This window comes from Lampetra fluviatilis, chromosome 63 (genome assembly GCF_964198595.1).
Source record: "Lampetra fluviatilis chromosome 63, kcLamFluv1.1, whole genome shotgun sequence".
NCBI lineage: Eukaryota > Metazoa > Chordata > Hyperoartia > Petromyzontiformes > Petromyzontidae > Lampetra > Lampetra fluviatilis.
The window spans coordinates 2,559,555-2,683,770 of NC_136337.1; the positions used below are offsets into that span (position 1 = coordinate 2,559,555).

Below are 124,216 nucleotides of genomic sequence, written 5' to 3' on the forward strand. Positions count from 1 at the left end.
ATTAGACACAGCAACAGCAGCATCAGCATTAGACACAGCAACAGCAGCAGCAGCAGACACAGCAGCAGATACATCAGACCCATCAGCACGCCCCGATGGGCACGACTCTCGTTGTGAGCCAGCAACGCCTCTGCCGCGTCTCTTGTCTTTCCTGCCCACCGGCTCGCGGGACGTGGCCACCACCACCCACCACCACCACCACCAACCACCACCACCAACAACCACCACCACCAACCACCAACAACCACCACCACCAACCACCAACCCACCACCACCAACCACCACCACCAACCACCAACCCACCACCAACCACCACCACCACCACCAACCCACCAACCACCACCACCACCAACCCACCAACCACCACCACCACCACCAACCCACCAACCACCACCAATCCACCACCAACCACCACCAACCACCACCAACAACCACCACCACCAACCACCAACCCACCAACCACCACCACCACCAACCCACCACCAACCACCACCACCACCAACCCACCACCAACCCACCACCAACCACCACCAACCACCACCACCACCAACCCACCACCAACCCACCACCAACCCACCACCAACCCACCACCAACCACCACCACCACCAACCACCAACCCACCACCAACCACCACCACCACCAACCCACCACCAACCCACCACCAACCCACCACCAACCCACCACCAACCACCACCACCACCACCAACCACCAACCCACCACCAACCACCACCACCACCAACCACCACCACCAACCACCAACCCACCACCACCAACCACCACCACCAACCACCAACCCACCACCAACCACCACCACCAACCCACCACCACCACTACCACCAACCACCACCACCAACCACCACCACTACTAACCCACCACCAACCAACAACCCACCTACCACCATCACTCACCACCACCAACCAACAACCCACCAACCACCACCACCAACCACCACCAACCACCACCAACAACCCACCTACCACCATCACTCACCACCACCAACCAACAACCCACCACCACCAACCCACCACCAACCACCACCACCACCAACCCACCACCAACCCACTACCAACCCACCACCAACCCACCACCACCACCCACTACCACCACCACCAACCACCAACAACCACCACCAAGCCACCACCGCAGTCTCGCCACGACAACGTCGCAAACGTTTCCACCACTTCCCCCACCCTCCCTCCCTTCCTCACCCCCTCTACCCACCATCATCACCTACTGGGTGGTGGTGGTGGGTGGTGGTGGTGCTGGTGGTGGGTGGTGCTAGTGGTGGTGGTGGTGGGTGGTGGTGCTACTGGGTGGTGGTGAGTGGTGGTGGGTGGTGGTGGTGGGTGGTGGTGGTGGTGGGTTGGTGGGTGGTGGGTGGTGGTGGTGCTACTGGGTGGTGGTGGTGGTGGGTGGTGGTGGGTGGTGGTGGGTGGTGGTGGTGCTACTGGGTGGTGGTGGTGGGTGGTGGGTGGTAGGTGGTGGTAGTGCTGGTGGGTGGTGGTGGGTGGTGGTGCTGGTGGGTGGTGGGTGGTGGTGGTGGGTGGTGGTGGTGTGTGGTGGTGGGTGGTGGTGGTAGTGGGTGGTGGTGGTGGGTTGGTGGTTGGTGGTGCTGGTGGTGGGTGGTGGTGGTGCTACTGGGTGGTGGTGGGTGGGTGGTGGTGGTGGTGGTGGGTGGTGGGTGGTGGTGGTGGTGGGTGGGGGGGGGGTGGTGGTGGGTGGTGGGTCGTGGTGGTGGTGGGTGGTGGTGGTGGTGGTGGGTGGTGGTGGTGGGTGGTGGGTGGTGGGTGGTGCTAGTGCTACTGGGTGGGTGGTGGGTGGTGCTAGTGGTGGTGGTGCTACTGGGTGGTGGTGGTGGTGGTGGGTGGGTGGGGGGGAAGTGAGGCGCTGTCCTTCCATGAACTCGCCGGCTGGTCCAAGACAAAACCGGCGACGCCGGCGAAAATGAAGGTGCAGAGGCATCGCTTCCCGCACGCTTTGCCAAAACGTCGCCCGCCCGACTCCTGCTCCTGCTGCTGCTGATGCTACGAGAATTGCCGAGACAGACCCCCCCCCCCACACCTCCCCTCTAGCCCCCCCTCGACCGGCGCAGTGAGACACACACCAAGGCCATTGTTGTCGGAGCAGAAAATAAAACGTCGCGAAGAATATTAATAAAATAATAAATAGTCTGAAAGTTATTCTTTTTTTCCCCCACGCCGCCGCAAATCTCCGCAACCGCCGCCGAGACCATCACGGCTCCCTTCCCCCTCCACAGGAAAGAAAAAAAATTGTGTCCGCGGCCACCGAAAAAAAACGTCGAGCGAACGGAATTTTAATTTCCGAATTTGACGCGCGCGCGCAAAAAAAATAAATGCCAAACAGAACAAGTCGTCATCTTGTGTCTGAGTTTGTCTTTGTTGAGCTCATCGCTGTCTGGAGGAAACGGAGATCGTTCCAGAGCGATGCACTCTCAGGATGAAGATGGTGGGGGGTGGGTAGGAGGTTGTTGTTGTTGTTGTTTTGTGGAACTCAGACGCAGCTCTGCTCCATCTACTCCGTTTCTCTAACACGCGAGATCGAGAGGTGGATTGAGATCGAGACGTGGATTGAGATCGAGACGTGGATTGAGATCGAGACGTGGATTGAGTTTGAGACGTGGATTCAGATTGAGACGTGGATTCAGATCGAGACGTGGATTGAGATCGAGACGTGGATTGAGTTTGAGACGTGGATTCAGATTGAGACGTGGATTCAGATCGAGACGTGGATTGAGATTGAGACGTGGATCGAGATTGAGACGTGGATTCAGATCGAGAGGTGGATTGAGATCGAGACGTGGATTGAGATTGAAACGTGGATTGAGATTGAAACGTAGATTGAGACGTGGATTGAGATTAAGACGTGGATTGAGATTGAGACGTGGATTGAGATTGAGACGTGGATCGAGTTTGAGACGTGGATTGAGATTGAGACGTGGATTGAGATTGAGACGTGGATTGAGTTTGAGACGTGGATCGAGATTGAGACGTGGATCGAGTTTGAGACGTGGATTGAGATTGAGACGTGGATTGAGATTGAGACGTGGATTGAGATTGAGACGTGGATTGAGATTGAGACGTGGATTGAGATTGAGACGTAGATCGAGTTTGAGACGTGGATTGAGTTTGAGACGTGGATTGAGATCGAGACGTGGATTGAGTTTGAGACGTGGATTGAGATTGAGACGTGGATTGAGTTTGAGACGTGGATTGAGTTTGAGACGTGGATTGAGATTGAGACGTGGATTGAGATTGAGACGTGGATTGAGTTTGAGACGTGGATTGAGTTTGAGACGTGGATTGAGTTTGAGACGTGGATTGAGATTGAGACGTGGATTGAGTTTGAGACGTGGATTGAGTTTGAGACGTGGATTGAGTTTGAAACGTGGATTGAGTTCGAGACGTGGATTGAGTTTGAGACGTGGATTGAGTTCGAGACGTGGATCGAGTTTGAGACGTGGATCGAGTTTGAGATGTGGATTGAGATTGAGACGTGGATCGAGTTTGAGACGTGGATTGAGATTGAGACGTGGATTGAGATTGAGACGTGGATTGAGTTTGAGACGTGGATTGAGTTTGAGACGTGGATTGAGATTGAGACGTGGATCGAGTTTGAGACGTGGATTGAGTTTGAGACGTGGATTGAGATCGAGACGTGGATCGAGATTGAGACGTGGATTGAGTTTGAGACGTGGATTGAGTTCGAGACGTGGATTGAGATTGAGACGTGGATTGAGTTTGAGACGTGGCTTGAGATCGAGACGTGGATTGAGATCGAGACGTGGATTGAGTTTGAGACGTGGATTGAGATCGAGACGTGGATTGAGTTTGAGACGTGGATTGAGATTGAGACGTGGATTGAGTTTGAGACGTGGATTGAGTTTGAGACGTGGATTGAGATTGAGACGTGGATTGAGATCGAGACGTGGATTGAGTTTGAGACGTGGATTGAGATTGAGACGTGGATTGAGTTTGAGACGTGGATCGAGTTTGAGACGTGGATTGAGTTTGAGACGTGGATTGAGATTGAGACGTGGATTGAGTTTGAGACGTGGATTGAGATTGAGACGTGGATTGAGATCGAGACGTGGATTGAGTTTGAGACGTGGATTGAGATCGAGACGTGGATTGAGTTTGAGACGTGGATTGAGATTGAGACGTGGATTGAGTTTGAGACGTGGATTGAGATTGAGACGTTTCCCTCCATCTCGAAAAATGCCCCAGAACAACACAATGAGTTTGTATACAGATTTTTTTTTTATTACACTGGTCAACAAAAAAACAAATTCTGGCCTGGACTTTTGCAGCTGTTTTAGACTAATTTCAGGGTGCTGATTCCAAATCTGATCTCAGATTTGCTCTATCACATCTCATTTTTATGCTATCGGCATACCCCATTTTCATTGATTTTACCCGAAATTAACTCTGTCACTTGTGATTGCAAGTTGTTGCGAGTCAGTGACTGCTTTAGTGTTAAAATATGGTGCTGTATTTTTAGGATAGTGTGTTTATAATGTCATTTTATGTAGATGTCCACATTTATTTAATATTTTTCTTCTGCAGTTTTTTATTGAAAATGCAATATTTGATATCTCAAAAACCTGATGTGATAGACAAAAACTGATGCCAGATTTGGAATGAGCACCCCAAAATTACCTTAAAACCGTTGGAATACCTTATGCCAGAAAAAGTGTGTTGACCAGTTTTGTATATATGTGTGCCAGTAATTAACTCATTATTTCAGCCGGATCTGTTGGGGGCTGTCCGGCTGAGTCGAGCCGCTGCTCCTCCCGATCGAGAGGAGCCAGTTGAGGTGGCACCCGGTCAGGATGCCCCTCGGTAGACTGCCCTTGGAAGTCTACTGGGCAGCAGCAGCAGCAGTAGCAGCTGCAGCAGCAGCAGCTGCAGCAGCAGCAGCAGCGAGACCCATACTCTTACATAGACACCCACAGAGTCTCGCAGAGACCCACTGACTCACAGAGAGACCCATACTCTCACACAGACATCCATTGACTCACAGCGAGACCCATACTCTCACACAGAGACCCACAGAGAGTCTCACAGAGACCCTCTGACTCACAGAGAGACCCATACTCTCACACAGAGACCCACACAGCTACACAGAGCCCTACAGACTCACACAACAGACCCAGTAGGGTTATTCAGATCCTTGTAGATTCGCAGAGATTCACAGACTCGTGTTGCTAGTTTTATTGTCAGGTTCTTCGTTCCCGTATTTATGACCCCGTGCCCCTACTGGCCATCTGTGCAAAAGAGCTTTATAGCTCATCGGATTCCTCCTGCAGTCTGTAGGAATATATAGTTTTGATTCTGAGTTGCCCCTTATCCATACTCTTAGTTCTTTCGGTAAAGTCACGTGGGTAAAAAATGAAATTAAAATTAATAAAAATAAAACAATAAAAATCACGACGTTTCGGAGGCAACACAAGTCTCCGTCATCAGGTGGGACCGTCACAGCCAGATTTGCTGCATCAAGTGAGGCAGGGATTCAAGGTGTAAGCTTTTACACTATGAGATCTCTTTTTACCAGTGGCAAAATATAGTAGTAGGTTTTTACCCTTTTAAACTGGTACAACACTGACACCTTTATTCAAGGCATCATGTTTGCAATAACCACAACACAAGTAGTCAAAAAAGCAAACAAAAAGAAGCAACTCTGATAATGATATGCACTGTCCTTGAAGTTGATTGGTCCACACCCGAGACGGCTTTCTTTAGAGCCTAGTCCCCATTGGTGTTGAACCAGATGACACCAGAAGGCGGACAACTCAAACACAGTGCAATATCAGAGTATTGAGAGCTCTGTGTTTGAGTTGTACGCATTCTGGTGTCATCTGGTCCAACACCAATGGAGACTAGGCTCTAAAGAAAGCCGTCTCGGGTGTGGACCAATCAACTTCAAGGACAGTGCATATCATTATCATTATCAGAGTTGTTTCTTTTTGTTTGCTTTTTTGACTACTTGTGTTGTGGTTATTGCAAACATGATGCCTTGAATAAAGGTGTCAGTTTTGTACCAGTTTAAAAAGGGTAAAAACCTACTACTATAAGATGTAAGCTCTTAAGTACCAGTTACGGGGGGAGGGAGGGGAGGGGCTTATCAGAATAGTGGTAGCCAATGAATGGAACGTATCTCTCTGCCTCCGTGTCTCCGCCACCACCGTCTCTCTCCACTGCCACCGTCTCTGTCCCACGGCTCCTTCTTGCATCCTCGTGGTCCGCACACTCAGCAGCTCGTCCAGTTCATTCCTTCGGTGGTCATGGACCTGAGCCGCTCCGGCCAAATTCCCCCCCACCCACCCCAGCATGATTAATTTTTCCCCAAATAAGTATAACCCGTAAAAACAATGCAATCATCTGACCCATAGGCTGCCACCTATGGGTCAGATGATTGCATTGCACCATTAAGCAATTGGTAATTAAATATAATATTTTTGTCCTAAAAAGTGTACAATTTTTGGAAAAAAATTTCACGAACATTAATTGTCACGCACAACGAGTCTGTGTGGAAAATGTCAGCTCGATTGGATCACGGGAAGTGGGTTAAAAAACGACCGAAAGATTTGCACGGTCCTAAGCAAGCAAGCGAACTTAATATAAAGGATTTAAAAATGAATCCTCCCCTATGCGGAGGCTGACCACCCACGGCAAAGTCAGACGGATACGTCCCTGAAGGATGAGCGCTCGGCATTCATAAGTTTGGGAATAAATAAACGTAATAAAATAATTCTCACGACGTTTCGGCCACAACGCAAGCAGCCGTCTTCACCTGAAGACGGCTGCTTGCGTTGTGGTCGAAACGTCGTGAGAATTATTTTATTATGTTTTATTTTTAGTAATAAATAAACGGGCACGGCCGGATTAAGCTCTTGCGAGGCCTGTAGCATGATACTATACAGGGGCCCGAAATTAAATTAACAAAAAAACACACCAATATTCAAACACAATTTTTGCTACTTGCGTAGTAAAGTAATTGCATTTTTTCATTCGCTATACAGCCAGATAATACGACAAATCGCTAACCTTAAACACCCGGTTGTCGTTCGTAAAAGTCGAAGGCGGTATAGTACTATAGTAATAGAGCAAGTGCAGAATCACCGAACCGGAATTGATAGCTTGATAAAATTTAGCGCGGGGGCCCTTGAAAGTGCGGGGCCCGTAGCTACATTTGTGTAGCTACTACTACACATGTAGCTACTACTACATGTGTAGCTACTACTACATGTGTAGTAGCTACACATGTGTAGCTACTACACGTGTAGCTACTACTACATGTGTAGCTACTACTACATGTATAGTAGCTACTACTACACGTGTGTAGCTACTACTACATGTGTAGTAGTAGCTACACATGTGTAGCTACTACTACACATGTGGCTACTACTACACGTGTAGCTACTACTACATGTGCAGTAGCTACACATGTAGCTACTACACATGTGGCTACTACTACACGTGTAGCTACTACTACATGTGTAGTAGCTACACATGTAGCTACTACACATGTAGCTACTACACATGTGGTTACTACTACACGTGTAGCTACTACTACATGTGCAGTAGCTACTCATGTAGCTACTACACATGTGGCTACTACTACACGTGTAGCTACTACTACATGTGCAGTAGCTACTCATGTAGCTACTACACATGTGGCTACTACTACACGTGTAGCTACTACTACATGTGTAGCTTCTACATTTGTGGCCACTTTCGCTTCGAGGATCATCCGCCACTGACGGCACTCGATCTGTGCCTTCGGTGCCTGGGTTCATCCTCTCTCACGGCTCGGAGGCTCTGCTCGACGCGAATGAAAATTATTTAAACTACGGCAAGTGCTCTCTCTCTCTGTGCGACCTCATCTAATCCTCCCCGGGGTCGTATAGGCCACGCGTAGCCCCGGCAAAGCGGCCTCTGCCACTGCTGTTGTTGTCGAGGGAGTGGAATCCACTTGCCGAGAAGGTGAATCAACCCGCCTTTAGTCATCGGCACGCGGAGGTCGGTCGGATGACACCACAAGACTCTCGCCCCACATTCAAATCAGCCGGCCAGCCAGCATCGGCGTGCGTGTGTCAGCATCACGGACGCGTCCGTGAGCTCGCCACTCCACGGCAGGACGGAGGCTACCACCACCACCACCGCCACGCCCCACCACGCGGTGCGTGTGGAGCACTTTTTGTGTTCGGAATATCTGCAGCGATCTTCTCGCTCCTCGCTGCGTCTCGTCCATTCACAGCTACGTCTCTTTGCGGAAGTGCGGAGTTGACCTGATAACTCGAATCTAAATTGTCTTGTGGTTGGAAACAATAAAAATAATAAAATAAAATAAAACATAATAAAATAATTCTCACGACGTTTCGGCCACAACGCAAGCAGCCGTCATCAGCGTTGTGGCTGAAACGTCGTGAGAATTATTTTATTATGTTATATTTTATTATTTTTATTGTTTCCATTCTACGTGACTTTACCGAAAGAACCAAGAAGATGAATCCCTGCAGTCACGAAAGCTTTAAATCGAAATTTGTCTTATGGTTGTTATTGTTTGACTGGCATCGCACTGGGAGTTTTGCACACAGCGTTGTAATTCGGTGTTTTTTTCTGGATGATTTGCTGGTTTATCCAGGATGTTTCTATTGCGCGCCGTCGCTTTAAGATGTTTCTCTGTTCATATTTAGTTTGTTGCGGTTGCACCCGACTCAAGAGCCGAATGGCTCACAGGGCTATACCTAATTAATGAAACTTGAAAACTGAAATGTCGTTGCAGAACATCGACCACAATTTCACATTCAGGTGGTCTACGCCGGATAACCGCGTCGTCAGCTGCAGCAGCACAGTGGAACGGCTCCGATGATTCTAGATTTGAAGCTTTCGTGACTGCAAGGATTCATATTCTTAGGTTTTTTTCGGTAAAGTCACGTAGGTAAAAAAATTTAATTAATAAAAGTAAAATAAAAAATAAAATAAAAATCACGACGTTTCGGAGGCAACACAAGCTTCCGTCTTCAGGTGGAACCGTCACAGCACGATAGCTGTATCAAGTGAGAGCGATTAAAAAAAAAACAGTATATATACAAGGACGGTTTTTCTTGGAATGTCTCTCACTTGATACAGCAGTCGTGCTGTGACTGTTCCACCTGAAGACGGAAGCTTGTGTTGCCTCCGAAACGTCGTGATTTTAATTTTATTTTTATTTTACTTTTATTAATTTAAATTTTTTACCTACGTGACTTTACCGAAAAAACCTAAGAATACAAAATGCATGTCCCGCGAGGGCCCAGCGCGCTCTCGTACAACTCCACGGCGGCTGTCCGGGGCTGAGCGAGGGGGGCTTTGCGAGTTGGGGGGGGGGCACAAGGTTTGCGCCACGAAGCTAAATGACACGTGCGCACGCGCGTGCGTGTGCCCGCTAACAGCACTTGCCCTAACAAGTCAGTTGAGGCTATATGGGGGGTATTAATTCTAGATTTGAAGCTTTCGTGACTGCAAGGAACCATACTCTTAGGTTTTTTCGGTAAAGTCACGTAGGTAAAACATCAAAATTAATGAAAATAAAATAACATAAAAACAAAAATCACGACGGAGACTTGTGTTGCCTCCGAAACGTCGTGATTTTTGTTTTTTATTTTATTTTATTTTCATTAATTTTGATGTTTTACCTACGTGACTTTACCGAAAAAAAACCTAAGAGTATATGGGGGGTCTTTGTCTTTGGTAGTGTAGCGGTTTGCTCGCTGCGCTACGAAGCCGGCGGCCCGAGTTCGATTCCCGCTCACGTCTAACATCACTGACGATTAGCTGAACCGGTCCTGGGCCTTCCCTAGGTCGACTCAGCCTCAAATGAGCACCTGGTGCGGTGCGTAAAAGCATCGCCACTAGGGAGATAAAGGCACCCCCTCGTGTACCGTTTCAGCCTTCATAGGTTCTCGCTAACAGCACTTGCCCCAACAGTCTGTTAAGGCTATATGGGGGGTCTTTGTAGTAGGCGTGTAGTAGTGCTCTACAAACTCGGCGACCCGAGTCTATGGGTCGCTGCTGTGTGAGTCTCCGGGTCGCTGCTGTGTGATTCTATGGGTCTCTATGTGAGTCTATGGGTCTCTGTGTGAGTCTATGGGTCTCTGTGTGATTCTATGGGTCTCTGTGTGAGTCTATGGGTCTCTATGTGAGTCTATGGGTCTCTGTGTGAGTCTATGGGTCTCTGTGTGAGTCTATGGGTCTCTATCTGAGTCTATGGGTCTCTGTGTGAGTCTATCGGTCTCTGTGTGAGTCTATGGGTCGCTGCTGTGTGAGTCTATGGGTCTCTGTGTGAGTCTATGGGTCTCTGTGTGAGTATATGGGTCTCCATATGAGTCTGTGTATGTATGTATGTGTGTGTTAACTTCTTTCGCACCGTACGTAGACAACCGTGCTAATCGGAGGTGCGGGAGGGGGTTAGGACAACAAACTAAACACCGAAAGCAGTTCTAAAGAAATTAGTATTTTCAATCTGTATTTAAACGTGCACAGCTCCAGTGGCTTCCTAATATCGGAAGGAAGAGCGTTCCAGACGGCCGCAGAAGCGCATCTGAAAGCGCGCGATGCAGTTGGGCCGTCTTTGTTCGATGGTTTGTAAGTAAGCATGTTGAACTTCTTTCGCACCGTACGTAGTCAACCGGTGCTAATGGGAGGTGCGGCGGCGGCGGGGGTGGACAACAAACGAAACACACTGGAGGCATTTCTGTAAGAAATGAGTTTTCAATCCAGATGTATGTATCATTGTGGCAAGGGCCGTGTTGTACCCCCCCCCTCCCCCACACAGAGGGTAGCATCGGATGACACCACGGCTCTTCCTGGGCAGCAGCTACGGTGGTGGCATTGAGCCCACGAAGTGGGTAGGTGGGTGGGGGGGGGAGCTCGGAGTGGGAGTGGAGAAGGTCGGTGAACAATCACGCTGGCAAATGAGTCGGTGACGCCACTATGTAGGAATGTCGTGGTGGTGTTTGTGGGTAGGTGAGTCAGTTATTGTTGTCGACAGCCAGACCGTGAGAGCGCTAGATTCGTTTTAACTTCATATTTATTTACCCCCCCGCACCCTCCATCCAGCCTCCTCCCCCTCTTGATAAATCCCATGCTATTAAATATGTGCGTATTAATTTTGAAACCGCAAATGCGTTCAGACGTGAAGAATTCGCGTCTCTATTTCGGGGATTCGTTTGGCTTGTGCTCACATTCGCCATCGTCTGTACTAAGAGGAAGGCGTGGGCCTAGGGGAGACACGCAGGGTTACGAGGTCATCCAAACTATTAAAGAAACATCCACAATGAACGTTGAGTGGGTTTGGAAGCGTAAATATAAATGTGTCTTTAAACCCGCCACCACCCGACACAGCCAATTCGTAAGGGTTCGTCGCGTAAACAGAACGTTTCGATTTAAAGCTTTTGTGACTGCAGGGATTCATCTGCTTGGTTCTTTCGGTAAAGTCACGTAGAATGGAAATAATAAAATAATAAAAATAAAACATAATAAAATAATTCTCACGACGTTTCGGCCACAACGCAAGCAGCCGTCCTCTGTCTTCTCGACAGACCTGTTCTTCACCTGAGGACGGCTGCTTGCGTTGTGGCTGAAACGTCGTGAGAATTACTTTATTATGTTTTATTTTTTATTATTTTATTATTTCCATTTTACGTGACTTTACCGAAAGAACCAAGAAGATAAACAGAATGTGTCAATTAGTTACTACTTCAGCACCACCTGGTGTGCTGGAGAGTAAACCCACAACATTTCCAATTCGCGTAGAAGGGAAGTAATAAAATAATAAATAATAAAATATAATAAAATAATTCTCACGACGTTTCGGCCACAACGCAAGCAGCCGTCCTCAGGTGAAGACCAGGTCTGTCGGGGAGACAGCGTCTGAAGAACCAAGAAAGAACCAAGAAGATGAATCCCTGCAGTCACGAAAGCTTTAAATCGAAATTTCCAATTCGTGTACGACGTTTCGCTGGTGGTTTACAACCAACTTCATCAGGCGATAGCCAGAACGTCAAATAACATTTGGGTGAGTGAGTGGGTGAGTGAGTGGGTGAGTGAGTCAGTGGGTTAGTGAGTGGGTAGGTGGGTGAGTGAGTGGGTCAATGAATGGGTTAGTGAGTGAGTGGATAGGTGGGTGAGTGGGTGGGTGGGTGTGTAGGTGAGTGGGTAGGTGGGTGAGTAGGTGAGTAGGTGACCTCATCACACGCGACCTGCCCATGAACGAACTGGCGTACAAGTTTCGGGTGGCACTGTGGCAAGATGTTAACTACTTCACCTGGTATGCAGGAGGTCATGGGTTTGATCCCGGGGCTCGGGACAGGAGGACACTCCAAGGGATGATGGACGATGATGGCTCAGAAAAAGAACGGAGTGGTAGCCAGGGACTGGAACTCAGCCGAGAGGACGTCGTCCGCGGAAGGAGATGGAGCGATGAGATCGGATCGCGATTGCAGGCAGCTTGCTGGACGAATTACTGCATCGCGAAGATCGTAGGGACGTGGCTGCAGGTTGGGGAGCACCTCATTCAGCAGTGGATTCATCACGGCTGATAATGAAATAAGGTGCGGGGGAGGGAATACGTAGTGCGCCATGGACCTGAGTTGGAATCCCGGCCACGGCTCGCATCAGTGGCGAGTTAAAATCTGTCTTCCTACCATTCACCAACTACTCCTTAGAGCACGAATGGAACCGGGCAAACAGCCCAATGCAGGGACCTCGTGGAAACAACGGGTCTCTGGACTCGAGTGCGAACGACCCTGAGAACTTTCGATTTAAAGCTTTCGTGACTGCGGGGATTCATCTTCTTGGTTCTTTCGGTAAAGTCACATAGAAGGGAAATAATAAAATAATAAAAATAAAACATAATAATAATAAAAATAAAATATTATTGTATTTTAGTATGTTGTATTTTTATTATTTTATTATTTCCCTTCTACGTGACTTTACCGAAAGAACCAAAAAGATGAGATCCTGAGAACGCCAATGACTGATATTTCGTTATTCGGTGAGTGGTGATGGTGAGGTGGAGGAATTGGAAAAACGCTCTTCCCAATCAGACATTGCCATCTGGTGGTTAAAATCGCACACTCTCGTTTGCGTGTAGCCCATAGAATACAGGCATACAATCAGGCCGTGGATCTTGCAACACCGTTGAAACAATCGACACGTACGTGGTCGTCATTCAATCCAAGACGCGTCTGCCCAGTCAGCATGGAACGTTTGACCAACGTTTTACCATGCTAACGTTGACCCCAAAACAGTATTTATCAGACTGCTATAGAAATCCGCGTGCCTGATTTAATATGCACATCTTAAGAAAAAATTACTCAACCAATTCGTCAATGACGCTGTCGCTGTGTGTGGCCTAAAAACGAGGGGGGGGGGAGAAATATCAAATCGGCGACGTTTCGGGTAGCGACCCTACTTCATAGCACTTATGAATAAGAGCCATTATCAGAAACGTCGTCTCTTATATATTTCGTTTCGGTTCAGGGCACAGTGGTATGAATGACAAATGCAATTGAGCGGGCTTCGGTTAATTCTTTTGGTCGTGCGTCAATAATTACAACGTTGTTTGCATTGTACATACACTCCTCTACTTACGAACATTTGACTTACACACTTTTCAGAGATATGAACAAACCTGTCCGTATGTCCAGTTGCCTGAGAGTGGTTTTGAGTCTCAGGACCCAAACAGTGAAAGGTTTACTTAGGTGTCGGCATCTGTTCACGATGCTGTTGCCTGTTACAGGTTGAGCGCAACTGTGCAGACATCTTTTGGTAAGTTTATCAAGAGAGTAGAGAGTAAACACGATCACCAAAGGGAATAAGCATCTACATCTGCAAAACATGAAGAACCAGTGCCATCTACATCTACAGAACGTGAAGAACCAGTGCCATCTACATTTGCAGAACGTGAATAACCAGTGGCATCTACATCTGCAGAGCATGAAGAACCAGTGGCATCTACATCTGCAGAACGTGAAGAACCAGTGGCATCTACATCTGCAGAACATGAAGAACCAGTGGCATCTGCATCTGCAGAACACGAAGAACCAGTGACATCTACATCTGCAAAACATGAAGAACCAGTGGCATCTACATCTGCAGAACGTGAAAAACCAGTGGCATCTACATCTGCAGAACGTGAAGAACCAGTGGCATCTACATCTGCAGAACATGAAGAACCAGTGGCATCTACATCTACAGAACGTGAAGAACCAGTGGCATCTACATCTACAGAACGTGAAGAACCAGTGGCATCTACATCTGCAGAACGTGAAGAACAAGTGGCATCTACATCTGCAGAACGTGAAGAACCAGTGGCATCTACATCTGCAGAACATGAAAAACCAGTGTCATCTGCATCTGCAGAACGTGAAGAACCAGTGGCATCTAGATCTGCAGAACGTGAAGAACCAGTGGCATCTAGATCTGCAGAACGTGAAGAACCAGTGGCATCTAGATCTGCAGAACGTGAAGAACCAGTGGCATCTACATCTGCAGAACGTGAAGAACCAGTGGCATCTACAGGAGGTGATGCAACTTTTAAATCCACACCGCCGTGTTTCGTGTACACGCCGTACAACACGTGTGTCATCGACAGGGACCAAGGCCGTAGCCATGGAGTCAACACTGGGGGGGGGACCAAATCTTCCAGGGGGTCTAGGGGCCCCCCCCCAGAAAAAAAAATCTAAATTTGAAAACTAATTTCCTGCCTAAAATGTCAAAAAATTAACTAACACATGGGATGGACTTTTAATTATTTTTTTACAATAATGTCTCATTGTGTATTGTATTACATTGCTTTGTTGTTTTTATCTTTTCTTGTTTCATTGTATGTAATGGCAGACATTAGGGATTAATAAAGTACAACCATAATCATATAAACATAAATCTATGCATTGTTATATGAAGACGAGTCCAGATATTGTGGCCAAGGTTTAGCAAATTGTTGTTTTTATTTACACAGCATAGCAATTATTATTTTTATTTAAATATTGTTTATAGCAATATATTGGGGGGGGGGCATTTTGATCATATTTGAATATATATTATAATTACGGCCTTGACAGGGACTAAAGTTGGGACTTACAAACAAATCGACTTACGAACAGAAACCTCTTACGAACCTTAACCCTACTAATAGGGTTTTCCCCTTTTTTTCTGGCAACAAAACTGACACCTTTTGCAAGGAATCATGCTTACATTAACCACAATACTTGCAGTCAAATGCAAACAAAAACAACACTCTGATAATTTATGCATTGTCTTTGAAACGGATTGGTCCACACCAGAGACAGCTTTCTTTAGAGCCTAGTCTCAAATGGTGTTCGACCAGATGACGCCAAAAGACAATGCATAAATTATCATAGTATTCTAGATTTGAAGCTTTCGTTGAAACTGATTGGTCCACACCAGAGACAGCTTTCTTTAGAGCCTAGTCTCATATGGTGTTCGACCAGATGACGCCAAAAGACAATGCATAAATTATCAGAGTATTCTAGATTTGAAGCTTTCGTTGAAACTGATTGGTCCACACCAGAGACAGCTTTCTTTAGAGCCTAGTCTCATATGGTGTTCGACCAGATGACGCCAAAAGACAATGCATAAATTATCAGAGTATTCTAGATTTGAAGCTTTCGTTGAAACTGATTGGTCCACACCAGAGACAGCTTTCTTTAGAGCCTAGTCTCATATGGTGTTCGACCAGATGACGCCAAAAGACAATGCATAAATTATCAGAGTATTCTAGATTTGAAGCTTTCGTTGAAACTGATTGGTCCACACCAGAGACAGCTTTCTTTAGAGCCTAGTCTCATATGGTGTTCGACCAGATGACGCCAAAAGACAATGCATAAATTATCAGAGTATTCTAGATTTGAAGCTTTCGTTGAAACTGATTGGTCCACACCAGAGACAGCTTTCTTTAGAGCCTAGTCTCATATGGTGTTCGACCAGATGACGCCAAAAGACAATGCATAAATTATCAGAGTATTCTAGATTTGAAGCTTTCGTTGAAACTGATTGGTCCACACCAGAGACAGCTTTCTTTAGAGCCTAGTCTCATATGGTGTTCGACCAGATGACGCCAAAAGACAATGCATAAATTATCAGAGTATTCTAGATTTGAAGCTTTCGTTGAAACTGATTGGTCCACACCAGAGACAGCTTTCTTTAGAGCCTAGTCTCATATGGTGTTCGACCAGATGACGCCAAAAGACAATGCATAAATTGTCAGAGTATTCTAGATTTGAAGCTTTCGTGACTGCAAGGATTCATATTCTTAGGTTTTTTCGGTAAAGTCACGTAGGTAAAACATTAAAATTATTTTATTTTACTTTTATTCATTTTAATCTTTTACCTACGTGACTTTACCGAAAAAACCTAAGAATATATATCAGAGTATTGTTTTTGTTTGCATTTGCGTCATCTGGTCGAACATCATATGAGACTAGGCTCTAAAGAAAGCTGTCTCTGGTGTGGACCAATCAGTTTCAACGAAAGCTTCAAATCTAGAATACTCTGATAATTTATGCATTGTCTTTTGGCGTCATCTGGTCGAACACCATATGAGACTAGGCTCTAAAGAAAGCTGTCTCTGGTGTGGACCAATCAGTTTCAAAGACAATGCATAAATTATCAGAGTATTGTTTTTTGTTTGCATTTGACTGCAAGTATTGTGGTTAATGTAAGCATGATTCCTTGCAAAAGGTGTCAGTTTTGTTGCCAGAAAAAAGGGGAAAAACCCCCTATTAGTATATTTTGGTACTGGCAAAGGAGGTCCCATGATGAACCTTAACCCGTTCGTAAGTAGAGGAGTCCCGTGATAGCCAATCGGCGTTGCGGCGGCGGCGGCGAATCTGCAGCGCGCGAATCGCGCCGTCACTGCCCCTGACGGTAACCAGCCAACGGCGGCCATGGCCTTAGCCGTCAAGAGCTGCACGCTCGCGAAAGAGAAAGAGAGGAAATATGACCGACAGCTGAGGTGAATGCCATCCATTGCGACGTCCGCGGTCTCGCGCGCTCTCCGTTTTGTGTTTTGTTTTTGAGGGAGGCGCGGGAAGCCGGCGGCGAGAACCGGCGCTTGTTTGTGAATCGGGCACGCCGGTAGGCCTGCGGCGTTGCCTGAAAGTTGTGCCGGGGACGGGCGATGTTTCCCCGCAGGCGAAATGTAGCGTGGGGGGTGGGGGGGCCGGTGTTGTTGGGGGTCAAAAATGTAAGTTGTTGTGCTGACGTTTCGTTGTCCTTACCTGAAGAAGGACGCTTGTGTTGCGCCCGAAACGTCGTGATTTGATTTAATTTCATTTTAGTTTTCATTCAATTTTGTTTACTTACTTTTTTACCTACGTGACTTTACCGAAAAAACCACTGGTTCTTCACGTTCTGTAGATGTAGATGCCACTGGTTCTTCACGTTCTGTAGATGCCACTGGTTCTTCATGTTCTGTAGATGTAGATGCCACTGGTTTTTCACGTTCTGTAGATGTAGATGCCACTGGTTCTTCACGTTCTGTAGATGTAGATGCCATTGGTTCTTCATGTTCTGTAGATGTAGATGCCACTGGTTCTTCATGTTCTGTAGATGTAGATGCCACTGGTTCTTCACGTTCTGTAGATGTAGATGCCACTGGTTCTTCACGTTCTGTAGATGTAGATGGCACTGGTTCTTCATGTTCTGCAGATGTAGATGCCACTGGTTCTTCACGTCCTGTAGATGTAGATGCCACTGGTTCTCCACGTTCTGCAGATGTAGATGCCACTGGTTCTTCACGTTCTGTAGATGTAGATGCCACTGGTTCTTCACGTTCTGTAGATGTAGATTCCACTGGTTCTTCACGTTCTGTAGATGTAGATGCCACTGGTTCTTCATGTTCTGCAGATGTAGATGCCACTGGTTCTTCATGTTCTGCAGATGTAGATGCCACTGGTTCTTCACGTTCTGCAGATGTAGATGCCACTGGTTCTTCACGTTCTGTAGATGTAGATTCCACTGGTTCTTCACGTTCTGTAGATGTAGATTCCACTGGTTCTTCACGTTCTTTAGATGTAGATGCCACTGGTTCTTCATGTTCTGCAGATGTAGATGCCACTGGTTCTTCATGTTCTGCAGATGTAGATGCCACTGGTTCTTCACGTTCTGCAGATGTAGATGCCACTGGTTCTTCATGTTCTGTAGATGTAGATGCCACTGGTTCTTCATGTTCTGCAGATGTAGATGCCACTGGTTCTTCACGTTCTGCAGATGTAGATGCCACTGGTTCTTCATGTTCTGCAGATGTAGATGCCACTGGTTCTTCACGTTCTGTAGATGTAGATGCCACTGGTTCTTCACGTTCTGCAGATGTAGATGCCACTGGTTCTTCACGTTCTGTAGATGTAGATTCCACTGGTTCTTCACGTTCTGTAGATGTAGATGCCACTGGTTCTTCAAGTTCTGCAGATGTAGATGCCACTGGTTCTTCATGTTCTGCAGATGTAGATGCCACTGGTTCTTCATGTTCTGTAGATGTAGATGCCACTGGTTCTTCATGTTCTGTAGATGTAGATGCCACTGGTTCTTCATGTTCTGTAGATGTAGATGCCACTGGTTCTTCATGTTCTGCAGATGTAGATGCCACTGGTTCTTCACGTCCTGCAGATGTAGATGCCACTGGTTCTTCATGTTCTGCAGATGTAGATGCCACTGGTTCTTCATGTTCTGTAGATGTAGATGCCACTGGTTCTTCACGTTCTGTAGATGTAGATGCCACTGGTTCTTCATGTTCTGTAGATGTAGATGCCACTGGTTCTTCATGTTCTGCAGATGTAGATGCCACTGGTTCTTCACGTCCTGCAGATGTAGATGCCACTGGTTCTTCATGTTCTGCAGATGTAGATGCCACTGGTTCTTCATGTTCTGCAGATGTAGATGCCACTGGTTCTTCACGTTCTGCAGATGTAGATGCCACTGGTTCTTCATGTTCTGCAGATGTAGATGCCACTGGTTCTTCACGTTCTGTAGATGTAGATGCCACTGGTTCTTCACGTTCTGCAGATGTAGATGCCACTGGTTCTTCATGTTCTGCAGATGTAGATGCCACTGGTTCTTCACGTTCTGTAGATGTAGATGCCACTGGTTCTTCATTTTATGTAGATGTAGATGCCACTGGTTCTTCATGTTCTGCAGATGTAGATGCCACTGGTTCTTCACGTTCTGCAGATGTAGATACCACTGGTTCTTCACGTTCTGTAGATGTAGATGCCATTGGTTCTTCACGTTCTGCAGATGTAGATGCCACTGGTTCTTCACGTTCTACAAATGTAGATGCCTCTGGTTCTTCACGTTCTATAGATGTAGATGCCACTGGTTCTTCATTTTATGTAGATGTAGATGCCACTGGTTCTTCATGTTCTGCAGATGTAGATGCCACTGGTTCTTCACGTTCTGTAGATGTAGATGCCACTGGTTCTTCACGTTCTGTAGATGTAGATGACATTGGTTCTTCACGTTCTGCAGATGTAGATGCCACTGGTTCTTCACGTTCTACAGATGTAGATGCCACTGGTTCTTCACGTTCTGTAGATGTAAATGCCACTGGTTCTTCACGTTCTGCAGATGTAGATGCCACTGGTTCTTCACGTTCTGTAGATGTAGATGCCACTTGCGGTCACGAAAACTTCAAATCTAGAATTAGGGTCGAGTGTTGTTGGGGTCGGTTCGCTTCGGAGTCCACCGGAGTCCACCTCTTTAAAGTCTCGGCCGCAATGTTTTTTTTTATCACGAGTTTTTGTTGTTGTTGTTTATATAGCCCCGTGACATTGGTGGAAACTCCACATTGCTCTGGCGCGAGCGGGCTCTTGTCAGTAGGGAAATGAACTCGCTTGGGATTCCCACAAAGTGGTTCTTGATTTAACGACCATGGTTGGTGTGATGGGCAGAGTCGACCCGGCTCATCACACTTGCCGCGGTGTATAAATGTTTCTTGTATTTTGTCAATCCACCGCTGGATGAGAGCCTCCCCACGCCGGTGGGTTTGCTGGGTTTTTGTTTCACCATACTTCACCACGCCGGTCAGTGCGGGTTGAATGCGGGTAGCACACACGTGGGTACATGGAGGTACTGTGCAATAATGGGGGTTTCCTTCACTGACCTCTGCTCAGAGTGCGTGGAGGGGAGTTGAGTGAGATGAGAGGGGAGAGGCAGGAGAGTGTGTGGAGGGAAGTTGAGTGAGATGACAGGGGAGAGGCAGGAGAGTGCGTGGAGGGGAGTGGAGTGAGATGAGAGAGGAGAGGTAGGAGAGTGCGTGGAGGGGAGTGGAGTGAGATGAGAGGGGAGAGGCAGGAGAGTGTGTGGAGGGAAGTTGAGTGAGATGACAGGGGAGAGGCAGGAGAGTGCGTGGAGGGGAGTGGAGTAAGATGAGAGGGGAGAGGCAGGAGAGTGCGTGGAGGGGAGTGGAGTGAGATGAGAGGGGAGAGGCAGGAGAGTGTGTCGAGGAGAGTAGAGTGAGATGAGAGGGGAGAGGTAGGAGAGTGCGTGGAGGGGAGTGGAGTGAGATGAGAGAGGAGAGGTAGGAGAGTGTGTCGAGGGGAGTAGAGTGAGATGAGAGGGGAGAGGTAGGAGAGTGCGTGGAAGGGAGTGGAGTGAGATGAGAGGAGAGAGGTAGGAGAGTGCGTGGAGGGGAGTGGAGTGAGGGGAGAGGTAGGAGAGTGCGTGGAGGGGAGTGGATTGAGATGAGAGAGGAGAGGTCAGAGAGTGCGTGGAAGGGAGTGGAGTGAGATGAGAGGGGAGAGGTAGGAGAGTGCGTGGAGGGGAGTGGATTGAGATGAGAGAGGAGAGGTCAGAGAGTGCGTGGAAGGGAGTGGAGTGAAATGAGAGGGGAGAGGTAGGAGAGTGCGTGGATGGGAGTGGAGTGGAGTGAGATGAGAGAGGTAGGAGAGTGCGTGGAGGGGAGTGGAGTGAGATGAGAGAGGAGAGGTAGGAGAGTGCGTGGAGGGGAGTGGAGTGAGATGAGAGGGGAGAGGTAGGAGAGTGCGTGGAGGGGAGTGGAGTGAGATGAGAGAGGAGAGGTAGGAGAGTGCGTGGAGGGGAGTGGAGTGAGATGAGAGGGGAGAGGTAGGAGAGTGCGTGGAGGTGGAGTGGATTGAGATGAGAGAGGAGAGGTCAGAGAGTGCGTGGAGGGGAGTGGAGTGAGATGAGAGAGGTAGGAGAGTGCGTGGAGGGGAGTGGAGTGAGATGAGAGAGGAGAGGTAGGAGAGTGCGTGGAGGGGAGTGGAGTGAGATGAGAGGGGAGAGGTAGGAGAGTGCGTGGAGGGGAGTGGATTGAGATGAGAGGGGAGAGGTAGGAGAGTGCGTGTAGGGGAGTGGAGTGAGATGAGATGAGAGGTAGGAGAGTGCGTGGAGGGGAGTGGAGTGAGATGAGAGGGGAGAGGTAGGAGAGTGCGTGGAGGGGAGTGGATTGAGATGAGAGAGGAGAGGTCAGAGAGTGCGTGGAAGGGATTGGAGTGAAATGAGAGGGGAGAGGTAGGAGAGTGCGTGGAGGGGAGTGGAGTGAGATGAGAGGGGAGAGGTAGGAGAGTGCGTGGAGGGGAGTGGAGTGAGATGAGAGAGGAGAGGTCAGAGAGTGCGTGGAAGGGAGTGGAGTGAGATGAGAGGGGAGAGGTAGGAGAGTGCGTGGAGGGGAGTGGATTGAGATGAGAGAGGAGAAGTCAGAGAGTGCGTGGAAGGGAGTGGAGTGAAATGAGAGGGGAGAGGTAGGAGAGTGCGTGGAGGGGAGTGGAGTGGAGTGAGATGAGAGAGGTAGGAGAGTGCGTGGAGGGGAGTGGAGTGAGATGAGAGAGGAGAGGTAGGAGAGTGCGTGGAGGGGAGTGGAGTGAGATGAGAGGGGAGAGGTAGGAGAGTGCGTGGAGGGGAGTGGAGTGAGATGAGAGAGGAGAGGTAGGAGAGTGCGTGGAGGGGAGTGGAGTGAGATGAGAGGGGAGAGGTAGGAGAGTGCGTGGAGGGGAGTGGAGTGAGATGAGAGGGGAGAGGTAGGAGAGTGCGTGGAGGGGAGTGGAGTGAGATGAGAGGGGAGAGGTAGGAGAGTGCGTGTAGGGGAGTGGAGTGAGATGAGATGAGAGGTAGGAGAGTGCGTGGAGGGGAGTGGAGTGAGATGAGAGGGGAGAGGCAGGAGAGTGCGTGGAGGGGAGTGGAGTGGAGTGAGATGAGATGAGAGGCAGGAGAGTGCGTGGAGGGGAGTGGAGTGAGATGAGAGGGGAGAGGCAGGAGAGTGCGTGGAGGGGAGTAGAGTGAGATGAGAGAGGAGAGGTAGGAGAGTGCGTGGAGGGGAGTGGAGTGAGATGAGAGGGGAGAGGTAGGAGAGTGCGTGTAGGGGAGTGGAGTGAGATGAGATGAGAGGTAGGAGAGTGCGTGGAGGGGAGTGGAGTGAGATGAGAGGGGAGAGGCAGGAGAGTGCGTGGAGGGGAGTGGAGTGAGATGAGAGGGGAGAGGTAGGAGAGTGCGTGGAGGGGAGTGGAGTGAGATGAGAGAGGAGAGGCAGCGAGCCTGCATTTCAATACACGTCTTACGCTTCTCCCCTTCAATCGGTGTCCCTCTTCATAGAGCCCAAGACTGACCATTCCGTTTTTTTTCATCAACGTTGGGCGTGTGACAGGCTGTGGGGCGACCATGGGCAGCAAGCCTTGGAGAACGCCCACGTGTGTCTGATCAACGCCAGCGCCACGGGAACCGAGATCCTGAAAAACCTGGTGCTGCCTGGTGCGTGCCTCCGTCCACTCCTTCTCGCATCGAGGCAGGGAAGGGAGAAGGACACTTCGAGCCCATGATAAATGCTTCCCTTATCGAATTCATGAATTTCATTGACAAGGCAAAAACTCTGCTCGCGGGGGGTTAAAACCCAGCTATTGCGCTCACAACAACGGGTGGGTGAAATGTAAAACTTGCATGGAAGGTTGTGCGTTGACACTTTAATTTCTTGTTCCCGTTTCAGGCATTGGCGCCTTTACGATTTTGGATGGGAACAAAGTCAGTGGGGAAGATATTGGCAACAAGTAAGGTTTCTTACACGTGTTGAATTTGCCTTCTCATCGCAGTGCTATTCATTTAAATACACGACGATTGCAGCTTTGTGTGATCCTAAAACATTTTCTGTTTTTGTTGTAACAGTTTCTTTTTGGACAAGAGCAGCATTGGCGAGGTAATGAAATGCATGTTGGGGTGTCCTTTGTAAGGGTCGTTCATCATTTATAGATTTTTCGATTATTATTATTTTAACACGTAGGCTTTCGCGACCAATATTATTCATAATATAGGTTATTGGGTCAGATCGCGTTATTTATAAATGTGTCGTAACCCTCCACCACCCGACACGGCCAAACAGTAAAAAATGTGTCACGATTTTCTAAGGACAAATTAATTGACTTCTTTAGCCCACCGGTGTGTTGAAGAGAGAATCAACAGCATTTTAAAATTTGAGTAGCACGACGTTTCGCTGATAATTACAATCAGCTTCATCGGGCAAGAATGGTGAAGCTCTCCTGTTGCTTCCGGTCTTAAATAGAGCAGCATCAGGGTGACATCATCATTTAATTATTATTATTTTGGCAATCGGATATGAAAATTTCACAAACTAGATAGTCCAATCCTGTTTTATTGTAGGAACGATTGAACCGATTGGCTCGGGCTAATATTCAAAGTGCAGGGCGCATGCTCAATGTAATTGGTCAGTGGCAGATTTGAAGCTTTCGTGACTGCAAGGATTCATATTCTTAGGTTTTTTCGGTAAAGTCACGCAGGTAAAAAATAATAAAAATAAAATAATAATTAAATCACGACGTTTCGGAGGCAACACAAGTCTCTGTCTTTTACAGTAAATTTGGCTGTGACGGTCCCACCTGAAGACGGAGACTTGTGTTGCCTCCGAAACGTTGTGATTTAATTTAGTTATTTTCATTTTATTATTATTTTATTATTCTTATTATTTTTACCTACGTGACTTTACCGAAAAAACCCAAGAGTATGGTCAGTGGCAGCCAAAGAAATGCACCAGCGCCAGGGATCATCAGGCACGGTGTGGTTCATTTGAACAGACACACAAAGACAAAGATTCCATGTGTAGCCTTAACAGACCATAGGTGCAAGTGCTGTTAGCGAGCACCTATGAAGGCCGGCACAGTACACGAGGGGGTGGGTGGCCAGCACCAAGCCCGACCACCTTTGTCTCCCCAGTGGCGATGTTTGCACATCGCACCGGGTACTCAATTGAGGCTGAGTCGAGCTAGGGGGAAGCCCATGACCAGTTCAGTTAATGGTCACTCATGTTGGCCATGAGCGGGAATCGAAACCTATGATGCTTTTCACGTTCTTTTTTTCGCAATGCAATTATCAAAAATACAACAACAAAAACAACATTATCAACCCCGAGCCCATTCACGGTTCTAGTTTCCACGTCTTTACTCAGTCAGGCCCCTCCCGATGCCGCATGGCAGTGTTTGAACGGTTTTCCCCAATGCAAAACAAGCCACAGTGCATTTGTGGCCATGCAAGCCAAGTACACCACTGTAGTCTGTACTCATGAAAGAGATACAGAGACCCATAGAGATATTCAATAAAGACAAGCTACAGCAGTTTAATACTGGTAGGAACCTCCTGGTTACACCAGCCCACAGGGATTATTGTGTATGTCCGTCCGTCGTGCAGGGAGGGGCTGGGTGGGGAGGGAGGGGCTGGGTGGGGAGGGGAGGGTGGGGCTGGGTGGGGAGGGGAGGGTGGGGAGGGGAGGGGTGGAGAGGGTGGAGAGGGGCTGGGTGGGGAGGGGCTGGGTGGGGAGGGTGGGGCTGGGTGGGGGGTGGGAGGGGTGGGGCTAGGTGGGGGGTGGGAGGGGTGGGGCTGGATGGGGAGGGGCTGGTCACCCCGTGGTGCCCTTCTAAAACTCAAAGTTTAACCTACTCACGCCGGCTTGTGCCCGCCCTCACAGTTCGGCATATTTGCGGAATACACCACGCCGCCGTTGACCCTGGCCATTGACCGAGCAACCCAACGTTCCTACCAGCTCCCTCCACAGGAATGTGTTTGTGGCCAGCAACCAAAATTAGGGACCCAAATAGCAAAGCGACTGGTCTGCACTCCTTCAACGGAGGAGGAACAGCAAACCGACACAAACTCTCTCCTGAAGTCCTCCCGTCGTGGCTAGCAGACCTCGACACCGGCATTTATCTCCTGGACATGTTTCTGCCATTGTGCTCAGGGATATTATAAAAAATGTTGAGAAATTGACCACCACGTGGCACGCAACGATGGGCCGGGCCGTGCGTTCATGAGTTTAGTGCTCAAAAATTGGGTTTTCTTCTCGTAACATAATCAGTAATCTTACGAGGGCTAGGGTCAGAGTTTTGTGATGACCAAGGGCTGTGACCAAGGTCGTAGGTTACGATGCATGTGTTGAGTAGTTGCGATGGACGTACTCGGAGACGGAGGTGAGTTAGGGGCTTCCGCCAGGGTTTATTAACAAGTATCACTATAAAGGGTTCCCTCTTCACCCCTTCCACTATCCCCATTCCTCCAGTGACCCCGCTTACGTCACGGGGTCTCCCTTAAATACCCTCTGAGGCGTGACGTCACGTGCACTGCCCAGCGCGTGCGACCCCACGTCCCGTGATGTCACCGCACCGGACAGCGCACACGACGCCACCACTCTCCTCTACTCCTCTACACTTGTATAGAGAAGGACATTCTAGGCCGTGCTTGTGTTGCAGAGTCGAGCGAAGACGGCGATGCATCTCATCCAGGAGCTGAACAGCGACGTGTCTGGAAACTTTGTTGAGGAGGTAAGACGACAGACGGAGTTTTAAGTCGCTCGTTTGAGGAAGTTTATTGTTTAGTAGCAGGCGATAGGGCATCATCGGGACCGCTCTTTTTTACACGCTTTTATTTAACTCACTTCGTCTGTTGTATCCTCAAAAAAGAAATCTTGTAACTCAATTTTTACCCACTTCCCAATGTGCTATCGACTGCGAACTTAAAATAGCTATGTCATACTGATGACAACACGATATTCTATCATTGAAAATCCAAAACATGTATTTTAAAACTTTTTACACGCTTTTATTTAACTTACTGTATGTGTTGTCGTATCCAAAAATCTTGTAACTCAATTTCAACCGTAATCCCAATGTCGTATCGACTGCAAACTTGGTATAGCTGTGTCATACTGATGACAATACTATATTCTATCATTGAAAATTAAAAATAAATATTTTTTAACAATCTTTTTTACGCCCTAATTGTCGACGCTCAACTCACGTTGGCTGTAAATCACCACGGGGTCCCTGACTTCACGGCAAGCCTCGGGGAGCCACGCCGAGGGGAGGGGGATGTGGAAGGAGGGGAGGGGCGATGGGGGAAGGGGGCAGGGGGAGGGGCAGCTCGGACAGTACATTTCATTAAAGCGTGTTTAGAAAAAAGTATTTTTAAATTTTTTATTTATTTCCATTGAGACCTCGGATACTTATGAGAAGCAAACATTTTACATGCAGAAAGATCGGTGTGGGAAAAAAAATCATGAAACGTTTACAGATTTTAAACGTTCACGCGGCAATTTTCCGACGTGAATTTTTGTCTTTTAATGCAACAGGCTGTGGAGAAAGTCTTAGAAAAGGAGCCCACGTTCTTTCACAAGTTCACCGTGGTCATCACCACACAGCTGCCGCAAAGGTAATGCACCAGCCGCCCGGAACCTCGCCTCACGCCGCGCTTTCCTCACCGTTCCCCCTCCGACCCCTCGCGTCGTCACACGGCGACCCCTCGCGTCATCACGCGGCGACCCCTCGCGTCGTCACACCGCGACCCCTCATGACGTCACACGGCGACCCCTCGCGTCGTCACGTGGCGACCCCTCGCGTCGTCACGCCGCGACCCCTCGCGTCGTCACACGGCGACCCCTCGCGACATCACACCGTGACCCCTCGCGTCGTCACACCGTGACCCCTCGTGACGTCACACAGCGACCCCTCGTGTCGTCACGTGGCGACCCCTCGCGTCGTCACGCCGCGACCCCTCGCGTCGTCACACGGCGACCCCTCGCGTCGTCACGCAGCGACCCCTCGCGTCGTCACACGGCGACCCCTCACGTCGTCACACGGCGACCCCTCGCGGCGACCCCTCCAACCCTCGCGTCGTCACACGGTTGGTTACGCACGGCGCGAAAGAAGCAGTTCAACGTACGCACGTTTCCGCCGCGTCCGCACCCTCCGTCCGACAGCACGCTGCTGCGGCTGGCGGCGGCGCTGTGGCAGGCGGGCGTGCCGCTGCTGGCGTGCCGAGCCTACGGCATGGCGGGCTACATGCGCGTGGCACTTCGCGAGCACACGGTCGTCGAGTCGCACCCGGACAACGCGCTCGAGGACCTGCGCCTCGACCGTCCCTTCCCGGCGCTCGTCAAACACCTGGCTTCCTGCGACCTGGCCCTCCTCGACAAGAAGGTGCTCCACACTTGCCCACCACCCTCACCTCACCCCCCACACACACACTCTCGGTGAACTCCGTGTCACACAATTGGACGTCGTGCGCAGGAGGTGGATGGATGATGGGGCTGCCTTGCTGTGCGAGATGGAGTGGGCTTTGGGGAGGCCTTCATCCCAGCAGAGGCTAGATTATGGCCAAAACTAAAAAAAGAACTCTTGACTAAGATAATTGGTTTTTTACCCTTCTATCTGGCAACAAAACTGACACCTTTTTTTACAAGGAGTCATGTTTGCATAGACCACAATACCTGCAGTCATAATGCATTATAACTCTCTGGCAACAAAACTGACACCTTTTTTTACAAGGAGTCATGTTTGCATAGACCACAATACCAGCAGTCATAATGCATTATAACTGCAGGTATTGTGGTCTATGCAAACATGACTCCTTGTAAAAAAAAGGTGTCAGTTTTGTTGCCAGATAGAAGGGTAAAAAGCCAATTATCATATTTTTTACTGGCAAATGAGGTTCCAATGGTGTAAACTCTTGACTAATTTGAGCTGTCTAGCTCTTTTTCGGAAGCGACCTGGCCACAAATGATAGCTCAACGAGGTGGCTTATCATCACGTGGATATTTATAGCAGCCAAATACTCCTCTTCTTGGTTCTTTCGGTAAAGTCACGTAGAAGGGAAATAATAAAATAATAAAAATCAAACATAATCAAATACAATTCTCACGACGTTTCAGCCACAACGCAAGCAGCCGTCCTCAGGTGAAGAACAGGTCTGTCGGAAAGACAGCGTCTGAATGAAACACCACCAAGCTTGGCAGCGTATATTTAAGCTGGGTTAGAGGAGGGAGCCTTGACAAAAAAAAAATTCAGCCAAATACTCTTAAACACGTGATGTTGATTCTCAATGTGGAAGGACGCAAACTCGAACCCACGTCCTCCTGCACACCAGGCCAGGGAGTTAACATCTGGCCACCGCTGCGCCCCATCTCCCGCTATAAGAGCTTCACGACCGCCTTCGTCGTCTTATGCCACGTGGCAGAATTACGTGTGCATGTGTGTGCGTGTATTTGTGCGTAGCGAATGGCAGTTGTTATTCATAATGAACGTTTTTGGGTTAGATCGCGTTATTTATAAATGTGTCGTAACCCTCCACCACCCGACACGGCCAATCAGCAAAAAAGTGTCACGTTGACAAAAGACAAATAGTTCACTGCTTTAGCCCACCGGTGTGTTGAGGCGTGAAATCATTTATAAATAACGCGTTTTAACCCAAAAACGTTGATTATGAATAATATTGGTCGCGAAAGCCTACGTGTTAAGCGGTTGTTATTTTTTGCGTGCGCGTGTGTTTGTACGTGTACACAAGCATTGATGGCTTGTGGCACCGTGTTACGCTCCCGATGGCCGAAGTTTGTTCAGCAGTCATGGATAGTATCAGTAGCTTGTGGCATTTGAACCGTGTCCTGATCCGCCCCTAGGTTGATTCAGCCTTAAATGAGTAATTTGCTAATTGAGTACGCAGGTCTCTTGAAAAAAATTATACTTCTGATCTCAGTAGATTGTCACTTGCCTTTGCCACCAATAGACTGTTTAGAATACGCTTGTGATCATTGTCTTTCTGTGTGTGTGTGCGTGTGTGATCAACAGGAGCACAGTCATACGCCATGGCTGGTGGTGGTAGCCAAGTATCTGGACGTGTGGAGGTCGCAGGTGATGGTCGTCCTTCGCCCGGTTCCCTCCCGTCACCGTGCTCGCTGCTTGTTTCTTAAACGTTGCCCCGTCTCTCTCTCGCTCTCTCTTTCTCCTGTGCCCGTGTCGTTCTCTTACACTGTGACCCTGTGCGTGTTCTTGCAGCACGATGGCAGTCTGCCCAAGAACTACAAGGAGAAGGACCAGTTTAAGGAGCTGATCAGGCAAGGTATGGCAATCGCTTGAGCGCTTCTCCTCGTCCGTGCCAGCTCCGTGTGTAGGTGTCTGGTGGAGTTGCTACCATCACAGATTGCGATGCACACTCTTAGGTTTTTTCGGTAAATTCACGTAGGTAAAAATAAATAATAAATAATAAATAGTGAAAATAATCGAAATTAAATAATAAATCACGGCGTTTCAGAGGCAACACAAGTCTCCGTCATCAGGTGGGACCGTCACAGCTGAATTGACTGTATAATACTGTATAATAACGTGACTTTATATTCTTAGGTTTTTTCAGTAAAGTCACGTAGGTAAAAAATTAAAATTAATAAAAGTAAAATAAAAATAAAAATCACGACGTTTCGATTGCAACACAAGCAATCGTCATCAGGTATAAATGAAATAGCAACAAAAAATTCTAACCAGAAAAACTATAGACAGACATATAAGCAGACAGATATCACCAAGATACATAGAGAGAGAGTGACACAGGTACAGAGAGGGGGATCGTCTCTGTGGGGTGGCCTTAAATAGGCAGAGGGGGCGGTGGCAGAGAGGTGGAGGGGGTTAGATAAAAAATTAACATACCGAAAAAACCTAAGAGTTTGAATCCTTGCACTCACGAAAGCTTCAAATCTAGAATTAGATTGTGATGCCTTGGGGGTGGGGAGGGTGGGGGGCTTCGTTCCCAGTACGGCTGGTGACCCCACTACAACACTCCCAAACTTAGAGAGCATGGCAACGCATCACGCGGATTTTATAATACAGGTAGTCCCCGAGTTACGATGGGGTCCGACTTACGATATTTCGATCTTACGATGGCGATAGCGATACGACAAAATTGCCATCGATAACCTTAACATCGTTCAAGTGTGCAGACGACGGACAGAATCTTGGTGAGTACGGTACAATGTGATACGTAACGATACGTTCAATGCATGGTGTGATACGTAGCTTTAGCGATTTCATTTTAGGGTTCCCACGATACGATACGTTCAATGCATGTTTAAAGTTTTTACAGCAGATAGGATTGTTTCCTGAAAAAAACTTTCTATTAAATTGCAGTTCACAAAGGTAGGCTAAGAATTTACCTTGCTTTTTTTACTTTACATTTTACAGTATTGTAATTAATAAATACATAGAGTTTATACAGTACGGTACTGTAAATTGCTGTTTTGCTAAATTATCACCATTCTTTAAGACTCCTGGGTAGGCTAGGCCATCTTCGACTTACGATATTTTCGACTTACGATAGGGTCGTCGTAACGCATCCACATCGTAAGTAGAAGACTACCTGTAATTACCGGTCCTTGCACACCTCCGTGTGGTGTCCACTCTTATAAAAGCTGGTTTAGCTCTGGGTTTTCCTCCTGCTACTGCAGAGTGAACTATTTGTTTTATTTCACCAGGCTAAGGCCCACTGAGCTACGTAGATATTTTTAAATCCTTTATATTAAGTTCACTTGCTTGCTTGCGCGCTTACGACCGTGCAAATCTTTCGGTCGTTTTTTAACCCACTTCCCGTGATCCAATCGAGCTGTCATTTTGCACACAGACTCGTTGTGCGTGACAATTTATTTTCGTGAAATTTTTTTTCCAAATTTTTCCACTTTTTAGGAAAAAAAAATTCATATTTAATTTAAAATACCAATGTGATAAAAATAAAACTCTTACTTAAGGAAAACAGAAATGAATAATAAAATAAAACCGATGCCACGCATATAATGGATTTATAGTGAAAAATTTGTTTTTACGGGTTCTTTTTTTCAGGGAGTAACCTGGCTATCGCAAATGATAGCTCAAAGAGGTTGCTTATCATGTGGAAATGTATGAGCAGCCATATACTCTAAATGCACGTTTGTAACTGTGGAGAGAAAAATAGGGAAGACGCGGAGAAAATTAACCCGTAAAAACAAAGTTTTTCACTATAAATCCTTTATATGCGTGGCGGCTAGAGTCCTCTCGTCCTCTGGCTTGAGATGGCTGCCACCTATGGGTCAGATGAATGGCTGCCACCATTAAGCAATTGGTAATTAAATATAATTTATTTTTTCCTAAAACGTGTAAAATTTTGGAAAAAAATTGTCACGAAAATAAATTGTCACGCACAACGAGTCTGTGTGCAAAATGTCAGCTCGATTGGATCACGGGAAGTGGGTTAAAAAACGACCGAAAGATTTGCACGGTCGTAAGCGCGCAAGCAAGCAAGCAAGTGAACTTAATATAAAGGATTTAAAAAATCCACACGATCACACATGCAAACTCCATGTATATTGGTGTCGGTTCTAGATTTGAAGCTTTCGTGACTGCAAGTATTCATACTCTTAGGTTTTTTCGGTAAAGTCACGTAGGTAAAACATAAATAATAAAAATCAATAATACAAATAATAGAAAATAATAGAATAAAAAAAATAGAAATACTTTTATTTATTTTCGATAAATTGTTCTATTATTTATTAATTTATTGTTATTATTTTACCTACATGACTTTACCGAAAAAACCTAAGAGTATTGGTGTCAGGGTTAGGATCAAATCCATGACCTGTATACCAGGCAAGGCAGTTAACATCTCGCCACCGCAGCACCCCATTGGATAGACATCTCCGGACAGAATACTGCTGCCTTGAGGTTGGATGCAGCTGTTCTGGGAAAATCCCCTTTTGTGTTATCCGTAAGTTTACATCCCGAATGCAGTGAGCTGTGAGTTTTTGTTGTGTGTGTGTAATAAAGGTCGTGGAAGCGACTTCTGGAATCCGGTCTTTATTTGTCTTTCGTTCACAAGACTCCCATCTTACTCCTTCACGCTGCTGACAGACAGCGTGAGAGGGAGAGAGACACGCATGGCCACGTGGCTGCCTGGACCCCGCTCCAGCGTGGCCTCACCCTCCGTTCGTTCCAGATCTGACCACGTGTTGTTCGTCTCCACCCCTTTTAATACCCGGGTCACGTGGTACCTTTCCGCCAATCCTAGTTACCCTCTATGGAATCTTCTAGACTCCATCGTACGCTCCCGGACCGCGCCCCTGACTCGTCCCCCCATTGGCTGTGGCTAAAGCCAGCAGAACCAATCCTCTACTTACAGATGTCACCTTCCCATGACGTCAGGGCCACGCCCCTAGACTTCACCCCATTGGCTATGGGCCAGGACCGGTAGAGCCAATCATCGTAACGAGGTGTGATCCATCAGCAACCCGGATATATCCTCACATTACATATGGATAGACGCCCCCTGCTAGCGGCTGATTGTACGGAGCGTTCTTGCAGGGATGATCAAGAACGAGCACGGAGCGTCGTCTGTCGAGGAGAACTTTGAGGAGGCCATCAAGAACACGACGACTGCTCTCAACCCAACACGGGTGAGCGAGGGCTGCTCCCTGCGTCTGCGTGTATGTATGTGTAATGCGAGCGTAAATGGGGTTCGCTGCTGGGCTCTGGCCCAATCATACGGCCCGGGGTATTGGGGGGCGGAGCCCAGTATGGGGGCATATGGGAGGGCCCGCCGTTCACCTCGGGTCCAATCGGAAGCGAGGTAAACGGGGGGTGGAGCCAGCAGGGCGCTATGGGAAGGCCGGATCTGACGGTCTGGAAGGGGAGGAGACAGGATCACGTGGTAGAGGGGATATAGGTGGGAGCCCGGAAGGGCTCCGGGTCAGTTGGAGTGAAGAAGCTGGACCACGTTGGGTGGCCGGAGGGGATCCGCGCCATCGGCCACGTGGCTGGAGGAGCTTCGGCACACCGTCGGCCAGCGGTGTGCGGACTGCGGGAGTGGAAGAGCTGACGAGGGAGCGCGTGCGGGGCGCGCGTGAGGAGACGCTGGTCCGCTGTCAGGACCAGCGGGGTGCAAGCAAGAAGCTAAATAAAAAGAGCAACGGAGACCAGCAGTGTGTGACGAAGTCTTTTATTACATATGTGTAGTGTCCTCCTCAGTGTGTGTGTGTAGCGCACGCAGTCGGAGACGAGGTAGTTGCAGCAGGCACCTTCTCTTTTATTTCCGTTACACCACTCCGGCCGTTCACACTCGCACGGATCGCCTCCTCTCTCGACCACGTTGCCGTACAGCCCGGCCTAGACACAACCCTGACCGCGTTGCACCGACGGCGTCGACCGAGACAGCCAAATACTCTCCGGCCGTACAATTATTGGGCGAAGGCGGCAGCGATGAAGGCGGCAGCGACAAAGGCGGCAAAGACGACGAGACGAGACGAGTCCACTCCCAGAACCGGCAGCCCGGAGCTCCCGCTCTCCGCAGCTTTTATTCCCCTCGGCGCAGCCTGGCTCTGCCCTGGCCGCGCCTCCCTTCACGAACCCACTAGCGGGCTCCAGGTGCCTCCCGATGAGGTCTTCCGTGACCCTTGCCCCAGTTCCTCTGCCCTGCCGGGGCACACACGCCGTAGACACGCTCCACGGCGTGTGCGCTTACTGTCCACCGCAGTTGCCGCTGCTGGACAGCAGTCGGCGCTGTGTCACTACATATGTATGTTGAACTTCTTGCGCGCCATACGTAGCCAACCGTGCTGATCGCAGGCGTCGATCGTAGTTGGTGAGGGGCTATCCCCTTCCTGCGACCAGCGCGCAACTTAGCCCACCGTGAGCTCCGTATCCGGGTGCCTTCCGCAATCAAAATATGGATTGCGTGTGTGGCGTTTAAATCGCACGCACAATCACATTTTTTATTTTTTTCGACTGCGCTTTGTCCAGATTCCTGATGGTATTCGGCAACTCTTCAGTGACCCCAGCTGTCAAAGCCTCTCGGCCAAGGTGAGCGGAAATGTCAGCCGAGTGCTCACTCAACTTCCTGTTCACTCACTCAACCTCATACTCACCCACACTCACCTCCTGCTCATTAACTCAACTTCCTACTCACCTAATTCACCCACACTCAACCTGCTGGTCACACACACTCAACCTCATACTCACCCACACTCAACCTCCTGCTCACTCACTCAACTTCATACTCACCCACACTCACCCACACTCAACCTCCTGCTCACTCACTCAACTTCATACTCACCCACACTCACCCACACTCAACCTCCTGCTCACTCACTCAACCTGCTGGTCACCCACACTCAACCTCATACTCACACTCAACCTGCTCACTTGCGCTTCAGTTCCTGCTCACTCACTCAACCTCCCGCTCGCCCACACTCAACCTCACGCGTTCCCGCCGCCAGAGCGCCGACTTCTGGGTGCTCGTGCGAGCGCTGCGAGACTTCGTGGAGGCCGAGGGGGCGGAGGGCGCGTTGCCGCTGCGTGGCTCCATCCCGGACATGATCGCCGACTCGGACAAGTTCGTGCGCCTCCAGAACGTGTGCGTGACCCCCGAGCCCCTCCGCCCTGGGGCGCCCGTCGCTGACCTTTGACCCCCGCCCCTTAGACAGACGTGCCGTGTCCTGGTTTGTCTTTTCACCGAGCCGCCTCGGGATCAACGTAAGCTAGGAAGAAGGAGTCGTGCGTTTGGACGGATTCCGGAACACTCCGCAATGTGCGTTTGTCCTGGCAGGCGGTTATTTAGCGGCGACGTTACGTTCCGAGCCGCGCGGAGAGAGACCACGTAGCACGGCGCACGCGATGCTATCCCATTGGCCGACAAGGCTTACCCTGTTTAACACGTAGGCTTTCGCGAACAATATTATTAATAATGAAGTTTTTTGGGTTAGATCGCGTTATTTATAAATGTGTCGTAACCCTCCACCGCTCGACACGGCCAAACAGTAAAAGATGTGTCACGTTTACAAAGGACTAAATAGTTCACTACTTTAGGCCACCGGTGTGTTGAATTTTAAATGATGTTGATTCACTCTTCAACACACCGGTGGGCTAAAGTAGTAAACTATTTGTCTTTTGTCAACGTGACACATTTTTTACTATTTGGCCATGCCGGGTGGTGGAGGGTTACGACACATTTATAAATAACGCGATCTAACCCAAAAAACCTTTATTATGAAGGCTTTTACCCTCTTAATCCTGGACCTTTTATCGCCTGGTGCTCGACGTTTTATCGCCAAGTGTTGGGAAAGCCCTTTGATCAACGTGACCCATTTTTCTGCAGGGTAGGTCACCAATAGCAACGTAGATTTACAATCGAGTATTGCTCATAGTGGACGACGCTTGAGCGTAGAGCGACAGAGCGTACGTTGATAATGCTTTCAAATTTAATTGTAAAGCCTTCAGAAATATGTCTCCCCAAACTCATCAGCATTGTTGGGCCACATCGATACCTCCTGTACTCCATCAGTGTGAATAGGTCATCAGTGTGACGACATTTTGCTGTTGCAGGTACCGGGAAAAAGCGAAGCAAGACGCTGATGCTGTTTGGAAGCTCACTGCTTCGTTGCTGCAATCTCTGGGGCGGGTGAGGCGCGTGGCACAGATACCGAACGTGCTCAGTTGTGATGAGTTGTTATGAATGGACGGTGAACGTGTCTTGAGGTTCGCATTGCCGAGCACGGAGGACTAACGCGGCCGCCGCTTGTGTGTTTCGCAGCCGGCGGACGGCATATCGGAGGGAGACGTGAGGCTGTTTTGTGAGTAACGTCACGTGGCACAGCATCCGTAGCCGTGCTCGGCCACCGCTTGGGTGCGCTGAAGCCGACCCTTTTATCTAATGGATAACACGGCGAAGAAGGGAGGGGGGCTCGGGTTAGAATCCCGACTAGGGTGCCTTTCTGCGTGTGTAGTTGGTGCATTCTCTCTCTCTCTTTCACACACCCTGTTCAGCATGGGTTTCCTCCCAAGTTCCCTGGTTTCTTCTTCGGGCTAAAAATAAATAAAAACCCAACATCCGATTTGCACGCTTTGCTACGTACAGTGCCAAGGAAGGGCGACGTACATTCACGCAAAATATGCCAAATGCTCTTTGGTTCTTTCGGTAAAGTGACGTATAAAGATAAAATAATAAATTAAATACTAGCATACGACGTTTCGATTGCAACACAAGCAATCGTCATCAGGTATAAATGAAATAGAAACACAAATCTAGTATACTTAGAAATGTAATGTAATTCAACAGAGAGTCGGATAACATAACAGTCAACACCCTACCTGGTTGATTACGTTCTTCCGGAGAATGCTAAATTTGAGAGAGATATAGAAACACAGAACCAGAGACATATAGACAGATATATAGACAGACATATAAGCAGACAGATATCACAGAGATACATAGAGAGAGATAAACATAGGCAATCGAAACGTCGTATGCTATTATTTTATTTCTTATTTTATCTTTATACGTCACTTTACCGAAAGAACCAAAAAGTAATTCCTGCAGTCACGAAAGTTCCAAATTAAGTTTATGCCAATGCTGATAAATAAGTAGCCTGCATCTTACTCGACCCAGCAGCAACATCACCCCCACTACAGAAACTTGGCAGCACACTCCCGGAAAAGTATCTTGATTCCATTACACTGTTATAATAAATATAAATATTATTATTGTTGATATGCAATATACCTTCCACAATTTGTGCTAACCCTACACAGGGTACAAAGCGTTATATCCATGGCTTAACTCATTATATCCACATCCAACATAACTCTCGCTACTACGGCTATGGCTACTAGCCACGTGTCACCTGCTACCTCTGTCCAGCGAGTGATAGCAGTGACCTCAACAAATATTCAGTGAGACGTGGAGGCCCCACCGCCCCCCCCACCCACCCAGCACATTTAACGTGGAGATTGTTGTCGTGTTGCTCCTCTCGCAGGCAAGCACGCGGCCTTCCTGCGCGTGGTGAGGTGTCGCTCGCTAGCCGAGGAGTACGACGCTGAGACCGCCCTCACCGCCGACATAGGTGACCTGCCGCGAGTTGCTAACCCACGACTGGACATTCTCCGTGTTCACGCGGTTGTTTCGTCTGCAGCGCCGCGGGTTGACTGGCTGTTCATCTGCAGTGCGCGCGGAGAGGGAGTGCAGTGGAGTGGAAGGGTGGGAGAGAGGGAGGGAGGGAGGGAGGGAGGGAGGGTGGGAGGGAGGGAGGGAGGGAGGGAGGGTGGGTGGGTGGGAGGGTGGGAGGGTGGGAGGGTGGGAGGGAGGGAGGGAGGGAGGGTGGGTGGGAGGGAGGGAGGGAGGGAGGGTGGGTGGGTGGGTGGGTGGGAGGGTGGGTGGGAGGGTGGGTGGGAGGGAGGGAGGGTGAGTGGGTGGGAGGGTGGGTGGGAGGGAGGGAGGGAGGGTGGGTGGGAAGGAGGGAGGGTGGGTGGGAGGGAGGGAGGGAGGGAGGGAGGGAGGGTGGGAGGGAGGGAGGGAGGGTGGGAGGGAGGGAGGGTGGGAGGGAGGGAGGGTGGGAGGGAGGGTGGGTGGGAGGGAGGGTGGGTGGGAGGGAGGGTGGGTGGGAGGGAGGGAGGGTGGGAGGGAGGGAGGGAGGGTGGGAGGGAGGGAGGGTGGGAGGGAGGGAGGGTGGGAGGGAGGGAGGGTGGGAGGGAGGGTGGGAGGGAGGGAGGGTGGGAGGGAGGGAGGGTGGGAGGGAGGGAGGGTGGGAGGGAGGGAGGGAGGGTGGGAGGGAGGGAGGGTGGGTGGGTGGGAGGGAGGGTGGGAGGGAGGGAGGGAGGGAGGGAGGGAGGGAGGGTGGGAGGGAGGGAGGGAGTCGCACGGCGTGTGATGTCGTCACACTGGCCGACAAGGCTTCTCCTTTTTGGTGCTGGCCGTTTTATCGCAAAGTGTTAATAAAAGCGCTTTGATCAACGTGACCGGTTTTCTATATAGCAACGCAGATTTACAGTCAAATATCGTTCATATTGGACGATGCTTGAGCGTAGAGCGACAGAGTTTACGTGATAATACTTTCAACTTTAGTTGGAGGGAGGGAGGGCACGGCCTGGTCATATCGTTACCCCTGGCCAAGCTGATCTTACCCATGTTTGTTGCTGTGTGTGTGTGCGCGCATCACTGCGCTACGAACCCGGCGATCCGAGTTGGATTCCCGTTCTCGGGCCAACACCAGTGACGATATCTAAGCTAATCCTGGGCCTCCCCCAGGTCGACTCGGCCTCAAACGAGAACTATACCTGGTGGGATGTGTAAGCATCGCCACTTGGTAGACAAAGTGGGCCGGGCGTGGTGCTGGCCACCCACCCCCCTCGTGTGCTGTTCCGGCCTTCATAGGTGGCATGTCGCAAACAGCACTCGCCACAACATTCTGTTAAGGCTATACGGGGGGGGGGGATCTTTGTTGTGCGCGTTTGTACAGGCAGTCAGCTGGAGTCGGCGGAAGGCGAGGCGGTGCTGTACGTCATGCTGCGGGCAGTGGACCGCTTTTACCAGCAGTACAGCCGCTACCCAGGTCTGAGCGCGCGTACCGCGTGTCCACACAAACCACAGCCGTTCGCCACTAAGTGGCCGTGACGTCACCACGGCGCCTGTGCCAGGCTATGTGCACTTTGAGGCACGTAAAGTGTCGAATGCCGGCTGGCTGGAGGTCACGGGGCAGACCCAAGTGCTATGGGGTTGACTGACTGATGTGACTGGCAGATGCATCAGCTGTACCCCCTACTATGCCAACGTGCCGCATGTGTACAAAGACCCCCCCGTATAGCCAGACTGTTTGGGCAAGTGCTGTTAATGTGCACCTATGAAGGCCGGCATGGCACACCAGGGGGTGAGTGGCCAGCACCACCCATTTGTCACCCCGGTGGGGATGTTTACACACCACACCAGGTACTCATTTGAAACTAATATACTATAAAAAAATATAAACTATTTTTATTTTACCAAGTTAAGGCTTACTGAGCTACGTAGCTTTTTTTCAGAAGTGACCTGGCCACAAATGGTAGCTCAACTGCGTGGCTTATCACGTGGAAATTTATCGCAAGACAAATACTCTAAACGCGTATTCCTAAACCTGGAGGGAAAAAACCAGAGGACCCGGAGAAAAATCCACGGGCAGAGAGACACGCAAACTTCAAATATACAGGGGTCAGTGTCGGGATCGAACCCACTACCTCCTGCATACCAGGCGAGGTAGTTACCATGTCACCCACCTGCAGCGCTCACGACTGCTGTCCCTGGCTAGGTGTGCGTGCCGAGGACGTGGACCGGGATGTGGCCGAGCTGCGGGCGTGCGTGGCCGGCCTGCTGCAGGAGTGGGGGCTCCGCTGTACCGTCAAGGACGAGTACCTGCACGAGTTGTACGTGCAGCGTCTCGCCGTCCGACGTCCCTCGGTTCCCATCCTACGGTCGCACGAGCCGAGCTCCGGAGTTCCCGCTCATCACCTTCTAGATGCTCCGTAGACTCGCCCCTGCCTACCTCGCCTCGCCCCGCTCAGCTCACTCCGCTCCCCTATACGCACTCTCTTCCCTCTACCCTCTCATCTCACTCCACTCCCCTCCACGCACACTCTCCTTTTACGTTATGTGCAACAATTTTACATTCATGATGAATCTCAAACATCCTCTGTGACATTGCAGGGGGTGGGGGGTCAACTGCCCATTTGCCCCCCCTCCCCTGTCCCCCGGGTTGCATGTTTCACCATCTGTTTAACCACGTGTTTAACCACGTGTTTTACCACGTGTTTTACCACGTGTTTAACCACGTGTTTAACCACCTGTTTAACCACGTGTTTAACCACCTGTTTAGCCACGCCTTTAAACACCTGTTTAGCCACGTCTTTAACCACGTGTTTAACCACGTCTTTAACCACGTATTTATCCACGTGTTTAACCACCTGTTTAACCACGGGTGTCTGAGCAAGCTGCCGCGTGTCTCTGCTGTTGTCTTGCAGCTGTCGTTACGGAGCGGCGGAGCCTCACACCGTCGCCTCCTTCATCGGAGGTGCGAGCGATTGAGACGAACGATTTCAACTCGTGTGTGCTGCGCGCGCAGCAGCCGAGACTTCATCGCAGCTTGAACCACCAATGCACTTCGGCCCGGGGAATTGCACTGACAGACGAGGGAGAGCAACGCTCGTATTAGAGAGAGAGAGAGAGACCACGCAAGTTAGAGGAATCGTGTTGATTGTAATGAAAAGTTAGTGGGCTTTGCCCAGGACCGGTCGCGAGCGGGGATGATGGTCGGTGGTCGAGACTGACGACAGAGTTGCAGGCAAAGGGAGGGAGCGGCCTCAAAAAGGGAAATCTGCCGTGGTTATGGAGCAATGAGAGTAGCTGACGTGCAGGTGCTAGTTGGAGTGTAAGTCGCAGGAGCGTGTGACGGATGGTGACTGAAAATGTTTCATTCAGTCGCTGGTAGACTGGAGTAAGTGGCGGATGCTAACGGCACTTCCAACAATGGTCAACAAAAAAAAACATTTTTTTCTGGCCTGGACTTTTGCAGCTGTTTTAGACTAATTTCAGGGTGCTGATTCCAAATCTCAGATTTTCTCTATCACATCTCATTTTTATGCTATCGGCATACCCCATTTTCATTGATTTTTACCCAAAATTAACTCTGTCACTTATGATTGCAAGTTGTTGCGAGTCAGTGACTGCTTTAGTGTTAAAATATGGTGCTGTATTTTTTGGATAGTGTGTTTATAATATCATATTATGTAGATATCCACATTCATTTAATATTTTTCTTCTGCAGTTTTTATTGAAAATGCATTATTTTATATCTCAAACACCTGATGTGATAGACAAAAACTGATGCCAGATTTGGAATAGCTTATGCCAGAAAAAGTGTGTTGACCAGTGTAATGGATGTGCCGTGCCGGATGCAAAAATGCTTCTCAGTTCTCTTACCAGAACATACCCGACTGAAATCTAAAGGTTAGGGGTCAGGGTTAATCATTTTCAGATTTTAGCAGAATGTAGAGTAAACACTGGCGACTCCGGACCCGCGCCGGGCACGGCTAGACGCGGTCGCGGCACGGGTCGGCTGCGCGGTGGAAAACTGCCGAGTCCTCAACTGCGTAGTCCTTCTTCTTGGTTCTTTCAGCGTCTCCCCGACAGACCTGGTCTTCACCTGCTTGTGTTGTGGCCAAAACGTCGTGAGAATTATTTTATTATGTTTTACTTTATTATTTCCATTCTACGTGACTTTACCGAAAGAACCAAGAAGATGAATCCCTGCAGTCACGAAAGCTTTACATCGAAATGTATGCGTAGTCCGGTGCGCGGAGCAACCAAAGCGACCGTCTCGCTCGTCCCCCACCCCTGCACCCCCACCTTCGCAGGAACCGCCGCGCAGGAGGCCATCAAAGTGATCACGCACCAGTTCGTGCCGTTCAACGACACGTTCATCTACAACGCGATGGCGCAGACTTCGCTCACGCTGCGCCTCTGAACCTCTCCGGGGATGGCGGGGAGGGGGGCCTTGACGTCGCCTGCCAGAGCCCCCCCCCCCCCCCCCCGTCTTCACGTCTCCCTTCAAATCGCCGGCCTGCATCCCTCCGTCAGCCTTCGTCGCGACCCACACCGACCCTCGCTCGGTGGACCATGAAACAAACCAACAGCGGCCCCCCACACGGCGACCCCCCCCCCCTCCCACGTCTCTCTGCCCACCAGCTGTTGTTCTAGCTCAGGGCTGAGGAACCATTGGCCCACGGGCCTGATGTGACCCACAACTTAATTTCACGAGACTCGTGGTCACGTACAGCCCGCAGGGACGATAGTCATCCGTCGCTGCAAGCAGTTTAGCCGCACTAATAAATGGGGTACTCGAGGGGAAAATATCTTTTGACCTGTCGATTTAAAGCTTTCGTGACTGCAGGGATTCATCTTCTTGGTTCTTTCGGTAAAGTCACGTAGAATGGAAATAATAAAATAATAAAAATAAAACAGACTGTCTTATCGACAGACCTGTTCTTCACCTGAGGACGCCTGCTTGCGTTGTGGCCGAAACGTCGTGAAAATAATTGTATTATGTTTTGTTTTTATTATTTTATTATTTCCATTCTACGTGACTTTACCGAAAGAACCAAGAAGATGAATCTTTGACCTGGCCACATCACGCTCGGTCACTGCCTGTCTCTGTCTCCTTTACGCCCGGTTGACGTGCACGTTGCGTTATTGGATAGCGCCAGGCTGCGTGTGTCAACGCGTAAATCCTATTTGGCCCTCGGGAAAGATTTCCCCTCCAACGTCGCTCGACGTTGCCGCTGAAGCGTGGGGCTCGCCGTGCGAAGGGCGTCACGCGCCGTGACGTGCGCGTGCGTCTTGAGCGGTCACTAAATTGAATTTGTTTCGCCAAGGAAAACTTCGCCTGAGCGTCGCGATTATTGTTTTCCCTTCCCAGACGGCTACCAACTGCGAGGGGGGGGGGGGGGTGTTTGACCAGCGCGTTCATTTGAGAGCGTTCTCACGGCACGTGCAAGGAAATTGGGAAAGTGTCCGGAGAACAGCCACGGGGCATGCGTGGGAGCGCACCCAGACCCGGCAGGGCGCAGTCGCTTCGTGGGCCTCCCTACGTGTCCCCAGCGCCCAACCTCGTCACGGCTCGGTCCCAAGCGGGAGTTGAGCCCCCGGGGTTTTTGCTTGGGTGACGGTGACCGACGCGGCACAAACAGCGATTTGTCGCAAGGGCTCGCGGGCCCGCGTTCATTCAACCCTCTAGATTTGAAGTTTTTGTGACTGCAAGGATCCATACCCTTGGTTCTTTCGGTAAAGTCACGTAGGTGAAGAAAATACAAATGTAAAAATAAAAATTAATGAATTAACTCACGACGTTTCGGGTGCAACACAAGCGTCCGTCATCAGGTGGTAACAACCACAGCAAGAATCAATTGCTGAAGCCGGCAGAAGAGCTGATTGTGACAAGGGATTAATTACTTCAGCAGTTGTTTCTTGCTGTGGTTGTCACCACCTGATGACGGACGCTTGTGTTGCGCCCGAAACGTCGTGATTTATTTTATTTATTAAATTTTCTTTACCGAAAGAACCAAGAGTATATTCAACCCTCGAATTTTACGTGCCACCACGCCGTCGATAAAATGGGCATCGTCGTCGCACATTGCAGCAGAACGGGAACGGTACAGGGGGCGATGGAGCCAGAGAAATGAAATGGAAACCCGTCACGACCTCAGCGGCTGACTCCGAGCAAAGTAACTTGGCAACCGAGCACAATGGATAGCCTAAAGGTAATCGGTAAATAAAGATGTCATCAATGAAAAGGAAGGCAAGTCTGAATGGCTGTCTTCTTCCACAGACCACGGAGTTGACAACGGATTGTTGCGGGGGTTGCACGGAGCAGTGCAGACATCCCTTGACCTGTTCCGCCACGTCCCCAACTCTGCACTTTCCCCACCACCACCATCAGCAGCAACTGCCGGTGACCAGGGCGGTGAAGCGTGCTCGCGCGATTGTTCACTTCAACAAAGGCGCTGGTTTTTAGGTTTCGTGGGTTGCCGTCAACTTTGCGTTGTTTGCTTTTTGTGCCGTCTTGTTCACTCCCCAATCATCACACTCGGAATATTTATTTGTACTGGAGGAATCCGATGAGCTATGAAGCTCGTTTTCGCAGATGTCCAGCTGCTCGCAATTTACTTCAACGGTACGCAAAGTGTAAATGTGCACAACCTCGCGCAGGCATCAGGAGAGCAATGGTTCAGTGGTAGGTTGACAACACGGCTGTACATTTTGCATATTCTGTGGCAGTCTGCAGCTGACTTTGGCTCACCGATGAGCCTTCGGTAAAGAGTGAACTGCATCTGGGTCTCGATTTAAAGCTTTCGTGACTGCAGGGATTCATCTTCTTGGTTCTTTCGGTAAAGTCACGTAGAAGGGAAATAATAAAAATTAAACATAATCAAATAATTATATTTAAAGCTTTCGTGACTGCAGGGATTCATCTTCTTGGTTCTTTCGGTAAATTCACGTAGAAGGGAAATAATAAAATAATAAAAATTAAACATAATAAAATAATTCTCACGACGTTTCGAGGACGGCTGCTTGTGTTGTGGCCGAAACGTCGTGAGAATTATTTTATGTTTTATTTTATTATTTTATTATTTCCCTTCTACGTGACTTTACCGAAAGAACCAAGAAGCTGCATCTGTGTCTCCCAAACTCAGTGGCCTGGTGATGCATCTCTGAACAGGCCTGTCCGCCACAATGTCAAGCAGTGTTTGAGATTCAAATGTACATTTCTCTTTTTAAAATTATGTTTAATCCCTCTTAAGCAGAATTGACTTAATAAAACACAAATGTATATTTCTTCTAAATCAACATCACGAAATCCCACCACTTGGCTTTCTTTCGTACAATTCTGCGTGGCATATTTAACCTGACGTTTCTTGAGCATGTTGGTAACTTGTGGAGGGAACTTGGAATTCCGAGGCAAGACCCAAGCACACTGGAAGTGCGATGTGAAACCATCATCGTCTCTGGGCAGATAAATTAGGTTCAAGAATGACAGAGAGCCTCTTGCCCTTGGAACGCCAGCCACTGTCCACAGTGTACCCACTGCGATGCCTGGGATCAGACACCGGTGATAGCAAACCAAATACAGGGACGAGTTAGAGGTCTGTTCGTAAGTCGATTTGTTGGTAAGTTCAACTTAACTCGTGTCGATTGCAATCATGTACGGCGTGTACACTAAACACGAGGAATGGATTAAAAAGTTGCACAATCTCCTGTAGATGCCACTGGTTCATCATTCTGCAGATGTAGATGCCACTGGTTCATGTTCTGTAGATGTAGATGCCACTGGTTCTTCACGTTCTGCAGATGTAGATGCCACTGGTTCTTCACGTTCTGCAGATGTAGATGCCACTGGTTCTTCACGTTCTGCAGATGTAGATGTCACTGGTTCTTCATATTCTGTAGATGTAGATGCCACTGGTTCTTCACGTTCTGCAGATGAAGATGCCACTGGTTCTTCACGTTCTGCAGATGTAGATGCCACTGGTTCTTCACGTTCTGCAGATGAAGATGCCACTGGTTCTTCACGTTCTGCAGATGTAGATGTCACTGGTTCTTCACGTTCTGCAGATGAAGATGCCACTGGTTCTTCACGTTCTGCAGATGTAGATGCCACTGGTTCTTCACGTTCTGCAGATGTAGATGTCACTGGTTCTTCACGTTCTGCAGATGTAGATGCCACTGGTTCTTCACGTTCTGCAGATGAAGATGCCACTGGTTCTTCACGTTCTGCAGATGTAGATACCACTGGTTCTTCACGTTCTGCAGATGTATCTCTCGTTAAGTCGAATGTGCGTAAGTAGCAGCGTTCCTGTATGCTTCCAAGAGCCGTATAAATCCCCGTGCTAAGATCCACAGATTTGGCAGTACAGAAGACTTTAATCCTGAACACATATAAGGGGGTTGGCCGGAGGCATGAATGTTGCACGGCAACAACATAGCCTTATTTGTTTTTGGCGAGTAAGACCTTCACCAGGGAAGGGTGACTTTCGGCATCGCGAGATTTAGCGAACGGGGGCTTCCCTTGGCAGTGGCCGACTGTCACAGCTCCAAAAGTCTCACATTTGTCACAAACGGCAGCCATCGCAGCAGGCGAATCTACAGTCGGCTGATGATGTTCCGAGCACTGGTCCTTCAGAGTGGAGAGAGGGCTAAGAGGTGTTGTATATGTCGGATTATTAAATTTTGATCAAAAAAAAATTAAAAATGCGTAAATCACGGAAATTATGCTAATGTATGTAATTATATGCATGAATTATGATCATCACGGAGATAATCGTATTAATTTATGCGAGTGCTTACAATGTTAATAATGTTTGCAGTTATGATAATTAGGCTTAGCTTCGTTATCCAGAGTTGTATCAATCGGGATAAAACAATTATCTTGGATTAAACATTTATTGATTATCTTAGTGTTTATGTTATGTTAGGTCTCCAAATTCATATCTCAACGCAGGATATAGTTCTTATAAATAAGAGTTTTGCATGGACTTGGAAAGAAACACTCAAACACTTTCAGGTTTTTTCGGTAAAGTCACGTAGGTAAAACATTAAAAGTAATGAAAGTAAAATAAAACAAAACAAAAATAAAATTCACGACGTTTCGGAGGCAACACAAGTCTCCGTCATCAGGTGGGACCGTCACAGCCAGATTAGCTGCATCAAGTGAAGCAATGATTCAAGATGTAATCCCTTATAAGCAAGTTGAAGGGGGGGAGGAGAGGGGGGGGGAGTTCATCAGAATGTGGTAGCCAATGAATGGAACGTATCGGGAGGGAGGGGGGTGGGAGGGGGAGGGAGCCAACAAAACATTTGGCGACGGCTTGGACGCGGCTGCTGCGCACGCCAACACAATGGGCAGAGAGGGGGGAGGGGAGGTCTGATACACATGATAGAACAAAGGAACGAAAATGCCCATGTTTATACCAATGCAGGCTGAAAAATGAAGAGAGTACTGTTAAAAATAACTGGGGATGTTAACACTCGGTGAAGTAAATTAAAATAGTGCCTGTCAGATAAGATGGTCCAAAAAGTGTAATTAAGTCTTTTTTGCGTGGTTAATAACATCTTTCCAGTGATTACTGAGTTTGTACCCATCATCACGGTTGAAATTATGTCTGTGTTTGTATATTTGTATGGCTTCGTGTACAAACCTTTGATGGTAGCCAGGAGGCTTGCAGAGAACCTTGGTCTCGGAAAAGACAATTTCATGAGAGCCCGCCGAGTTGTAGCAATGATCGGCAACGGCCGAAGAATCAGTTCTGCCGTGTTTCAGATCTGACTTGTGCTCGCGGACACGATCAGCAACCTGACGTTTTGTTTCTCCAATGTAGCAATCACCACAAATGCAACTCAATTTGTAGACTCCAGGATACTGTAAGTCAGGAACGACATCCTTCACAGATGGAATCAGATCACGGATTTTATGCACTGTGCTGAATCGGACTTGGATCTTATGTTTGTTTAGAATTTTGGAGATCTTTTTGGTCACGCCTGCTATGTATGGTAACGTGATAGTTTTGGTCGGAGTTTCATGTGGTTGTTTCTGTGTGGTGGGAGAGACAGCTTGGCGGATAGTACGGTCAGAGTATCCGTTCATCCTGAGGGCCCGATGTACATGTCTTAATTCATCAGTCAGGTGGTGTTGGTCAGAAATGCCATGGGCTCTGTGGTATAGCGTTTTGATGAGAGAATTCTTTTGAGATGGGTGGTGGTGGGAATCCGGTTTCAGGTAGGAATCTGTGTGGGTGGCTTTCCTGTAGACAGAATGTCCCAAGGATCCGTCAAGCCTCCTCTTAAACAGAATATCCAAGAATGGTAGTTTACCGTCTTTCTCCACTTCCATGGTGAATCTGATAGATGGGTGTCTAGAATTGATGTGGTCCAAGAAGTGGTTCAATGCTGGGAGGCCATGTGGCCAGATGACGAAAGTGTCATCCACATATCTCTTCCACAGGGAAGGACGCAGGGTGGATGTCTGGATGGCGTCTGATTCAAACTTTTCCATGAAAATGTTGGCTATAACTGGTGACAAGGGGGAGCCCATAGGGGTACCCTCATTCTGTTTGTAGAAGGTGCCATTCCAGGTAAAATAGGTGTTGGTGAGGCAATGCCTAACCAGCGCAGGTACATCAGAATTCAATCCCTGTTGGACTAAGTCCTCAATTATTGTTAGGGTGTCCGGTACTGGGACTTTGGTAAACAAAGATACTACATCAAAGCTGACGAGAATGTCATCAGGAGATAGTACCATGTCCTTAACCATAGAGACTAATTGGGTTGAGTTGAGTACTGCCGAAGAGGTCTTGCCTGTGAAGGGGAGCAGAGTATCTGATAGAAAACGGGCTAGTTTGTACGTCGGAGAGTTTATCGTCGACGATAAACTCTCCGACGTACAAACTAGCCCGTTTTCTATCAGATACTCTGCTCCCCTTCACAGGCAAGACCTCTTCGGCAGTACTCAACTCAACCCAATTAGTCTCTATGGTTAAGGACATGGTACTATCTCCTGATGACATTCTCGTCAGCTTTGATGTAGTATCTTTGTTTACCAAAGTCCCAGTACCGGACACCCTAACAATAATTGAGGACTTAGTCCAACAGGGATTGAATTCTGATGTACCTGCGCTGGTTAGGCATTGCCTCACCAACACCTATTTTACCTGGAATGGCACCTTCTACAAACAGAATGAGGGTACCCCTATGGGCTCCCCCTTGTCACCAGTTATAGCCAACATTTTCATGGAAAAGTTTGAATCAGACGCCATCCAGACATCCACCCTGCGTCCTTCCCTGTGGAAGAGATATGTGGATGACACTTTCGTCATCTGGCCACATGGCCTCCCAGCATTGAACCACTTCTTGGACCACATCAATTCTAGACACCCATCTATCAGATTCACCATGGAAGTGGAGAAAGACGGTAAACTACCATTCTTGGATATTCTGTTTAAGAGGAGGCTTGACGGATCCTTGGGACATTCTGTCTACAGGAAAGCCACCCACACAGATTCCTACCTGAAACCGGATTCCCACCACCACCCATCTCAAAAGAATTCTCTCATCAAAACGCTATACCACAGAGCCCATGGCATTTCTGACCAACACCACCTGACTGATGAATTAAGACATGTACATCGGGCCCTCAGGATGAACGGATACTCTGACCGTACTATCCGCCAAGCTGTCTCTCCCACCACACAGAAACAACCACATGAAACTCCGACCAAAACTATCACGTTACCATACATAGCAGGCGTGACCAAAAAGATCTCCAAAATTCTAAACAAACATAAGATCCAAGTCCGATTCAGCACAGTGCATAAAATCCGTGATCTGATTCCATCTGTGAAGGATGTCGTTCCTGACTTACAGTATCCTGGAGTCTACAAATTGAGTTGCATTTGTGGTGATTGCTACATTGGAGAAACAAAACGTCAGGTTGCTGATCGTGTCCGCGAGCACAAGTCAGATCTGAAACACGGCAGAACTGATTCTTCGGCCGTTGCCGATCATTGCTACAACTCGGCGGGCTCTCATGAAATTGTCTTTTCCGAGACCAAGGTTCTCTGCAAGCCTCCTGGCTACCATCAAAGGTTTGTACACGAAGCCATACAAATATACAAACACAGACATAATTTCAACCGTGATGATGGGTACAAACTCAGTAATCACTGGAAAGATGTTATTAACCACGCAAAAAAGACTTAATTACACTTTTTGGACCATCTTATCTGACAGGCACTATTTTAATTTACTTCACCGAGTGTTAACATCCCCAGTTATTTTTAACAGTACTCTCTTCATTTTTCAGCCTGCATTGGTATAAACATGGGCATTTTCGTTCCTTTGTTCTATCATGTGTATCAGACCTCCCCTCCCCCCTCTCTGCCCATTGTGTTGGCGTGCGCAGCAGCCGCGTCCAAGCCGTCGCCAAATGTTTTGTTGGCTCCCTCCCCCTCCCACCCCCCTCCCTCCCGATACGTTCCATCCATTGGCTACCACATTCTGATGAACTCCCCCCCCCTCTCCTCCCCCCCTTCAACTTGCTTATAAGGGATTACATCTTGAATCATTGCTTCACTTGATGCAGCTAATCTGGCTGTGACGGTCCCACCTGATGACAGAGACTTGTGTTGCCTCCGAAACGTCGTGAATTTTATTTTTGTTTTGTTTTATTTTACTTTCATTACTTTTAATGTTTTACCTACGTGACTTTACCGAAAAAACCTGAGAATATGAATCATTGCAGTCACGAAAGCTTCAAATCTAGAACTCAAACACTTCTATGTTAAGCAATTTTAATTCTAAATAAACATATGACACTCTACTATGATATTCATACGAAAGGCAATAAGCAAATTATATCCCGAGGGCAAAAGTATACGTCAATAGATTCATCGGCAAGATTATGCAATTAACGAAAATAAATGACTAAAACACTTCTTATTCATGTAACTCGACGGCAGCAACTGCTTTGCACGATCAGTTGATATTGAACGCACCACCTTGAATTGGCAACCCTTTTAGAAACACAAAGATAACTTTTTTTAAGTCTTATTCGATGTGCGTGTTGTGTGCGCGTTGTCCCCTTGGTGAATTAATTCATATTAAATTTCGATTTAAAGCTTTCGTGACTGCAGGGATTCATCTTCTTGGTTATTCCGATAAAGTCACGTAGAAGGGAAATAATAAAATAATAAAAATATAACAAAATAATTCTCACGACGTTTCGACCACAACGCAAGCTGCCGTCCTCAGGTGAAGAACAGGTCTGTCAGACACTGTCTTTCCTCAGGTGAAGAACAGGTCTGTCAGACACTGTCTTTCCGACAGACCTGTTCTTCACCTGAGGACGGCTGCTTGCGTTGTGGCCGAAACGTCGTGAGAATTATTCTGTTTTATTTTTATTATTTTATTACTTCCCTTCTACGTGACTTTACCGAAAGAACCAAGAAGATAATTATGATTATTTTTAGAGCCGGGAGTTGTGTGGTGAGCTTGCGGGGTGGGGGAGGGGCATACACGCAGAGGCTTCACTCCCTGCTTGCTCGCGCGGGCGTGTCTGCAGCCTTTGGCTCCCTCTCTCCACTGCTAGATGAGTGGCGTCGGCACGATGCGGTCCTTGAAGAGGCTCTGTCGCTTGGCGCTTGATGGCGCCCGGGGCTTGGTGCTGCTCGTGCACTCGTGCGCTGGCGGCTGGCTCCTTGGTGCTCTATGGCCGTTGCAACTGTTTTGTCCACTGCTGGATGACCAGTCGGCACGACGCTCGCCGTCGTGGCGCGCGATGATTCCGTCGTAGTAGTAGGTTTTTACCCTTTTAAACTGGTACAAAACTGACACCTTTATTCAAGGCATCATGTTTGCAATAACCACAACACAAGTAGTCAAAAAAGCAAACAAAAAGAAGCAACTCTGATAATGATATGCACTGTCCTTGAAGTTGATTGGTCCACACCCGAGACGGCTTTCTTTAGAGCCTAGTCCCCATTGGTGTTGGACCAGATGACACCAGGAGGCGTACAACTCAAACACAGTGCAATATCAGAGTATTGAGAGCTCGGGGTAAGCATTTACACTATGAGATCTCTTTTACCAGTGGCAACCTACTACTATATTTTGCCACTGGTAAAAGAGATCTCATAGTGATACCCGTACCCGATACCCGGCTACCCGTACCCGGCCGGGTACTGGTACCCGTTTGCGACCCTGGTGCGGCCGGGTACGGGTAGGCCGTGAGTCACTGGTGAGTCACCGTTTGTCACTCATTTCCCAACGTCTTGTCTCTTCTCACAATTCAAGTTCCTAGAATCAACCCACCCGCGCCTGCAACATGGCTTCATCCCAGAGGTCGCAATCAGGTACCCGATACCCGTACCCAGCCGGGTACGGGTAGGGTACGGCCGGGTACGGGTACCCGTTTGCGACCCTGGTGTGGCCGGGTACGGGTAAGGAATCAAAACCCGTTTGCGACCTGTTATAGGACTCCATCTATCGTCTCAGTCTTGACCACTCTGGCATTTAAATTTTTTAATATTTCATTGAGGCAACAAGTCGTCACCACAAACTAAACCGGTTTATAAAACGCGGGGAAGAGAGAAAGATTGTTGAACGAACTCGCTGCCCCAGGCATTAAAACATGTTGATCGTATATTCTTTAAGTTCACATTGTATCAAATCCACCGTTTAACAAAACGCGACCAAGAGCTCGGAATGTATTGAAACGACAGTCGTATTGATGGATGTTCAAAGGTTACACCCGTAATCTTAAAAAAAAAAAATCCTACACTAATTTCAACAGAAAATTTTCGTGCGTGCATTATTGTTCATGTAAGTCCGTTTGAACATTTGTTTAAAATAAATAGAATAACCCTGTGTGTCCTGACTTTTGGGCCACCCAGTACATTAGGTGTCAGCCAAAGAATGAGTGTCTCTATGTGAGGAAATCCACGCGTGGGAGGGGGGAAACACACTATCCCATCTCGATGCAGCAGGTGCAGACCACGTTTTTGCTATAACGTATACAGCAGGCGTCAAGAGTTCTAACCCACCACCCCCTCCTGTATATCAGGAGAGAAAGATAACATCTCGCCACCGTTGCGCCACATAACCGCATGGCCGGCCAGACAGAGGGGGCTTAAACGGGCGCGGCACGGGCTGGAGAAGAGATGGAGCTGATGCGGTGCAGGAGGATGTGGAGCTGAGTGGACTTGCCGAAGAGCAGAATTAGCTGTATACTCTTTAGTTCTTTCGGCAAAGTCACGTAGGTATAACGTAAATAAAATCACGTTTCGGAAGCAACACAAGCTTCCATCATCAGGTGGGACAGCCATGACGGAAGCTTGTGTCGCTTCCGACACACTGAAGCGGTTGTGCTTTCGCTGCGTTGTCCGCACCTGGAGACGGACGTTTGTGTTGCGCCCGAAACGTCATGATTTAATTTAGTTTTCATTTTTTATTTAGTTTATTTTTTACCTACGTGACTTTACCGAAAAAAAGAGTATTTTTCTTGTTTTATTTTTAATTTATTTTATTTTATACCTACGTGACTTTACCCAAAGAACTAACGAGTATGGATCATTGCAGTCACGAAAACGTAAGATCTAGACAGAATTAGCTCACTAGTAAGGATAATGCTGCTTGGAACAGCTTTGTCGCAGTGATTCGTGGCTTCCTGGGCAATCACAACGTCGAAAACTGTGGAGCTGGTTGAGACAGGTGAAGAGCTACGGCACAATGGGCTGTAGGATGTCCCTCAAAGTCCATATCCTTGATGCTCATCTTGATAAATTCAAGGAGAACATGGGCGCGTACTCGGAGCAGCAAGGCGAGCGCTTCAACCAGGATAGACTGGACTTTGAATTCAGCTACCAAGGACAGTTAAACGAGAACATGAAGGGAGACTACATTTGGGGGCTGATTCGTGAGTGATTTACAGTATAATCGTAAATCTCGAAAAACTATTCACTTCTAAATCTTTTGTAGTCATTTTTGTATTACTTTAGTATAAATACATGTTAATTTTGATTCATGTTTTTTTCTGACTTTGTGAACAAAAAGACACAAATTCTCCCGTTTTCCCACTGAAAATAGGTAAATTTTTAAATATCACCGTCCTGGTCACAAAAGTAAAGTGTGTGGGTAATAATAGCCACTTTCTATACTTTTTAGGCATAAGCAATTACGAAATAACACTACCCAGGAACAAAAATTGAGTTAGTGTAATTACGGGTGTGCTCACACAGGCTACAGTTTATATTCTGAGCAGACCGTTTAATACAAGTGACGTTATTAAGGCCTGCCACAGCACGCAAGGATACTGTGTGGTCAGCTGTCCATCTCCCCTTGCCGACATCGACACCCAGTACGAATTTAAGGCCGAATCGACCTAGGGGAGGCCCAGAACACACTCTTGTTTCACTCGCCAATGATGTTGGCCCGGAGAACTTGGGTAACCAGGTTTCTTCACAGCACAAACCACCGCAATCAATGCTCCCCGTACACAAATATTCTCAACAGACAGGGGCAAGTGCTGTTAGCGAGCAGCACCTATGAAGGCAGAAGGCTGGCACGGCATACGAGGGGGGTGGGTGCCCAGCACCACACCCTTGGCTCCCCAGTGCTGATACACATCGCACCAGGTACACTAATGAGATTGAGTCGACCTAGGGGAGGCCCAGGATCGGTTCAAATAATCGTCACTGGTGTTGGCCGTGAGCGGGAATCACTCGGGCCGTCGGGTTCATAGCGCAGTGCGCCAACCACTACACCCTCAGCTCCCCACATACACAGACACCCGACAGCAAAAACAAACGACGAAGCTTTATTTCCCCCACAATAACTACAATACACTGCAGCACGACATGAACCACGATTCAATGCGTAAAAAAGAGAGAAAGGTGGCATCTCACGACCTCCCCGACTTAAAAAATCGATAGGAATGGAGGAAGGCGATGGCCCAGACAACCATGGAGGAGGGGGACCACGTGGCACACAAACAACCTGAGATTGGTCGGGGGGGTTCCCACAACCACCGGGGTCAAACGTGGCCCGGCAGCGCCGTGACTGACCTCTGAGTCGGCCCCCCCCAACCCCCCGCGGGGCATTTGGCCCACGGCCCCTTCGGCCACGGCTCCTTCGACCCACGCCTTAAGTGTTTCCGCCAACACTTAACCTCCGTTTGTCAACTTGCGACCGACAGCGACGACCGCCATATCAACAGTGACGGCGGTGGACAAAGCAGCAGGATTGAAGCTGTTGGGGCTAAGGATTTAGTGGAATTGCCACGGGCTGCCAAGATTGCTTTCTGAACTACAAGAACCCCCACCGCCACGTTCCGGTGAGAACCCGACCCCTGGTGGACCCCTTCCCCATTCCCTCCATCTACCCCACCCCCTTCCCCCCCCACACACATGGATTCAGGCGACCGGACAGAATGACCAACAAGGAACTTATCAACAAACGCCGGCAACTACTGCGACTGACCAACTATGGCAAAGCCTACACACGCGCGCGCAAAACGAGTCAAAGTGGAGGGGTTTATTTAACGTTCGACTCAAAACTCTGGGTCACGTCCGCAGTGACATCGTGAAGGAGAGAGAGCCTCCACTAAACACCAGCATGGGCGCCAATTCTTTAGTAAAAAACAAACCGCAACAACCTACAAAGCAGTCGAAGAGCGTGAAGTGGAGGGCACAAGGGAAACTCTCCCCACCGTCACGCTCTCAACCTCGGCATCGGCCATCACCCTGCCAAACGCTCTCTGGCCTGGCAATTGCCAAAGACGCTCCTGGCTCCGATCTTCTTGAAAAGGAGAGCTCGCGTGGGCTGACCTCAGCGGCACAGCCAATTCACCAGCAACTGCTGCGCGGTGCTCAACTCTGCGACTCTGCAACGGTGCAGAGGTCACAGCTCCTGGGTCGACCCTGGGAGAGATTGCGCAAGCCAGCACTGCTGACCTAACGCACGGACTGGTGGTGAGGTGGGGCGGAGGGGGGGACTATGCCGGGCACGATGCTCTTGGGAGGGGCGTCCATCACGGTGACCAAAGGGGGGGGGGGGGGGGGCCCACGGGCAGTGCTTCTGCTGCCCTCCATCAAGGAACCCACTGCCCACAGCGAGCCCCGCTAGGAACCGGTTCCATGCTAGAGGCTGGCACGAGCGGTCGGGCCCGATCACGTTGTCCTGCGGGAACGAGTCGTGTGGAGTCGCCTGATGGCGCCGTGCTGGGGAGGAGCGTGGTGAGCTGGTGTTGAGGCTGGCACCCCCTTGGGCCGCGACACGATGCGGCTGGGCACGGGGGCCCAAGCGCTCCACGTGTTCATTTCTGCGTCGCCGCCATTGCCGCCATTCCGTGGCTGTGATATTCGTGGAAACTGGGCGAGGCAAGGGGTAGTAGGTAGATGTGGATGGCTGCAATTGGCGAGCTGGCTCTTGGAGCCGGCGGGAGGGCTATTGTCCCCGTCTCACTTGCGGCGCCGCTTGTTCTTGCTCCTCGAGTCGCGGCCGCCGGAGCTCTTGCGCTTGCGAGAAACTGGCGCCGTCCGCTGGTCCTCCTCCTCCTTCTCCAGGATCTGCTTGTCGGCTGCGGAGACACGCGTCGGCGCAGCAGGGCGAGGGGGGTCACAGGGTCACTCGCCCATTGGCAAAGGGACAGAACCACGGGCACAAGGGAATACACAGAGACACGGGAAGCACAGGGCACACAGAGGCAGGAAACAGGAACAGGAGGACACACCGATATGGGGACAGAGGAGGACACGGGCGCCAAACCCTGGGACTTAAAGACATAGCAACGAGAACACGGGGGACAGTGGGGAAATGGGGATATGGAGAGACAAGAGACAGAGGGACGTAGACACATGAGGACACGGAGACAACGGGACACAGAGGTAGGGAGACAGAAGGGAATGTGAGAACACAGGGACACGTGTCCCCCGAGCACACCGAGACATGAGGAAACAAGAAGAGAGAACACGAGACCACAAGGTCACACGCGCACACGCGCGTTACCACCGCCACTCACCTCGCCGCGCCTCCTCCTCCAGCTCATCCCAGTCCTTGCCGCTCTCCTCCTCGCTGCCAATCGAGAACTCCGAGCCTGAGCCAAGAAACCAGCCGGATGGGGTAACGGCGTTAGCGCAAACCGCTCACAGCGGCCAGCAGGTGTAACTGGGAGAACGAGACGCACATCGTCTCCGCCTGTGAAGTCCGTCAGGGCAAGCCTGGGCGGACTTGTTGCCATGTAGGTATGTAGACAGTGCATACATCAGAGTTATGTTTTTTGTTTGCATTATGACTGCAGGTATTGTGGTCTATGCAAACACGACTCCTCGTAAACAAGGTGTCAGTTTTGTTGCCAGATAGAAGGGTAAAAAAACAATTATCATTATGTAGAACTTCTTTCGCACAGTACGTAGCCAACCGTGCCAATCGGAGGTGTGGCTGCGTGGGCTGACGTCCACTCGCGCGTAACATCGACGTCCACATGCATTCAGTCAATTCGTTATTTCCCTCGTGGATCCGGTGCTGCTCCAACTGTGTCAAAGTCACGTGTAAAAGCATTCGCTCAAATAAACCGCGGCCGGGCGCTTGCGTTAACAAGGGCCGAGCTTGGCACTGCCGTGCGCAGAGGGATGGGGGGCGTGGACGGGGGGCTGGGGGGGAGAGTCGGGGGAGGGGAATGCGCAGCAGCATCTGACCAGATTCCTCGATCTCCGACGAGTAGTCTTCGTCACTGTCGTCCACCTCCTCTTCCTCGTCATCTTCGTTCTCGGAGGGGTTGAAGTCCTCGTCCTCCGCCTCGTCAGAATCCTGGTCCGAGCCACCGCCGCTGCCCTGCAGATGTTTCCGCCCTCCTCGCGTTAGAACAGCGCTAGCCAATCCACCATCACTGCGGTCCACTCTGCAGGAACTCAACGGGCTCCGCCAGAGTGGATTCATCAACACAGCAACGATCAACGTTTTTGGGTTTAGATCGCGTTATACTGGTAGGAACGAAGTGAACCAGCCTACAATAGATTATATCGTCCGTCCGCCCGATGTCCGATTAGGTGTAGCAACATCGCCCCCTACTGCAAACACTTGGCAGGACCCTACAAAAACCTTTACACTCAGTCAGGCTTTCCTGGCTAAACAAGTGTAATCATACATTATGTTTATATTCTTTGGTTATTCGTTCCTACCAGCCCACCCCGCAGGGACCTGTTTTATAAATGTGTCGTAACCCGACACGGCCAATCAGTAAAAAAGTGTCACGTTGACAAAAGACAATTAGTTCACTGCTTTAGCTCACCGGTGTGTTGAAGCGTGAAACCACAACATTTACAATTTTTGAATAGTACGACGTTTCGCTCGTAATTGCATCCAGCATCATCGGGCAATTCGCCAGAATTGAACTATTTCTCTTTTGTCAACGTGACACTTTTTTGCTGATTGGCCGTGTCGGGTGGTGGAGGGTTACGACACATTTATAAATAACGCGATCTAAACCCAAAAACGTTGATTATGAATAATATTGGTCACGAAAAGCCTACGTGTTAAACACAGCACTGACCAACAACTACCTGGATAGACAATACCAAGTAAACGTGCCATCTAGATATAATTTTTTAAGTACGAATTATTAGGTTGGGGATTTTTATTTTTGCCATCAGCTGGAACGAACATAGCCTTGGGCTCACGTGTTCCTTACAATTTTTCCCGAGATCCGCAAACAAATCTTTTGCGGTTCACATATCGACCACGGCTCCGATACAAACTCCACGCCAACACAACCGGGGGGGGGGGGGGGGGGTCACAACCGCACCAACATCCTACAGAGTGGCTCAATGTGAAGACAGAAGCTTCAGCAGCAACCAAAAACGCAGATGGATCATTATATCAAACGATCAAGCTACTTAGGATCTGCAAAGCACATAACCACGGGACCATCTCAGCGTACTGCAAAAGGAAAACCCCCTTTACACGTCAACATCACGCACAAAGCGGAACACAAACTCACGTGAAAAATCGCACGCTCTGACCACTGCACCACCTGGCCAACGTCTTGAAATGAATAAACAGCTTAAACAGCTAAAGGGTTATGACACCAGGAGAGAGAAAGAGGGTTGGTAGATGGAAGGGGCTGTGACGGTCCCACCTGATGACGGACACTTGTGTTGCCTCCGAAACGTCGTGATTTTTATTTTTTATTGTTTTATTTTTATTAATTTTTATTTAATTTTTTACCTACGTGACTTTACCGAAAGAACTAAGAGTATGAATCCTTGCAGTCACGAAAGCTTCAAATCTAGAAGGAAGGGGAGGGGTTGTGGGGTGGGGGGCGAGCGAGGGGCATGCCCCCAATCCCCACCACCCACCCCACAGTGTGCGGCTGACACGACCACTCACGTCGCTCTCGGGGTCCAGGAAGGACCAGCCGCCCTGATCAAAGAATCCCTCAGGGTCATCCGTGATGGTCTTCATGATCTTGGTCCAGTTGAGCGACTGCACCCCCTCCGTGTACTTGATGTCGCACGAACTGTCGGGACGCACGCGGGCAACACGACCGCCCCCCCCCCCACACCGGTCAAAAAATAAACCTTCACGTGCCGGCCACTGCCACACAAACAAAATCGTTACTCCCCCACACCCCCTACCACCACTTTCTCCGTATCGCCGTTAACAGACCGCTGTTGGGCGAGCTGGCCAACGGCTTTACGCACTTGAGCCACTCCTTGATGGGGTCGAGCGAGTTGGTGGGGATGGCGTTGACCATGGTGACCTTGTGGCTGTAGTCCTTGTACACGATGACCATGTCGAAGTTCTTGAGGTGGAACTGCACGCGCTCAAAGTGCACGAGCTCCAGCTCGTCCAACGTCACCACAAACGGGGGCTGAGCGCCGCCACCGCCAAGCAGGCGAGAGGGAGGGAGAGAGGGAGTACAACAAGGTCCGTCAGATAAACAGAAGCTTCAGCAACAGCCAAAAAACACACGGATAATTAGAACGATCGATCAAGCTACTAGGATTTGCAAAGCAATAATCAGCGCGTTAAACACAAACTCTAACCGGTTCCGAAGACATACGTGTACGTCATCAGTTTTTCTTCCGGAATCGGAATTTAAAAAGTCGTGCGGGAGGGGCGTGTGACACAGTTTGGCACCAGCTATCGTAGACTGCGGCAGTCGTTCCGCATCGCGAGAAACAACGTCTTTAAAAACAGTGGCGCTACGCCTCGCTAAATAACATTAACGCAAACCACTCCCGCGTTTCGAGATTCAACGGAGAACGGGACCACCCGCCCTGCAGTGAACGGGACACCCACCCTGCAACTTGCAGAAGTCGCGGAACGGGGAACAGGGTCAATGATACGTGCGCAGCACGGTACACGTGTGCATGTATGCTGAACATTTTTCGCACCGTACGTAGCCGACCGGCGCGATCCGAGGGTACGGAACGACGGGTGCGGTGCAGGGGCTTACCCATTCGGTGACGTTCACCAGGGAGCTGCTCGTAGGCTGCAGCAGGGTGGTGCTGCGGTAGGGGGCGCCTTGGAACCTGCACGTGGACAGGGCACACAATCCTCCGTTGCGGATACCAACAACAACACACGCTCACGGCAATCGCCACCAACAACACACACACAGCTACCTACACTCACTTGCATAGCTACCACAAAGCCACAGCTACCATACAGACACCACAGCGACCAGGTGATGGGAGGGGGTGTGCATCCACTGACCCGAGTTCCCGGAAGGGCACCTCAAATTCCAGGCTCTCTTTGGTGATGTTCTCGACCTTCTCGATGAAGCTCTTGAACGCCGTCTTGAGCTTGTGGCGCAGCTCGCGCTCCATCTGAGCGGCGGACACACCGCCGCGGCGCCCGCGTTAGCACAAGCGCGACGGAGAGGGGGCGAGGGAGCCAGCAAGCTCCACCCTGGCGGCCGTCAGAGCGCAAGGCGAGGAGGAGGAGGAGAGCGTGTGACGGTCTCACCTGCTCGGCGTAGAGGTCGTCGCGGTCGTGCATGTGGTGGTGCTTGCCCAGATCCGTGGTGACCTCTCCCACCTCCGTGTAGAACTGCACATCCGTGTGCCGCTTCTTGCCGAACATGATGGCGTTCTGCGCAAACACGAGGGGTGACGGTAGACTCGAGCAACGCGCGACAATAACGCGAAGACGATCATGACTACCCGCTACGTTGGGTGGGGTGGGGTGAGGTGGTAATGACGGTGGAAAGTATGTATGTGTAGAACTTCTTTCGCACCATGCAAAGCCAACCGTGTTAATCGGAGTTGCGGGGAAAGGATAAGAAATTAAATACGGAATAAATACATTTTTAATCTGCATGATTTCAAAGTCCATAGCTCCAGTGGCTTCCTAATATCGGAAGGCAGAGCGTTTCAGATGGCTGGAGAATCGCATTTGAAAGCGCGTGATGCAGTGAAGGAAGTGGTAGCGAGTGTAGAGGTGGTGAAGGTGGCGAGTGTAGAGGAGGTGGTTGTGAGTGCGGTGAACAGTAAATGCGGTGGTAACGCGTGCCGTGAGTGGTAGTGTAGTGTGGCGAGTATGCCAAGTGGCAACGCTCGTGATATGGGGGACAGCGAGAGATCGGTGCCGCGTGGTATGATGTGACAAGGGAGACGGCAGTGAGTGTTGTGTGGCGAGTGTGGCAACGCTCGTGATATGGGGGACAGCGAGAGATCCGTGCCGCGTGGTATGATGTGACAAGGGAGGCGGCAGTGAGTGTTGTGTGGCGAGTGTGGCAACGCTCGTGATATGGGGGGGGGGGGGGGGGGGAGACCGAGGCCTCGGTGCCCTGAGTGGGTCGTGGGGGGTGCGGGGGGGGGGGGTCAGCACCTTGAGGTGGAAGTGTAGCACGATAATCATCTCGCCGTCGCACGGCTGGAAGAGCGCGTGCTTGATGTTGTTGTAGAGGATGTCCACCTTGTCACCGCGCACAGACGTGTACCGGAACCCTGCTCACACACACACACACAGATCCCACCCCCCCCCCCATACGTCCTTTAACACATTGTTGGGGCAAGTGCCGTTAACGAGCCCCTTTCAACGTCGGCACGGTACACGAGGGGGTTTGGTGGTGTGATTAGCACCGCCTTTGGGCTCTCCCCAATGGTGATGATTTACACACCAAATAAAACCCTCATTTAAGGCTGAGATAACCTAGGGGAGGCCTAGGACCGGTTCAGAAATTGGTCACCAACACTAGCTGCGACGCTCACTCACATACACATGGGTCCCCGCAGGCCATTAGCACGAAAATGCTGAATTGCAAATGATTGTCTACTCAGCAAATCATCAACAATGTGCCTGATCGCATCTCGGATGGCCCGCACCTGAATGATTGCTTGCAATGGGCGACCGTGACGCACAATCGCGGTGTTTCTAGGCAGTGCAGTAAAGGACATTGTTGAACCGTACTTATATACTCCCACGTTTGCGCTCCCCGTGTTCGCCAACCCTCGCTGACCAGCGTGGCGAAGTATGGTAAAATAACTACGTTCCGCGCAGTGTCCGGGAGGTGCTCATCCAACAAAGTATCACACGCCGTGGAGGGAAAAACCAGAGGACTCGGAGAAAAATCCAAGCGACCATGGGGAGGGAGAGACATGCAAACTCCAAATATACAGGCGTCAGAGTCGGGATCGGACCCACGACCCCCTGCATACCAGGTGAGGGAGATAACATCCATACCCTCACCAACTCCCACCACCCCGCCTCCTCTCACCGTTGACGTGCGCCTCCAGGAATCCCTGCATGCGTTTCTGCGCGATGTTGGGCCGGATGTAGAGGTCCTTGAGCTTGGGGTTGCTGCGGTTGGGGTTGATGACCAGCGTGTCTTGCTTCACTATGCCCTGGTGACCACGAAGGCAGGGGCAGCCGTAACACGCACAACGGGCGCGCACGGGGTCAGGGGGTCACGATCGCACGAGGCACACGACGACGCAAACTAAGCGACGCGCTGTGACGCAATGTGCAACGCGACGCACAACGCGATGCGACGCCCTACCTCCATCTCCTTCTCCTCGGCCTCGCGAGTCTTGTAGCGCTTCTGGACCTCCTTGATGATGCGGAAGGCGTTCTGCAGGTTCATAGCGGGCACCACCACCTCGCCGGGGTTCTTCAGGTTTGACGCCCGATACGTGCTGCCAGGAACAAAGACCCCCCATGTAGCCTTGGACTGTTGGGGCAAGTGCTGTTAGCGAGCACCTACGGAGGCCAGAACGGCACACGAAGGGGTGGGTGGCCAGCACCACGCCCGGCCGCCTTTGTCTCCCCGGTGGAGATGTTAACACACCGCACCAAGTACTCATTTGAGGCCGAGTCGATCTAGGGGAGGCCTAGGACCAATACAGATAATCGTCACTGATGTTGGCCGTGAGCTGGAATCGAACTCGGGTCGCTGGGTTCGTAGCGCGGCACGCTAACCGCTACGCTACCGCTCCCAGGAACGCACACACACGCCCGCGTGATGCCGCGTGTACAAGCCAAAGCATTACACACTAACACATTAGAGCACACGATACACCATGCGTGCAAGTTGACGTGTTACACAAAAGCGTTGCTCTGTGCATGCAAGCGAACAACACATTGCATTAAGGGCAAGTTGTACTATGCATACACGCTAACACACAACAGACGGCACGCCAACACACCACAAACAGAATCCCCGTGGCTAACAAACCACACGCATAACCCCGACGTCAACACACCACACGCGGTGTGCGAATGCTACGCAGCTGTAGCAGCCATGCAGGGGTAAGGCGCCCGTCGTTCGCACACTCAAGTCCCTCGCTCGCTCTCTCACATCTCCTTGAGGAAGGTGGCGTCGGGGTTCAGGAAGACGCTGCCCTCGTTGCGACCCAGGGCGCTGCCTGGGCAGAAGAAGTTGATCCTCAGGTAGGTGTAGTCGCCCTCCACCGATGTGCTGATGTTCTGTTGGTGGCGCGCGGTGTGCGCAAGCGGGGCGGGCGATGTGCGTTTGTGTGGGTAGTGTGTGGGTGAGCAGTGTTGTCGAGTTGCGTTTGTAAATAATGTTGGCGAGAGGGGTGCGTGTGAGCAGTGGGGGGTGGGGGGGACGGGGTAGCGGTAAGGCAGTGGTTAGCGTGCTGCCCAACAAACTTGGCAACCCGAGTGCAACCCCCACTCACAGCCAAGAACCGTCGCAAATATCCGAATATCCGAACCAGTCCTGGGCCTCCCCCCCCATAGGTCGGCTCGAAATTAAAGGAGTACCGAGTGTGGTGTGTAAGCATCAGCACTCGGGAGACAAATGCAGCCGGGCGTGGTGTTTTCACCACCCACCCACTCGTGTGCCATACCGGCCTTAACAAGTGCACGCTAACAGCATGGCAGCCGTGCGTGTGTGTGTGTTGGTGCTTTCGAATCGGGGATCGAAGCCAGGCTGTCATTGCCGCGAGGCACACGTGTTACCACTGCACCACCTTGCCGCGCCCCGTAGCCGCGCACCTTGACGGTAGAGATGTGGAAGGGCGTCGCGATGCCGAACACCGGCAGGATGACCGTCTCGTACTTCTTGTCGATGTAGATTTTGTTTTCCCGGATCTCGGGCTCCTTGGGCACCAGGGACGCGTTCTTGTACGACACGTTCGACTTGCGAGCCCTGCGGGAAGCGGAGTGTGCGTACCAGGCTCGGCGGGACATTCAGAGAGAGGTCGCCACGCTGGCTAGGAGATGTTAACTACCTTGCCTGGTATGCAGGAGGTCGTGGGTTCAATCCTGACGCCTGCTGTATATTTGGAGTCTGCGTGTCTCTCATCATCATCATCACGGTGGCTAGGAGATGTTAACTACCTCGCCTGGTGTGCAGGAGGTCGTGGGTTCAATCCTGACGCCTGTATATTTGGAGTTTGCGTGTCTCTTATGATCATCATCACAGTAGCTAGGAGATGTTAACTACCTCGCCTGGTATGCAGGTCGTGGGTTCAATCCTGACGCCTGCTGTATATTTGGAGTTTGCGTGTCTCTCATCATCATCACAGTGGCTAGATGTTAACTACCTCGCCTGGTATGCAGGAGGTCGTAGGTTCAATCCTGACGCCTGCTGTATATTTGGAAGCACATCGTTGAGCTATGATGTGCAATTGACAGGTCGCTTCTGAACAAAAGCTATACACAGCTCAGTGGACCTTACCTGGTAAAATAAAAATTGATTACTTTATAGTTTAGTTTGAGATCGATATTCGAACCTTATGGCGGGCCCCCGGGGTGCCATAAGCCTCCGGATCTCGCATAAACTGCGTTGCGACGTCATTTTCAGTCTGTTGAAGGCGAACGATACGGCAATCTATTCCTCTCGACGAGCTCTACGGTTCATTAAAGCGATGACAATAAAGGAAGATCGAATTTGATGGTGTCCTGCTCTGCCTGAGTTGTGCAGAGATTATTTGGCGAGTGACAACGATTGCACAGCCGGGAATAAACAATCCATCAATCAGCAAATTTGAGAAAAGATACAGGCACAATGAAAAAAAATAATTACAGGCACTTTTCACCATTCTGTGCGCGTGTACTCACTTCTGAGTGTGCGTGCGTACTCACTTCTGAGTGTGCGCGTGTACTCACTTCTGAGTGTGCGTGTGTACTCACTTCTGAGTGTGCGTGTGTACTCACTTCTGAGTGTGCACGTGTACTCACTTCTGAGTGTGCGCGTGTACTCACTTCTGAGTGTGCGTGTGTACTCATTTCTGAGTGTGCGTGTGTACTCACTTCTGCGTGTGTGTGTGTACTGACTTCTGCGTGTGCGTGTGTACTCACTTCTGAGTGTGCGTGTGTACTCACTTCTGAGTGTGCACGTGTACTCACTTCTGAGTGTGCGTGTGTACTCACTTCTGAGTGTGCGTGTGTACTCACTTCTGCGTGTGCGTGTGTACAAACTTCTGAGTGTGCACGTGTACTCACTTCTGAGTGTGCGCGTGTACTCACTTCTGAGTGTGCGTGTGTACTCACTTCTGAGTGTGCGTGTGTACTCACTTCTGCGTGTGCGTGTGTACAAACTTCTGAGTGTGCACGTGTACTCACTTCTGAGTGTGCGCGTGTACTCACTTCTGCGTGTGTGTGTGTACTGACTTCTGAGTGTGCGCGTGTACTCACTTCTGAGTGTGCGTGTGTACTCACTTCTGAGTGTGCACGTGTACTCACTTCTGAGTGTGCGTGTGTACTCACTTCTGAGTGTGCGTGCGTACTCACTTCTGCGTGTGTGTGTGTACTCACTTCTGAGTGTGCGTGTGTACTCACTTCTGAGTGTGTGTGTGTACTGACTTCTGAGTGTGCGCGTGTACTCACTTCTGCGTGTGTGTGTACTGACTTCTGCGTTTTCGCGTGAACTCACTTCTGAGTGTGCGTATTGACTTCTGCGTGCGTGTACTCACTTCTGCGTGTGTGCGCGTGTACTCACTTCTGAGTGTGTGTACTCACTTCTGAGTGTGCGTGTGTACTCACTTCTGAGTGTGCGTGCCGCCCTTCTGTTCCGTGAGCCGGCGTTTCGCCTCCTCGTTGACCTGCGCTGCCAGCTCCTTCTGGTGGGCTCGCCGCTTCTCCTCAGCCGTCATTTCATTCTGTACACACACACGTGCGCGCGCGCACACACACACGTGCACAAAGACACACACACGTGCACACTAATCAGAGACAGCGTCAACATTCTAAACTGTAAAGTATTTTTTATTTTCCCAGGTAAGGCCCACTGAGCTATGTAGCTCTTTTTCAGAAGCAACCTGGCCACAAACGATAGCGCAGCGAAGTGGCTTATCATCGTGCAGAAATGTGGAGCAGCCAATGCTAGAAACGCGTGATGTTAATTCTAAATGTGGAGGGAGAGACATGCAAACTTCAAATATACAGCAGCAGGCGTCAGGGTCGGGATCGAACCCACAACCTCCTGTACACCAGGAAAGGTAGTTAACATCTCCTAGCCACCGTGATGATGAGAGAGAGAGAGACGCAGACTCCAAATATACAGCAGTCATCAGGTTCGGGATCGAACCCACAACCTCCTGTACACCAGGCGAGATGTGTACAGGTGCAGGTGGTGTGCGTACAAGTGTGATGGCGATGACGCCTGTACCTGCATGGTGTGTGTACAGGTGTGATGGCGATGACGCCTGTACCTGCATGGTGTGTGTACAGGTGTGATGGCGATGACGCCTGTACCCGCGTGGTGTGTGTACAGGTGTGATGGCGATGACGCCTGTACCCGCATGGCGTGTGTACAGGTGTGATGGCGATGACGCCTGTACCTGCATGGTGTGTGTACAGGTGTGATGGCGATGACGCCTGTACCCGCGTGGTGTGTGTACAGGTGTGATGGCGATGACGCCTGTACCTGCGTGGTGTGTGTACAGGTGTGATGGCGATGACGCCTGTACCTGCTTGGTGTGTGTACAGGTGCGATGGCGATGACGCCTGTACCCGCATGGTGTGCGTACAGGTGCGATGGCGATGACGCCTGTACCCGCATGGTGTGCGTACAGGTGTGATGGCGATGACGCCTGTGCCTGCGTGGTGTGTGTACAGGTGTGATGGCGATGACGCCTGTACCCGCATGGTGTGCGTACAGGTGTGATGGCGATGACGCCTGTACCCGCGTGGTGTGTGTACAGGTGTGATGGCGATGACGCCTGTACCTGCGTGGTGTGTGTACAGGTGTGATGGCGATGACGCCTGTACCTGCGTGGTGTGTGTACAGGTGTGATGGCGATGACGCCTGTACCCGTGTGGTGTGCGTACAGGTGTGATGGCGATGACGCCTGTGCCCGCATGGTGTGTGTACAGGTGTGATGGCGATGACGCCTGTACCCGCATGGTGTGTGTACAGGTGTGATGGTGATGACGCCTGTACCCGCGTGGTGTGTGTACAGGTGTGATGGCGATGACGCCTGTACCCGTGTGGTGTGCGTACAGGTGTGATGGCGATGACGCCTGTGCCCGCATGGTGTGTGTACAGGTGTGATGGCGATGACGCCTGTACCCGCGTGGTGTGTGTACAGGTGTGATGGTGATGACGCCTGTACCCGCATGGTGTGTGTACAGGTGTGATGGCGATGACGCCTGTACCCGTGTGGTGTGTGTACAGGTGTGATGGTGATGACGCCTGTACCCGAGCGGTGTGTGTACAGGTGTGATGGTGATGACGCCTGTACCCGCATGGTGTGTGTACAGGTATGATGGTGATGACGCCTGTACCCGCGTGGTGTGTGTACAGGTGCGATGGCGATGACGCCTGTACCCGTGTGGTGTGTGTACAGGTGTGATGGTGATGACGCCTGTACCCGAGCGGTGTGTGTACAGGTGTGATGGTGATGACGCCTGTACCCGCATGGTGTGTGTACAGGTGTGATGGTGATGACGCCTGTACCCGAGCGGTGTGTGTACAGGTGTGATGGTGATGACGCCTGTACCCGCATGGTGTGTGTACAGGTGCGATGGTGATGACGCCTGTACCCGCGTGGTGTGTGTACAGGTGCGATGGCGATGACGCCTGTACCCGCGTGGTGTGTGTACAGGTGTGATGGCGATGACGCCTGTACCCGTGTGGTGTGTGTACAGGTGTGATGGCGATGACGCCTGTACCCGCGTGGTGTGTGTACAGGTGTGATGGCGATGACGCCTGTACCCGTGTGGTGTGCGTACAGGTGTGATGGCGATGACGCCTGTACCCGTGTGGTGTGCGTACAGGTGTGATGGCGATGACGCCTGTACCCGCGTGGCGTGTGTACAGGTGTGATGGCGATGACGCCTGTACCCGTGTGGTGTGTGTGCAGGTGTGATGGTGATGACGCCTGTACCCGTGTGGTGTGTGTACAGGTGTGATGGCGATGACGCCTGTACCCGTGTGGCGTGTGTACAGGTGTGATGGCGATGACGCCTGTACCCGCGTGGTGTGTGTACAGGTGCGATGGCGATGACGCCTGTACCCGTGTGGTGTGTGTACAGGTGTGATGGCGATGACGCCTGTACCCGTGTGGTGTGTGTACAGGTGTGATGGCGATGACGCCTGTACCCGTGTGGTGTGTGTACAGGTGCGATGGCGATGACGCCTGTACCCGTGTGGTGTGTGTACAGGTGTGATGGCGAAGACGCCTGTACCCGCGTGGTGTGTGTACAGGTGTGATGGCGATGACGCCTGTACCCGTGTGGTGTGTGTACAGGTGTGATGGCGATGACGCCTGTACCCGTGTGGTGTGTGTACAGGTGTGATGGTGATGACGCCTGTACCCGTGTGGTGTGTGTACAGGTGTGATGGCGATGACGCCTGTACCCACGCGGTGTGTGTACAGGTGTGATGGTGATGACGCCTGTACCCGCGTGGTGTGTGTACAGGTGTGATGGCGATGACGCCTGTACCCACGCGGTGTGCGTACAGGTGTGATGGCGATGACGCCTGTACCCGCATGGTGTGTGTACAGGTGCGATGGCGATGACGCCTGTACCCACGCGGTGTGTGTACAGGTGTGATGGCGATGACGCCTGTACCCGAGCGGTGTGTGTACAGGTGTGATGGCGATGACGCCTGTACCCGCATGGTGTGTGTACAGGTGTGATGGCGATGACGCCTGTACCCGTGTGGTGTGTGTACAGGTGTGATGGCGATGACGCCTGTACCCACATGGTGTGTGTACAGGTGTGATGGCGATGACGCCTGTACCCGCGTGGTGTGTGTACAGGTGCGATGGCGATGACGCCTGTACCCGCATGGTGTGCGTACAGGTGTGATGGCGATGACGCCTGTACCCACGCGGCGTGTGTACAGGTGTGATGGCGATGACGCCTGTACCCGCATGGTGTGTGTACAGGTGTGATGGCGATGACGCCTGTACCCGCGTGGTGTGTGTACAGGTGCGATGGCGATGACGCCTGTACCCGAGTGGTGTGTGTACAGGTGCGATAGCGATGACGCCTGTACCCGAGTGGTGTGTGTACAGGTGTGATGGCGATGACGCCTGTACCCGAGTGGTGTGTGTACAGGTGTGATGGCGATGACGCCTGTACCCGAGTGGTTTGTGTACAGGTGCGATGGCGATGACGCCTGTACCCGCGTGGTGTGTGTACAGGTGTGATGGCGATGACGCCTGTGCCCGAGCGGTGTGTGTACAGGTGTGATGGCGATGACGCCTGTACCCGAGCGGTGTGTGTACAGGTGTGATGGCGATGACGCCTGTACCCGCGTGGTGTGTGTACAGGTGTGATGGCGATGACGCCTGTACCCGTGTGCGCTCCTGCAGAAGATTTGCCGTCCGCACGCCTCGCCCCAGCAGGTCCTTGGCCTCGTTCTTATCATCGTCGTCATCCACCTCGTCCTCATTCTGGAGTGACCCACAAACACATGGTCACACGCTCGGGTCATCATCAGCAGCAGCGTCATCGGTCACAGTCATCGTCATCAGCGGCGTCATCACCGTCATCTTCTCAATCGGGATTACACATAGCAATCATCGCGCCCCCCACCCCCAACGCCCCTCCAGCTACTGGCAGGCAAAGTGTCCGATTTGGCCAATTGCCGAAGAGACAGCTGCCACTGTGGGTGGGGATGGCCTTTCGAATATGTTGCAAGTCATTTGTCGCGTGTAACTGCTCCGAGACTCGCCGGCGTAAAGGAGGGCGCATTAGTCAAAAAATTAACCCGTAACAACAAAGTTTTCACTATAAATCCTTTATATGCATAGCATCGGTTTTATTTTATTATTCATTTCTGTTTTTCTTGAATAAGAGCTTCATTTTTATCACATTGGTATTTTAAATTAAATATTAAAAAAAAAAAATTGTCACGCACAACGAGTCTGTGTGCAAAATGTCAGCTCGATTGGATCACGGGAAGTGGGTTAAAAAACGACCGAAAGATTTGCACGGTCGTAAGCGCGCAAGCAAGTGAACTTAATATAAAGGATTTAAAAATGAATCGCTGTCGATAGCATGGCTGCCAAGGTTGTTGGCCGGAAACCTGCGGGAGCGTTCGCTCGGTCACTCGGTCGCTCGTGTGGGCGGCCGGAAGAACCTCACCTTAAGGAAGACGCCCACATTCTTCACCTTCTTCTTCACGGGCGTGAGCACCGTGGCCGGGCCCTCCTGCGTGCCGTCAAGTGGGGGTGAGGAGGAGCAGGGAGCAAAGCGTTAGGTTGAGACAAACGGCATTAAACGGCGACACACGCGACAAACCATCTTACACCGGGGGATGAGCAACCTAGGGAAGCCGCACAAGCACCATAGGAGCAAGCGAACGTTTCAGGTGGGCCCGTTCCACCGCGAAACATGCCATCCCCACGCCCCCGTCATAACGAAGACGCGCTGTTCGACCGAGACCCCCGTCAGGCCGAGGACGCTCGCCACGCGATTGCGACGAAACTGCAGCATGGGCCGGGGGGCCGCGTGGCGTGCGCCACGCCCACCTCGTTGATCTGCACCGTGTCGGCGATGAACAGCGAGTAGGCCTTGTCCCTGTCCGATTTGGTCTCCTTGTTGGGCACGTTGCACAAGCCCAGGTTGATGTTAAACACCATCCCTGCACGACGACACGGGGGGCACAGCTCCGTCACCGGCACGGCCACGCTCGCCTCCACCGCCGACGCCGTCGTCGGTGAACAAACGACGGGGCAGGCAGGCTACGTGAAAAAATCCGGCTGCTCGGATTTTCATTCTCTGCATGCTTCTATACCGCTCATGTCAACCTCGACTCCTGCCCTGCACCAGTGGCATCTCCATATCCCTCATGCTTTAAGCTTCTACGGCAAATGTCTATAAGCTTCTGGGGTTAATGCTTGAGCGATTGTTGCCACCGGTTCAGGCTGCCTTCCTCCCCTGTCTCGGCTTTCCCATGCCTCCCAATCCTCACGGATCTGTACATTTTTTAAAAAACGTTCATCAACTATGCTACCCACCGTCACCAGCCTGCACTGACCCAGCATGGTGAAACATGGTCAAACAGCACCCCGGAAACACAAGCGGTGGTCGGGAGGCCCTCATCCAGCAGTGCATTGACAGAAGGCTTACACTTGTACAGAACACATTTTACACTATCTCTGCGAGGTGCAACAGGGTTAGTTGCATCGCGCTGCCGATTGTGGCCGAGCAGGGAAGAGCCGGTCGTGAGCGAGGTGAGCGAGGGTCACAGTGGGTAAAGTGTCCACTCCGCTGGGCGAAGTTCGCCAGGGATGCCCAAAGCGTTTGCTCCTAACTGCTCGGCGAGCAGAGCCCATCGAATCTTAATTTTGGAGCTTTCGTGACTGCAGGAATTATTCTTTGGTTATTTCGGTAAAGTCACGTATAAAGATAAAATAATAAATTAACTAATAGCAAACTACGACGTTTCGATTGCAACACAAGCAATCATCATCAGGTATAACGAAATAGCAACATAAAATCTAACCAGAAAACTATAGACAGACATATAAGCAGACAGATATCACCAAGATACATAGAGAGAGCAACACAGGTACAGAGAGGGAGATCGTCTCTGTGGGGTGGCCTTAAATAGACAGAGGGGGGCGGAGGCAGAGAGAGGGAGGGGTTAGAGAAAAAAATTACATGTCAATGAGTACGAAGAGACGCCCATCAGTCACGAACCTTTTCTGAGTTTCGTCTGGTTCTTGCCGTTGATCACCAGAGACCCCTCCCGGAACTCTATCCCCATGCCGAACCTGCGGGGCACGCACAGACGCAAACAGCAGATCACTCGCAGAACACGTGTTTAGTTGTTGCTTTTTTCACACTATTGTTATGCAGGCCAGGCTTAGTCACAAACCGTACCTCTCCGTAACAAAGGCTCAGCCTCTTAAGCCTCACCTTACCATATTAATAAAAAGTGTGCTGTACTTGGCCCTTCCCCCTCTCCAACCATTATATATACGGAGTGGTAGCTCTTGTAATCTCTCATTTACTTGATACAGCTGTCGTGGCTGTGACGGTTCCACCTGAAGACGGAAGCTTGTGTTGCCTCCGAAACGTCGTGATTTTTATTTTATTTTACTTTTATAAATTAATGTTTTACCTACGTGACTTTACCGAAAAAAACCTAAGAATATGAATCCTTGCAGTCACGAAAGCTTCAAATCTAGAATAAACGTGATGTGTCCACAGACACCTCCTTTTTGAAACCCACCATGCTTGCATCACTCCAACAACAACAACCCGCCATTCACCACTAAGTGGTGGTGGTGACGTCACCACGGCACTTGTGCCAGGCTAGGTGCACATTAAGGCAACGTGAAGTGTCGAACGACCGCTGGCAGGTCACAGGACGGACCCAGGTGGCATGGGTTGGACTGAGATGACTGGCAGATGCACCACCTGTGCCCCCTAGTGTGCCAACAATATCCACACACACTCAAAAGCATCTCCAATGACACCACGTCTAGGCTAATTTCAATGACACCTAATGTCACACAGCAGTTTTTTGCTCCGATTCCTATTTGCTTTATTGCTGTAATTAAATTTTATTTATGTGTGTTTCTGCCATTTTGGTAACCCAAGGTCACTCTCGCAGATGAAATTCACATCCTGTGTCTTGAGTCCTCACCTGGTCAAGCCAAATAAACCTGAATGTTTAAAAGTTACATCCAAACAAAATAACATCCTCTCTTCTGCACACAGAGACCTCAAAGTTCAGGCTCGTGGCGACGCTGTGGGTTCAGTGGGTTTATCTGTAGGCAACACCCAGGGCCCCTCCCCGAGGTCACACTCACCCGAGGTTTTTGGAAAAGGCGTTGGTCAGGTCGGAGCGCTCCTTCTTGACGTAGTCCAGCGTCGCCTGGTAGACTTCGCACAGTGCCGCACCTGCTCCCGCGCAAATTAAAAAGACAAAGATCCCCCACATAGCCTAAACAGACTGTCCGGACAAGTGCTGTTAGCGAGTAGCCACCTATGAAGGCGAGTACGGCACACAAGAGGGTGGGTAGCCAAAAACACGCCCGATCGCCTTTTGTTTCCCTGGTTCTCCCTTAGTTAGGTACGAGTCTAACTAAGGGAGAACCAGGACTGGTTTGGATAATCGTCACTGGTGCTGGCCGTGAGCGAGAATCGAACTTGGGTCGACGGGTTTGCACCACAGTGCGTTCACCACTGCACCAAAGCTCCGCACAACACCCACACCGCAACACACACTCACACATACCACCCCCCAACACTCTGCTACACGGCCAGAACACACCCACACAACACACCCCCACACGCCCATACCCCAACACACACCCATAACCACAATCCCACCACCCTACACGGCACACAGCTACACCACAACAAACCCCACACACACAACACACCACCGCACGCCCATACCCCAACACACACCTCCACCACAAATCCCACCACACCACAACAACAAACCCAGACACGCACGGATGACAAGCACCCCTCCACGCGCACCGTCGCCGCTGTCCCCACCCCACCACCCCCAGCTGCACGCACCTTGCTTGAGCTGCGCCAGCATGTGCTCCTGCACGCCAAGCAGGAAGGTGTAGGTGTCCTGCATGGCCTGCGTGGGGTCCACCATGAGGGTGCGCACCACGTTGGCGCAGTACGACTTGTATCGCACGCCCAGCGCGCACACGATGGCGCCAAAGTGCATGTGGTTCTTGTCGCTGTGGAGGGGCAAGGGAGGAGGGGCAAGGGAGGGGGGTCAGAATCGGTAATGTTTGTTTAGACTGGAGGAATCCGATGGGCTGTGAAGCTCTTTTTTCACAGGTGTCGAGTATGGGGCAGATCGGGAAGGTCACAGGGACGAAGGGGTCATGGGTGAGCAGACAAACCCACGGCCGACGCTACCACGCGCACGCACACAGTGCCACACACGGTCACACCTCCACACACAACCCGCCATTAACAGGTGCCACAAAGACAAAGATCCCCCGTATAGCCTTAGCAGACTGTTGGGGCAAGTGCTGTGAGCGGGCACCTATGAAGGCCGGTACGGCACACGAGGTGGGTGGTCAGCACCACGCCCCACTGCCTTTGTCTCCCCAGTGGCGATACTGACACACTGCACCAGGTACTCATTTGAGGCCGAGTCTAACTAGGACTGGTTCAGATAATTGTCACCAGTGTTGGCCATGAGCAGGAATCGAACTTGGGTCACCGGGTTTATGGCCACACACAGAAGTGCACACACCCAAACACAGTCCTACCACTGCGCACACAGCCACGCCACCACATCCAGCCACGCAGATACATAGCCACATGAGTGCCACACACATACATGCAGTCCCAACACCACGCACACACAGCCACACCGCACACACTGGCGCATGGGATTAATAATCATTTCACGGAAGATCCCGACTACACGCATGACCTCGGTGACTCTCTGGTGCCTCCTCGTATACACGACGGGCTCTCTATCCCTTGTGTGAGCCACTGGATCACGGGGATTTGGGGTGGGGAGGAGGGTACAGCCACTGCTGCCAGCGGCGCTCCCAGCCAGGCCTCGCCCTCACCTGACGGCGCTGTACTTGAAGTTGCAGCTGGCGCCGCTCTGGATGATTGGCGGGTAGCACATCTCCACGGAGGAGGGGTCGGCTCCCGCCAGGTACTTCTTGTCCTCGATGGCTTTCTCCACGCCCTCCGCCAGCTTGCTGTGACGCACCTTCTGCTCGCCAGTGACGCAAGGCACGGGCACACACACACGCGCACGCACACACACACACACGCCGCAAGCCAGCACGGATTGAGAATGCGGCACCCCGACAACGAGCAGACGGGTTTTTCACATCATTTACAGAACTTTATCATAGTTGCCATTACGCAAGCGCCAATGAGGTCCCCCACAGCGTAAAACCCTCTCCATGAGGCTGATGACCACTGCACCGAGTCCTAATAAGGGTGAAGCCGGTTTAGAGTGTGTATTCCTCTCACTATTGCCTGTCAGTTGTCCACATTATCTCAATGTATTGAAAGTGGGCTAAGCCAAAATGATGAAAAAAATGCAGTTCTTCTGAACCGGTTGTTTCACAGAATGCATAAAGCCGAGAGGCTTTGTACGTGCAATGGACATCTTTGTGTGTTTTTATAAAAAGTGTCTCTCTGCTGCTGGTGCTTTCCCGGGCAACCCTCGCAATGATTATCAATGACCTATCACCGTCTCTCATGATCCTGCGATACAACAATCAACCCCTAGCTTCGCCAATTCACGCCAGTGCGGTGAAGCATGTCCGTGTTCACGAGTGCGCCCACAACCGCGTGTTCTCACGCGCGTACGTCTGTGTTCATACATGCTCGTCTGTGTTAACACGCATGCTGCCCGTACCTGGTCCATGTCCACCACCTCCATCACCTTCTCCTTAAGGTACTTGCTGTAAACCTCCGAAGTGATGAGAGCCGCTTTCTTGATCAGAGCCAGCTCCCCCTCCTCCTTCACGGCGATCATCAGCGCCACCACGCTGCTCACGTCCACCTGTAACGATAACGGAGAACAATCACGCACGTGTGCGGATTCTTTAACGAACCGCTCTTCCAACATGTTTGTCCTCAGAAGTGTTTAATTGGCGGTAATGATGTCATCTTCCATGCCGCACGAAGAGGCGATGACACACTGCGCGCGACGTCCTGGGGAAGCGAGGTGTAGGGCATGGTGTGTGATGTCATCACCTTGGCTGAATAGCTTTATCGAGTTACAATACTGGGTTTTTTTGGTAGCCCTTTGATCGATTATGCATGTATTCTACTGATTAAATCTCTCATTGTTGGTTGCGTACGGTGCGAAAGCAGTTCAACATACATACATAGAGTAACACAACTGCATACTAAACATTTAATTTACTAAGCATTTTTATGGAAATTATTCCCATGTTACAGAGATGGATTCAATCCACAGATGAATTCCATCAATAATTGTGGAAACTAATTGTGACAGTTAGTCAAACTGAGGAATTGTAACACACCTAAAAACATCTTCATCCGATCTCTCATCGAGTATAAAAATTAAACACGATAGAAAGTGGAATAACCCCATCAACGGGGACCGTGGTTAATTAACATTTTAGGGGTGTCCTGGAAAGTTTTGACACGCTACAATTTCATCTCTCGCCGTGCATAAAAAGGTAGGAGGATTTTGTTGCTTGGAGGTGGATTCAGTGGATGAAAACAGGGATTAGGTTAATTTTGCGGTCATAAGCGTGGAGATGACACAATCAAAAGTCGATTGCGAATAAGTCCAATTAAGCTGGCAGGGTTTAACCTTCATATATGTACATATACAATGGGGTTATCAACTTTTTTCCAGAAACGACCCCCAATTCTGAACAGTTCACATCAACGGTTACGACTGGTGCTAGTCGGCGCGCCCCGCGGGCATCTCGAGACCGAGAAGGCCGCCAGTCGCAGCGCTGACGCAGCGGGTTTGCGACGCCGGGATTCACGATGACGCGCTGTGCCAGACGGGGCCGACAGCGCCGCTGTGCACGAAGCGAGCCGAGCCATCGCGCCACACGCACGCACCTTGTCGAAGCCGCCCTTGGAGAGCGAGTCGTGCCAGCTTGTCATGAAGCTGCCGGGGTAGCCGTCCTTGGAGAACACGCCGATCGTCTTGCCCTCCTTGCTGGACCTGATCTCTTCCAGCAGCTTGTCAAAGTTCTCCTTGTTTTCACTCTGGAAAGCATGACCATCATGGTCAAAATGGTCACAATCGTTACAATTGTTTAAAAAAAATGTTTATAGATATTTTGCCATCCCTCCCCCCATTCCAGTTGCGCAATTTTGGCATCATGTCATCTCACGTGGTGGAGACATTTTAACTGCACTCTCACAGGGAGCAGGCTCCTCTATTTACACTGGTGGCACACCTTTACAATGGCCTGCAGCTTCAAATCTAGAATTAATTGCCCGTGGCTTGCCAATGCAAAGCATATTTTATAAAGCAGGAATTTAATCAATTAAGTAAAAAAAAGGAAATTTAACACGATGGTTGTTGTGTATTTAATGGAGACCAGGCTGAGACCATAAACTCACTGTGCTTGAGAACTCGGTCAAAATTCACAGCTGGCTGAAACCCGGATTAAAACCGGGTTTCTCAGTGGTGCAGGCTCAATGTCTTCTCACTTGCGAGCCACTCGGTGACCTCACCAAGCGAACATTTCAGTCTCAAATCTCAAGCGCGATGGTGCCACCCACCTTGTCCCGCACGAGCAGCGTGACGGGCGGCGCACCGCTCGAGTTCTCGCTGCCTTTGCCGCTGGCGAGCTGGCGCAAGAAGTCCACCTTCTTCTTGCTCGCCATCAGCACAATCTTCTCGTCGCACAGCACCATGACTGTGTCCGTCAGCTCGTAGCCAAACAGCCATGTCTGGGTAACAAAAACAAAGATGCCCCGTATCGAATTAAAAGTGCTCTTCGCAAGCACCTATGAAAGCCGGCATGGCACCCAAGGGGATGGATGGCCAGCACCACACGTTTGGCTGCCGTTTGACTCCCAAGTGGCGAAATTTACACATTCCACCAGGTACTCATTTAAAAGTGAATCAATCTAGGGGAGGCCCAGGAATGGTTCAGATAACCATCAGCGGTGTTGGCCGTGAGCGCTAAACAAAACGCAGGTTGCTGGGTTCGAAGCGCAGCACGCTAACCACTACAATATCGCTCCCCACATTGCACCAGCTCGCAAACAAGAGCACAGACAAGCACATTTACGCAGACACGCACGCACACATAGCATGTTGCATGGATTGTTAGAAGTGTAATGATACACTGCCACACTGAACTGGAGAGACACTTCTTCCATACTGATGATTTTTACCAACAATTAGATGTTCAAACCGAAGTTGTTTAGCCACTGAGCTGCATCTTCCCGAGCATCCTTCACGCTTGTGTTGAGAACAGCGCGGCTTCGCCTTGCAAGAGACACGCACAGCCCCGACGCAGAGGACAGGTACCTGTAACGCGGTGGACTTAGAGTAGACCGTCTCCTCGTCAACCCCGACTGACACCACGATGGCGTCCACCTTGCCAAACTCATCCTCCCCTTTCTGTGGAGAGAAGCGTGACACAAGAGAGGAATGGTCACATCAAAGCGCCGATAAATCACAGCGACGATACATCCACTGCTCCAAGTCAGCCTCTCCTCAGCGGCTCCACACAGCCTCAAGTGTCCGGAAAAACCTGAAATTGGGCCAAAGATGCTTTTTCTGGAAAACCAGTTCACATTACGAAGTGTACGCAGGGTAATACAATTCCCACAAAACCCTGCTAACTTGTAGATGCTCCGTTACTATGGGCTTATTCTAACACAAACCTTCTTAAACGCATTTACAGCGGGCATCAGAGCCCATACCGTGGCTCGCTCGTCAGTAGACGGCTGTACAGCGAACGGACCAGTCGCCATCTGCACACGTGGGAGCATCCTCTGGGTGCTCCGGTTTCCTCCCATATGTAGCGCAAACACTCATTAAGCTCGCCCGATAACATGTTAAAACTGAAACCCAATGCATTCTGAAATAGTCCCACAACTCGGGTGTGGCTGGATATATATGTAAATTACGATTACTATAATTGACCTCACGATGATGGGTCGATTAAAAACGATTTTTACGCTGAACAAAATCGTGCACAATTGTGTTTTTTTATTCAAGTGGTACGGGGCAGAGTTAAGAGATCGTGGTTTCTTACTACAAAAAATCCCCCGTATAGCCTTGACAGACTGTAGGGGCAAGTGCTGTTAGCGAGCACCTATGAAGGCCGGAACGGCACACGAGCGGGTGAATAGCCAACATCACGCCCGACCGCCTTTGTCTCCCCAGTGGTGAGGTTTACACACCGCACCAGCTACTCATTTGCGGCCGAGTCGACCTAGGGGAGGCCCAGTACCGGTTCAGATAATCGTCACTGGTGTTGGCCGTGAGCGAGAATCGAACTTGGGTCGCCGAATTCGAAGTGTGGCACACCAACCACTCCACGACCGCTCACTACAACACACGTACGGACACCCAAGTTTGATTCCTGGCAAGGGCTAATAATTACACTTAACACGATTGTTGTTCTTGGGTAGTGTTATTTTATAATTGCTTATGCCTCAAAAGTATAGAAAATGGCAATTATTCCCTACCAGGTCAGGAGGGGAGTGGGGGGTCCTGAATCTAGCAGTGGATTGACAAAGAGCCAGACAATAAGCTTACACTTTCCATTGGCACGGCACATTTACTGTGGCTTTAAATTTTGATTTAAAGCTTTCGTGACTGCAGGGATTCATGTTCTTGGTTCTTTCGGTAAAGTCACATAGAAGGGAAACAATAAAATAAAAACATTATTGTTTTATGTTTAATATTTTTATTATTTCATTATTTCCCTTCTACGTCACTTTACCGAAAGAACCAAGAATACTGTGGCTTTGTTAACGATTCCGAAATCATTTGGAGCGGATCTCTCTCTCTCTCCACAAGGGGCGTAAGGATGAATGCATTAATATCACACTCATTCTCATCATACACGATTTTTATTTATTTAACGTATTAGCAGCTTTAACCAAATGCATCCTAAAATAATGGACGTTGAGAAATGGAGCGTGGGGAGCGGCGGGATTACTAGGAATTACACCGGGACGGGAAGACGAACACGTGGAGCGGAGACGATTTGTCGGGCAGGTTGAGACATCTTCACTGAAACGAGTGGCCTGTTGTGAGGGTACCGTCCCTCGAAGGCATCAGAGACTAATGAGGGAGTAGCAGCCCAAGGAGGGAACACACCCAAAGGTTACATTCGCCATCGAGACGCAACAACGATCTGCAGTTGCGTGCGCGATTGTTGCATCCTGTAAACAAGAGGGATGGTAACGACTCGTGAAGGCCTTCATGTCGCCCCCCTTCCCCCGTATAGACAGAGCAGATTGTAGGGGCAAGCGGTGTTAGCGAGCGCCTCTATCAAGGCCGCAGCGACACACGAGGGGGTGGGTGGCCGCCTTTGTCTCCGCGGTGGCGATGTTGAACACGCCGTACCAGGAACTCATTTGAGGCCGAGTCGTCCTAGGAGAGGCCTAGGGCCGGTTTAGATAATCATCTCTGCTGATGGTCGTGAGAGGGAATCGAACTATGGTAGCTGGGTTTGTAGCGCGTTAACCGCTGCACTATCGATCCTCACTACCGCTTCATCTCGCACCCCCCATCACCACCAGTCCCCATCAGCACCGTCAACCCCTCAGTCCGTCATTCTCCCCACCACCACGGGCCCAATCACTTAGCCTCATTACCAACACAAATACGAGCACTATACCGCCACCACCACTACACCAATCACCACTAACCCTACCCACTGCCACCACCACGAGTGCGGCCTAAGTTAGCCGTGTGGACTTCCCAGCCCCCCCACCCACACCACTCCCGAGGCCCCTCAGCGTTGTGCAGCCCCCCGCGAGCCCGCGAGGAAGGAAGGGAGCGAGCGAGGGAAAAAGCCTGCGGGCTTGCGCGCCCGGCTCGGCCCCATGCGAGTGCGGGTGGTGAGGCGTGCGGGTGGTGAGGCGAGCAGGCCCCGGCGCGTCTCGCCCTCCCCTTCTCCCTGACGCAAGGTAGGCGCTTGAAAGCGGCGGTGTTTGGTCGGCGGCGTTTACTCGCCCGCCATGTGTTGTAGAGTCGCTTGACGCGACGGTAGTAAGCCTCCTTGTCCAGCTGCACGGCCATGGCGGAGACACCACCACCAACCACCCCCCGTGTGTGTGCGGCGACGAAATGGCGCCACTTTTAATGGCGGACGTGACGTCACTACGGCGCGCGCCAAAATCGAAGTGGAACTCGGAAGGTGGCTGGCGGGAGAATTCGCGCTGACGGGGGGGGGGGCGGGGTGACGTCACCACGCCGGGGACGGGATGACGTCACCACGCTGGGGGGCGGGGTGACGTCACCACGCCGGGAACGGGGTGACGTCACCGTCGGGGACGGGGCGATGTCACCGCCAGGGACGGGGTGACGTCACCACCGGGGGGCGGGGCGATGAGGAAGGCTCGCGAGCGGTGTGATGACGTCACGCAAAAGTGGAACACGGCGAAAAGTGCGCGCGCGCTTCCGATGCAATGACGTCACATACTTTTTTTTAAGGCTCTCCCGACCGGGGCGGTGACGTCACGCAAAAAGGACTGGTAAGGAGCCCGCTTCCCGCGCGTTGACGTCACTAGCAAGGGATTTAAATACTCGCGATTGGCGCGATGACGTCACGACATGACTGGCGGAAATGTTACCTGCGTGATGGCGTCACGAGCGAGCAGGCGACCTGTCGAGATGACATCATCCAATTGGATTGGCGGGAACGCGAGCTGGCGGAAATCAACACCGACAGCGGATTGGAGGGTTCGCGCCCAACGCTGTGACGTCACACTGTAAACCTGTCGACCGGCGGGATGACGTCACTAGAGGGCTACAAAGCCGTAGTTACCTTGGTTACTCATGACGTGAGCCAAACTGGTTACCATGGTTACTCATAACGTGAGCCAACCTGGTTACCATAGTTACTCATAACGTGAGCCAAACTGGTTACCATGGTTACTCATAACCTGAGCCAACCTGGTTACCATAGTTACTCATAACGTGAGCCAACCTGATTACCATGGTTACTCATAACGTGAGCCAACCTGGTTACCATGGTTACTCATAACGTGAGCCAACCTGGTTACCATGGTTACTCATAACGTGAGCCAACCTGGTTACCTTGGTTGCTCAACGTGAGTCAACCTGGTTACCTTAGTTACTCAACGTGAGCCAACCTGGTTACCATGGTTACTCATGCCCAGGGTTCAAATGCTTTGCTGTGGTCAGGCAGGGGTCGTCGGGCACAGCACCGAGCAACTTTCAGTGTGAAGTTGATGAGAACTCAAGACAACAGGATACGGAGTCTCATTGGCAAGAATGATCTGGGATATCAATCTGCCAGTATGGGGTGGGCAATGATTGCTGCTTTGTCCATCATCCCAATTGAGCAATTTGTGCGGTGTGATTTTCGAACTTTGCAAAATGTGGACCCAGATGCCGACAACACAATTGCCCACTCGCGAATGACGCCACGGGTGGGTTGTATAATTATCATGGCTATAACCTCCTGCATTTGTGGCCACTGGATTTGAACCGTGAAATTTAAATAACTTTTTATTTCACCAGGTAAGGCCCTCTTCTTGGTTCTTTCGGTAAAGTCACGTAGAATGGAAATAATAAAATAATAAAAATAAACAATAAAATAATTCTCACGACGTTCGTTTTCAGAAGCGAGTTGGCCACAAACTGGCAGCTCAACGAAGTTGCGTATCACGTGGACATCTATAGCAGCCTAATACGTTCTCTCTCAAACCACGTTTCCTAAATGTGGAGGGGAAAAAAATAAACCCGTAAAAACAAAGTTTTTCACTCTAAATCCTTCATAGGCGTAGCGGCTAGAGTCCTCTCGTCCTCTGGCTTGAGATGGCTGCCACCTATGGGTCAGATGATTGTCTGCCAGCATTAAGCAATTGGTAATTAAATATTTAAAAAATGTTCCCTAAAAAGTGTAAAAAAAATTAAAAACATTTTCACGAAAATTAATTGTCACGCACGAGTCTGTGTGGAAAATGTCAGCTCGATTGGATCACGGGAAGTGTGTTAAAAAACGACCGAAAGATTTGCACGGTCGTAAGCAAGCACGCAAGCACGCAAGCAAGCAAGCGAACTTAATATAAAGGATTTAAAAACCAGAGCACCCAGTGAAAAATCCGTGCGACCACGAAAAGTCATGCAAACTCCCAATATACAGCAGCCATCACTGGCTCGAACCCACGACTTACCAGGCGAGGTAGTGAATGTGTGTGGATGTGCGCTTACTCTCCCTTCATCTCTGCCCCACGATCGTTTCCACCAGACTTGGCCTTGGCATGCGGACGGTCCCAAGCCTCACACTGTTGCAGGTCCACCGGTTTCAACTGCTTGCTGTTGGTTAGTGGGAGTCTATGGGGGGCACGTGGAAGTACAGCTTATTCGAGATCGTTTTCCCACCCAATCTCCACGAATTTAAAACTTGCCTGGGTGTTAATTCAAAATCTCACACAAAATATATTTTTAAAATGTCCAAGTTTTTTTCCAAGCTACCCCCCCTGTAACAATTGTGATCCCCATCCTCCAAGCTCGACATTCTCTTGAATTTCGATTTAAAGCTTTCGTGACTGCAGGGATTCATCTTCTTGGTTATTTCAGTAAAGTCACATAGAATGGAAATAATAAAATAATAAAAATACAGTGTAAAACATAATACAATTATTCTTTTTAAAGCTTTCGTGACTGCAAGGATTCATATTCTTGGTTCTTTCGGTAAAGTCACATAGAATGGAAAAAATAAAATAATAAAAATAATCCTTTATTATATATTTATATTTAAAGCTTTCGTGACTGCAGGGATTCATCTTTTTGGTTCTTTCGGTAAAGTCACGTAGAATGGAAATAATAAAATAATAAAAATAAAACATAATAAGATAATTCTCACGACGTTTCGGCCACAACGCAAGCAGCCGTCCTCAGACCTGGTCTTCACCTGAGGACGGCTGCTTGCGTTGTGGCCGAAACGTCGTGAGAAGAATTTTATTATGTTTAATTTTTATTATTTTATTATTTCCATTCTACGTGACTTTACCAAAAGAACCAAGAAGATTCTCTTGAATCTCAAGAGCCATTTGCTTGGAATGTTCAAAACCCGTGCAGCTGAACCTCGCTGCCTCGCCGAGGCATCGTGACCCGTGACCCGTGATGGACCCCATTGGGAGACGAGGTGGCGTGTGCTCTTTCGCAGCGGCAGCGTGATCATCGCGAGCAGTACAGCTACAATACATGGGAGGAATCATACCGTCAAACGTGAATGGTCAGGCCACAGGGGAGCGACCGTCGAACTGTACGTCAATAAATTTGGTGCAAAACCGCGACAGCTAAACCGGCAAAAGGAGTTTGTGGTACCTATATAAGTTATTGACCCACAGCACTGGTTACTGTGTCAAATTGATTGGTTTATTATTTTTTTTAAAGAAAAGACAAAAACGCTATACAAACCAAATACACAAAATCAAAGGGAGTTGATGCAAACACTAAGTCAAAGCGGAACAGTAGCACTGGTCTAGATGTCTGGCAGTTACGGGTTCGCCAGGCGAATGGAGACACACGCACGCTTGCACAGCGAGGCCCGGGCACTGCTCACCGCTCACCGCGAGCCTGGATCACGTGTGCCCCGCCAAGACGCAGCGACCGCACGGGAATATCGCTCGCCAATGGCGCCTGGGTGCGCGCCTACAAAACATCCACACGCACAACTAAGGGCTTAAACAAACAAAAAAACAACAAGGCTTTAATGGCCCTAATCGGTACAAAAAAAACCCCACACGTGTTCAAAAAGTGTTGCCTATAACTGGAACTTGACTTCAGGCGGGAGTGACAGCACTGAACACTGCTTGCAAAAACTCAACTACAATATATAAAATAATGGAACTTACAACACACACCACCTCTTTAGCACGGCACTTCCCCCCTCTCCCCGCTGCAACACGGCTCTCCGATTGCCCTCGCGCCCAGCACCGAGTACGACGGGACTCGACCGAGCACTGCAAACCGCACCCCGATCACCGAAGCCTCGTGCTGTTCGAATGACTTTGCCGCAAACACCGCGGCGCGCGTGCCGACGGGAGTTGCACGCAACCAGAGCCGCCGCGGCTCAGCGCAGAGTCTGCTGTAGTTCAAAAGTTTATAGAACAATACATTATCAAAAGCCTCGTTTCTATAGCACGAACGCAGGACGAAAGATCACGGGCCTGCGCCGAGACTCTAAGCTATGCCCGCCGAAGGGTTGGGGGTCGGGTTCGTGGGAGGGGGCTAAGTGAGACCACCCTTCAAGGCTGTCGTTTGGCCCGAAGCTCTGCGTTGTGTAACGAGAGGGGAAGGGGCTCAATCAGTCTCCCTGCGGCACGGGCCTGTGGATTAAACCAGCACAAGTGCCCTGCAGGGAATGCACCATTAACAGCCTCCCGCTATGGGCATGCTGGAGTTGAGTCTCTTCTCTCTTGTCACTCATCCCCAAACAAACAGGGAAGATCAGTGGCCTGGGCTCAGGGTGAACACGATGACAGCCTTGGCATCCTGGCAACAAGGACGCCTCTGCCCACAGCGCACATGACCAACTCTCTTCACAACTGCCCTCTACAATGTGAAACCTGACAGACAAGCTGCTGTTGCTCTCCACGTGCATCCACCTTTCATGGAGGAGTCTCGGCTGCTGGAGACAAATTAACATTTCACACTGCGCTACCGCTTGTGCTCGCGCACGGGCGTCGCATCTCTTACCGCTGGGTCAACCGTGACTTCTTCCGAGGCCTAAGAACGCAGCAATCGCGACTCTCACGACAAGAAATTCCATTCACTGGAGACCAAGCCTCCCACAAAGAGCCCCACCCCCTTGAGAAAGATCAATCTGTACAAGCGGAAATTAAAACTCAATGAAAAATTAAAACCCTCGTCAACAGGACACGAACATAGCATTGGCAAGGCATCAGTCAACACGGCTTAAAAGCTATGGTTATACTCTGGCCTATGGGAAACCGAGTCGGTCTGACTGTACAGTCGCGCGCTACATTACAGGAACAATTCATACAAACAATAGCGGAGGATACTGTAAAACCACTCTCTCAGCAATGCCCGCGGCTTGCTAATGCGTCCACACGTTCAGGCACTACAAAAGTTATTGCAAATTTAAGTATTTAATGATAGATTTTTGGAAAACATACTAAATGCATACCAATGAACTGCCGCACAAAGCATGACAGCGTTGTACGTGCTTGTAGAAGGTTTCCGTACAAATTAATATGACGATGATGATAGATCACAGACGCGAGCGCTTTTCACAGTTGGAAGAAATGATTCGCTCGCACTCGCACGGAAGATGGGCCGACGAGAGGCAAGCCCGCCGCTCTGCACACACTCACCCCAAAACAGCCTGAACGTCAGCGAGAGAGCGAGCAGGCGGACAGACGGCTGGTGGTTTTACAGTATCGCCTGACACCCCCCCCCCCCCCCCCCAATTAAGATGAGAAAAATAGCATAAATCTCTTCTATGCCGCCCACCCGCCCCCATGGGTGCCGGACCTATGGCCTGCGCCGCTCCCTGTCATCCCCCTCTCGGCTGCGAGCGTTGCTGCGCTCCTGGCTTTGCTCCCGCTCCCCGCTGCGGCCCTTGCTGCGTTCCCTGCTGCGATCTTTGCTGCGATCTTTGCTGCGATCTTTGCTGCGATCTTTGCCGTCATCTTTGCTGTCATCTTTGCTGTGCTCGCGGCCCTTGCTATTCTCCCTGCTGCGCTCACGGCCCTTGCTGTGCTCTTTGCTGGGCTCGCGATCCTTGCTCCGCTCCCTGCTGCTGCGCTCGCGAGCCTTTCCGCGCTCCTCCTGGCTGCGTTTCCGTTCGCGACTCCGCTCCCTGCTGCCACCGCCGCCACCGCCGCCGCCGCCGCCGCCACCACCGCCGCCGCCACCACCACCGCGCTGCTCCCTGTCCCGGCTACGGTCACGGTCGCGGTCCCGCCGACGCTGCGTCTCGCGCTCCCGCTCCTCCTGTCGCTCCTTGAGACGCTGGCGCTCCCGTTCGGCGACGCGCTCCTCTGCCACGCGCTGGTCCTTCTGCTCCTGCTCCTTGCGCCGCCGTTCGCGCTCCTTCGCCCGCTCTGCTCGCTCCGCCACCTTCAGCGCTATCTGCAAGTCAATGAACACACACACGATGCCGATGCTGCCGACACGGCCCTCGCTCTGGACCACATCGTCCATTACGATCGCTGCGACCTCTGTTGACGCGAGATCAACCTCGTCGCAAGTGCTCGCACACATTCAACGGCGTCGGTAGCAGCAGCAGCATCAATGCGTGTTCACGTGCACAAATCAGCAGTGCAAGAGCCTTGCCCAATTTTCCCGGAGAACCCCCATCTCCCCTCTGAAGCATGAAGACAGGAGCGCTCGATAAACACCAAATGCACACGAGGTCCCGACAACTGGTGAGGACACGGTGACGTACCTGCTCCTCAGTCAGAGGCAGCCAGTAGATGCAGGGAGTGGCCTTGGTCTTCATGAAGAGGTCATCCAGCAACTTGGCAGGGGGCTCCTCCTGGGGCTTTTCTGCTTAGAAAGGCGAACACACAAGCAGGCACGAGATGCGAGCTTCAAGGAGGCACGAGCAGATAAGAGACGCAAGAAACAAGCACGGATTGACGCACACAGACGAGAGCACAAGCGTTGACCGATAATAATTTCAACTTGTAATGCGCAGCACAGAGAGAGAGGGAATGGCTCGGAAGGCAGGAGGAATCATCGACAAGCAGGAAAGCAGTCAGGCGGTGAACCGACGCCAACAATTGCCCAAGCTCTGCGGTCCCTTATATATTAAGGTGTTATTGATCAATTAATGGGAGGAAACCTAAGCGTCTGGAGAAAACCCACGCAAGCGAGGTGGGGGGGGGTAAAGACTCGACCCCAGAGGGAACAGGTTTGTCCACATTTTTCTGTTACCGCATTCTCCTGGCGAGCCAGGGTACACAGCAACCTCCTCGACGCCCACGGGAAGAGAGTGCGATCCACCAACACCTGGCGACTGCCTCCACAGTGCCGGATTTACAGCCCACGCGCAGTATCATAACCACCGGCTGATCACAACCTGGTTGGGCGAGCGCCACCAGTCCATGCCCTGAGCGCAGTTGCAGCAAGCGCGCCAGCAACGAGCACGTAGGAAAATGAGCGCGCCGACAACGAGCACACCGGCAACGATGGCGCTGGCAACTAGCGTGCCGGCGGGAGGTTAACCGCACCTTTCTTCTCGGCTTTCTTCTCCTCCTTGGAGCGCGCCCTCTCGCGGCGGCGGCGCTCCCGTGACGGCGTGCGCGACCGCGGCTTGGCGCCCTCCTCGGCGAACTCGCGCACCTTGCCGCGGTCCCACTCGCGCTCGGCGCGCGCCCGCTCTCGCCGCGCCATCTCTCGCTCGCGGTCCACGCGCAGGTCCTGGACGATGCGCTCGGGCTCGCCGCCCTTCCTCTCGCGAGGCTCGCGGGATTCGCGCGGCTCGCGCCGGGCAGGCGCCGGCTCCGGCTTCTGGTCGACCGTGGAGGCTGATACCGGCATGTGAGGCGTCAGTCCCCTGTGGAAGTCCAGCTGCGTGGGGGGAAAGGGCACGGGTGTTCGCGATTGAGTACGGTTTGATACTGCACCCGTGGTATTAACAGGGGCGGCCTGCCGGATTCGAACCGCGAACAAGGCGCGACTGCTGGCCCACGTCCAAGAGCCCCCAATGAGAATTCGTATTCACGATAACAATCTACCCACTGTGGTGTAAGGTTAATGAGACAGAAAAGCAGCTGCAATATCCATCTGCAATGACAACAATGTGCAAATGTCCAACTGGGCCTAATGGCCAATGTGCAGTGTAAAGACTCATTGGGTTCATTAAGAGACGATATTTGAAGGAGGCACTGGTCCTGCAGCTGCGCACAGCTGATCGGACACTGGTCTAAAGAACGCATCTCCTGGCTCGCACCGACCAAAGCAATCCAAACCCAGTCGCTCACCTCATCCTGATCAGCGAAGTCGACCGAGAGGAACTTAGGGTTGGAGGTCGGCCACTTCACGCCGTGGAGCACCGCGCGTGTCGCTTCTGCCTCCTCCACTGACGAGTACTGTACAGCGACATGCCACATCATCATCACACGTCATGCCATCACTCGCATCATTACGCAATAGTGTCATCACACACCACATCTACTGCACCTCCGATTAGCGTGGATGGCAATGTCGTTCAGCATACATACATCATTACACCATCACGTAACACACAACCACATGGCACCATCATCATAAAACACCGTACAGCAATACTACACAACATCACAATCACTTCAAACACAATACCATGAGCACACCATCGACAACACACACAGCAACACAACAGACCACACCATCCTGCCACCACAAGAGATTGGACCACAAATTCCACCCCACTCCAATCAATGAACACCACACCACAGTGCTACCCTCACCCCAATCTTACAATAAAAAAACACACCGCCACCCCTCACCAACCATCACATGCAATTCCACACCACATTGCCACCTTAACCCCAATGCTTCCACACTGTTACCTTACAAATCTCCCCACAAAACACCACCAAGACAAACTACAGCATACCACGGACACCACACTCTCTGCTGCCATGCGGCCTGTAGGACCACCCCAGCAGATGGCAGAACTCCTCCGCCCCCCCCCGACCCCAAGAGCGACGGACATGGGAGGCGGAGAAGGCGGAAAGGAGATGGAGGAGGGGCGGCCAGGCTTACGGTGGCGTAGCAGTGCGACTTGATCTTGTCGATCCAGAAAACGTCGTCGCAGATGGTCCCGGTGCGGTTCAGCAGCTCCTTCAGCTGGACGAGTGTGAATGGCCGCACCTGGTCACGGAAACCGCGCACAACACGGCGGTTAGAATCGAGGGGGGCTTTGTCCTTTTCCACGATTTTATCCCAATGGTGCCATCGGTGTCACGAGACCAAGAATCCATTCCGAACTCTTGCAGAGCGGTTGCAACCCTTCACGTCGAATGATCCGAAGATTACGACATCGCATTGCCACTTCCGAGATCTCTTCAAGCAACAATTATTTTTTATTTATCCCAAAAAAAAATAATTCAGGAGGGTCCTGCATTCGGGTTATTATTTTAAGATGTTTGCAACCCAATCTTTGATTGTTTCCACATGTGGGAGGAAACCAGAGCACCCGGAGTAAACGCACACGTGCGAAAGGGCAACGCTCTATAGCCGTACAGATGGAAAGTGATGGCGATCAGTCCACTTGCTGGAGCTCGTTCTCCTGGGCGAGCCAGGGTATAGCGCCTCGACGCCAACAGTGAAGGGAGTTTCACCACATTTGTGCGATCCAGCAACCCTCACTGCATCCAGTGCTGGATTACAGACAATGTGCATAGCCACCACCATCTGGTTAAGTGACCTCTGGTCTACATAGCCTACTCTCTCACTAGCCCAACCATTGAAAAGTAATGTTCATCACGTAACACTCCAACACCCCCCGCCCGCGCCTCACAGCCTGTGGCACCATCGCATGACACCGCCATCGGCTGCGCCGTTCGGATGCGTAGCTCGAGTCTAAACTAAACTATTTTGTATTCTACCAAGTAAGACACACTGAGCTAAATTGCTCTTTTTCAGAAGCGACCTAGCCACAAATTATAGCTCAACAAAGTGGCTCATGTGGAAATTGAGAGCAGCCAAATACTCTAAACGTACGTTGATTCTAAAGTGGAGGGAAAAAACGAAGGACCCGGAGAAAAATCCACATTCCACATGAACACGGGGAGAACATGCAAACTCCGAATATACAGCTGGTGTCAAGGGTCGGGATCGAACCCACGACCTCCTGTATACCAGGCGAGGTAGTTAACCTATCGCCACTGAGTCGCTGGGTTACAGCTAAATGCAGCTGCGTCGACCGATTAAGCAGACCGAGTAAGCGGTCACCAGCTACAAGGTCGCAGGGCGGAAGAGCAGGGCTCACCAGGTTGGAGATGTGCAGGACGCAGGTCGCTCTGTGCCGCGGCGGCGACGGCTTCTGGCCGAGGCGCACGGGGTCGTCGATCGTAACCGAGACGCCAGAGTTCTGCTGGCTGATGGAACGGCGCACCAGACTCTCGCTCGGCAACACTGCAAGCACACAGCACCGGCACGGTGACCCGGAGTTACAAAACAAGACTGGCGGCCTGCCACTGTCAATAGAGAGAGACTCATATTCTTGATTCTTTCGGTAAAGTCACGTAGAAGGCAAACAATAAAATAAGAAAAATATAAAACAATAAAATTCTCACGACGTTTCGACTGCAACACAAGCAATCATCATCAGCAAGAACATTTTCTTGCTGTGGATTTCACACCTGACGATGATGATTGCTTGTGTTGCAGTCGAAACGTCGTGAGAATTTTATTGTTTATTATTTTTATTATTTTATTGTTTCCCTTCTACGTGACTTTACCAAAGAACCAAGAATATGAATCCCTGCAGTCACGAAAGCTTTAAATCAGAGAGAGACTCGTCGGCCTGGATTTCTTAGCCATGGCTCAGCTCAGGCTTGACTCAAGCGAGCTGGCTAAAAGAAACAATTAAGTTTCGATTTAAAGCTTTCGTGACTGCAGGGATTCATCTTCTTGGTTCTTTCGGTAAAGTCACGTAGAATGGAAATAATAAAATAATAAAAATAAAACATAATAAAATAATTCTCACGACGTTTCGGCCACAACGCAAGCAGCCGTCCTCAGACCTGGTCTTCACTTGAGGACGGCTGCTTGCGTTGTGGCCGAAACGTCGTGAGAATTATTTGATTATGTTTCATTTTTTTTATTTTATTATTTCCATTCTACGTGACTTTACCGAAAGAACCAAGAAGATAAAAACAATTAAGTGTTGAGCCTGAGCCAAGGCATGGCTGAGCCGCTCACTCTTGTGTCTTTGACAACCGAGCGGCTCAAACCTGAGCTGGGCCTTGTTAAGAGACCAAACAAGAGCCGAGCCGTCACTCAGAACACGGCCCCCCTTAGTCACAACGAGCCCCTCCTGCAGGGTTTTGAATATTACATTTTTCACTAATTTATTTGCGCTAGTTTACCCAGGAATTCCTCGTGATAGCTTCACGACATCAATTAACTTAGGAGCGGCGATGCCACCGTGCTCCCCGTGTGTGTCCCCCTTTCTGCCGCAGGGGCCGCACCTTTGGCCTTGGCATCCTCCTCGGCCGCCTTCACGGCCGCCGGCTCCGTATCCATGGAGACGGAGCCGTCGTCGTCCTCGTCCTTCCTCTCGTCCTCCTCGTCCTCCTCGTCATCCTCGTCCTCCTCGCCGCGGGGCTCCTCCCCGTTCTCTTGGCTCTCCGTCGACACCACCTGGCGGGCGCGGAGAGACGCGTCTCACGGCCGCTCTCCTCGCCCTCCGCCCCCTCATCTCTCTCCTCTCAATCTCCTGCTCTCGGCTTTGCAGCATTCCCACGACAACTGATGATGGAGCTGGTCCGGACTGTGAACAGAGCTCATGAACAGAGCTCCCAGGCTTTGCCCGGATTCACACGTTAGCCTTACCGGACCGAGCTAGCGGCAATCGGTCTACGTAGCCCGCTATGTGCCTTGTGGCACCTCCGATTAGCAAGGTAGGCTACACGTAAGGTGCGAAAGAAGTTCAACATACGTACATAAAATACCCAGGCTGCCCTCGGAGCTGGCCCTGACATCATCGGCTCAACGCGGAACAGATGACAGGTCAGCCGCATCACCCGTGTTGTTGTTTAAAAGATTAGGATGGAAAAATCAGCTTGGCATATTATGAACTAACGTGGGGGTGGGAAGGGAGGAGGGGAAGCATGGGTGGGGGGGGGTGAGGGCATGGAGTGGCACAGCTCTTATTGCATTGGAGACGAGAACAGAGGAACGCACGACCGTCCTAGACCGAGCCGACGCGACCAGGCTGCCAACGGCTGTAGAGACGCAGCATCACCCACGGGCGGCACCTCCAATGCCCCACTACGCGCGCCCGCCCAGCCATGCCGTTTCACGCCAGCAGGGCCCGCCCCTCCCCCACCTCGTGATCGCGAGCGCACGCACGCACGCACGCACCTGCGTGACGGTGCGCATGATCTTCACGTCCTTGTCCCCCGCCCCCTGGGCGTCGTCATCGTCCTGCCCCCCCGGGCGGGCCGTGGGCGCGCGCGGCCCCTCGGCGGCCCCTCCCTCGCCGTCGTCCTCGGCCCCCGACAGCGCCACGTCCTCGGCGTGCAGGTCCACGACCGGGGGCTCCGGCGCCGCCGCGGCTGCCGCCTTCATCTCGGGGATGAGGCTCTGCTCCGAGCAATGACGCGACGCAGGCGGCACACGACGCACGCACGCCAGTGTTAGCCTCGAGACGCTCAGAGAGGTTCCTGATAGAAACCCTTCCAGGTGCTGGTGAGTGGTGCTGCTACATGAGTGGTGAGTGGTGGAGTGGTGGGCGCTGGTAAGCGAATGCCGCGGTTGCGCACCTTGAGCGAGTCGGTGCTGATGCTGATGCTCGTCTTCTTGGGGGTGGTGGCCGTGCTGGAGCCCCAGCGCCGCTTGCGCGCCGGCCCTACGCCCTCCGCCTCGCCGTTACCGCCCGGCGCCTTCCCCGACGCTGGAACGGCAAAGACAAGCGGGCGCCGGGACGACAGGAACAGAGCGACGGTGAGAGATGCTCCCGCTGAGACAGAGGCTCGCGGTGTTAGATCCCGTGACCTCAAGACGACCCCAGCCCAGGATCAGTGGCGCTCACCTACAGAACGAGCGGCTAATCGGTGTGTTCGTTTGTTTGTGTAGCGCCACCAATTTTAATGAATGAGGTGTCGTCCGAAACTGTCAAAGTTTAATTGTAGACCCATTCTTATTACTAACGGACCTTCCAGTGCTGCTTATCCACACTACTATTCGCAATAACATGGCGAGTTATGCAGTCTAGTTTTACAATCATACAGTGGATAGGTGTGTGCTGTTGGGAGAGGGGTGTGTCAATGGGGCACCACGGTGGCTTGGAGATGTTAACAACCTCGCCTGGTGTACAGGATGTCGTGGGTTCGATCTCGATCCTGACGCCTGCTGTATATTTGGAGCTTGCATTTTCTACCCGTGGTCGCGTGGATTATTCTCCGGGTCCTCGTGTTTTTCCCTCGACATTTAGAATCAACATACGCTTAAGAGTATTTGCCTGCTATAAATTTCCAAGTGATAAACCACTATATTGAGCGATTACTTGGCGCTTACCTGGTAAAATAAAAACATGTTTATCGTTTTTAGTTTAGTTTAATGACTCCCCCAATATGCTGTGAGTGGTGAAGGTCAGCGAGTTGATGACTGCCGAGTGGTGTCAGGTGAGTGGTGAATGTCCGTCAAGGTTCACATTACCGCCACGTAACCCTGTTCCTAGGACGGTCTGCCCTCACTCGCTATTCCTTAAATGTTTAAGACGTCACGTGCGCGCGCTGCGCACACACGAATTTGACCTGCGACAACTTCTCCCTTTGTGGATTTAGCATCGACCCAAGTGGCAAATGATAACGATTCCAATGAGTGTCACGAGCCCAGGGTCTGAGAAAAGCTGTGCCAAGTTAAGCCCTGCGAGATGCGTGCGTTTGCACCATCGAAGGACGCGCGTATAAGCACGCCAACATGCACACGCCGGGACTGTGCGCGGTGCTTAATCTCCTCTGGCTTAGGGGAGATGTGGTCACAAGGTCGTGTTCGGGCAAGGCCACGCGGACAAACGGCGCACGCCATTCGTTAGCATCGGATCTAGGCGCCGCGTGCCAGAACGCACGGTTGGTTGTGCGAGCGGCGCTGGGCCTCTCCGCCACCACCAACCAAGATGAGCCAGGAGGGTTCCACCTCAGCACGTGGAGGGCTTCGCTCCAAACACACACGTCTCGTGCGTCTGCACGTGTCGGTAGAGGTTAGCGAGCGCCTATTAAGGCCGGCACGCCGCATGATCGGGTGGCGTGGCCAGCACCACGCTCGGCTTTCTTCGTTTCCACAATGCTGCTGCTTACACACCGTACCAAGTAGCACTTTCCCAAATATTCTATGTAGGCAACACAGGGGGACCTTTTGTCTCTGTGGTTAGTGATCGTGCATTTGTTCATTCTGTGATCCTGCAATATCCCGATTTTAATTCCCAGTCAAGGGTAATATCGGTGCCGAATGGTGTCAGAAACCTGTCCTAGGCCTCCCCCTCATTTCAGAAACAAAGATGGCCAGGTATGGTGCTGGCCACACCACCACCCTCTCATATGATCAATTGACCTTAATCAGTGCTCACAAACAGCACTTGCCCCAAAAATTCTATAGGTATAAAAAGGATATCCTGTGTTTGGGTGTGCGTGCGTATCCGTGTGTGTATTTTGCCCACGCATGATGACATGCATGCAAGCTTTGAGCGCGTGTGGATGCGCGTATCTGTGTGTGCATGCGCGTAGGCACATATGCATGCGTGTGGGCGTTCAGTGCGTCGTGTACTTACACACGATGGCCATCTTTCGTTTGAATGTTCGCGCTGTGACGTTCTATACAGAATGGAGGGGGGGGACGCGCGCGCACACACACACAGGATCACCTCTGCTCCCTGGCATCACAAGCATCGCTGCTCCACTCAACCTAGCATTTGCTCATCTACCTCTTGGCAGACTGCTAGCCAACATTATATTAGACTCCACCGTAAAGCTATCTCGTGGTGTGACAGCATTGTAAAGTGATCCAGATATACTGCTCATTAATATAATGCAGCCCTGGTGCTCCGAAGTGATAAACCCATTTAAAATAAACGGCATATGCAGCGGCTGGACCTACCCTGCTCCTCCCAGTACCATGTGTTCCCTGTAAAGATCCTTTACTCAAATTAACAGGTTCTGGTGCAGGTGCAGTCTAAGGCTCCAGCTGATAACTAACAGCTCCAGCCTAGGGAGTCAGACCCACACACATCCCCGCTGCAAAAGCTAATCCCGGGTTTAGTGTTGAGCGTGAGCGAGTAGCAGGCAGTCCAGGTACCCTTTCACACCTGGTCGGGCAGATAACCACCAATTGTGGGGGACCAGCTCATGCTAGGAATCTAGACAAAGAGCGTCCAATGAGAAGGGCCGTCAGTGGCGGGCGGCGCGACACTGGGGTGGATCGGACGACGGGACGTGATTTTGCAGCCTGGAGTTTTCGTGCCCTTTATTTTGTTCGTTTGCGAGTGGGGTCTGCCGTCGGGCTTTGTCTCGACCACAGCAGAAGTTGGGAGCCAGCGCACCGTCGATGAGTCTTCGGGAGCGCCCCCATCGCGCGGGGCTCCGTGCCGGAAGCGCTTGCGTCCTCGGACGCATGTCCCAGTGCCCGCTTCTCTCTCCGCTTGCTGCCGCTCGCGGTGCAGAGCAAAGTTCGTTCTCTGCCCCGCCGTGTCCATCTCTCAAAACGCCGTGTTGACCTCGCAAACACGACACCCATCACCGTTTCTCAAAACGTTGCGCCCCGTGTTGATCTCACAAACGCTGTGTTGATCTCCGTCTCACGAAAGTTTTGCCTGTGTTCACCTCTCAAACACTGTGCCCAAGTCCATCTCTCCATCTCTCACATGCTGCCACGACCACAGAAAGGCGTCTTGCCCGCACGTGCATTCAGTCACAGCAAGAGCGGCATAGGGGCCCTGCCCCAGTTTTAAGATTCTCTCCCTCAAGTCCACGACCACGGTGTCGGGGGTTGGCACCATCTCCCTCTTCAAGTGTGAAACACAGCGGGGCTTTGCTCTTCGTGCAAAGTCAAACGTGCGGTCGATCGCCTCCACATTCTGCAGCCGGGTTCACGTCAGCGTCCATCACACAGCTCACTCGCGACCTTGGCTCGCACGATTGCAGCGTCTGTTTATCTTCGCGAGTCCGTCGGCAAGAGACGGCGGGCAATGCCAAAGCAGGGCGAAACGCGGTTCTTCGAGTCGGCGAGTGGTCATTACACGACCTGTCACCGGAGTCGTTTTGGTCATCGCTTGCGGCTTTTCGACAGGCGGCGTCGGTGGGGTTTCATGAGCACTGGGACGAGACGGGGGTGGGGCGCTCCCACAACGGGTTCTGTGGTAGCCACGGTGACGGCAGAGCAGCGCGAGGGGCTGGCCTGGCCCTCCGCCGCGGGCCCCCCCACTCGCAACGACGCCGGCGGCGGCCAATCGGCGGGCGGGAACGAAGGCCCCCCACGGTTGTCTAGTGCACACAGAGGCACGTGCCTGTCCGAGCGCGAGCCGTGCCGCGTCGACCACGCCACTTACTTTGGGCTGATACAATGGCACAAGCATACACAGCACAGGGGCACTGTCAAAGATGCTTCACGGCGTCTGCCACCACACTGCAACTAGACTCCAAATATTGTGAATCAATGCGTCAGTGTGTGTGTGCGTGTGTGCGTGCGTACGTGCGCGTACGTGCCCGTGGGTGTGTGTGGCGGAACACGCTCAGCATCGGCCGCGGGGTGGGGTGGGCGCAGAGAGACGCATTCCCGCATTTTACGCCGACACTGAGCGGGTTCCGCCAACTCATGAGGCCTCGTGTGAGACTGAACAAACTTCACAGAACGATAACTTCAATACGAAACTTATCGGAGAATGTAAAAATTGCACGACTGATTTGATTATAACTGCTCCAAAGCTTCCTTATCGTTGTCTTAAACGAGGGGGAGGGGGGTTGATGTTTGCCCTTTATCAGCTGTTGCTAGGGTCAGCAACGTTAACGACGGCGAGGAAAGGAGCAATGCACGCATGAGCCCTGCCCATCGGGCCACGTGGGCCACCAGAGCAACCCGGGGGTCACCAGGACGAGATCCTCACTCATTCCTACACCCACCCACTTTGCCAGATTACACCGCCACCTCGCAACGACCGCAAAGCAGACTGCACAGACAATTATGAGTGCAGCGGGTATACTGCTTGCATTGAAGACGATGGCAGTGATTGTACAATGGGAAAGGTTCAAGACCACATACCGTAATGGCAGTGGTTTTGGCCTACTTCATATCATGGGAGTCAATGTGGGTCTATTCTCTTTGATAGGAGTGGGAGTGATCAATTAATTAATTCATTGGGTGGTGGAGGCATGGTTAATGTAAATAGGGGATGGTTACGTCCAAATAACTGCAGTAAAAGTAGCTCTGGCCCCATTCATTGAAATGGTAGTGTAAACGGTCTATTCAGAGTAATAGGGTGTGGTTCCGGCTCTTTTGATTGTAATAAGGGTGGTAGTGGCCCATTCATTGAATATGAAGGGAGTGGTATTTCACCACTGTGACTCCATCAAATCGAGGGCCCCTCTACCAACCAGCGCCAGTGGACTTTGCCCGTGTGCTCCTTTCCATCAACGCTGTCAAGCGCGTGGTTTTCCCAGCAGCACCGGCAAGAGGAAGAAGCTACGGCGGCGCCGGCTGCCGCCCTTCTCCGCTGCTACCCTACACAGCCCCCGTGGAGTGACCGGCACAAAAACCACGCGCCGGCAGCCCAGCGTTCCCTCGAGCGGAGTGCCGGTATTCCGGCGTGAGCCGGTCGGTGCGTGCGGGCCGTGCGGTTAGGCCGTGCCGCACCAGCCGTGGTACCTCTCTCTTCCCCTCCTCCTCCATCGCCTCGGAGCCAGCGTCCGCGCTGTCGCCGGTGGCGGCGGCGGCGGCGTCGTCCGTGCCCTGGTGCTGCTGCTCGTCCTCACCTCCCACACCGCCCCCCACGGGGGGGGTGGCAGGGGGCTCCGACTCGGTACGTCCACCCCCCTCCTCTTCCTCCTCCTCTTTCTTCTGCTGCTGCTGCTTCATTTGCTGCTGCGGCGGCTGTGGCGACGTTTGCTTCAGCTGCTTGTCTCCCTGCTGCTGCTGCTGCACCACCATGCCAGCCTGGACGCTCACCTTCGCCTCACTGTGGTGAGGAAGGTGGGGGGGAGGGAGGGGGGTGAAACCACGTGATGGTCAGCCGTGCCGTCAAAGCTCCTCTCACTACGCCGGGCTCGAGCCGTTGCTAATGGGCCAACCGAAGGAATTAGCACGAGTCGCAGGGAGCAGAACCCACCTGCACTTCCATCGTCGCTACAACAACAACAGCGATACCAGGGTCCACCAGCCGACACTCAATTCACCAGCTCAGGAAGATTACACCCAGTTACCACACATTAAAGCAGCAATGAGACGCGATCCAATTTGTGCTCGTAAGTGAAGCCTTTCGGTTACGACGTCAGGGACAAGTAGCCGATAATGACGGGGACTGAAATTAGACCCAGCAGCTGATTTGAGATTCCTCACTGCACGACATTTACAATTGGAAAGAACAGAGCACTCGATCGACAACTGTGAGTGACGATACCTACACACCACCTTAGCGTGACCTTTAAACCAAAATGGCAGTCGAGTCCTGAGCCAGGCCCATCCATTTGTAGCCTGCGCTTGCTTGGAGTGTGCGAGGTTCCCAACACTGACATTGCCGCTTTCATCGTCGTCCCTGATGATGAATAATTAACCGCACCTGTGCGGCGCCGCTCGTGATCGGGCTTGGGGGGGGCGGGTGGCACCATCGTGCGCCACCGAACCCCTTCGCCACGACGTCGAGCGATGCTGGTTCCATGACAACGCCACTCAATCCGCGACCAACGAGATTACGGGCCGCATTCCTCACAAGCAGCCGATGAATTAACCGCGCGCGACTGAATGAATGAATGCTGAACACCAGAGAGGACGCACAATTAAAATCAATAAGCTTACCACAGAGCGGCGCGCCCGTTCATCGCGAGAGGGTTAACGACAGGCAGCGCTATTCTTAGAAACCTCCCCGCGGTCGCTCGCGGTGCGGACATCCCATCGGTGCCGGCCATCGGCACCGGCAGCCGAGACTCAAACGCTCAGCTGGAGCCGTGACACAAAGGAGGCGCGTGCGGATGACACCGCGCGTGCGTGCACGCGCTCCTCCCACCGTGCGCTGTGGGGCACGCAGGCCACGGGGACACGACGCAAGGACGGAGGCCAGTGCACCCCTACCTCACCACGCTCACTTCTGGGACCATCAGGGCCGCGTGCGCGACGGCACGGGCGCCGTCACGGCTCAGGACACCCGGGGGTGGGGGGGGCGGCGCTCCACTACAAGCGGCCATTCACCGCAACGGGCAGCAGGCGGCCATGCTGGATTCCTCCCATCTGCCTGTGGAGCCAAGGTCCCCAGAGGGGCAGGGTTGTCCGAGCTACTGCCCGACTGCCTGACCCTTTATAATAACAAAAACGAAATCCCCCTACATGAACGGCGGACACAGGCACGGGTGGACGACACGACGCATCCCACGCTGCGCCGCTAGAAGAGAGAGAAACCCCTGCGCTGACGGGCGGCAGTGGAATATTCTAGCAGCTGCAGCTCAAGTCGGCGGCTCTCTCAGCCTCTCCCCCTCCCCCGCAGCAGCAGCAGCAGAATCAATCGGGCTGCGCACACTTCCGAGCGGAGCGCCTGCCCTACATGCTAATTAGGCTCCGCTCGCACCGGCCCAACGCTCCCGCCTGCTCGCCATGCACAGGCGCCTCCAACACACACGCCAAAAAAAATCAATGGAGGACGGTCCCAGGGGAACAGGCTCCGTGCAGGCGGATACAGAGGACACCTACAGAGCCAAGAAGACCTGGGTTCCCACCCCTCCCGGGGCGGGCATGCGGCGCGCCCAGCAGCTCCCCGCGTTCATCGCTCCACCACTCCCCCGATCCGCCTGGCACGCAATGGGGCCCCCCCCCCCGCCTCTCCACCGCTCGCAACCAAATAAAAAATTGGAGATTTCCTGGTCGGCATGTGGCCACGGCCGGTGTTTAATTGGACGGGAGGTGCTGTGACGCAGCCCGCCGTGACGTCGCCGTCAAAAAAATGGCTCGTTGACCGCACAAGGGAGGGGGGGGGGGATGTTCCTCACCCCCCCCCCCCGAAAATAAAAACCGTTTAACCCAAGATCCATCTCAAGACTTTTTTTTTACAAAACACCAACGATCAACGGCATTGGAAAGCCAACAAAGGAGCGAACGAATCACTAACCTGCCAATTTAAAAATATTCCCCAAACGCAGCACCGCTGCACCTCGCTAACGGATGACCTTGCGGTTTTAGATGCGCCCTGTGGTACCAGCAGCAGTGTCGGTGGTGGTGGAGGCTGCCGCGGGGTCGCGAGCCCCAACAAACGTCCCCGTGTCGTGTTCCGCTCGGCGAGATGCCTCGATCGCAATCGGTGACCGCGCGTGCGACATCGGCGCCTTAAGCGGCACAGCGCAAAACGCCACCGCTACCAGCACAGCGCAAGGAGCAGCCCGCACCGCTCGTGCGCGCAGCTCCCAGTCGGGCAGATGGCACAGATCTTTCTCAAGTACAAACTCGCTCAAATTCAGAGCCAATTAGTGAAGCAAATGCCTTTTGCCCGGGTGTTTAAAATGCTGCGCAACCACCGTCACAATGCAGTCGAAATCCAGTTTCGAGATGTGTGCGGTGTGACCCGCTCCTTGCTGGGGTAGCCCAATTGTCAACAAATTGTGGGTGCATAACGGTTAAACTAAGACCCGAAAAATCGGCAACCCTCCCCCGCCCATTCCCATCACCGCCGGGGGACACAAACACGGCTCCTCGCTGAGACACAATCATATCATCATCACCACTAACCAACAGCAGCGCTAATCCCTTTACAGCATGCGATTTACAACGGGAGTAGATGTCCACACGCGTTCAACCACCTGACACATGGGCGTGCGCGAGGTGTACGTCAATCTGGCCGGCAGCAGTGAAGCATGGGAGATTCTCACAATTCAAAAGAGCCAGGAGGGTTTTTTTTTACATGTTCATGATATTCACAAAGTGGCATAAATGCCACTACCACAACGATCACCATCCAAACCGCCATCATCACTATCAACAATGCCATCGATACTGCCATCAGCACCGTCGATAATGCCACCATCAGCAAACTACCGAACTGCCTCGTGGCCTTGCGATTCAAAGAAGTGCCATGAATGTGATGATTTTGGTGCCACTTGTGGATGTCGGGGTCACACGCACCGATAATTATATCATATAATTAATCATATAACTAATCTATCCATGGCTGGATGAGGGCCTCCCCAAATCGTCGCCATCCCTCACGATCCTGCGATGTATCAATCCATCCTTGCAAATTAAACTAAAATCACTTCTTTTTGAGGTTTCAGCTGGTTAAACAAGTAAATTTGACTTGATCTGGCAACTGCAGAGAAGGCAATTTCAGAAGTCCATCTCCATGGTGTATGGTACCTCCTTTAACGAGCCACTCCATCCTTAGCCTTGACCACCAGCCAAAGCTTAATTATTAATCTTAAGTCAACACGATGTCTCTCACTTGTGTGCACATCATACATAAATCAGAAATACGAACTGTGTGTGTGTATAAATCGATCAATCAAAACTCTAAAAAAAGGAAGCTAATGCACGAATTTAAGAAAATTAACACAACTGAAAACCTACGTAGCTATGGAGCAACGCCCTCCTATTGCTACACTGTTCAAGCGGGGAAGTAATGCGAGCGTTCCGGGTACGTATAGGCGAGCAACACGGCTACCTCGGCAGTCTTCTTCTACAGCAAGCAGCAGCTGGCGCCATAGGGGTATCGTAATATCGGCAATTGATGAGATCAGAACGAGCCGACAAAAAACAAAACACTAATAGTTCACGTAAGGATCGATTTTAAGCAGACTCGATGCATGGTTACGTGCCAAAACATCGTCACCGCCATCGTCACCATCAAAGACAAAGACCCCCACCCCCCCCCCGTATAGCCTGAGCAGACTGTAGGAGGCAAGTGCTGTTAGCCTGCACAGTACACGAGGGGGAGGGTGGCCAACACCACGCCCAGCCACCTTTGTCTCCCGATTGGCGATGTTGTTACACACCGCAGCAGGTACTCATTTGCAGCTGAGTCGACCTAGGGGAGGCCCAGGATCGGCTCAGATAATCGTCACTGGTGTTGGCCGTGAGCCACCACTCCCCCCATCACCATCATCACTGTCACCATCACAATCTTCATCATCACAGGCATGTGTCCTCACAGGACCCCACGAAACCACTCCACAGACGCACTCCTAAACATGACCCTAGGGGGGCATGCAAGTCGTTTGTAATCTATTTAAAATACACACAAATGTTATTATACAATCCTGTGGCATTCAATTTCGGAATGAAAGCCTCCCCATACTTCATCACGCTGGCCGGTGCAAGTTGGTGAGGCTGGGGGGGGGGGGCGCCCAGGACTGGTTCGGATATCATCCTTTCCAGTTAACTCTGGAGGGGAATTCAACCGGGTATCCAGGTTCACGGTGCAGCGTTCAACTGGCTCCACCCATAATGTCACTCACCTTCAGGGTGACTGAATGAACGAGCCAAATAAAACAATACAAAAAAGATGGTACAAATGTGACAAATATAATAAATAAATAACTATCTAATTAAATGGTGACCCCCAAAATCGTCAGGGCTCATCTAAGTGAGGGAGGGCTGAATGTATGTTGGATGTACACGGAACTTCTTTCGCGCCGTAAATAGCCAACCGTGCTAATCGGGGTCAAATATAATTACAATTAGAATCAGCATTGTTTGCTGAATTTACAAGTACAAGTATTAATTGCAAGTCATTGTGAATTAGATCATCACAGGTGCAACTGATCCCAGGTGTGTGGTCAACAGTCCACACGTCGCCCATTCCTGTGGCAGTTGGGACCAGCAAAGATAATTATCTACTGAACGAGACGACTCAATGTATGCTGAACTTTTTTCGCACCGTACGTGGCCAATGACGCGGGATCGCATCATGCATCATTAGTGATTTTGCGTCACAGTTTTTAACACTTTCCGTCGGCCAAAAAAAAGTTGATGCGTCCTCTGCGTCAGTCTGTCCATCATGGGTCGTGCATTTATAACTGTCATAAAGATGATCCAATTAGCCACTTTTGAGTAAAAAGTTTAATTGCTATCAGGGACCCTCTTGAAAGCCTGCCAAATGTTTTCAAACCTTGCCCACATTAAGCGATTCAAACTATCGCTTACGAGATAGGCCTCGTCGGCCAAGGCGATGACATCACACATCAAGCACTCACCATCTCGTTGTGCAGTATAACCTTAATATCGCTTCTTAAATTCTACCGAACCCAGGTCAGCAAGTGTTGCAGGAACAATGCGCATACATGATTTTTCTCCCATCTTATTACTTAAGTTCAGTTCACAACCCTTCATAAATTCAATGCTGGATGAAGGCCTCCCCACATCGTTGTCGCACGTCACGAGGACCGTTCGGCCATTCTTCACCACGCTGGCCTTCCATTTATTTATCTATCGTTGGGCACCACGGCCCCATCTCAAAACTATACAGCGGATAGGCGTGTGTTATGCAGAGGGGTGTGCGCCGGGCAGAGGTCGCGAACGGGTTTTGATTCCTTACCCGTACCCGGCCGCACCAGGGTCGCAAATGGGTACCCGTATCCGTACCCGGCCGGGTACGGGTACCCGTTCCCTACCCGAAATGAGTGACAAACGGTTACTCACCAGTGACTCACGGCCTACCCGTACCCGTACCCGGCCGCACCAGGGTCGCAAACGGCTACCTGTACCCGTACCCGGCCGGGTAGCCGGGTATCGGGTAGGGTACGGGTATCGGGTACCCGGTTGCGACCTCTGGCGCGGGGCAGCGGGAGGGATGGGGGAGGGCAATGAATCTAAGCAGGTTTCTCACAAGAACGTGTAAAGCGGCGAGTGGAGATGGCCAGGTGAAGGCAAGGTGAGCTGCATGCAAGCGGAATGTTGACTGGAGGATGGACTGCTACCCTGTATTATGTTAATTATTCGGCAATGCTGCTGCGTTGGCACAAGGCCTCAAATAACAACATTAATCACTTTAACACGTAGGCTTTCGCGACCAATATTACTCATAATAAAGGTTTTTGGTTTAGACCTCGTAAGTATAAAAATGTGGCAAATCGCCCAATGATGCTGGATGTAATTATCAGCGAAACGTCGCAGTCAAATTGTAAATGTTGTGGATTTACTCTCCAACACACCGGTGGGCTGAAGTTGTAGTTAATTGGCATGTTGTTTACGGAGTTGGCCTGATAACTTTAATCTAAATTGTCTTATGGTTGTTTTTGTTTGATTTGCATTACATTGGGAATTTTGCACACAGCGTTGTAATACGGTGGGTTTTTTTTCTGGAAGATTTGCTGGCTTTTTCCAGGATGTTTCTGTTGCGCGTCGTCGCTTTAAGATGTTCTCTGTTCATATTTTGTTTGTTGCGGTTGCACCCGACTCAAGAGCCGCATGGCTCACAAGGCTATACCAAATAAATGAAACTTGAAAATTTGAAACTTGTGACAAACCTTACTGGCTGTGTCGGGTGGTGGAGGCGTACGACACATTTATACTTACGCAATCTAACCCAAAAACCTTCATTATGAAAATAAATCACATTCGTCAATAACACCTTACAAAGAAAAATAAATGAATCGGAGATGTTTCTGGCAAAGCAGATCATCATCATGAACCATGAGCTGAAAGCCCGTAGTTGTCCACTGCCCATTTCGTCATAGCACATCAATGATTGTATAAGCTAGAGGGAGGTTAGCGTCAGGTGAACGGATGACTGGAAAATTTTCACTCCTAGTTCTCAATATGGAGCTTTGAACCGGCCTGCATAATTACAAGGCACACAAACAGCGGACACATTGGGAGTCGGCCAAACGACGCAATGTGGGGGGGGGGGAGCGGGAAGTGTGTGACTCACGTGTGCTCGCCGGGAGGAGCGCCCTCCGCCACTCTCCCTGTCCCTTCGTCACGCGCCGGCTCGGAACGCTGCAGACAACGCACATCGGCATCCGCGTCACGGCACTGACGTCAACTGCTCACCAAGAAACTAGGCAAGCCGTCATTCACCTGTTTAGCCCCAGAGATTGCACACGAGTTATGACGGTAGCAAAGAAAAGGGTATTTGAGGTGGCAGTAATGCCTGCAACAGAGAGCCGAGTAGCTGAAACGAAAGTTACAGGCACTTGAGCAGAGGTGTGCGAACCAGACGCTGGGAATTCTGTGACAAAGATAGCATAAGCAATGCAGACGCTTGGAGAACAATGCAGGCAAGCGTTGTTATAAAATGTGCAACAATGAAAAGGAGTTCTAGATTTGAAGTTTTCATGACTGCAAGGAACCATACTCTTTGGTTTTTTTCGGTAAAGTCACGTAGGTAAAAAATATAAAATAAATTTATAAAATTAAATGTATTTAATATATTTTTAATATAGTAGAAAAAAAATTAAAGTACAATTTTTTTTTTTTTTTACCTACGTGACTTTACCGAAAAAACCAAAGCGAATGAAAAGGAGACCTGTGCAAACGTGGTGACCGACACATGGGTGCATTACGACGGCTGACGCTTGATCGATCACATTGGAGCACGGCATGCGGCTCCAACGTTCGCACGTGCCTTAGCGGTTACTAAAAGTGAACTTGATTCCATTGTCAATTCATGTACGTTTGCAATCGATAATCTATTCTGTGAACTAATATCATTCAAAATTGCATTGACAAAACCTAGCTGGCATTCATCAGCAGGCAAGGGACCAGCCAATCACTGCGTGACGGCTCACCTTATCATTTGGCACGAGGGCCGAGCGGCCGGCCTCTGCCTGGCCCCGCCGCTGCTTCTGCGTGTCGGGGGGGAAGTCCCTCTTCTCGCGGTCGGGGGACGATGACCCCGACGAGGAAGAGGACGAGGAGGTGGAGGACGATGAAGATGACGACGAAGTCGAGGAGGACGACGACGACGACGAGCCCTTGCACGCCTTCCGTCTGGGCAAACCCTCGTCCTCGCTGCTCGAGTGCCTGCGCTTGCGGTCGTCGCCCTTCGCGTCACGGCCTCGAGCACCGCCCTGCTCCTCCTTATCGTGCTGCCGCTTCGGCGCCGGCTCCTGCTTATGGCCCCGCTGCTCCTTCTCCGCTTCCCTCTGCTCCCGGCCGCGCTCCTCATCGTGCCGGCGCTCCCCACCCTCCTCCTCCGTCTTGTGCTTCTTCTCCTGGGGAGCTCTCTCTGCTCCTTCTTGCGGTTTGACCTTCAGCTCGGCTGCCCCCCGCTTGCACTTCGCCAATTCCTCCTGCTTGCGCTTCTCGTCTGCCTCCTTGTGCTTCTGCTCTGCTTCATCCTGCTTGCGCTTCAGGTCTGCCTCCTGCTGTTTACCCTTCAGCTCCGCTTCCTCTTGTTTACGCTTCTTATCTGCTTCCTCCTGCTTATGCTTCTTATCCGCTTCCTCTTGTTTATGCTTCTTATCCGCTTCCTCTTGTTTACGCTTCTTCTCTGCTTCCTCTTGCTTCCGCTTTAGCTCTGCCTCCTGCTTATGCTTATTATCCGCTTCCTCTTGCTTATGCTTCTTCTCTGCTTCCTCCTGCTTACGCTTCTTTTCCGCTTCCTCCTGTTTATGCTTCTTATCCGCTTCCTCTTGCTTATGCTTCTTCTCCGCTTCCTCCTGCTTATGCTTCTTCTCTGCTTCCTCCTGCTTATGCTTCTTCTCTGCTTCCTCCTGCTTACGCTTCTTATCCGCTTCCTCTTGCTTATGCTTCTTCTCCGCTTCCTCCTGCTTATGCTTCTTCTCTGCTTCCTCTTGCTTATGCTTCTTCTCTGCTTCCTCTTGCTTACGCTTTAGCTCTGCCTCCTGCTTACGCTTCTTCTCCGCTTCCTCTTGCTTACGCTTCTTCTCCGCTTCCTCTTGCTTATGCTTCAGCTCTGCTTCCTCCTGCTTACGCTTCAGCTCTGCTTCCTCCTGCTTATGCTTCTTCTCCGCTTCCTCTTGCTTATGCTTCAGCTCTGCTTCCTCTTGCTTACGCTTTAGCTCTGCCTCCTGCTTACGCTTCTTCTCCGCTTCCTCTTGCTTACGCTTCTTCTCCGCTTCCTCTTGCTTATGCTTCAGCTCTGCTTCCTCTTGATTACGCTTCTTCTCCGCTTCCTCTTGCTTATGCTTCAACTCTGCTTCCTCCTGCTTACGCTTCTTCTCCACTTCCTCCTGCTTATGCTTTAGCTCTGCCTCCTGCTTATGCTTCTTATCCGCTTCCTCTTGCTTACGCTTCTTCTCCGCTTCCTCTTGCTTATGCTTCAGCTCTGCTTCCTCCTGCTTACGCTTCAGCTCTGCCTCCTGCTTACGCTTTAGCTCTGCTTCCTGCTTATGCTTCAACTCCGCTTCCTCTTGCTTACGCTTCTTCTCCGCTTCCTCCTGCTTACGCTTCAGCTCTGCTTCCTCTTGCTTACGCTTCAGCTCTGCTTCTTCCTTTATACGCTTCTCTTCTACTTCCTTAAGCTTTTGTTTCCGTTCCTCCTCCTGCTTCATCTCTGCTTCTTCTTTCTGCTTCCGCTTCTGCTCCTCTTCCTCTTTGCGCTTCTCCTCTGCTTCCATTTGCTTTTGTTTGCGCTCCTCCTCTTCCTGTTTGCGCTTCCGTTCTGCTTCCTCCTGTTTGTGACTTTCCTCTGCTTCCTCCTTTCTGCGCTTCTCTTCTGCTTCTTTAAGCTTGCGTTTCCGTTCCTCCTCTTCCTCCTTAAGCTTCAGCTCTGCTTCCTCTTCCTGTTTGCGCTTCTGCTCCTCCTGTTTGCGTTTCAGCTCCGCTTCCTCCTGTGTGCGCTTTAACTCCTCCTCCTGCCTACGCTTCACCTCAGCTTCTTCCTGCTTGCGCTTCTCCTCTGCTTCTTCCTTTCTACGCTTCACCTCAGCTTCGTCCTGCTTGCGCTTTAGCTCGGCTTCCTCCTGCTTGCGCTTCTCCTCTGCTTCTTCCTTTCTACGCTTCTCCTCTGCTTCTTCCTTTCTACGCTTCTCCTCTGCATCTTCCTTTCTACGCTTCTCCTCTGCTTCTTTCTGTTTCTGCTTCTCCTCTGCTTCTTCCTGTCTACGTTTCTCCGCTTCCTTCTGCTTGCGCTTCTCCTCCGCTTCTTCCTGCCTACGCTTTTCCTCTGCTTCCTTCTGCTTGCGCTTCTCCTCTTGCTTACGTTTCTCCTCTGCTTCTTCCTGCCTACGCTTCTCCTCCGCTTCCTTCTGCTTGCGCTTATCCTCTGCTTCCTTTTGCTTACGCTTCTCCTCTGCTTCTTCCTGCCTACGCTTCTCCTCTGCTTCCTTCTGCTTGCGCTTCTCTGCTTCTTCCTGCTTACGCTTCTCCTCTGCTTCTTCCTGTCGTCGTTTCTCCTCTGCTTCCTTCTGCTTGCGCTTCTCCTCTGCTTCCTTTTGCTTGCGCTTCTCCTCTGCTTCATCCTGTCGTCGTTTCTCCTCTGCTTCCTTCTGCTTGCGCTTCTCAGCTTCTTCCTGCTTGCGCTTCTCCTCTGCTTCCTTTTGCTTACGCTTCTCCAATTCTTCCTGTCTGCGCTTCTCTGCTTCTTCCTGCTTGCGCTTCTCTGCTTCTTCCTGCTTGTGCTTCTCTGCTTCTTCCTGTCTCTGCTTCTCCTCTGCTTCCTCTTGCTTGCGCCTCTTCTCCCTCTCTTCCTCTTGGCGTAGTCGCTCCGCTTCCTCACGCTTGCGCACCTCGGCCTCCTCCCGCTCCCTCTGCTGCTCGCGAGCCACCCTCTCGGCTTCCTCAGCCTCCCGCACGGCTAAGCGCTTCTCCTCCTCACCCCTGCCCGCCTTGGGTTCGACTCCCTGGCCAAGGTTCCGTGCGCGGCCCTCCGTCTCCTCCTCCCCGTCGCCCGGTGCGCCGGGTGAGGGGCTTCGCTTCTTCCTGTCGGCCTTCCTCACACGCATCTGTGCCGCAGACACGCACGGCGGAACGCAGCCTCGTTACCCCTCGGCATGATCACCGCCGCTAAGAGGTAAATGACGCGGCACTTCTGCTGTTACCGCCACTGTCGCTGCTGCTCCCGATGGTGTTGTCCGCTAGGCACGGTACGACGCATAAGTTCAGCGGTCGACAAACTCTTACGCAACCGGCGCAAATTGAACCATGCGCGAGAAGCCATTACATCCGTATGTTGTTCTTATTTTCAATTCATGTGCCTCCCTGTAGCCACAACAGGCAACAGCCACTGTAAAATATCCAAGTCGTTGGTCAAATTGTGGCCCAGAATTGTGACAACTCAAATTACTCATAGAATTACGCCTATGGTCTACTGTTTCACGGGCTGCAAAAGTCGGTAAATAAAGTTGCATGTGGGTGCACAATAAGCAACTTTGATTCCAGATACTTCAAAAATAGTTACAAATGTAAGATAACTACGATTCGGATGAAAACGGTCACTTGGGTCATCACTGCAACACAAAAATGAAATTCCATGGTGGATTTTTTGAGTATCACGGATAAATTGAAGTTGGCTTGCTTCATATTTTATAAAGGTAAATCACGTTAGAAAACTGGAGTGGGAATATTTCCTTGCCCAAAAGTCCAAGGCAAGGGCAGTGTTGGGTTCAGTGGCCAGTTAAATAAAATACCTTGAAAAAAAAGTCCCTTAATTGAAACCGATTTAAATAGGAGTGAAAGGGAATTTTGTATTCAAGTTGTTTCATGCAACTGACCCCAGACCTGCCGCATTACCGATGCGTGGATTTACTCATTAAAATTGATTCTTCCTGTTCAAAATATGAGCATTAAAATTACGCAAATTATACTCCTACACTACACTTTACGCTAATGGAGCAAACAAAACAACACATAGAACTACAAATGAGGCGGTTAAGACCCAGACAAAAAAAATATATATATATCGATATCTGAATAAAATAAACTCTAATTAGAACAATTTCCTGGCTGGAAGTGGGGTGGGGGGATGATTCAATACATTGTTGCATGCCTAGTATTGATCATTAAACACAGGGGCTTCAATTTACAAAAATTAAGGCCCATGTCCTTAATTCACAACAGTGGAAGAGAGCAGCGATGTGCAGAACAGCGGCGCCGATTGACGTCGGCTAAGGCAGCTTTCACTGCTGCACCGTCGCCCAGTCTCCTCCTCGTGGCGCCGACCTCGTGGCGCCGACCGCCCGCCGCTAACTCCGCGGAACTCACTGGCGAGCGGGACTTGGAGTCGGCCGACGAGGAGCCACTGCGCGACGACGACGAAGACGAGGATGAGGAAGACGAGCGAGATGAGGACGAGGAGGATGACGACGATCGCGAGCTCGACCCGGAGCGGGAGCTTGAGCGAGACCTGGAGCGGCCTCGGCCGCGCCTCTTGCCCTCGGCCGGAGCCGCTGCCGCCACCTTCCGAGGTTTCCCATCTTCCGAAGCCACCAAGGGAGGGGGCACAGCTTCTACCCGCCCGTCGGCAGGCACCATCGCCTGTTCCTTGGTGCCAGATTTTGCCGCGCGGGGACGGGGGACGTCAGCCGCTACCGGCGGTTCCAGGAGGCTGCCTGGCTGGGCCCCACGTGGGAGGGAGATAGGCTCCGAGGAGGGCAGTGGCGCATTCACGGGGCCGTCCTCTTGCTCCAGGTGTGGAGGGGACGCCTCCTGCAGCACGGGCGACTCTGTGGCGCTTTTCCTCTCAGCCTGGAACGCCGACGACGACCTCTCCTGCACCAGCTGCGGCGGCGATGCCTCCATCGGCTCTTCAGCAGGGGCACCGTCGCGCTTGCACGCAGCTTGAATGACGGACGCTTGGCTGGCGGATCCACCCAGCTCCACGCGAGTTGCGGTCTTCTGCTCCCCTTTACTTTTCCCCACAGTGACATCCATCTTCTCTTCTTCCTCCGCCACCTTCTGCGTCGTCTCCGCGCCTCTCTTGGGCTTAACGTGCATCCCCGTGGCGCCTCTTTCCCCTTCGTCAGCTTCTTCTGCTGGAGCCGTAGCGTCACCATCACCGTCACAAGCGGACGCGAGTCCTGCACGGCGGGCACTTCTGGCCGACAGGCGAGGGGCGTCGTTGGGGGCGGCGTGGGGAGGAGGGGGGCTCGCGGGAGCCTGTGCGTCCCCGCAGGCCTCAGGCTCTGGCGGCTCCGTACACGGAACTTGGGCCGTCAATACTGGGATAGGGGCTTCATCCTAACGAGGGAGACGCACGCCCGGGCAGGCACGGGTCACACGGCGCTCACTCACACGGGAGGCATCCTGGGCTCTACTGTGAACAATAGCAGCACTCATCATTATCATCTATTATCTATCCACTGCTGGATGAAGGTTTCACTGTGCCTCACAGTCCGGGGATGTAACAATCCGTCTAGCTTCTGCACATAAGCTGACTTCATCTGTGGTGTATGTTCTCTAGGGCGTGTTCCCTCCTTTGGCTGCCACTCCACCGTTAGTCTCGACCACCGGTCATCATCTCTACTAGTGACACGTCCTGCCCAATCCCACTTGATTTTTTAGCAGTCAATATGTCTAACGTGCGTGTGTTCTCTAATCCACGTGTTCCTTTTTCTCAGTGTGATTTATTGCACGCACCTGTCCGTGCCTCTTTTGTTTCATATCCTTTGTCAGTGTCCACGCACCTATTTGATCCATCGGTCGTTAGCTGGAGATACGCACCGATTTAACACTTTCTTCAGGCAACTTGGTGGATTTCTCTTCATTGGGCAATAATCTGAATAATCTTGATACAAGAGCCTAATAAAGAAGACACATTCACCAATAACACTGGCCTTAATAGGAAACATAAATAATAGGTGACGTTTCAGGCAATGGCCCTTCTTGATAGCACAACATAACACGTCTTCTTCTTCAGTGGACGTTAAAGATCCCCAGATGTCATCCGCAAAAGTAGACCGCTATGTAAATGAGGTTATGTTCTATGAAGGACAATTGCCCAAAACGTTGCCTATCATATTTTTCCTTGTAAGGCCACACACAGTGTTATTGGCGAAGGTGTCGAGGCTTTTTATTTATTTGTGTGACTCACCACTGCCAATGCAGTATCACCAAATAACATATTTAATGAAGGTAGAAAATAGGGCTCAAGATAAATAAAGTCAATTAGTGCACTCGGAATAAGAGGCTAACGTGCCTGTAATTCTTCAAGTTCTTTCATGACTTTCAAATAAAAGGATGATCGTGGCACTCCAATTCTTGGTAAACATTTCGTGAACAGGCTCACTAATTTTTGTTCCGAAAACTGGTCTCACTTCTTTGATTTGCGAGTGGAAAGTCAAATAAGTGAAACCATCTATTTCCATTGGCCGTTTCCATTCGCTGTTGGAAACAAACTGCAGGAAATCGTAGGACAACTTAATACAGAATTCTGCAAAGTGGGGGCTCAAGATAAACAAAGGAATGTACAGGTTCTCCAGTTGACTGAAGACACTCGCAGGGGAAACTCAACTGGAGAACGCACCATTGTATAATATATCGAGGAACGTTCGTGGAGATGGATCGGGATCAATGCGATTAAATAAGGAGGTGCACATCAGGTTGGAATCCTGCAAAAAAAACAACTTAATAATAGTAAGGTGTTATTCATGTGTTCAACACGTATTTGGGAGGAGAGAATGAGTCACAAAAGGGATATGCTACGTTCCCATGACCAAGTGGAAAGCGGATTCGGCCATCCTGGGTTGTTCTAGGATTGACAGCACGGCTCAAATATGCATCTCAGTGCTCAACCACTTGCGCAGTGCTGCAATGACCTCCCCATCCTTACTCTCAGCGATCAAAAGGTTGTTTTTTTATGTTTGGGGTGAGTTAGGTTATTCCAAGCCAATTTTTTTTTTGTTTTAATATGCAGGTTTCAATCGCTTTATTCAATTTGGGTTTATACAAATTTGCGTATATGCGAAGAACTTATCTCGACCCAAAATGTGCTACATGTGGTTTGAATTCACTCGTATGCGGCAATGCGGTCGGACTTGTTTGGGGTACTGCACGCGCTATTCGGCAGGCAGCCGTCTCGTGCGGTTTCGCTTTAGTACGCCCCTTTTATTGGTAACGCATCTACTACCACATAAAGCGTGGGAAAAACCTGTACATACATATATAAAAAGTTCCCCACCCTCCCCACGTCAAATTAGGCGAGGGCCACCACTGGAGGTGCGCCCCGTTTGAACGCACCTATATCCAAGGGAGGCTCAGATTAAAAAAAAAAAGCTAAAGCGTGCGGCTCCCTTGTGAAATAAAAGTGACGGGGTCTGCTGAAGAGACCCCCGCTTGGTGAGGACCCGGTACGGCTTGTTGTGGGAATCCGGGCTGAGCCCACAAGGCCAGTTTATGATCGAGGCTTTCCCCGGTGGCGATGGAAACGTAGCATAAAATTATACAAATGACACTTAAATAGGCATGTAACGATTTACCGCTCGGACAAATGCACCAAATGTATTGTCAAAATTTTGGGTAGCAATTCGATTTCAGAATGCATTATGTTTTGATGTTTTTGTCCCATTTGCACTGCCTTTGTTGGAGCGCCTGTCTTGTTTGCATGATTTCATAAGTAGTGTCTGTTTCGTCAATTGTTTGTCCTGTTTGAAGTCTCTTTGTCCCGTCCTGTCCGTCTCACTTGTTTCATCTCGTTTGTCGCTACCATGAGCCAAATTTTTTTTTACAATTTGCACGAATTGACAACAGCCACTCTCTACACACACAACTTAAGACGTGCGTGTCCTGTGCGTGACAATCGATATTTATCGAAGAATCGTTACATGCCTACTTTTGATCCGACCCCCCTTACACAGCGACAAGCCTCTGACCTCCTGGCGGTCCGTGAGCGAAGGCTCCTCAGAGTCCTCCTCCGCCTGCTGCTTCTCCGCCGCATCGACCCTAGGCGGCGCCAACACCTTGTCGTCCACGCGGTACCCGCCACTCCACTTGCGGGGCGTCCTCCTCACGACCGGCGGCGCTTCCTCCGCCGGCTCAGCAGGCAGCGAGTTGCGGCTGCGTCGCTTGCGCTCTACTCGCTTGGGCCAGACGCGCTCCTCCTCCTCCTCCTCTTCTTCCGGCTCTACGGGCTCGTTCTTGTCCTGTCCCGCAGATGCCTCGGCCACCGCCGCAACCGGGGGCTCTGCCGCTGAGCACACGCGCGGAGCGGAAAGAAGCACGTGCTGTCAGCTGTGGCTGTAGCTGTGCGGCTAAGAGACAGCGGTGTAGCCAATGTGGAAGCGGCAATCCCATTAAAAATATCCGAGCTTGTAACAACCCACTTATTTTTCGATTTAAAGCTTTCGTGACTGCAGGGATTCATCTTCTTGGTTCTTTCGGTAAAGTCACGTAGAAGGGAAGTAATAAAATAATAAAAATAAAACATAATAACCCACTTATTCATGCCCAAGTCTCACTGCATTGTACACGATTGTTATTGCTCGTTTATCATGTTTACGGTGTCGCTTTGTTCAACTCGTCTCCCTCGCCCGGTTAGAACGTTTATGAATTAAGGAATGCTCTCCTACAAGGTGTTAACATTTTCATGATCCAGACTGCTTGATGCTTTGTTGCAGCTATTGATGCGACTTGGTCACCGGAATGTGTCGATGATTTTAAGTCACGACTGTAAACTCACTTCCACACCATCGCCGCTTTGGATCAAAAGACCAAAGACTTGATACAATCTCTTCACCTTAATTTTTCATGCCCCGATCTCGATTTGTACAGAGAGTTTAAATGTTTGCATGTACGGCGATGTGTGATCTTTCAATGAATGACGCAATATTGCAATTATGAACACTGGCTGCGTGTAACGGACGTTAAAATGGACTTTTAAGATTTTCATATTGACGAAGGTCAAATGTTACATTTCACAAGGTCAAATGTTCTGGAATTCGAGGTAAGCAAGAAGGGCCACCGAAATAAACACTCAAAATCTTAATTTAGACTGGAGGAAATATAATGCACATACCTTTGGACACTACGTCCTCTGTTGGTGAATGTAATTTTACTTGAATAATTATGTGTAAGTCAATACATTTGCAAATTAAGTGCCGCTTTGTTACTTATTTCCCACAACCAGAAATGCTCTCCCCCCTCCATTTAATCTGGCTTCGAGGTTTTACTGTAGACCTCGCCCGTCCCAAATACAGCACGTCCTCTGTTGGTGAATGTAATTTTACTTGAATAATTACGTGTAAGTCAATAAATTTGTAAATTAAGTGCCGCTTTGTTACTTATTTCCCACAACCGGAAATGCTCTCCCCCCTCCATTTAATCTGGCTTCGAGGTTTTACTGTAGACCTCGCCAGTCCCAAATACGTTTGGCGATTCGCAAACAAAACGAAGCCGCCGAGCGCTCCGTGCGCGGCTGCTGTGGCTGTGTCGGGCGGTGGCGGCCGTGGCAGTCGCGGGCGTGCTACCTGTGTAGCTGTTGAGCTCCTGGTTCTCGGGAATGGACTGCAGGTCTGGAGGCTGAGTAACCAACGAGTCTTGGTGCGAGGTGGTCTCATCCTCCGATTCGGCAGACACCTCTGCACACGGCGCAAACACGCGCAATTTATCCTCACGGCAACGATTACAACAAGACGCGCTCTCACATGTTCAGCAGGCTCAGATGAACTCATTGGTGGCTCCACCGTGAACCCTTTAGACCTGGGGTGATTCATCATCCCTAGCGATTTTATGAAAAGTGACATTTAACAGCCGGGATCCCATTCGAAGCATTTGCTCTTTTTAAAATCCTTTATATTAAGTTCACTTGCTTGCTTGCGCGCTTACGACCGTGCAAATCTTTCGGTCGTTTTTTAACCCACTTCCCGTGATCCAATCGAGCTGACATTTTGCACACAGACTCGTTGTGCGTGACAATTTCTTTTCATGAAAATTTTTTTCAAGAATTTTACACTTTTTAGGAAATTTTTTTTATATTTAATTACCAATTGCTTAATGGTGGCAGGCAATCATCTGACCCATAGGTGGCAGCCATCTCAAGCCAGAGGACGAGAGGACTCTAGCCGCCACGCATATAAAGGATTTATAGTGAAAAACTTTGTTTTTACGGGTTAATTTTTTTGCGTTGTTTTTACCCATCTCATTTTTACTGTTTCGTGTCAGTTCAGTGCCATTTGTAGAGTTGTGTTCGCTCCACTGGTCAATGAATGTAACACGAGCATTTCGTTTGTATGAATTGTTATCGATTCTATGCCAGTATCGCAAGCGTGAGGATCGATTTTAATCCATGATATCTATGCATCGTTACATGCCTAAACAAGTGTAATAATGATAATAATCTCAAACTGGTGACAATGGTTGGTGGTAGGTAAGTAGCAACTCCCCTTATCCAGTGATTGTCACAATTCTTGGTCGCAAGTTCTTTCAGGAATGAAGTTTTTTGTCGAATTATAATTCGAATAATAATAACAAGTAAAAAATATTCAAAAAAATATATAAATCGATCAGTAATCATTATTACTGCCCGATTTTTTAATTTGTTCCTTCTCGGTTCTATCGGTAAAGTCACGTAGAATGGAAATAATAAAATAATAAAATAAAACATAATAAGATAATTCTCACGACGTTTCGGCCACAACGCAAGCAGCCGTCCTCAGGTCTGTCTCCCCGACAGACCTGGTCTTCACCTGAGGACGGCTGCTTGCGTTGTGGCCGAAACGTTGTGAGAATTATCTTATTATGTTTTATTTTATTATTTTATTATTTCCATTCTACGTGACTTTACCGAAAGATCCAAGAAGATGAATCCCTGCAGTCACGAAAGCTTTAAATCGAAATTTGTTCCTTCTCGTTTGTACAGTATTGTTTTTTGTTCCATTCGCCTAAATGTATCGTTAGCATAGCATTTACGTGCACCTTCAAACGATCATTGTTTACCGCACTGTATATCCACTGCTGGATTAAACTTCCTAACTCCGCCGTGGAGTTGGGGTTTTATGACCATGCCTCATGCATGACTGGTTCATATATCACTGCCCAATGACGCGAGCTGTGTTGGGGAATTCAGAACTCGGGTCGCCGGGATCGTAGTTTGGTGCAGGAACCACTGATGGACCCCAATTTGTATGAATGGTAAATATTAACACATTCCTGCAGAAGGAGCTGGTAGGAACGTTGGGTTGCTCGGTCAATGGCCAGGGTCAACGGCGGCGTGGTGTATTCCGCAAATATGGCCGACTGTGAGAGCGGGCACAAGCCGGCGTGAGTAGGTTAAACGTTGAGTTTTATAAGGGCACCACAGGGTGACCAGCCCCACCCTCCCCACCCAGCCCCTCCCCTCCCCACCCAGCCCCTCCCCACCCAACTCCTCCCCACCCTCCCCTCTCCAACCAGCCCCACCCCTCCCATTTTTGGATGCAAAACTCCACACAGAAAGGCATCCGAGGGAGGAATCGAACCGAGCACATTTTGCCGTGAGGCACGAGTGTTAACACTGCGCCACCCTGCCGCCGAATTTAATCGTGAACACGAAAATCTGTTTTAATCGCCGATGCGTCGCGACGCCTCGTACTCACCCTCTGACTCGGTGGCCGCCTGCGCATCGCGCGCTATCCTCTGCTGCAGGAGCTGCTGCTGCTTCTCCAGGTACTGCTTGATGAAGCTGTTGGAGCTCATCTCCTCCCCGATCTGCGCAGTGGCGTCATCGGCGTTAGTATGCAAAACCCACCATTCACTGCACAAGTGTGACTGCGACAGGCCCCAGACAATAAAAGTTGAGACACGGGGTGAATCTCTCTCGCTCGCTCTCTCTTGCCAGCAGCTCTTGGCTGCGTAAACAGAGAAGGCACGGGGGCACTTACGGAAGAGTTGGGCTGCAAGCCAGCCTGCTGACCAGACGTCTTCTGCAGCTGTTCCAGCATGAGGGCCTGTGAGCAGAGCACACGGGAGAGAGATGCGGCTTTAGCGAACGTTGCGATTAATAGACACGAACCACGACAGGTACCACTCCTGCCCAATGCTACTGAGGTAATACGAGTTACTGCAAACTACCGGCGGAAACAATTGGCAAATGGATGGCAATGTTTTAGGGGGATATTGTAGGTCTGCAAAGAACACGTACAAGTGTCGTACCTTAAGGAGAACCACACTGGGACATTATGATCCAAAGACCAAGCTGAGAATGAAATAATTGTGGACATTGTCAGTTTCTAACTTATCCTAAACTGTGGGACCTTATAACTCACTAGCGGTAAGTACCCGGCATTCTCTGTAAGTGTTTAACCAAGAAAAGACCAAACAGAGATATAATAATGCACCAGAGATATTATAAGGAGAATGCCTCGACAATAACACTCATCACAGACCAAACTGAGTTTTTAGTTCTTCTGCGATCATGCGGGAGAGTTGAGTTTATAATCAAGCACCAACTTATGGAAGGCCCTTTTCCAGCAACGGACTGAGAAAAGGGCTGAAAAAGTACATATATAACCCACCAAAGACAACACGACAACTTAGATTACAGGCGAATCTGGGGGCTTCATACTGATCATACGCCATGCTGAGAAATTATAATTTCATAAGTACCCTGCTGCGGCAATACAACTAAATGTAAAGCAAGCTGAGCCGTTACCATATAATGCTCATATTGTATAATTATGATATATTTGTAACCTAGTGAGCTTGCAACACCACATTGGCCACTGAGTTTATAATCCACCAAGGAAGGCACTGACACAGCACCTCAAGAACCACGCTAACGAGCTGATAGCACGTAAGCCACACTCAAGGGTTTATAATTAGGAACACGTCACACTTCAAGATATCGTAACGCTCAACAGGTAATATGAAGAGGTGGGCTTGGTGGCTCAGATCCGAGATTTAAGTCTGGGTGATTTAGTAAGATGCAGGTGTCATGAGTTGATGGTCTAAAGAGAAAGATCACTTGGAAGGGATATCAGTAGAAGTTCTGTGAAAATCTATTGATGATGCATCTGTTCTCCAGCATACGGGGTTGCACTGCTGTGATTTCCAAAAACTGTAAATCCTTGGCCTCATGATGCTGAGTGCACAATCTAAATAAAATTGGGGTTGAGATGGGGCGGGGGGGGCAAAACACAAAATCCACTCGGTGATTTAATTTCCATCCTAAACCATGTGGATTTCTCACAGGTAATAATAGAACAGGCTGGGGATAGTATAACTAACTCAACAGACTAGACCTGGGGCACTATCACTAATCCCACACTTAAGAACCATTGCAGCTTAATGTGGACCGTGCTCGAACAATCCAGCATAGCATAGACCATCCAAAAAGTGTGCAAAATATCAAAGACCACACGAATATTATAACACATTGAAAGCTATGCTTTTAACCTGGCTTCGTACACTATAAACCCACAGCAAATCTGTGACCAAAGACTTATATATGGGCATTATAACATAACTCATCCCAGACTGTGCTGTGAGACTATAACTCAATGTAGCCAACAGCAAGACATTGCAACTCAACGAGAACCATCCTATCCGCTTGTAACTTGGCATGGATATTCGCTCTGGGTTAATAACCTACCAGATACAACACTGGGACATTATAACTCATCGGAAGCCACGATGTGTCGTGATACATTACCGTACGTTCCTAACCAAGTTATAAACCAAAGTTCTAACCCATCAGATGCCACACCGATATGATGTAACGGACCACAGAACAAACCACTAAAGTTTATAACTCACCACCAACCTTGCAGTGAATTTAAAACGCATTCAAAAACAAACCTGGAGATTAATAACGCACTGAAATTCGTAACGACTCTATACCCCTCACTGCGAGGTGACTTTTAAGGCATCCCCGTCCCTCTGTGAGTCTATAACCCAGCATACAGCGTTAAAAAGAATTAACATTCTAAATTATCTTAGGCGTCAATGATTTAATAACATCTTACATAATAATGAACACAAACCTCTCCGTTGGTCCGACCCACAATACGCCTCTAAGGTGTAATATATATTTAAAGAGCATAATACATAAGTTTAGAACCAACTGTTGAAAACAACAACCGTTGAAACCACTAAAAGGATAAACTAAACATTATAAAGTAACCCACATTAGACCGCAATGCGAGTTTCTAGTCCAGCAGTCCACAACCACGTTGCGAGTTTAGAACTCATGACAGACTTCTCACATGGATACTAATAAACCCCATTAAGGGATCAAACTTGGATAACGTAAACACAAAATATTCCATTACAGACCACAAGGGGACACGAAAACCCACCACTATCACAAGCCCCGCCGAAAGCCACATTAGGCCCCTTCGTGTGGCTTTATAAACCAGTGAAGATACACCACGCAATTAGTTAACAAGTCCTCAAACACTACAACAGGCTACACACAAGAATACCCATGCAAGACCAAACAGGGATCACAGAAATAACAATAATCATCGACTGGGACATGCGAACCACTTAGGCCGCGCAGTCCGAATCCCAACATTTAGGCCTCAGCGAGTTTTACGAGGTAGTGAGTTGAGTTCATAACTCAACGCAGACCTCCACGGGGGCCACGATAACCCCACGGGGACCACGTGAAAACCTCTCGACCCCACTGGGGGTGAGTGTGGGGTGAGTTTCACGCTCTCGAACCCTCGTGTTGAGAGTTTACCCCGCGCCTCTCTCGCTCCACACGCGGCCTCGTTCCCCCGTGCCCGCAAGGCGCCAACCCCGCCACCCTACCCCCCTCTTCCCGTACCCTCAACAGCCCCTGCAGAGTGTGGTCTGCACCCACCCCCCTCTTACAAAAGGGGGGCCAGGGGCTCAGGGCAAGGGGGGGGCTCAAGGAGAGACCGAGACGGACGGCGAGGGGGGTTCGGGCCCCGCGCCGCGCTTAGTCGAGGCGCCACCGCGCGTTTGAGCGGGATGAGGGGGGGATGGGGGTAGGCCTCAAGGGGCTCGGGGGACGCATGGGCCCCGCGGGGAGCCTCACCCCCTTGAGACGTTTGACGAGCGCGTTCTTGGGGCCGCTCTTGGCGAGGCCGCGTTGCTCCAGGGCCGCCTTGAGGTCTGTGACGCGCAGAGCGTGCAGGGGCCGCCCGTCCAGGCTCACGTCCTCCAGCTCCGCCATCTTGTCCATGGGCGCCCGGCTCCCCCCCCCCCCAACCTCGACCCCGCCCCTCTCCTCCCCCAAACCTCCCCCGCCCCTCACCCCCTCCCCAACCACCCCCTCCCCAACTTCCCCCACCCCTCTCCCCCCCCCCAACCTCCCCCCCTCTCCCTCCCCCCAACCTCCCCCGCCCCTCTCCCCCCCAAACCTCCCCCGCCCCTCTCCCCCCCCAACCTTCCCCCCTCTCCCCCCCCCAACCTCCCCCGCCCCTCTCCCCCCCCAACCTCCCCCGCCCCTCTCCCCCCCAAACCTCCCCCGCCCCTCTCCCCCCCCAACCTCCCCCCCTCTCCCCCCCCCCAACCTCCCCCGCCCCTCTCCCCCCCCCAACCTCCCCCGCCCCTCCCCCCCACCTCCCCCGCCCATCTCCCCCCCCAACCCCCCCCCCTCCTTCCTACCCCCCTCCCTTCTCTCCTGACCCCTTGATCCTCCCCCTCCTCCTCCCCTACCCCCTCCCTCCTCCCCTTACCCCCTCCCATTCCTCCTCCCCTTACCCCTCCATTCTCCCCTCCCTCCTCCCTTCCCCCTCCCTCCTCCCCTTACCCCTCCCTCCTCTCCTCTCCTCCCCCTCCCTCCTCTCCTCTCCTCCCCCTCCCTCCTCCCCTACCTTCCCCTCTCCCTCCTCCCATCCCCCTCCCTCCTCCCCTTCCCCTCTCCCTCCTCCCTCCTCCCCTTCCCCTCTCCCTCCTCCCCTCCCTCCTCCCCTCCCTCCACCCCCCCCTCCACCCCCCCTCCTCCCCTCCCTCCACCCCCTCCCTCCACCCCCTCCCTCAGCCCGCCTCCTCCTCCCTCACCCCTCCCTCCCCATCTCGCCTCCTTCACCTCCTTTAAACAACAATTTCCCGAAGCAAGACGATCGTTGCTGTGGATACACGTAGTCACACTTGCGAATGCGATTTGTAACTTTGATCATTGCCCGTGTAGTAATATCATCGATAGTTCAATATGTATTGTGCCAATGTATTGAGGGACTACTAACTGTGTGGTCTGGGACTGTTTTGCTGTAAGTTTTTTTTGCTCAATCTTGATCAAATCGGACTTGATACATTTATTACGTATTTATTTTTGTGACTTGCTTACCATTTATTTTCTAAAATGTGCACCCCTGTCGGTGTTTTTGTTGCTGTATTGTGTTCGCTGTTGTAACTTTACTTGCCCGTCAATACCTGGACATCTGTGAAAAAGAGCTTAACAACTCATAGGATTACTCCTGCAGCCTAAATAAAGATTCTGATTCCTATTTAAAGCTTTCGTGACTGCATGGATTCATCTTCTTGGTTCTTTCGGTAAATCTTCTTGGTTCTTTCGGTAAAGTCACGTAGAAGGGAAATAATAAAATAATAAAAATAAAACATAATACAATATTTATATTTAAAGCTTTCGTGACTGCAGGGATTCATCTTCTTGGTTCTTTCGGTAAATCTTCTTGGTTCTTTCGGTAAAGTCACGTAGAAGGGAAGTAATAAAATAATAAAAATAAAACATAATAAAATAATTCTCACGACGTTTCGGCCACAACGCAAGCAGCCGTCTTCAGGTGAAGAATGAGACACTGCCAAGCTTGGAGCTTATATATAAGCTGGGTTGGAGGTGGAAGAAGAGCGCCTTACGTCACGTAAAAGGGAAGTAATAAAGTAATAAAAATAAAACATAATAAAATAATTTAATATATAAAATTAATAATATAATAATCTTTTTTATGTTTTATTTTTATTATTTTATTACTTCCCTTCTACGTGACTTTACCGAAAGAACCAAGAAGATTCTGATTCCTGCTGCCCTCCATCCAGTCTTGCCTTCTCCTTCCTCCTCCTTCCTCCCTCGCCACCCGCTCCTGGCTGCGACATTGCCCGCTCACAACTTCTTCACCACTGCTCCTGAGTTGTGGTGGTTGATTGTGAAAGTTATGGCTGTTGCTTTGAGGACGTGAGGTGGTGAGTTTTGTCGTCGGTTTTTGTGTGGTCGTTATTGATGATAATTTGAGGCTGTGATTGTTGTTGCGCTGTTGGTTGTGGTTGTTGTTTCAAGACTGTGGCAGTCACATATTCACTTTAAGATGTTTTTTGTTCATGTTTTTATTTTTTGTTTGTTGCGGTTGCACCCGATTCAAAAGCCGAATGGCTCACAGGGATATACCTAATAAATGAACTTTGAACTTGAACTTGAACCTGTCAACCCCTTATCAGCGCTTACATTATTACAGGCCAATTTAGACCTTATTGGTCACCCCGTGCCTCTTATAAATCTCAACTTTCATCCTACAAAGTCCCATCACAAGGGAGAAACACAAACAAATAGACATTTGTATTTGCCCGTATAGAAACGGCTGTACACCGTATGGACCTGAAAACTCAATTTCCCCGTACAACAATTACGGGGTAAACCGTGTGGGTTGACACGATATGGGTGTTTGTTGTCGTGGTTGTTGATTTAAGGGCGCGTGATGGTTAGGGATGATGATGTAAGTCCGAAGCCGCAGGTTTGTAGTTGCTGATGATAAGAGGGTTGTACTGGTAGGAACCTCCTGGTGACACCAGCTCACAGGGGATTATTGTGTCCGTCCGTCCGTCGTGGAGGGAGGGGCTGAGT

At 50.8% G+C, this 124,216-nt stretch overlaps 3 protein-coding genes across 4 annotated transcripts; 1 reads left to right on the top strand and 2 right to left on the bottom strand.

Moving 5' to 3' along the window:
- Positions 1–16,948: 16,948 nt before the first annotated feature.
- On the top strand, positions 16,949–44,253 carry NAE1 (NEDD8 activating enzyme E1 subunit 1). Its single transcript, XM_078881973.1, has 19 exons — positions 16,949–17,043; positions 22,687–22,790; positions 23,023–23,083; positions 23,199–23,229; positions 25,787–25,858; positions 26,665–26,744; positions 27,292–27,511; positions 29,156–29,218; positions 29,363–29,426; positions 32,684–32,775; positions 34,118–34,177; positions 34,594–34,730; positions 35,699–35,774; positions 35,907–35,946; positions 37,129–37,215; positions 38,608–38,700; positions 39,430–39,544; positions 40,139–40,188; positions 41,531–44,253. Exons 1-19 carry the CDS (start codon positions 16,976–16,978, stop codon positions 41,638–41,640), a joined length of 1,623 nt encoding a protein of 540 aa, XP_078738099.1. The 5' UTR covers positions 16,949–16,975; the 3' UTR covers positions 41,641–44,253.
- Positions 44,254–54,610: 10,357 nt separating this feature from the next.
- SUPT16H (SPT16 homolog, facilitates chromatin remodeling subunit) lies at positions 54,611–80,880 on the bottom strand. The gene is made up of 26 exons (XM_078881998.1): positions 80,752–80,880; positions 78,085–78,177; positions 77,328–77,498; positions 76,656–76,805; positions 75,466–75,612; positions 74,657–74,808; positions 73,632–73,804; positions 72,911–73,001; positions 71,793–71,866; positions 70,619–70,731; positions 70,233–70,298; positions 69,440–69,538; positions 65,676–65,791; positions 63,684–63,837; positions 63,022–63,149; positions 62,224–62,359; positions 61,942–62,068; positions 61,053–61,171; positions 60,189–60,314; positions 59,937–60,049; positions 59,677–59,752; positions 58,919–59,088; positions 58,605–58,734; positions 56,915–57,050; positions 56,239–56,313; positions 54,611–55,797 (listed from the first exon to the last, which is right to left on the bottom strand). Exons 1-26 carry the CDS (start codon positions 80,815–80,817, stop codon positions 55,679–55,681), a joined length of 3,120 nt encoding a protein of 1,039 aa, XP_078738124.1. The 5' UTR covers positions 80,818–80,880; the 3' UTR covers positions 54,611–55,678.
- Positions 80,881–84,101: 3,221 nt separating this feature from the next.
- On the bottom strand, positions 84,102–121,635 carry LOC144951745 (uncharacterized). Of its 2 annotated transcripts, XM_078882081.1 has the most exons (19): positions 121,454–121,635; positions 118,332–118,397; positions 118,047–118,158; positions 115,941–116,051; positions 114,348–114,664; positions 110,743–111,717; positions 106,365–109,484; positions 105,506–105,573; positions 98,311–98,620; positions 95,225–95,267; positions 93,219–93,349; positions 92,818–93,039; positions 91,923–92,094; positions 90,719–90,864; positions 89,491–89,598; positions 88,725–88,832; positions 87,972–88,311; positions 87,185–87,285; positions 84,102–86,868 (listed from the first exon to the last, which is right to left on the bottom strand). In XM_078882081.1, exons 1-19 carry the CDS (start codon positions 121,598–121,600, stop codon positions 86,269–86,271), a joined length of 7,197 nt encoding a protein of 2,398 aa, XP_078738207.1. In that variant the 5' UTR covers positions 121,601–121,635; the 3' UTR covers positions 84,102–86,268. The 2 variants fall into 2 exon arrangements, with proteins under 2 accessions (XP_078738207.1, XP_078738208.1); XM_078882082.1 differs by lacking the exon at positions 110,743–111,717 and having other exon boundaries at positions 121,454–121,634.
- Between the last annotated feature and the right edge of the window lie 2,581 nt (positions 121,636–124,216).

Bases quoted from the DNA above. Each gene is read 5' to 3' on its own strand.
- SUPT16H (XM_078881998.1), bottom strand. From the start codon at position 80,817: ATGGCCGTGCAGCTGGACAAGGAGGCTTACTACCGTCGCGTCAAGCGA. The intron at 62,360-63,021 runs GTGAGAGAGCGA...TGTTCCTGGCAG, and splicing joins GCCACCTTCCTCAAGGAGAT to CACGTATCGGGCGTCAAACC. The intron at 61,172-61,941 runs GTGAGAGGAGGC...GTGTGTGAGCAG, and splicing joins CCTGGAGGCGCACGTCAACG to GGTTCCGGTACACGTCTGTG.
- NAE1 (XM_078881973.1), top strand. From the start codon at position 16,976: ATGGCCTTAGCCGTCAAGAGCTGCACGCTCGCGAAAGAGAAAGAGAGG. The intron at 26,745-27,291 runs GTAATGCACCAG...TCCGTCCGACAG, and splicing joins ACCACACAGCTGCCGCAAAG to CACGCTGCTGCGGCTGGCGG. The intron at 38,701-39,429 runs GTCTGAGCGCGC...GTCCCTGGCTAG, and splicing joins GCAGTACAGCCGCTACCCAG to GTGTGCGTGCCGAGGACGTG.
- LOC144951745 (XM_078882081.1), bottom strand. From the start codon at position 121,600: ATGGACAAGATGGCGGAGCTGGAGGACGTGAGCCTGGACGGGCGGCCC. The intron at 118,159-118,331 runs GTAAGTGCCCCC...GCCACTGCGCAG, and splicing joins GCTTGCAGCCCAACTCTTCC to ATCGGGGAGGAGATGAGCTC. The intron at 116,052-118,046 runs GTGAGTACGAGG...CGCCGTGTGCAG, and splicing joins GGCGGCCACCGAGTCAGAGG to AGGTGTCTGCCGAATCGGAG.